The sequence below is a fragment of the Excalfactoria chinensis genome, chromosome Z (genome assembly GCF_039878825.1).
Source record: "Excalfactoria chinensis isolate bCotChi1 chromosome Z, bCotChi1.hap2, whole genome shotgun sequence".
NCBI classification, from domain to species: domain Eukaryota; kingdom Metazoa; phylum Chordata; class Aves; order Galliformes; family Phasianidae; genus Excalfactoria; species Excalfactoria chinensis.
The window spans coordinates 18,524,530-18,668,708 of record NC_092857.1 but is presented as its reverse complement, the minus strand read 5'-3'; the positions used below and the strand labels follow the sequence as shown (position 1 = coordinate 18,668,708).

Sequence of the window (144,179 nt, the reverse complement as noted above, 5' to 3'; positions counted from 1 at the left end):
AACATCACATCATAACTTCTATTCTTCTCTTCCAGCGAAATGAGTGCAATAAGACAAAACTTATAACCATTTATAGCAGCCCAGGGGCAAGCCATATCTAAATTTCCAGGAGAAATCACTGTTTCTGGTGGGATATGCCAGCTTTATATATTTTTAAAATACCACATGTGGCCTTTGAGAAGAAGGCCATGTAAACGCTATAGAAGAACATTATTCCACAATATTTTGTACTGGTGAAGTGAGTCACATTTAGAAAAAAAAGGCAGAGAATCTTTCAGCTTTCAGCCTGTTGAAACCCATCCTGAGACAACCACCACCATCTCAAATTCTCCAGCAAAGATTTAAAGACACAGGCTGTTAATAACTTGTTTATAAGAGGCAGAAGTCCAATTCTCCAATATTTAAGAATGTTCACACTGGCTCACCTCACCACTATGGTCAAAATAATTTTGCAGCTAATCCCTCTTTCAAATTATTTTCAGGGACAGTGGACAGTTAATTATGGAGCTTCTTTTAAGTATTTCTTTCTTTCTTGTTATTTTACCACCCTGATTCCAAGTCTTTGCAGAGGGGGCTGCTTCCACCTCTGCTGGTGAAGGTGAGGGGATGGTAACCCATCCCCATAGGCAGAGTAGCATCTGCTCTACAACTTCCCTCTTAAGAACTCCTCTCTACATGCCTGTACTAAACATGGGAGAACAAAACTATGTACATATTTCCAGAAGGGATTTCTTCAGTGCTGTATCCTCTGGCAGGCACAAAGAGAGATATTTCCCTACCTTTAGTGATAGCGTGTAGGGCTGCACTTTTTTTCACAGATCCATATTAGTTATATTCAGCAAAGGTCCTTAGGACTTTCTTCTGTTGCCAACGATGAACCTTACAACAGAAGTTCTCTTCCCTCAGTGAGTGTGTGACCCTGTCTATGCAGCAGCAAAGCTCACACCACATCTGTTAGTCCCATCCACCTTTCATCTGCTCCTTTCTTTGAGATCCCTTCACCTCCTTCAGTGCCAGTGGTGCTTCTACACCTCCAGCAGCCACCATCAAGCTTTGTATAATTCCTCATTCCACATTTGGACAAAGAATATCTTTACAGAATGACAAGAGAGGTTGAGGAAGCCTAGCTGGCTGATTGCATTTGTATATTCCTTTTCATTCCCATATTCAGCAGTGCCACAAGCACACAGCTCCTGCATCTCCTCCTCTTCTGCATTAACTTGCATTCTTTTCTTCATAAATCCCCCACTCAAGCAGACTTTTGTCACCAAAGTGATAGCTATTATCACAACTTGGATTTTTTTTTTCTGTGTAATCAAAGCCTACAAGCAATTTCATGGAAGCCATTTAGCATATACAAAATCTAGGGAAAGAAACATCTTTTTCCTATGCAGTAGAAATAAAAATGCCAAAAATCTATACTCTGCCTCCTCAGATTTATATTTCAAATATGTTTTAGGAAAAAAAAAAAAAAAGAAAGAAAGAAAAATGTCAGCAGCTGCAGACCTTAAGCCACAGTCAGCTAGCACGATATGTTCCATAATGGTTGTCATCCCACTAGGAATAACGTAACCCTGGCAAATGCAAGGTGAGGATCTCGCTTACCAGGGTCAGCATTTTTCATCTGTGCCAGGTTCATGGAATAATCCTGCCAGCTAAGAGAAGTAGGAGGGAGGATGATAGCTTCCCATAAAGCAAACAGCAAAGGGAAGGAAGACTGAAAACTTGGAACTTTTGCAGATAGAATTGCAGCACCACTGCACATGCACCTTCATCATGCATGAAAGCTAAGCTGGAAACATCTTTTTGCACCTCCATTCACCCAGACAGACACAACTGTATCAGCTACATTGTGGGCTATGGTTAGGGCTTCCTTCCAGGATCAGTTTCCCTCCCCAGATCATAGAATCACAGAATGGTTTGGGTTGGAAGTGATGTTTCAGGTCATCCAGTTCCAACCCCCCTGCTATAGGCAGGGACACCTCCCTGTAGACCAGGTTGCTCAAAGCCCCATCCAGCCTGGCCTTGAACAGCTCCAGGGAGGGGGCATTCACAACCTCACTGGGCAACCTGTTCCGGTGTCTCATCACCCTCACAGTAAAGAATTTCTTCCTAATATCTAGTCTAAACCTACACTCTTCCAGTTTAAAGCCATTTCCCTTTGTCCTGTTGCTACCTGCCCTTATAAAAAGTCCCTCCCCAACCTTCCTGTAGACCTCCTTCTGGTACTGGTTGGCCACTGAAAGGTACCCTAGAGCCTTCTTTTCTCCTGGCTGAAGAGCCCCAACTCTTTTAGCCTGGCCTCATAAGGAATGTGCTCCAGCCCTCTGATCATCTTCACTGCCCTCCCCTGGACCTGCTCCAGCAGTTCCATGTCCTTCCTGTGTTGGAGGGCCCAGAACTGGACACAGTTCTCCAGGAGAGTAGAGTAGAAGGGCAGAATCACCACCCTTGACCTGCGAGCCACTCTTCTCTTGGTGCAGCCCAGGATATGGCTGTCATTCTGGGATGCAAGTGCATACTCCTGGCTCGCAGAATCACAGAACCATAGAATGGCCTGGGCTGGAAGAGACCTCAAGGACTGCCAAGCTCCAACCCCCCTGCCACAGGCAGGGCTGCCTACCTCCACATTTAACACTAGACCAGGCTGCCCAGGGCCCCATCCAACCTGGCCTTGAACACCTCCAGGGATAGGGAATCCACAGCCTCTCTGGGTAGCCTGATCCTGCACCTCACCACTCCCTCTGTGAGGAACTTCCCCCTGATACCCAACCTTAATCTTCCCTCCTTCAACTTAAAACCATTTCCCCTTGTCCTCCTGTTATATACACTTGTAAAGAGTTGACTCCCCTCCTGTTTATAAGTTCCCTTTATGTCTGGAAGTCTGCAATGAGGTCGCCCCACAGACTCCTCCATGCTGAACAAGACAGGCTCCCTCAGCCTGTCTTTGTAGGGAAGGTGCTTCAGCCCTTTGATCACCTTTGTGGCCCTCCCCTGGACACTCTCCAGCAGCTTTCTGTCTTTCTTGTATTGGGGGCTCCAGACCTGGAAACAATACTCCAGATGGGGCCTCACAAAGGCAGAGTAGAGAGGGACAATCACCTCCCTGTCCCTGCTGGCCACTTCTGATGAAGCCCAAGATGCCATTTGCTTTCCAAGTTGCAAAAGCACACTTGTCCTTCTCTGCAGGGCTACTCTCAAGGATTGCTCCTCCCAGTCTGTATATATGCCTAGGATTCCTTCAGCCCAAGTGCAAACCATTGCACTGTGCTTTGTTGAACCTCCCTAGGTTCACATGGCCCCACCTTTCGAGTTTATCATGCTCTTTCTGGATGGCATCCCTTCCTTCTGCAAGTCTTTTCTGGTCCTGTCTGGGCCCCTGTAGTTATTGCTGTGAATGTCCTGTTGCTCATAGTTATGTGATACCTGCATCAATGGGAACCACATTCACTGACAGCAGACCAGAGTATAACAGGTCTGACACCAAAGGAGCCTAGTAATGAGATCTCTACATTCAGTATTTAAGTATTAAGCATTCTTTGCCATGTGCTTGTGTTATTTTCTCCTGTTACACAATGGTAAACTCCACAGAATAGATTTTATCAAACAAAAATGACTTTGCCTATAACTGACCAGTAAAGTGTGCATACTGTCTCCATATTGTGTGTACACACACACAAATGGTATGACAAAGGGCACGAAGTGCTACAGGTTTTGCATCACATGTGCTACTGAAAATAATACAGGAAAATGTATCCTCATGACACTTTGAACAAAGTGAAAGGTAATGGCATAGAAAAGGAAAATGAACAAAAAAATCCTGCTGAGCTGCGCAAAAACACAAAATGTCAAGGAACAATAATGACCAAAACAAGATTCTGGAAGTAAAATCTTACAGAAAAATTTAGACAAACTTTGTGCCACTTCTGTATTCTTAGTATACAAACCTGAAATAGATGCACATTAAAAAGTGCTTGTTCCATAGCATGGTCATCCAGAGCCCCTATTGTTATCCTAACTGTCGAGTATGTGTGTATGAAATGCAACAGAAAGAACAGTCCTGCATTCCATATAGTTAAATACCCAAATGATCTGCCTATTTATACTTACAGTGCTTGGGGAAAAAAAAAGAAAAGAAAAAAAAAATCTTGCAGAAGAAAAGAGAAGAAGAATCTGTCTTGGTATTTTCCTCTTATTGTGTAGGGTTTATTTGAATGATAGTGTATTGTGGTGCACAGCAGAGGATTTTGTGCCTGGAATAAAGAATTTCCTCGTAGCATAAAATACCAATGCTGACCTTCAACAGCCATTGAGAAGAAGATGTTAAACACTGTAGTGATATATTGCAGCAGTAGAGAATTTCATATTAATCATACCATGTGATGCCAAATGCCCTGCTGTCATCATTTGTGACACTAATGTAGAGCTGCTAAGCTTTTCATTTTCAGCGTTGATAACTTTTACTGAATTCATATGTAAATACTATCAATAAATTCCAAATAAAATATGCCAGGAAAGACTCTTTCTTTCAGAAAAAGAAAGCTATTTAAGTCTTAAACAGACTGTTTTCTTCTTAAGATCTTTGTATACAATACACAAACATCTTACCACAGGCTAATCTGAGATATGAACAAACAGGATATTGCTGGCTGCTCCAGTCCACAGGGTTGCTCTAAGTCCAGGGCAAGTGTACACCAGCTTCTCACTCTCCTCTCAGGGGAAGGGTTGCTCCACATAAATCATGGTCAAGAGTAAACTCCCGGTCTGTAATCAAGAAACAGCTGACACGGTCAATCTACATGCCCAAAATTACTTTCCAAGAACTGTGCAGTGGAACTGTATTCCAGGCAGATTTACCCTGGCGTCACAAGGAATTTAATTTCTTCCCTGTAGGCTGCTCCTTTTTCCTTCCTGCCTCACCAGTGTGCTGGTGTGTCCAATACGAGACGGCATCTTCATTCTAATTCTGCAGTCACACTCACACTGAAGTAGTCAGAAGAACACAGCACTGTTGATCTGTGATGACCATGCAGTCACGGTGGAGGAAGAGATGGAATTAACAGTGCTGACACTATCTCCTGGTTAAAGATGTGTGCCACCAGTCTTTCTCCTCACACAATCCACCATCTAAAGGCACACCCGGCATATCATTCAAAAACAAGGTCCACTTGCACTAACTGCATCTATTCACATACAAGCTTTACGTTAAACCCAGTGTATCAGAAGGTTTCTAATACACATGACACCATAGATTTTTAAAAGCAGAGATAAAGAGAAATCACTTTGAGCATTCACTTCCTCCCTGACATGGTTGAGTTGTTCCTCACAGTCTGGAGCCAGAGTGCACCGAAGCATGGGGCTTCACACTCATTCTTGGCATATTGTTCTACTTTCACAAGCAGAAAGCATTTTCTAATCTTCTACTAAATTTGCTCAAGCTGCTGTTCTCACACTGCTGATAACAAATCTTTGGGAACTAGTACTGTGCAACAACTGGCTCAGAGATTTCCTGCTCCAAACTGCAGGGCTGGTTTGTGGTGATACAAATATACTCCCCTAGAAGCATGCCAGCTGTGAGGGTACATTTTTTTTTGCAATCAGTGCTGAGACTGGCTGCTCATGGAGCTCAACTTGGAAGTAGCCAGCAGGATGTCACAGCAATATGAAGCTTCAGCAGAGGTAGAAAGCCTTTTCAAGAGCATGGCTAAATGGTTTGCAAAGCAATGCTCACAGCTAAATTGGTTAGAGCAGTCACACTGCTGCTTTCTTCCTAACTAATTCAAATTAGTCAAGGCCTGTACATATTCATTCAAAGCTAGAGATGCAGCGAAGAAATGCTCTAAAGAGTGTGGAGAGCTTGTTTCAAACCTGAGACTAACATTTTTCTTGTGAGAAGAAGGACGGTGATGAGAAAAGCAGAAGAATTTTTCATTGTTTCAGTTTTAAAAAACAATGAAGCATCACACAGCTTTGAAGTTTTCATTTTTGTTTGTGCTGTTTCCCAGTATACTGTAGCTGTTTTGAACTAGAAGTCAGAATGCAGTTGCAAATAAGGGAAAAAATTCTTTGCAGCTTTTGCCCTTTAGAAAACTGCAATTTCTCTATTCTTTACACACCTTCTTTTGATAACCATTTGATAACAAAGAACGCTCTTGAGCATTCTTTATGACGGTTAAAGTTAAGGACTTCCTATCTAGTCTGACATTTTTATGGCAAACACCAATGGAATGACCTTCAAAGTTTAATTAATGTCTGTTTTCAACAAGCTAAAATGAAGACAAAATTCTACTTAGCCTTGAATTGTACCAGTCTCTCTTCATGTTCAGGGCATAAAGAAAAGGACAGACCACACCTTTGTGACCTTCTGTAAATAAATGGGATTAGCTTTAATTTACTGATCCTTCTAACTTGTCCAAGCTTAGAGTTATTAAATCTCCTCTAAAGAGGACACTAATGCTGAGATGTTGCAAAACACAACATATTTGGTTAGGAAATAAGTAGACTTTGGGAATAGGTATTCTCTGCCTTTCTAGAGGGTTGGTGGGTGACTTCTGTTCTCTAGTGGAGTACTGTTGGAGCTCTATCAAGTCCCAGTCAGATATTCCAAGAAATGACTGCCAGCACTGCTCTGGATACCACATCTTCCAAGAGGATCTGTTCTCCCCTGTCTTAGTGTCAGATCATCTGGGAACTCTCCAGAATTGGCCACAGGAGATCTCTCCCAGATTTCTGAGGGGGAAAAAAGGCCTTAGAGCCCTACAATTAGAGGGATTAGTCTACACTCCAAGCTGCTCCTCTCAGAGCTCTTCCTCTCTCCAGCATAACCCAGACTCTGTTCCCACAGCTATAGCTTTTCAAACAGCAGATACTGCCCAGAAGTGGTATGATCCCAAATCCCAAAGATGTAGTTCATTCCTACTCTGAAATGCCATGTTGGAATCCAATTTATGGACACAGCCTCTTCATAAAGTCACTTGATGAACAGTTCTTCACTTTGACATGCTTCTCTCAAGCCTGGATGCATCACACAAACGGTTGTGTGATGAGTCCATGGCACTGCAGTCGCTGACAACAGGCATTTGTATAACAGCTAGGTTAACTTTTTAGCCAAATATGTGGGGCTGATGGAACGCAAAAGCATTGAGCCATTCCCATCCAAAGTTACGGTTCTACCAAAAACACAACCCAATTCAGATCTCCAAAGTATCTTGAATAAAACCTATGATGTTGTTAATATTATACAACCATGGTGCTTTGGCTGTTTGAAAAGGCTAAAGTAAAGCGTGATTCATGTTCTACTACAACTTCCCCAAACTTTACATGTTTGCATGAAGAGAACCCAGATCATCCAGAACTTCATATTTTCAGGTCAATAAAACCCAAGAAAAAACAAAACTTCATCACCTATCTTGTGTATTTTTCCAATAAAAATAAAGCTGTGTATCACTGCTGGATGTCAGCAGATTTTGTAGGCTGAGTAGATGAAAGGAAAAGCCTCAATTACAGACCAGGATTTTGGGGCTTTTTGGAAGCAGTAACTCAGCAGGGTAGTCACTAATAACTGTAAATCCATTTACTGCATCTTTTAGATCAATTTCTTTCTGACCTCTTGTACAGCGGTTAAAACCTGCTGAAATCCCAAAACATTATTTTCCTATGGTGTGTTTAGAATACACCAGTCAATCATCAGAAAGTATTGTATATTTTCTTTCACAGTCACAAACTGTGACTGGTATTTTAAATGCTATTTAAGGTAAGATGTTGAATGTTGGAAATACAACAGTATGTAGATCTTTCACAGGTTCCTTCCTTTCCCTCCTTACTGTTGCTTTTGGCTTACTTTCAAATAAATGACTAACTCAATTTCTTGTTACTGTTCTTTTTCCCACTGTCAAGTCTTAACTGCAAGCCAGAAACATACTGGTTGAACAGGATTAAAAATGCAATCAAAAATCAATAAAAGCATGTGCAGCATTTTATTACAATTTACTCGTATGTCTTTTGTTTTATGAAAAGTGAAGGTTTGGCAAAACATCCTCCCTTAATCTATTTTCTTGTTTTAATCCAAATCCTCTCTCATTCACCACTGCACTTCAGCAGCTTTCCTCAGGTTTTGCCTTGCATCAAGGTGAAATATTTCAAAACCAAAAGGGAATTCCCTACAAAAACTGTGAGCTTTAACTCCTCTACATCATAATTATGGAAATAAAATTCTGTGAACATATTGGTCATGAGATATTTTTACCTTCACTTTTCAGGATTTTTATATGATTATTCTGATGGGTATCTTAAGGGAAGAAAGAGCTATTGTTCTGCTCTATTTGAATATGTGCTAGAGCTCTGAATGAAACAACCAAATGTATGCAAAACTGTAATATCTCCCAGTTGATATGAGTGTCTATCTTCCTTCAGCTTATAACCCGTGTGTCATTAATTCAAGGCTAATCTATATGCAGAGGTCCCAAAGCATCTGTAACATAAAGTGTGGGGGGGATAGGTTAGAGTCTGAGCACTCACAGCTCATCAGCCACAGTTGCATCATCACAAGCTGCAGACACCTGTTGGGTGCTGTGCAGGTGGTGCAAAGCACTAGAGGTGTTTCTCATCCACCTGCACTCACCTCAAGAGGCATCAGTGTGGCAGATAACTCACAAGATATCTTTGCAATGGAGGCGTAACTTCTGGGAGAGGTTACACACCCTGCCAATGGCTTCATCACTTTGAAAGGCACTGGCCAGCCACTGCAGACTGCTGGACATGGATTGCATTTGCTGCCACACTATTTTTCTAAACAGCTGCTGATGTTCTTTGCTAGAGCTAGGTCAGCTCCTCCTACTGAACAATGTATGCAATTTTGCTCCTTGTATTACATCTACACGCAGATTTCAGAGTTTTCATTATTCAAAATTATTCACTGAATAATGCATGGGAACATCTTGCAGATTGTGTACCTGCCTGTGAATACTGTGCCACTGTTATTGCTTGCCCACTAGCTGGACTGTGTGATTGGCCACCAAAGTCAACCCATATTTTTTTCTGTTCTCTCTGTAACCTTCCCCCAGAATTTGCAAGTTGCATGTTTTAGAAAAATGAGAATAATCAGTCAGCCATATGCAGTGTTTCCACCAATACCTACCACATTTGCAATTTATTTGCACACTCCTAAGAAGATAAATTTTGTATGTTCATGCATGCAGTCAATAAAAATGTGAAAGAAAACAGTAAATGTAAATGAGTAAATAAAATCAGTTCTTAGACCAGTACGTCTTTGAGCACTTACCTAGGAAAGGCAAAATATGTGTTGAGCTTCCTTCTCAGCCAGGAGGTATGCAGCCACACTCCCCTCTGCTCCTGGGGGCCAGCTGAGTTCCCCAGGTATGGACAGCCCTACACCCTTCATTTTGATATTTTCCCATTCACCAGCTGCAACAATGAGCATTCTGAAAGCAGAGGGACATAAATAAATAAATAATAATAATAACCAAGAGAATCAGATTCTGTAATATATCCTGGCAGCGTGTGGGAGAAGGTATCTCTGACCTGAGGCCTTTCTCTGGGCAATCTCTCTGAAACACAAGAATGGCAATGGTAGAAGGCAGTAACTCCCAGATGGCAAAGCAGGCTCATAGACCAACCAACACCAAGGCAATTGCTGCACTCTGGGTCCTGAGGGGACAGAGATCAATCCAGGATATCTCTCCAGGTCACTGTCTGCTCTTAAAGGGAAACTAGGGTCTGTTGTAGCCATCTTACCAGTTGCACAGGTACTGTTTTCATCTCTGAACCCTTAATGGATGTGGAGACCTGAGATTAATCTGGCCCCTCATTACTTTCTTTCAGTTATTTTTCACTCTAACTCCAGAAATTACTTTCACATTTCACTCACCATTGAAGTGGAAGATGCAGTACATTGCAGAGCCTTCAGTGGAGTTGGTGGCAACTCCAGCTTTGTCTCTGAATAAGTCAAAGGAATAGGGATAGAGCAGGGTGCAGGGAAGGATCTCTGAAGCCATCTGATGAAAGGGTACAGCCAAGCCAGTGCCAGCCACAGCAACCGTGGACAATGAGACCCCCAGCTTTCCCTGACAAAAGGATAGCTGTGGGTGGAGGCAGGAGATGAGCAGAAGACTGACAGGGAAGAGAAAGGAGCAGAGAAAGGATGAAAAGGTTTAGTTTTAAAAACTAGTTTGACAAAAGAATATGGGGGGAAGGATAAAAATGCTTCTGGGTATGACTTCTATGGAAACAGGACAAGGAGGTAGACAAAACAAAAGGCTCAGATACTTTCACAGGGCACTGCCTAGCAGGCCAAAGAGAAACACAGCCACAGTTACATGCAGGACAAATGAAGCAACTTTGAGAAATTAGTGCATAAGTAACATCTAAGCAACAGAAGTAGAAGGAAGCCATAAATGCTCACTGAACTATATGCTGGGACTTTTTGTTTGTTTCTTTGTTTATTTGTTTGTTTTTTAAATGGAAATCTGGCATTCTTCCAGGAGGGAGAAAGGAAAAAACTTCAAATGATGGAATGGAGACAGGACTGCAATATCAGCTCCCTGCACCCACCTTCTCATACCCAGCTCATGCATGATGCTGTCCCTTGGGCTCCTGTGGGCCTCCTCTACTGCTGCCAAGTCTAATGTTGTCAGTTATAGCTGCTTACCCAGAAGTTTCTCATGAGAAATTTCCTGAGTATTGCCTCAAGGAGACTTCTGGGCCTGCCTGTCCCATTTCCCTAATATTATTGCAGGAGGTCATGAGATGGTCTTTCATACTGTCAATGAAAAAGGTTAACTTTTTATAAGATACTTTTCTGAGAGATTGGGTAGGTCATCCAGAGCTGCTGTAGAAATTAAAATCACAGAGGTGAGGAGAGACCAGAGAGAAACTGTGAAGGAAGAAGTTTTATAGGGAAGAAGAAACATTAAAAATATGCAATGGATACATTTTTAATGTAAAAGCAACAGAATGGTGAAATGGATCAAAAACAGGCCCTGTCCAAGGCTCTGAGTTTGTAATAAAACTAGGTGCCAGAGTTTTAGCCTCAAAAATTATGGTAGTGTCTGCAATGTATCTTGTGCTTTACACAAAGTACCCAACTATGAGAACAGCAGTGAAAGAGAGACTGAAAAACCCTTTTCTGTATTTTCATCTTCGTGTGCTTGGCTTCTTGGAGCTGTAAGGCTCCAAGCTGTAAGGAAGAAGAGCTGTGTCATGTAAACATTGTGGGTGTGCAGCAAAACCAGTGAGTAAAGAGCAAAAGATGCATATACAAGAGTTCCTCATCCCGCCACAGGAATTCCTTCCAAGGGGAGAAAACTCTTTTTCAGTGGCTGGGAACAATAGAAACATAGAATGAATCATAGAATGGTTCTATGAATAGTCAGTTCCAACCCCCAGCTGTGGGCAGGTTACCCCACACCAGCTCAAGCTGCCCAGGGCCCCATCCAATCTGGCCTTGAATGCCTCCAAGGATAGGGAACCCACAGCTTCTCTGGGCAGCTGTGCCAGAGCCTCCCCACCATATGAGTAAAAAATGTTCTCAGAATAACTAATTTAATTCTCTTTCAGTTTAAAGTCATTACTCCTTGTCTTATCACTATCAGGCAAGGTGAAATGTTGGTATCCTGATCATAAGCTTCCCCAAAGAATGCCAGATGCTACTTCTGCTAGTAAAACTACAATGACCTCATGATGCACTTTAAGCTCTTTTAATGTGAGAACATCTAGCTCAGCTCTCTCATCAGCTGTAGTAATCCCATCTTGTTGCCTCTTGGCATTTTTGGGATTTTCCAATGCACTAGTGTGAGCATGTTTGTCCTGCTTTGCTGGTAGAATAACATACTGTACATCAGCATGTATATGTGAACACACATCATGGCAATTAGATGGCTGAGGCACTATTGCTCAGTAGGAGACATCAGTGCTGACCAAATGTTGGAGCAACACATTTTCCTTCCAGGTCTACTTTGTTTCACATCGTTTAGGAAAGTGCTTGAACACAGACCATATAAACAGAGGTGCTTTTAAATTACTGCCTGTGCATGGTGGCACACTAATGTTCTCAAGTTCAGATCCCTCAGGGTCTGAATTTAAAGACAGCTCCTTGTATCAGAATGCTTTCCATCTGTAGTGCACACGCACACAAATAAAACCCCCAAAAACAAAAACCAAAAAACCCACTAGATGCTGAGAAGCACAGCCAACAGAAATATACATTGGAATTAAAAGAACTTGGAAAGTAAAGCAACAGGCTACAAATTAACTACACTCGGTCATTTGCTCCAAGAATTAGTGAGGCTGGGAGTACCACAGAGGTAATGACTTTTGCCTCCAGGAAGAGCACAGTGCTCACAGCCTTTTTATTTATTTTTTTCCTGCGGAGGAAATGCAAGTTGAGGTGATTGGCCTTGGATACAGTGGTGTAAAAAGGCAGTTCGGTACTGTGACCAAACCAGGCCTGTGCTTAAGGCTTCCTGGCCACACGTCACACTCCCCCACATCCAACATACTCTTTGGTATATGAGGACATCGACAGTCCACTCAGTGGGAGAATTCAGGCCTCCTCTCTGAGGATCAAGGAGATCAAATACAACATCACGTTCATTTTCCAGTCCTTGACTCAAAGCAGACCTTTCCCTTGAGCTCTGAATAATGGATTCACTAGGTTTGTTGTTTTTTTGTTGTGGTGTTTTTTTTTTTTTTGCTTTTTTTGGAGGGGAGGGGGAAGGGGTGCGGAGGGAGGGAGGGCAGGGTTTGGTATTATTATGAGTCAACCTAAAGAAGTTTATCTGCTTTTTGGCAGGGGAAAATCCACTGTAAATTTAATTTACAATTGCTTAATTTGACCTCAGAACAAGATGTTTCATTTCAGTCTTTGGAAGGGGAGGAGGGGGAGAATTATGTTTTTTTCTGTAATTTAAAGCTAGAAAAAAAAGGGAGAGGGAGAGTTGGGAAAGCTTAAGGTGGGTGTCTTAACATGAAGCAAACTAAGTTTCTTTACAAATTACTTTGTTTCCCAATCTTTAAGCAGTTCTCTATAAAGCATGAGCAGAAAATGACTCTATGATTCACTCTCACGTGAAATTCACAGGGTTTGAAAATGCATCTGATTTTGGAAAGCTTCTTAAGATGCTAACTAGGTTTATAGCTTGGGGAAGGTGTTCAGTATGAAATCTCAGTGCCCAGCGAAGGCTTAGAGCATAGGAAGGCAGAGAAATCCAGTGATGTGGAGCAGTTTGGGAACAGAGTATGCTATGGGAGGCCAAGGTGGAATAAGGTTAAGTAACATAAAGAGCAGTAAAGAGAATAGGGAAGTCTCAAAAAATACAGGAAGTGCAAGAGGAACCAACAGGGTGAATCAATGAGGTTTTCTTATGTGTATGAAGTTACAGGATGGGGCAAGTTGCAATATAGACATGGAAACTTCAGACTCTGCAGACCTCCAGGCAGGGCATGGTGTGGTGGGACTCAGGGCACAGATCTGGGATTGTGAGGTTCATCTCCAAGAAGAATGGCCATTTGAAGAATCCATGAACTCTTTCCTTAAGCTTTTTTCCTGTTATATAGAGATGGTCAACCATGTGTGTTTCCAAACAGAATAAAAAGAAATTATGAGGAAAAAAGACCTAAGCTTTTAATAGCAGATAATTAACGATAATAAATGCACTACGTTATCGTGCTCCTTTTAAAGGCATACAGAAAAGCAGGAAGTAAGTATGGGATGTACCCCTGCTTGCCTCACTTGTTGAGTGAAGAGCAGCATCAGGGACTTGAGCTGATTGGCTCCACCAAAACAACCACAGTGCCTGAGACTGGCTGGCTAAGGCTGCTGCCTAAGGCTGCCTGGTCACTGGAGAAAATGCACCATGGGTGTCAAGGCCATAAATGACTCTGTAAACACAAGAATTAAATCACTGGGATCTTACATATGTGAGCACTAGGACAAAATAACAGTTGGAAGAGACCCACAAGGATCAAGTCCTACTCTAAGCTGGACTCTGAGAGCACTGTCCAGACATTTCTTGAATTCCAATCGCTTGGGGCTGTAACCACTGCTCTGGGCAGCCCGTTATGAGCCATAACACTCCCTGGTGCAGAACCTATCTCTGCCCTTCCTCTGGCACAGCTTCAACCATTCCCCTGGGCCCTGTTGCAGACACCAGACAGCAGAGCTCAGTGCTGCGCTCCGCTCCCTGAGAGAAGCTGCAGCAGCTGTGAAGCCTCTCCTCAACCTGCTCTTCTATAGGCTGAACAAACCCAGGGGCTTCAGCCACTCCTTATGTCTTGCTCTTTAGACCCTTCATGATCTACATATAGATGCATTCATATAGAGCAAAAGTCTTTCTATCTTCCAGTCCCCCAGCAGCTGCTTTAGCAATGCAATATGGCTGGAAGAGGCCATTTAGTGACTAAAGAAAGGGAATCTTTTGAGCCCAGGGTCAGGATCTGGCCTGCTGTGTAGTACCTCAATCAAATTCCAAGGCATAAAAAGAGGACAGAGTTGGAGCTGAGAACAATGAACAGCAATGCAGTGATGCCAAATGGCATTGGTATTCAGTGGTGTCAAGGGATTGACAATTGCAGCTCAGGCTGTGGGAGACTCCTTTGCTGCTAGCACAAACCTGGAGTACAGCAGACAGGTGCCTGAAATGTTTGTTCCTGTCTCTGGGCCTGCAGCGATATGAATTGTTCCTCCAAGACTTATTCCTAAATTCTGTCCTACATCCCTTGCCAACATCAAAACTGGGTTACCACAGTCCTATTAGCATTACTCTAGTTCAGAGAGTCAATGCACATAATCATGTTCTTAACATGACAGAGATCTATGGCTTAAGTGAGGTCTGGAACAGCTACTGGATATTTGATGTTGCAGAAGAAGTATAAACTTTAGGTAATGAGTTTGTTTTTTTTTTTAATCCTAGATGTTGGCAGTGTTTTAGCTTTAAATAAGGAAGCTGCCTACAAACTGAAGCTCACAACGAAACATGCAGAATGCAGGCTCAGAAAAAGAAAGTTGCCATGTGAGTAAGTTATCTTATTTTCAAAGCAGTGAGGGGGAGACTACATCATCCACTGCCATCGTGTAAAGAGTCCTTGCTTGGGATCAATGAATAGTCATGCACAGCCAGCCTACTTGCAGCTGCCTGCAGGTTATTAATTTGGAAGTCAGTAGAAAAATTCAGATTGAACCTGAACATTCATTCGCATCTGGACTTTAATGTAACAGCCTAAAGGGAGCGTTGCTCTAAATTTTAAATCATGCTGAACTTGATGAAGGGTTTGACATGATCTACAGGAAAAGGTCAGAAGAGCCATAAATGTTTGTTTCAATGAGATTAAACCAGTGTTTTTGATGTTCCTTTTATACTTCCATCTATCTATTCACTTGCAGTCTCCACATAGCCCTTCAAGTGCTTTTCTGTCCAAGGAAATCTTTAGCATATATCAACTGAAAGACAGCGTACATGGCATTTAGCTCAGTAAGAGACTGGGATGGAGGAATCTGTGGGTAAATACATCAGAATTGCTAACTTGGTCATTTCATCTTGCTGGGCAAGAAAGAGGAAGCTTTGGCTAACTCCAGAGCATTAACTCATTTAGTGTGAAGGCTAAGCGCTAGCCTTGCTGGTGGCAACACACAAAGGCACAACACACAAAGGCACCCTGACTGCTGAAAGACTGTGAGGAATATAATGATTTATATTAGTAATGATGTAATGATGATACTGATTCTGTCCAAGGGGGAAATGAAGGTGGGAAGTCATTACAGCACTCCATGATTACCTATCATTTGGAGAGGGAAAATAAAATAAAAGAAAATAAAAGAATAAAATGAAACTAGACAAGACAGGCCAAATCGCAGAACAGAGATGTCAGTACATGCTGAGGGTGCCAGAGATTTCAATGGCAACTACAACAGACAAGAAGGGATGTTTTATGTTTGGGCTAGTCAGATGCACATATTGCACAGCACAGATGTGCCTGCCCTGCAGCACACTCAGGAAAAGCTCACTAGGCAATCTTGATCTTCAGCTGTGCTGACTCCAGGCTACAAGCAGCACTGCCAAGTTGTTTCTGAACTCTGCCTAAATGGCTGACGATTTCTACATTCAAATTGCCAGAGCACGAGCCCAGCACTGTATAGGAATCTGAAACCGTTGTGTCCAAGGTTAGTTGAAGTGTGCATTTTTATCTGTAAAACTGGCTGCTAAAATTATCTGGTTTAGAAGGAAAAATATTGTGACAGAGTGTTTGCTGGTAAGGTCTTATATTACTAAGTTTTTGCACATGGAAAAATAAGACCAAAGAAAAGTACTTTGGTTTTAAGCCACTTCAGCTCACGAAAGTGGAGCTTAACCCTGGTCTGACACAACTGTTTTATAACAACATGGAAGAATTTGACACTGACATGTGGTTCTCGTTCTCCTGCCTTAGGTTATCGCTTACAGCACTGTTCCATATGATTTACTATGTGAACTTTCTTGATGCATGAATCACTGAATTAACTTGCATTGGGAACTTACCAGCTTCAGATTCTTCCCTTTCTTACCATGCACAAATTCTGATCGAATGCCTCAGGTTTGTGATAATTTACAGGAAAAAGCACTAATGAAGGACATAACACATGAATTCAGATGAATTTTGGAGTTGTTACATAACAAACAGTCACAAACAACCTCCACAGAACCATTTATTTTTGTCTAAGACCAACTATTTACAGTGGCTTCAGTGCTATTTAAAAAACCATAGCAAACATACTTCAGCAGCATGTGTGTTCTGGTGTTTGGACCCATGACAGGTGAATTCTTGATTTAGGTTTCTCTAGATCCTTTTCATTTTGTTTGCATTCATGCTCTAATGCATGGAATTTCTGGTCCACAAAGCAAATTAAGCAACTTGCAATGGAGCAAAAACAAGAAACATATGAGTTCATGTTAACAAATGTCAGATATGTAGGATCAAGTCCAGGCATGCACAGAAGCATATATGATAGCTGTACCAAAAGTAATGCCTCCTATTTTATGACATTTGCCCACAATGTCAGAGGCAGATGTTGGTGGTATGGCCATAGAAGATGAACCTTCCCACCAATATTGTGTTAGATGTTGCTGCCATGTAACAGATGGCAGCAGAAGGGCAGTCTGACAACATGGTGTCTGACTTGGAAGTGTGTATGAAATGAGAGAGTGTCACTGAATTCCTTCATGTGGAAAAAATGGCACCCACTGACACTGATGCTTGCTGAATGTTGATGGAGCGCAAACAGTGGATGTCAGCATAGCGAGAGGTAGAAGTGGAGACAGTGGGTCACCTCTGCTGCTGCAGATTGTTATCCATGCAGCTTGTAGGCTCATGTTTATTGCTGGTGAAAATGCACAGCTAATGATGGTGACTGCTGAAAAGTAGCATTTTGTAGCTGAGAATTCACTCCATCAAATAGTGTTATTATGCTATTTGTAACTGTTGTAGTGCCCGTGGCGATAAATAGGACGCATTACTTTCAGAGCAACTTAAGTGCATCATTTGTTAAATGAACGCTACTTCTCGGGATTATTTGTTGAATTCTAGTTTAGGAAGTTGCACTGTTGTTGATTTACACATGCATGAAGAAATGAGATTTACAGCTAATACTTGGATAATAGTTACTCAAATTGGCTCAGTTCATTTCCATCAGGACTACTGCATGTATGTATGTTGTAATTATTTTTAAAGCCATCAAATATTTTTGTTCCATCTGGCCACTTACTGTGAAACAGTCCTATTTGCACTACCTATTGAAAATAAATGATGGTAATATTCTCCCACATCAAAAACAAGCCTTACACACTTCATGATGAACTAATAGGATACTCCTGCTGCAACAACAGGTCTACAAAGCTGAGGTGCTGGGATCCACCATCCAGGGTATCTTCAGTAAAAAGAGGACTGGTGAAGTGTGAAAGAGAGTAGAAGTCTATTTATAATGCCTTTGGTTTATGCAAGTTTGAATGATTTTCAAACAAACATAAGAGTTTTTAGTATTATGATGCTGGACAAGGCTAAAATCTCGATTCACTGGACTGAATAGTTTCATATCTTAAGCATTTTGTATCAAATGTTTGCCAGGATTTTTATCTGAGTCCAACTATTTACAGCAGCTCTAATGCTATCTAAGAAACTGTAGCAAACCAACCCTAGGGGATTATATTACTATTTAACTTTATGCTTCTTTCACTACTTCCAATAAATCATGAACTTCTTCAGATGTGTCAGAGAGCATTCCATTTCCCCAACTGCAAATGACAAATGATGATTAATACACATTGCTGACTTCTTCCCCCATCCCAAGTCACTTATTAGCTCTCCAGCGACTCCAACTGTTGCATACAGTCTGCTTCTGTAGACATGCCCTGCACAGTGGCTGAGATTTCAGACTGTATGATGTTCATTCTCTTTCAAAGCTATTAATGTGTAAGAATTATATTCAGCTCATATACCATAAGCATAATTTTGCCTGTTCTTCCTTCCCTTTTGAAAGTACAGGAGTCTGGAAATAATTATCCATTGTTCTATTGAACTTAGGCACTAGGGTGATCACCCAAGGAAGTATGTAGCAAGCCTACTTAGAATAGTCTGTGTCAAAGAGCATGACATCTTTCTTAGTAACCAACTAACTTGAACTAGTGCAAATATGCCCTTTAAAGTTGCCATCACATATTCCAAAAAAGTTACAACCTACATATATGGTAGTTACAAATAAAGCATTTTTGCACACACTCTGTATTAAGAGAGTATCAGTGAAGGACGTGCTTGCATTCTGGGGAGGACTGACTGAAGTAACAGGACATAAATACGACAACAAAATTAGAGAGATATTATGCATTCTCCTACACGCAACAGTTACTACACCACAAAGATCAGTTATGAAGCCAGTTAGGCTGCCATGTTCCCAACACAAGCTTTGGCAGCCTGTGCCAGCATTAGTTTTCTGGGGCACTGCTTACACCTTTTATGAATTAGTGCAACGGAGCACACCTATCTGTTATTCCAGACACAAAACCCTGAGTTCCCTGGGATCTAGCTTTGCTAAATTTCTACTTTCTCCTGCAAAATCAGCATCCTTTCTCAGCAATACCTTTGGCTGTTGTGTCATGTACGGAAGGCACATAACATCTGTGAGTGACAAAAGCACCACACTGTCCCATCCTTGAAAGTCTTAGGTGATGTACCGCAGGTTCTCTGTTTTAAAATAGCTACCTTCAAAAAAATCCCTAACAACATGCATCAGCAAAAAGGTCATAACGTAACCTACAGACGCCATCCAAATCTGTGATTACCTGGCTCACCAAGTATCACTGAAGCTCATTTCTTGCTGTCAGGGTAGCAGTACCTTTGCACATGCCCTATCACAGTCACTTCACTTACTAGGTTTCTTATTAAGTGTTATATTTAATACTGAATCTAACCCAGATTCTTCAGCTTTACCTGTACAAATATGCCAAGAGATTCTACGACAAAGGAAAAATGTCCTTTGCAGCAAGCTTTACGAGATGCTTTTTTTTTGTATGTTGCAATCTTCCTGACACCTGGAAAACACCAACCAGCATTTGAGCTTGAGAAATTCCCACGGTTTAACTCTGAGCAGACCACTGCCCTGGCTGGCTGCCTTCCACTGCATCCTGTAGATTACAGTGGGTTACTCTGGAAAAACAAACTGAAACAAAATACCTGATTACATTTTGCTAATTAAAAAGTTGCTGCCAAGCAAGCCACAATGTGTGATTACCATCATTTTCAGGAGAGACTGCTCAATAGCTGTTAGTTCCCACAACCAGTTCTGGTATGAGCCAGGAGAAGCACGCAAGTTGCCATCCTTTAGAAAGTGATTGAACTTGGTATTTTTGGAATGGTACAGAGGAGGGGAATGTCTGGTCGAGATCAACTGAAGAAATTTTACCTCAGATAGGTAAGCCATAATTGAGGCAATTGATTTTAATGTGATCCCAATGGGAACTATTTAGAAGACCGGCCAGTTGCTCAGTATGGCTTCATGTAACGCATCATCTAGTTTTGCTGAGCCCACACTACATGTTTAAACTGAATTTGCAATCTATTTTTTTAACAATGGACCTCTGAAAGGCACAGTTTGGGAATGTGGTTACAGCACAGGTGGTTTCTAACAATGTTTCTGATGTCATGCTATAACCATGGTAGGATGGCAAGGTTTTGTAACCAGATCCATCACTAAGCAGTTTTAAAATAAGATCAAAACAAAAGCTCGTCGACTCTCTTACATTTAAGGACACCATTATTTTTATTACAGAAATCCCTAAATACAGGTTACTTCCCATTACGTATGAAAGTCCATGTTGTCCCTGATGCTCTTAAATTCCCTCAAGATCCGAAAGAACACTTTATGCTTGCAAATTTTACATGGTACTTTGAGACAAGTTAATAATACAACCCAACACATCCACTGTCCCACTGTTGGGGAACAAAAACACATGGATGATAAACCTTCTGCTAATGGCAATGGTATTCAGATAAAACTGTTTTTATCCAGCTGTGTCAGAAAGCTAAGAAGCCTGTTTCTCCCATTCCCCCAGGTTCTGTTCTGCTCTGTGGAAGATAGTAAATAACCACATGAACATTACCAATTTAAGTTTTACTTTTCCTCTCAATTATTACACATTTCTGAGATTCGTATGCTACCACAACTATATTACTTAAGCAGTGGAGATGAAGACAGATTAGCCAAAATATACTGTAGTTTAGGTTTCTGTTCATTACTTCAGTTCTACAGTTCACTGAAGTAAACATCCACCATTCACAAACATAAAGCTGAATTTGTTTTTTGGCTTGTTTTTTGGCTTTTCGGTTTTGTTGCCACCTGAGTTGGTAACATTTTACTTAAGAATAGGCTGTTAACCTCAGAAAGTCATCTCTGATTCCCAGTGAAGGCAGGAGGAGAGAAAACAGAGGCTTGGGAAAGGAAAAGCTGATAAGTGAGCTTACGGAGCTTCGGTATAAGGAATCTGAATGTTCTTCTGCTAAAGAAACAGTATTAGATCCACTGACAGAAACTGTAGGCTTTCAGCAAACAGGTGCCTCTGCAGTGGATCTACAGGTTATGTGGATGTAAAACTGTACCAGAAATCACAGAATCGTTGAATCACCTGCGTTGGAAAAGACTTTTAAGATCACTGAACCCAAGCACCACCACAATTTATTGGGTCTCACCATTTAACCATACCTGTTAGTGCTGTGCCCACATGTCTCTTAAGCACTTCCAGGGATGGGCACTCCATCACTGCTCTGGATAGTCTGTTCTAGTGCTTGGCCACCATCTCCATGGAGAAATTCTTCCTGATTGCCAATCCAATCTGCTTGTGGTGCAACTTGAGGCCATATCCTCCCATCCTGTTGCTCGTCATCTCAGAAAATGGACTGAAACGTCACAGCTGAGCCCCTGCTTTGCCAGGACAGAGCTGTCAGGATTACAATCTGTACCAGGCTGCGGCTTCTCACATCACCTCCTCTGTCATAATTTCCCTGCCACCATTCACTGTGGTGAAGGGCTGAAGCAGGCAGGATGTTTGCACAAGGATTTTGCTCAAGATATGGCAGAAATTGCACAATACTGTGTCTCTAGTAGAGAAAAAAGGCACCTGATGCCATCAGACTGCTGTTTTCTCCCACAGCTGTAACAACCAACAGTCACCACAGCTCAGAAGACCGCAAGGACATTCTGGTCACCCTCACACACCACACGAGTCATCTTCTTTTCTCATTCACTGGGATTTTCCAGCATCTTGCTGTCAGCACCCACTTCAGTGTTGCACCCTAAGAAACCTGGCTCCTTTCCAAAGGGCTGTGAAAACACAGTCCCAGAGTCTGGCCTTGCAACATCCTCATCTCCAATTCTCTTCAGACATGCTGCACATTTTACAACCTGCAGGAAGGACCGTTTTCTCCCAACATAATTCACACAGGGCAGGAGGTTTTTCTCTGACCAAAGTTGATTCTTGGTGTGTTCCAGGAGGACCAGCAGCTGGAGGACATTTTGTTCTGTGGTAGACAATAAGGAAATGAACAGCAAACAGACCAAAAAAACCCCACACCACACCACATTGCTCTTTAATTTCTGAGTTAAAAAAATTAATTAAAAGGTGGGGAAGGTATGTTTTCCAGATGCTTGGCTTCCTCAGCAGGTCATTGCTCGGTGGGATGGGCTGCTGTGCCCAGCTTAACATCACGCACTGCCTGGCCCCATCATAGCAATGACCAGTAGAGGCCATGTCCAAGGAAGGGCAAGGAAGGACATTTCCACATAAATAGCAGTCTTCTGTGTCTCCTGCTCTTTAAAGCAAGGATATTATCCAACTGCCAAGGCTGATGACCTAATGTCACTGCATTAAGTTCAATGACCTGCAGAGTATTTTTTCTACTGTTGTTCATTGAAGAGACTATTAAAATCCACAGGAAAATAACTAAGAATTAAGATACTGAAGAAAGGCAGGCTTCCCCTGGGAGGAATGTTAATAAAAGCATGAATTTGATGATTTTGGTCAGTATACAATAAAAAGTTATATATCTTTTTATTTCAGAAAAATAAAAAATAGGGAAGAAGCTGGAATGTTGCTAAGTGCTGTATCATGTACACACAGGTAAAATTATGTTATAATAGCAACTGGAAAAGCTTTTAGACATCAAACATTATTTTGCTACATACTGGCACCATCTTAAGTGTTAGATATAACCCAGGGCTACTAGAAGCCATTGAAGATTCAAATGGTTTGAATAACATAAATGACAAACATCAGGCAGAAGCCAGAATATCCTCTTCCAGAACAACAGAAATCTTTTAAAACCTCTGTGGGATTTTTAATGGTGTTGACTCTTGGCATCAACATATTCAAGGATGTGTCAGTGTGTTTGCATTATAAACCCCTATTTTAAAGCATTTTATAATTCAGCTGTAAACATATGGCACTTGGCAGAGACTCAATTCATCTGTTTCTATACCAGGACTGTGAAAAGTGTGCATGTGTACATAAATAAATCGTATAGTCTCAGTCTTTAATCCATTTCCATAGCCCAAAATGACCTAAATCAAAAGAAGAATGTGCTTTCAGGCTGTGACATCACTCTTTTCTTTAACTGCTCTCCTGTTGCAGCTACTTATAATTTATTTTCCAAATCTTAAAAGCAACTGCCCTTTCAGGGTACCCAGTTCTCAGGCAGGTATTGATGTTACTGCAATGGGAGCTTCTCCTAAGCTGGAAGCCTCCCTAATCCTCCCCTTGCACATTTCTGCAGCAGGCCTATAATGAGCTATTTGCTAAACAAGCAGTGGTCTGAAAAGCTCCTTTATCAGAAGCTTACAAAGGCTACCTTTAAATAGGAGCCTTTTTTTTTTTTTTTTTTTTTTTTTTTTAAACACTAGGCTGCAAAGAGCTTTGATACATTTGCAAAACAACAGCTAGTGAAACAGAGCTGCCAAGAAGCAATTCGTCTAAGTTTTATTTTTCACTAGCGTTCTGCTTTTTATTTTAAGCTGTTAATAAATAAATAAATAAATAAATAGAAAAGAAGAAGGAGAGAGAGAAAGAAGAAAATGAAGGAAATTAAATGAAAAGCTTCTCTATTCAAGAAAGCTGTTCTCTCACCAGCCTCCTTCCTCATGTATGCCTCATGTTTACTTCTGAGGACATCTTCCATCTCTGCAGGCAGACAGGGCTTGAGGCCCCCGACCACTGCACAGTTTGGGCAGACAGCCTTGCTCCAGGCAGCTCCAGGCACAAGATGCTGTGAGCTCCACTGTGCACCCAGGTACTCTTTTTAGTAAAGTATCTGGTGCAAGTAAGAGCTCCTTTGACATCAGAGCGACTCCACATGCACAGAGTCTAAGTTGTGTCCTCCCATATCTTGGTCATCCAGAGCCCAAATCAGTAAGACTTGTCCAGGTTGTCACATCAGGGATTCCTGAGGTCTTCATGGGAACTGCTACCAGCCTAGCTGATAACACAAGCATTCTTGGGAGCAAACAAACAAACTCAAAAAAGCCAAATGTTCTTAATCTTATGGAATGGCACCTTCCAGAGACCAGTGCCTTGCACTCCTGATCCATGCAATAAATGCATCATGCTGAAGATCACCACTGTCATGAAAATCCAGACACGAAGGATCCACTAAAAAAGCTGAAGAACATTTTTTATAACTGAATTCCAAGGATCCACTAAACAAGCTGAAGAACATGTTTTATAACTGAATTCCAGCATGCTAACATTTCTGAACTTAATCACAACTTCACAGCATAGCAGTTAAAAAAGCTCTTTAATTCCTCACAGCTCTTTCATGCAGAAAAACCACCAGTATTCCTGGCTTTCTGCAAACGTTTTAACTTGCCAAGAGCTGCCTAAGAGAGCATTCGCTACAAACAGCCAGAGAGGCAACAGTCACTGAGGCTCACAGAAGGAACCAGGTGACCCAGCATAGAAGCAGGAGGGAAAATCCCTGATCTCTGTGTAATACACCCCTATACAGGGCTCACCCTGTAGCCTTAAATGTTGCCATCACCTGTATTTAGCATGAGCAAAAGCGGAAACACGACTATCTATGTCCGTATTTTATCAGGCTGTATAGTTGTGCCAGAAAATAAAACAAAAACAACACCACAAAGCACTTTATCTAGCTGCTGTGACCCCTGTGCCTGGCTTGGCTGCAGCATGCCCTTGCAGGATGCACACACCGCTCGGAAAGATGGAAGCCATGGCTATCAGGCAGTGACCAGCCAGCCATGAATGATATGTCACCCACCTGCAGCACTTGAAGAAAATCTCAGGCCTGTGGTTAGCAGCTGCGTTGGGTTTGGGCTCTCTTCCCATCCCTGTGCTGCAGAGTCAATCTGTGCCTGCTCCTGTTGAACATGCTCACCTGTAGGCACACACTTGAACAGCAACAAAGGCAAAACCTGCAAAATTACTGGCAAATTCAGCCCCTAAACACAGCAGTTCCCAAATCTCAGACTTCATCTCAATGCTATCAATGCAGCTGCACTTCTCTAGCATCAGTCCAAATGTTAGAAATGTCTTTCATTTAATTTCCCATCCATACAAAACAGAGACTCAGGATTGCTGCTGGTACCAGATAGCCTGGATGTATTGTCAGTAACACAGAGTGAACAGCGAGATAGCACAGGGAGACTGCCAATGTGGCAAGCACGCCAGAAATACATGCTATTCTCTAGTTCGGCAGGACAAACAGGTGCATAAAACAGCATTTTCACACTGGGCTAAAAAAGAATCAGTGCCATTTTAGAGCATCCAATTAAATACTCTCCCCCCACTAAACACAAACTAAAGAGACCATCTGGATACTAAACAACAGGAAACTAAAAGACTGAATCGTCCTCCATGTGGTTTGCCTGGACTTTCCTAGGAATGGAGGACACATCATGGTAGTGTACACGCTTTAGCAGTACTCTCCACAATCTTGTTGGTAATCACTGTTTTCCAGATTTGATTCCTTTTTGATGGAAGGAAGGAAGGAAGGAAGGAAGGAAGGAAGGAAGGAAGGAAGGAAGGAAGGAAGGAAGGAAGGAAGGAAGGAAGGAAGGAAGGAAGGAAGGAAGGAAGGAAGGAAGGAAGGAAGGAAGGAAGGAAGGAAGGAAGGAAGGAAGGAATGAAGGAAGGAAGGAAGGAAGGAAGGAAGGAAGGAAGGAAGGAAGGAAGGAAAAAAAAAAAAAAAAGAAAGAAAGAGGGGGAGCTTATTTTTAGCTACTGGTTTTTATAGCCTGTATTTCCTGTTTAAGGAAGTCAGTATCCTCACAAAATGACAGACATCAAACCCTAAAGAGCATTGTATCACTTCCTCACGAGCCACAGCCACATCTTCCTCAACAGAGAACTACACATATGCCCCTTAATTTTCTCTGACAGACAGAAACTGAGTGTTTAAATGCTCAGTTTCCAGACAAAACCAAAACAGAACTGGCCACACTATATTTGCTACACTAAGGTGTAGTAGCCCAGCATGAAGAACACAGAAAGACACTCGCAAGTAGTGAAATGGAAAAAGAATGGTTGAGGTATGGAGAAAGCCCTAGACCACTGCTAATGTACAACCAACTGGTAAAATGCAGGCTATGAAACCAAAATCTCTACCACAAAAGTTAATCCTTTTCATGCAGAAAAATCTTCCCCTTAGAAGACTAAAAGGTTCAGAGTAGCTTGAAAACTCTTGAGGCAAGACTACAATCCTCCTCGATGATCACCTCTGTGTAAGGCAACACCGAAGTTTCTTTTTCAGTACATATGTACCACCTCATGCTATATTTCCCAACATGTCCATTAGACTTCTCAATTGCCCATTACATGATTTAGATAAAAGCTTTATGAAAGACCTCTCAAATGACTAGCAAGCAAACAACACTGCTTACGTCAAACCACCAGAAGTCTCATGCCTAGTGGCTTTAATTTAGACCCTGGATTCCCAAGAATGATTGGAGAAGCTCGGCTTTCAAAACCAAAAGCCTCCAATGTAATAGGAGTACAGACAGCCTCCTGAGCTACATCAATAGAGAGCAGGGCAAGAGAGGAGATTGTTTCTTCTCTCTGCCGTCCTGAGACCCCACCTGTAGAACTGCATCCACACCAAGCGAGGCAGAAAGACAAGGCAGATGTTGGAGCCGGTCCAGAGGAGGGCCACAAAGATGATCATGGGGCTGCAGCTCCTCTCCTACAGAGAAAGGCAGAGGGAGCTGGGCTCATTCATCCTGGAGAAGAGAAAGCTGCATGGACCTCATTGTGTCCGTCCAGTATTTAAAGGGAGATTATAAACAGGAGTGAAATGAACTTTTTACATGAGTAGATAGTGCTAGGAAAAGGAAGACTGGCTTTAAACTAAAAGATGGGAGATTTAGGTTAGATATTAGGAAGAACTCTCCTATTTTTTTATTTTATTTATTTATTTTTACCGAGGGGTTGGTGAGGCACTGGTACAGCTGCCCAGAGAAGCTGTGGTGCCCTATCCCTGCAGGTGCTCAGGGCCAGATTGGACGGGCCCTGCGCAACTTCAGATGGGGGGGAAGAGCCTTGCCCATGGCAGGGGGTTGGAACTGTGTGACCTTCATAGTCCCTTCCAATTCCGTAATTCACAAGATGTGCCACAGAGCTCAAGTAAGCATGTCTTGTGTCAGGCATTTCCGTTAACACAGAGAAGTGGTGGAGAAGACACATATTGAGTAAGTGGGCAAAACATCCCCAGGAGGCAGTACTTTCAGAGGAGCCCTCATTGTGCCCAACAGTAATCAGTAGGTGCTTCTTCACAGCAAGGCATACACACCATGATTGTGAATCTTCAAATAGATTTGTTCCTTTCTGCAACAAGGACAATCCTGTCTGTCACTCTGATGGCTATTTTGGAATATTTTTAATTACTGTACCAATCTATTAAACATGTTTAAAATGTCCATTAGATGGACAAAACAGGTTTTTGTTTTGCTTTGTTTTGTTTTCCACAGAAATCACAATTTCCACTCATTTAAGTGAACAAATGGTGTTTAGCACTGTACAAATAGGAACTTGCTGGGAGAGGCTTTCATGCATTTTTCCATGTTGCAGCCTTAACCTCTTAAACTGCTTTAGTTGTTCTGGTAAAGGTTTGATAACAGGTCAGATAATTGGCACAAGCAAGGACAGACCCAGGTCCCAGACCACTCATTTTCAGAAGGGAGAGAGGGCTTCAGTTGCTCCACTCATCTGTGAGACCAATTGCAGTAGGACTTATTTCCCCATGCACAGGAAAAGTGAAGTGATTTCAAAAAAACCAACACATTATAATTAGAAACTGTGCTGTGCTGTTTAATGAGAATCGGGTCATCTGGAATTGAAGGCCACAAACCCTAAATGATTTTTTCCTGCCCACTGGCTGGGCAGAATTTGGCACTCCTTCTCTAACCACTGTTGTTCTTAAAACTAACAGGCTTCAGTAAGTTCTGTGCCAAGATGAGCCTTGATGTAATTCCAGCAACTTCACTGGATGAATATTTAGATCTGCCCTAAATCACCCCCATCCATTTTTTTTTTTAATTTTTATTTTTTTTACTTTCCAGAATACTTTTATGAACAGACATTTGTCTTCGAATCCTTGGACATCAAATCAAGACTTTCTGCAGTCAGGTAAGTGATTCCAATGTCAGAATGATGAGCTGGGAGGGCAGACATGGCGAGGTCTACATGGTAGCTGTGCCTGTTGCCTCGAGTCTTAGCTCATCAAGCTCTTAAGAATCAGTGGTTCACCTTCCTCATTAACTGCTCCATGGGTACTTCCAGCACCACCTAAGATGAGCTCTTGCAGCTGAGCATTCTTCCAAACACAAAGGCCTTGAAATTACATCTACAGAAAGACTAAGAAAATGTTTAACAAGCGTAGTTGGGGTACAAAACACAGTAAGCGACTACTCACCAGCTGGCTTCTGGGCTGATGGGACATGTCATAATTTGGAGACAGACTGTTAGAACTGGATGTGATACCTCCTCCTCTTCTGCTGCCTTTTGATTCCAAAGAACACAGTAGTACCCACAGTAATGGTATGGTAGGAGCATGGATTCTGGTACTGATGTGTAAGTTTTGGGTTCAAACTATAAGGCTTAACAGCAAACAACAAATAAAAGCATAAAACCACTAAATATTTAAATTAGATAAACAAGGACAGAATCTGGGGTAGCTCTTCACATTGTGTAGGTAAGATTTTATTATGTTTCTTTTTAATGGCAGTTTATGATCATAGAACTAATTATCTAGTCATAATCACTCTTTGCAACTAGAAAATGCACAAATCTGCTAGACTTGGTTTCAGAAATAATTTGTGCTTTGTAGCCAAGACATGTTAATAGAAATCTTTGCTCCTGTGACCTTGCAGATGTCTGAAAATATAGCAGCTGATGTAATTTTCTTCTTAAGGCCGGTTCTTTTTCTCAGAGCATACAGTGCTCTACTTTTACTGCCTTTAGTGCCTTAAGGTCTAGGTGCTACTGACTGTCAACAATGCAAAGCATTGGCAGAGGCAATGCTCCTGCTTCCCATGTGTGGTATGGAGCTTACGCTTCTACAGGGAGGCAAATAATCAGTAAAGCCATTCCTTACACTTTATTTTATACTCAATAAGTCTGAAACGTTGAAACGTATCACTTTGGAGTTTGTGTTCCTTCCTCTCTTATCCTTGTAGAAAGTATGCTTCCATAGGGACAAGCATCTAAAAGGCTGACAAAAATATGTCTACAAACACATCATATTTTAATTGTAAGGCAGAACTGCAGAGCAAGAAACCAAGTGAGGGTATTGTATTTCACAACCTAGTAAAGGTACCAGTTATGCTGCTATTTTTGTAAGCTACATCCTGCATTAAAAGATGAATCACTGGGATTTTTATTATTTCACTTCTATTTCAGGAAGTCTGTCTGATTTTTCAGTAAAAATCTGTATTTTAGATCAAATGTCTTACTGAAATACATTTACTTCTCATGTCAATTCACTCTATGGTACTACCAATTGGCACAATTCAGAAAGTAAAATTTTCCAGTATGTAAACAGCACCACAGCTTGGATGCACTTAGGTTATTTACACCTACTTATATAAAATCTGAATCGCTACTAGGCAAACTTGACAGAAAATTGAGCTTGAACTAAATTAACTTTAGAAACTAAATGACTTAGAACACTGAAGTATTACTGAAAAGTCAATTTCAGAGACTTCTGAAAGCTCGCAATATAAAATTCAGGATGCACGTACAAAGAAAAATGATAAAATATGGGTTTCTTGCAAAAACTTACTAAAGCAAAGCACTTGGAATATCTTCTATGCTTAAAAATATTAGGAAACAAATTTTACTTATGATACTGAAAAAAGAAAAAGAAAGGGAAAGGAAGTGTAAGGAAGGGAAGGGGAGGGAAGAGATGGGAGGGCAGGGGAGGGGAAGGGAGGGAAAGGAAGGGAAGGGAAAGGAAGGAAAAGGGAGGGAAGGGAACAAAAGGGGAGGGAAGGGAAACGGAGGGGAGGAGAGGGGAGGGAAGGAAATAGAGAGTAGGGCCTACAGAATTTCATCTGTACTGCAAAAACTGCTGGTTGGTCATTCAAAGCACTGATTGCACATATTAGCGGATTCATCATTTTGAAAGAGCTCCATCTGTTCTGCTAGACAACCACAGTGATCTACAGACTGTCTTCCAGTCACAGCTCTCAATTCAGCATATTACCTACAATTTAAAAAAAAATAATCTAGTATTCCCAAATGTCATGTACATGCTCTCTAGTTTTAGCTCTACTGCCATGGTATTAAAATCAAATGATTTTGAGATTAAGATGTGAAGTACTCATGGGGAAGCTCAATTGTCTTGGACTGCAGCTGCACCTTAGTATTGAAGTCTGAGTCTCCCACATATGCCTCTTCTTCTCTTTGCTGCAGAAAACCTCTAACATTTTTCTCTGATGGGAAAACTGGATGTGGAAATGAACTGAGTCCTTAAATACTAAAAATCTGAATTAAAGTAATGTGGTTTGGGTAAGAACAATTTCTCCTGGCTTCTGTTCTGGCAAAATGATGTCTATAGAAGAACTTTGAAAATGAAAGTACAAGCAAAAGTCATTTCTTGGGGCCACAAGGCAGAATCTCATCATTCATAAGTAACACCACATCTTTCAGAATTTCAATCAACTCACCAAGAGAGTTAAGATTCAGTAGCAGTCTGTGATCTGGAAGAATCATGTTCAGTTCCCTTCACTACTAAACAGCAGTCCTGTATTAAAAAACAACAAAAAGTTCTCAATTAAGTGAATCTCAAAAGGTACTGCAGCATTTTAAGACAAAGATAGCTGTAGCGTTCAGCTGCAGGTCTCAAGGACGAAGAGAAGCACTCTGTTTTTTGACCCGGCTTCCGTGTGCTCCAGAATTAATTCCAAAACACAGAAATTACTTAAAAAATGATCACAGTTTTCACCAACAGAGCCCTCAGAATTATTTTTTTCATGGAATCTTTTTTTCTAGGCTCTTTATGCCTCCACAAAAGAAGAGAGGTATATAACTAAACTAGAAATACTGTCCAAGCCTCCATCTCCGGGGGTTTTATACATGGTGTGATTCTCACTGTGTAGCACCACTAAGGACTACAGGAGATTACAGTCATGAAAAGACATCAAATAAATTTCCATCAGTTCTGACAGAAGAATAAGCTATTCTGTTCACCAAAAGCAGGATGCAATGACCAGGACTGCATTTAGCTCTAACCTCCATAGTCTACAGTATCCATAATACTGGATTATTTTTACAAACCAAAAGAAAACCAGACCAACTCTATTACAGAATGTGATATCCTATTGTTCCACATTGTTTGTAACAACATTGAGAAAATTCAACTATAATACAAAACCACTACTGGGCAGGCAAAGAAGTTACAGAAGGTAAGACCAGAGGGCTGGAACACCTCCCCTGCAGAGACAGGCTGAGGGAACGGGATTTGTTCAGCCTGGAGAAAACACGGCTACGAGGAGACCTCATTACAGCCTTCCAGTATTTAAAAGGGAATTATAAACAGGAGGAGAATCAACTTTTTACAAGGTTAGACAGTGACAGAACAAGGGGGGATGTTTTAAAGTTCAAGAAGGGAAGGTTTAGACTGGATGTCAGGGGGAAGCTTCTTAGAGAGAATAGTGAGGTGCTGGAACAGGCTGCCTAGAGAGGCTGTGGACACTGCATCCCTGGAGGTGCTTAAGACCAGGCTGGATGGGGCCTTGGGCAGCGTGGTCTAGTACCAGATCTGGAGGCTGGTGGCCCTGCCTGTGACAGGGGCGTTGGAACCTGATGATCTTTGGTGTGTGTCCCTTCTAACCCAAGCCATTCTATGATTCTAAGGTACAGAACATTAGAACTACCACCATTTGGGCACAACTTATTTAGAAGACACCATAAAGACAAATTTTACATGAGAATTTGCACAAAGATTCAGACCTTTTCCTTCTAAATCTTCCAGTGACTCAGATCTCACCGTCAGAATTCATGGGTACATTGGCTTCTCCCTGACAGTTGCTTGCCAGTTCTTTTTTTCAGTGGGTGATAACTGAAAATGAAAGGGAAGGTGTTCAGATTACATAGTCATATGTGACATCATAAAACATATCAAAGACAAAAGATCTTGGTAATGCAGAAAGTTCTTATTCTGTATTCAGTCATGCCATAATCTACTACTACTCACCCAGGCGTGGAAAACATACATGAACCCTACATTTGGCTGTGAGCTGTGAGTCTGGTGGAGTAAGCTGTACAGATTAGAATACACAGTATATTTTAGACAAGTCAAAGAACAGCAAGAACTGTCCATGAGCTTACTGGCAGCACACCAACACTGACACTCACCTAAGCAATCCATTGAGATAGAAGATGTTACTCTACCACCCCACCAGGGCAATACATCAGGTTTTGCTGTATAGACCACACTTATTCCTTTAACTCCAGGCAGCACTTGGTGCCTCCGGATGGACCAGGTCTTTTCCTATCTTTTGAACAGGACCTGGTGCAATTGTGAGCGCAGCCACTCCTCTGCAGTTGTTTGAGGAACAAAAGTATTTCCTGTTCTTTGTAGCCATACTGCTTAAGGCTGTAATGCCCCAGAGGTATAAACCGGGCAGTTAAGATACACAAACCATCTGTTCAACTCCAGCAACAGACACCATAAAGGAGACAGAATCAACTTTCAAAAAACTAATTTTAATCAAAACAAAAAAATTGTTGATCATTAACAAGTTTATAAAACAGTGATTTAGTTACATAAATAAATTGATATCAGTGTATCAAATCTTAATTACTTTCAAATTCATGAGCATGTTTACATGGGTGATGAAGTACAACCGTTTTACCTATTATAATAAATAAAATGGAGAGCATGAAATAGTTTTTCTAAACAAAAATACCTACAAACATACCTCTAGCATGTTCTCTAATGAAGGGAACAGGAGACACTGGACAACTTTTGCACCAAAACATAAAAACTGCTTTAAAAAGCACAAGGATACAGAACCATCAGCTAAAGTAAAGACACTATACTGTAACCAAAGTTGGTATTTAATAATATAATGAACAGTTTGGTAGTTAGATCTCCAGTTTGGTTATTTTAAAGCATTAAGACAAGGCAAGATAGAAGGCTGCTTTTGTCTGAGTAATTCTAGAGAAAATAAAATATATTAAAAAAACAAACCGAAAAGTAGAACAGTCATACCTACACAACTTTCTGTCCTGCACAAAGTCAAAATACCTATGCAGAATATATATATATAATATATATATATGTTATTTGTGCACAAAGGTTAGCTTATTATTAGCTCACTGCAAAGGCGTAATGTATCACGTCAATCATTTTGGAAAACATTTTGCTTTTCTGTCAAAAAGGATATTTCTTTTAAGTTTTCTAGGCTAGGAGGCACAAACCCCAATTCTGGCATACTGTATTCTTAATGCTAAGGCTTGCTGCTCTGGCTGTGTATTTTTTGTTGTCCCTCTTTACTATAGTGCCTGTTACAAGCATGTGTGTATGTGTGTATACATATATATGTATACACGGGTTGTATAAATATATATATATAAAATTTTCCCCATTAGTTATCAGTCCAACCATGCAATCCAAAAGGTGGCTCTGCAAAGATCCCCAGCGTATAGTTCACCACCTGAGCCAACTCTGAAGCAAGGCGCACTTTAGTCCTTCTGATAGGTTTTCTTTTTTGTTTAAAACCAAGCTACTGCAGCTTCAAGTATTTTGCATTACATAGATTTTTTTTTTTTTTATAAATTAGTTAATGTTATATTTTTCAATATTCAGACATATACTATAATATATATACAGTACAATAAATGCTCTCATTCTTTTTTTTAATTTTTTTGATAAATCCCTGAGAATGTATGTTGACAGTCGCTAAGTTTCCACATGCACAAGCATTGTGTGCCATGCTTCTGGATGAACAGCACTGCAAAGCCACGTGGTCAGCCTTTTAACTATTAGTATTTCATTTGTTGGTTTGTTTAAATATGCTGAAATGTAAGGATGAGTTACAAAGGAGTAAAGCTGAATCCATTCGAGGTACTTATCACAGGATGGAGGTGTTTTGTTTGGTTTTTAAAGCCATTGCAATATACGTTTGTTTTTGAGGCTGTGAACGTATACAGAAACAACAGGAGAGCAATGTGGGCTTTTGCCACTTGACAACATATACTCAGTGTAAACCAAACCTTTTTTAACCTCTCTCTCATACAAAACAGAAAAAAGGAAAAAAAAAATTAAACAGATAAACTTTCACAACATGACAGTTTAGTTTGCAAACTCAGTATAACTATACACATATAATACCGGTGTGGCTCTGTTTCTTTAAGTTAAAAAGGATACAAAGGCAGGCTCAAGTAAAAACAAACCACCCCTGCCCACCCCCACCCCCCCCTTCCCCTATCCCCAATTCACTCATTTTTTGTCAACCGAACCGTTCACGAACCAACATCATCAGTTTCTTTTTGCCTTTATAGATTTGTTTTAGGTTGTCAATGAACTGTGTAAACTGGATGTGTCCATCGTGAGCCATTAAGAAGGTCTCTCGAGCCTTGCTGAGAAACTCTATAAACTCACTATAGTGTCGAGGGCTGATGTGAGTGAGACGTGAATGAGTCGTATTAATGTAGGCTCCAATCGTGGCATCCAAGAGTTGCCTTAAAGGAGCTTTGTCCAGTGACATGAGCTTACCAGAGTTCCTCCTTCCATGAAGTCCTACCATGCCAGGAGTGGTCAAAGTACACCTACGCAAAATGTCTGACAGTACTGTTGCACATTTGACACTTTTGACCACCAGAGGTATTATAGCTGCTAGCTCATTTTTCCCAAGGGAGTGGCTGAGCGCACATGCCCACAGAACGTCATTAATGGCAGGGTGTGTGTCCTGATTGTAACTCAGGTTGAGATGTGTCATGGCCAAAGTGGCCAGCTTGTAGGCCCGCATAGGGTAGCCGCGGTGCTCCATGTATCGTGCTATAGTGAAAAGCTGCGAGTAGCTCATGCCGGTTGTAGCAGCATCTAGAACGATTTGGTAAGCGGTCTCAAAAGCTATATGATCCTTTTCACATAAGGTCAGTGCAGAGAGGGCACAGTTTTGAGGATCCTTCATGGCACACTGTAGAGCAAGCGTCCTAGCACTGCTGGCCAGCTTCTCCTGCTGATGGCAGTCCAGGTGCAGACGGACGATGGTGCTGTTGGACATCACTGTTGTAGCAACAATACTAGTGGCTTCGGTTGGAGTGAACAGTGTAAACCAGTTTTGCATGATGCTATCCAGTGCATAAACACCTGTAACAGAAAGAAAAAATCAGCTGCAGCTGATAAAAGCCAGCAATGCAGATACTTAGCAAAAGATTACATTTTTATCAGCCTATAAGGTTATCGAGGGGATGTGCCTTGTCAAGGTAGCTTGGAAAAAGACAGTACAACAGAAGCTAATGTGCAAAATGTGCAGCAATCACTGAAATGCAGAGTACAACGTAAAAAAGTCTGTGAGATAAGCTTTAATCTCTTGGTGTGACAACTGAGAGGTTTTACTTATTATTTAAAACAATTTGGATAACAAGATCTGGCTCATTTGGTCTCATCACATCACTCAAAAGCAACCCTCACACTGAACTAGTTTAAAGGCAACTTTAATTTCTTTTCTCAGTGTGGACCTCAAGCTCAAGTGCATGCAGAAAAGAACATGAAACCATGCTACTGGCTTACTTACATCACGGCATTTAATACTAGGCATGCCTTAATTAAAGAAAAAAAAGACCCAGGAATCCTAATCCCCACACCTGCTTCCCACAGGTTTTCAGATACGGCTTGAGTCAAAACCAAACACACCTGAACACTAAGCTCTATACTAGGAAAATATTTGGAGCAATATTCACCACTTGTTATTATCTAAAATAGATATTTTATTTACTATTGCTTTATTCCTGGCGTGAGTACGTTTGTTTGGCAGGGAGAGCATAGGGAAACCTCTGAATGATGGATTCCATAATTTATAGCCAACTAGAGTGCCTTATTTATGCTAGAGGCAGTTTACACACATTTCTGAGCCCACCTAAACCACATCAACAGAACCTCATTTTCTCTGCAGGACCCTGAAGCTTCCTGTGCATCCCTTCACTCATGTGCAAATATTGAGCACTGCCAGAGCATACCATAACTTCATTTAGATAAGAAGATTCCTTGCTTTACCAATATGATTAAGTCTCAAGTGTACTTTGCATAACATTATAGGTTCTTTATTGGATACTTCTATTAGAACATGTAATCCAATATAAAGCTTTTACAACCAGCATTTTATTTGCCAATATGCAACTGCACAAAATAATATCTAGGCACTATCTGATAACCTCAGTAATAATTATCTCTGTAAAGATATAAAAATGATAAAACAAGAGCGATGCAACAAGATTTTCAGACACAAACCAACTTCTGGGTGAGAGCACACAAAGGCATGTTGTCTTTTCCTAAGCTACTGACAACATGAATTTTCCAGTTAAGCATAAAACAAATAAACCAGTCCAAAGAGTAAGCAGCAGCAATTTTAAAAGCTCTGAAACTCAAGAAGCACCTAAGAAACAATCCAACTTGAATGCATGAAATATGAGTAAACACAGCAAGGAACCATGCTTTTGAGAAAAACCTCTAGTGGCAATTAAAATTGCTCCCTTATCATAGTATTCATATTGTTCCTACTACCACATCTGCTGTTTTAAAAATTATTATTATTTCATTTTTTAGAGCAATTGCTTTAAGTGTCCTCATGTTCACTTTTAGACAATGGAACACAGAAGCTAAGGGATGCAACACACAGGAAATCCACGGCAGGATGCAGAAATGAACAGAACGTCCTTCTGAGTGCACTATTTTCTCACTGCTGTCCTCCTAAGTATGATGCTGATTCTGATTCCACTTTCTTTTTCTTTTTTTTTTTTTTTTAACCTTGGGTGGTTAAACAATGGTTATATTTCTAATTGGCTTGCTTTCCAGCACAAAGCAAAGTCATGTAACGAAGTTGTATTACACTCTAAACTTGGATTTATCCAGAGGCTTAAAAATCAAAACTTGAGAACTCCTTCACAAGTTTATTCTCAGCATTTCATTCGTATTTTTTTCTGATTCCATGGCTGCTCAAAAAGCTATCTTGTATGCACACTATACCTGGCCTTTTTGAGCAAGCAAAGTTTTAGCACAGTGCAACAATCCTCAACAGCAAGCCTTTTCTCTACTGCAACATCAAATCCAAATATAACATGAAGAGTAGAAAAATGGGAAATCTGGGGTATTTCCCATGATGTTACACACTCTTCTATGTTGCAGGGCAAAAAGGTCACATTGCATTACTCAAATAATATCTCACCTGGCCTGTGCCTATTCCATCAAGTGCTCAAGAAAACCACTCATTATTGCCATAATTAATGCCTTCTGTAAAAAAGGAACTTTCTAGATAACATGAAGGTAGAAACATTTGCAGAGCTTGGGCATGAACAAATAAGATCAAGTTATCTAAGATTAACTGATGAAAGGCAGAAGCAGAGTCTTTGCACGTACCTACTTCTGTTGCACATGTTACCAGCCACCTCACCATTTCCCGCCGTCGCCAATTGAGCGTTGACAGTGTCATCCGCATCACCTATTAAAAATTAAACAAATAATCCTGACTGTAAAATTGATACAGTTAAAAACAGCAGTTAGGTATTTAAGTTACTTGGATACACTGGGGATCAAAATAGCAGCTTCTTGCTCTCTCTGCTCTACGTCTTTCAGTTGACATGTCCAGAGATTTGAAAAATACTGCACAACTACCTTAGAAGGGCATGCAGAGTGTAACTCCAACTGTAGGCCCTTCAGCTCTAAATGAAAGACTCTGTTTTGTTAAGGAAAAACAAAGCAAAACAAAGTCCAACCAATTATTAATGATTCAAATTAAATTACATTGTCTCTTCTCCCCCTAGGAATAGGAGTCTTTAAAGTAGAAACCTGTCCACTCTTGTTGGGCATAGTAACCCAATTTCACCCTACTTGTGTTTTTCTTTTCATTGACTTCAATAATATGGACAAGAATATGAATTTTAATGTCTGCTAATTCTACAATGATATACATACACTTCTAAATATATTCAGATATTATTAAACCTCCCATAGCAGTGATTTCTCTATCTGAACAGAGACCCCGCAAAAAAAATCCATTATAAAACCACTGGAAACCTGGAGTTTTTAAAGCTTTGGTTGTAATGCCCCTATTATACTCCACTGTCAGTTACTGCCTGTGTTATTTACAAAATGTAGGCTAAAATGTTTCTTCAGTAAAGAAAACACTGCACAGAAACTGCACAGAAAGCTTGCTTTGGCTAATTGGACATTCCACAGAGACAGATAAAGAATCCAAATAGTCTTCTCTTTTACTATCTCAGTCATCATCCCATAGCAATAGCTGTTGTAATGAAATTAGGTCAATCATAAAGCTCTCAGCAATGAGCAATACCTATTAAAGTAATAAAATCCACTCATTAAATAGTTTGGAGTAAAGCAGAACTTGTAAGAGAGTTCCCAGCTCATGTGCCTTCCCACTATTAAGGTAGCTTCAAAGCAGACCTCTATCATACCAGCTATTCCTGCAACCTTCTTTAGTCCTAAACTGTAGAAAAGACAATAAAGAAGATGGGAAGACTACCAAAGAACATGAATGAACTGTGTGGCTGTGATTCCATGGCGGGCTCCAACCATTCCCACCTTCGGAGCCTGGTGACTGGCTGTCACAGGACAAGAATTTTGTGGGCTTCATCAGCCTCAAACATTGGAGCATCAGCTTGCCTAAGCTGTAATGTAAGTGCTAGAGCACAGAATAACATTTTGAAAGAAAGTAAGTTGATCTGTAAGAATCAACTCCATACAATTTCAAATGAAACAAAGCTAACACAGAGCATGAAAAAAGCCTTTGCTTGAAGTATGTCTGGAATGGAAACAGCATCTCCAAGTCAAAATGCTTTGGAGTTGCCCTAGTTTCAGCTGTCATGGAATTGTTTTCCTCAGAGTGTCTGGTATGGTACTTTTCTTAATTCTCTTCTTCATCCCACTGGAAAGCATGGGAGTGAGCAAACAACTGTGTGGTGCTGACCCACCTGCTGGGTTAAACTACAACAGGAGTGCAACAATCCGACCTCTCCACCAGTAAGAAATTCAAGACGACTTTCCTTACTGATGCACACAAAACTGAAGGCTAACACTCTTCCAGTATCCAAGACAAAATTTCAGCTTACCCCAACCAGAGTGAACCCAACAGAAAACAGATCTGTGGACTGAATTCTGCTACTGATGCAAGACGGAGAAGCTTAAAAAACACACACCAAAACAACCTTATGAATGATGACTTCATTTGAAGTCTTCTCTGATTCCATTCTTCCCTGTCGTGGCCTGTGACAGGATCATTCACAAGAGTCTTCAGCAAACACAGTCAACATAATAACAACTCCAGTGTAGACAGTCCTAACTTGAGAGCAAAACACAATATCATATCTAGTCCCTTGACCTGGACAAATTTGTCTTCAACTATTTTAAAATTGTGTTTTTTTCACCTGATTAAACTGATGGGCTGAAAACACTAAGAGAGGGGCTCTTTAATGTTGACACAAAAAAACAATTACAAGGACTTCAAATAAAGCATATATTGATGTCTTGATCAAAAAGGAGCTGAAACTAATTTAAAACATCATCCATGTTGCCAAGGAACTATTCCACTTCTGATCAAAACACTCCTGAGACACCTTTTCTATCAATGGAAGAGGGCTTCTCAACAGGCAATTATGAAAATGACAGGAAACCCATTTGAATATTATAAATTGTCCGAAAGTCAAGGTCTCCTCATTTAGTCCTAATGGCTTTTTATAAGTTTCTTAGAGAGCTCAGCTACTCATGAGAGATGCAAGAAACAGCCAACCACAAGCTTCCACAGCAATGCGAAAACTCTTTGTCATGTACACTGGAATAAGATTTATTTACAAGTATTCACAGAACGGATACTACTTGCCAAATATGCATCAAGCAACCATCTGCACTAATTCACTCGACAATTCTGCCAGCATACTTGTATGCACATGTACAATAATATTCTCACTGACATAGCATGAGGCAAGTGGAGGAACATAAGCTGCTTCTTCACCTGCAGACCTTAGAACATCTCTGTCAGTAAGGTTCTGAAAGACAAAATACACTTTTGAGGTGTTTCCATGACCATTTTGCCATGCTCATGACCTCCTTCCATGCCTAGTTAAAATGCTTTCCCTTTGCAGAACACATGCTGCCACTGGAAAAAGGGAGAAAGAGCCGAGTAGCCCGTAAGTTTCTCCCAAATCTAGAACAATGCAAGAAGCTTTTCTGTCCTGGAGAACCCAATGAAAGAGTTGTGAAATTGCTAGTGTCACCTTGGAAAAGAATGGCAAAGTTTCTATACCAGTTTAGGTTTAGTTTTATTCCAAGTACTGGATTTAGGAGGAATTGTAGAATCACAGAATATCCCAAACTGGAAGGGACCACTGAAGAATCAAACCCTATGTCTGAGGGTATTGTCCAAATGTTTCTTGAACTCTGGTAGGTTTGGTGCCATGACCACAGCTCTGGAAAGCCTGTTCCAGTGCCTCACCACTCTCTCAGGGAAGAACTTTCTCCCAAGAAATACAAATTCATGATGTTTCTCTCATTAGATCTCAATGAAGACATTCCAAGAACACCACCAAACACACACAGATATCTATAAACAATGACATCTAAAGTGTACTGCTACTACTTAATCATTCTGAGATGACTCACAAGTCAAAGATCTTTTTCTCTCAAGTAAGCAAAAATTCAAGATAAGAAAAAATTCAAGGCAGAAACATACCTAGGTGTGAAAAAGGAAAGAGTTTTCCAAAGCAGCTTTAAGAATAAGAAAGGCTAATGAAGCACACAGAATCTTAGCTTTCTGATTAAAAATCTTTGCTTCTAAGAGTCTGAAATAGACAAGTAGTACCTTTTTTTGTCATGAGAAGCAACTGGCATACAATATCCTTTCCCCCAGAAGTCTGCAGTTTTGTTTACTGAAGCAAAGTAATAAATGGCTTCCTGATCTTTGCATGCTTTTTTTTTTTTTTTTTTTTTTTTTTAAGAACTCCCTGAAGAGGGATGAAGAGATTTATTTTTGTTGAACTGTGTAATTTCCAAGTCTCATCAATGTATAGCAATATTTCTCCAGATACTTAAAAACCTAGCTGCATCCTTTTAGCTGGATAAATTTCCTAAGAGCTTTAAAGCTGACCTGATGCTGCTGCACACCTCAGACTGTCTGATGCAGACAATCACCTCAAAGTATGTGGAGTGCAGTATTTGATGAAAAAGGTGAGAGGACTGCTGCTTTGTTTAGAAACAGGACATTATGATTGCCATTGGTTTTCTCTACTAATTCAGCAGGCCTTGTTTAGGAAAACAACGAAGGGAAGAATGGGAGGAATATTAAGAAGCTCCTCAAGACCATGCAAAATATGTAGCACACTTCTAGCCAGCAGAATAATTTTTTTATCTCTGGCCATTGCTGCATAAACTGCTGAACTCACTGCACCAGTCTTAGACCCATGAGCAGAATAATGCCCTGCAGCCAGCCCCTTCCAGCTCTTTCCACCCAAATGGAACAAAGGGGCTGAACAGACTCTTGTTACAATGTGAAGTTTACCAGTCAACTTCACATCAGCAGGCAGTATCTAAAAATTCTAGACAGAGCTCAAGCCAATATGGTCCTCAGAGACTTACAGAGCTGAACCCACCAACAGAGTCTAATCGCTGCATTCTGCTGTCTTAATAATGAACAAGGGAAATACCTGAAGGCCCAACTCCAGAGAAACTTTTAGAAGAGTGATGTCAGGCAAGCTGTCCATGAGTGTAGCTATTTTAAATGCATCCTGGGCAAGTTTGAAGATGTGTGATGAAGAGTGGATGTTTTTCTGTATGGATTCTAACACTGTTTCCAGCCTCCGAACATCACCTGCAAGATGTAAACAGAATCAACAAAACAGAACAAGCTCCCAAGACACCCAGAGATGCATTATAGTTAGGCCTGACTTGCTGTAGCAATAGTATAGTGATTCGGTTGTATGCATTTTGTTGTTATAAACCTTCCATAATTAAATCACATGTCAACAAAAGATATAAGAGAGAGAGAGCACAAACTTTTGTGTCTGGTGGTGTTAGTGTAGTACATGCCAAAAAGTCAACCCAACTTGTGAGTTTCAAAAGTGACTTGTCCACTGCTGGGTCTCACAGTCATGCATCAGAAGAACAAAAAGCTGTCTTCTCAGCCTCAAATCAAGTCCATCTGGCTACCCTCTAGATAGCTTAACTACTTTACTAGAAGACTTATTGAAGATTTAAGTCAGTTTAGCTTGTTTCAAGCTCCTGTCAGACTGCCATTTGGATTCCTAAACACAAGATTTAAAATCCATTTACTCCATATAATATTAAAAGCATACATTCAGCTGAGTATGTAACTAACAGCACTGTACCTTTGGCTGCTGTTAACATGGTTGATGCCAGCTCACACTGCTGGGATTCAATGTGACTTAGAGTGAACCAGCGGGGATACCGGTTTGGAACCACTGATGCAATGTGGTGTGGGCGGGACAGGTCTCCAGAAGGAGCTGTAGATTCCAATACTAGCAACCTGAAATAAGGAAGAAATCCTCTTTCATTAAATCATTATTACATTAGGTTACTCATGAGCAGAACTAAAGCTGCAAGAACACTCGACCTTGTTTACAAAATGCGCCCTTTTGGGTATAAAGAGATATTGGAAAAATCAGATTTTTTTTAACTAAACTGAAAAGCTGTGGGAATCTATTTGCTAAATTTGCTTATATCAGCAGTGATCTGTAGGAATGCACAGGACAATTAAGCCATCCACTAAGCAAGGCACTTGAGACCTTCTGCATCATCCTTAGAGTTGGAACATTTTTCCTTGCCTTTTTTCAGCCTTTGAACCACAGCTCTCAGGAAGGAAAATGTTTCTCCATCATACTTAAACATGTAAATGTTTTTCAGCATTACTGCATGCAGAACTGCAACTTCCTTCATGTGCAAATGATTAGCAAAGTAAGGAAGATGGATATTCAAGAAGTCATTTGGATTTTGATCGTAAAAATTTGACATAACAAAAAGGAAATTTCACTATTTAACTACTACCTACTTTTTGAAGTGCTTGAGCTAAAGTCTGCCAACACTGCATAATACACAATAATCTGATGTTAGGATCCCAAACAGCAGTGACACAGGAAGTTGCTTTTAAAGATACTTTTCAGTCTGTCTTTTAATCCTCAAGCAAGAATCTGAGGTCTTATTCACTAAGAAGTATTTATACTTAGTAGAAGTGTAGTATCACTATAGTAGAAGTGATGGCCAATAACGAAGACTCAACTGATAGCCCTTCTTCCACCCAGAACTGATACACCATATACAACATAAATGCCAAAAGAAGTGGTTGAATGATAATGTTTTTATTTAACAATTATGCATGGTTTCAGGATGTGAAGGGTTAATGAGATATCAAATGATAGCAATGAATAGTATCCAGAAACAAAAGCTTTCCAAATGCTAGTCTCTTTGTTGGGTTTAAAGTTTGAGTTTTCTGGCACTCATAACACTCTAGCAAATTACCATTCAAAAAATCTGAAGATTTATTTGTTAGTGTGCTTCTGTACTGAAGGTTTTCTAATTATTTACTCCTGTAACATACCAACTGCTTCTTGTCTAAAAGCAGTCTCTTAACTGTCACACAACAAAGGAAGAAGGAATGTGTTTTTGTGTGCTTTCACATGATTTGAACCTCAGCGCAGGGTACCACAGTTAAGTCCTTGAAATTCTGAACTACCTCACAACAACTAGCAGACCCCTCTATTTCTCAACACTCATCCCTGCTGTGAAGTATTTTACACAGAAAATGCCTTTATTGAGTAAGATGCAGAATATAAATAGTTATGTGATCCTATTTAAGGATATACAACAGCTCATATGGACACAGTCAGGCTAATTCTAAATTACTGACCTCAATCACTGGTGCAAATGAACCACAGATTGGTTTGATTTCTACAAAAGTTTTCTGAAGACCATTTTGACTCTCTCAAATGGGCCAGCTATGACCATGACCAGCACCTAATTTACTTCTACAGGAGCTGTAGGTTAAGGTACGTCTGGGACAACCAAGGGATCAGGCCCATCCAGCCTGGGTACATGAAAGGCAGGTCCCGCTTGATCAATCTGATCTCCTTTTACGATTGCCTGGTGGATGTGGTAAAGGCTGCTGACAGAGTGACCTAGTCCTCAACAAAGCCTCTGACACTGTCTCTAACTGTCTTCTCCTGGAGAAGCTGGCAGCCCATGGCCTGAACAGGTGTACTGTTCACTAGGTAAAGAACTGGCTGGATAGCTGGGCCCAGAAAGTGGCAGAGAATAGAGTTAAATCTAGCTGGTGACTGGTCACAAGTGGTATTCCCCAGAGGTCAGTACTGGGACCAGCCCTGTTTAATACCTTTATTGATGACCTAAGTGATAGCATTGAGTCAGTAAGTTAGCAGATGACACCAAGTTGGGAGGAAGTATTCAACCACCTAGGGCTAGGAAGGCTCTTCAGAGTTATCTGGGCAGGCTGTATAGTTGTGCTGAGGCCAGTGGGATGAAGTTCAACAAGACCAAGTGCTGGGTCTTGCACTTAAGCCACCACAACCCTATGGGCAACGCTATGGGCTTGAGATAGAGAGGATGAAAGCCTTTGTGGAAGAAATGGACCTGGGGGTGTTTTTTGATGCTCAGATGAAAATGAGCCAGAAGTGTGTCCAGGTGGCCAAGAGAGCCAGGGGCATCCCAACTTGTTTCAGAAGTAGTGCTGCCAGCAGGAGCAGGCAAGTGACCATCCATCTGTACTCAGCTCTGGTGAGGCAGCACCTCCAGTACTGTGTTCAGTTTTGGGTCCCCACTACAACAAAGCCACTGAGGCCCTGAAGCACATCCAGAGAAGGGCAATGAAGCCGTGAGGGGACTGGAAAAAAAGTCTTATGAGGTGCAAGTGGCTGAGGGAACTCTGATTGTTTAGTTTGGAGGAGGCTCAGGGGAGAACTTATCACACTCTACAAAGGAGGCTGTGGCAAGGTAAAGATTAGACTCTTCTCTCACATAACCAGTGACATGACTAGAGAGACTGGCCTCAAGTTACACCAGGGGAGGTTAAGGTAGGATATCAGGAAAAACTTCTCTGAAAGAGCGGTCAGGCACTGTAATGGGCTGCCCAGGCAGGTGGTTGAATCACCATCCCTGGGAACATTCAAGAATTATGTAGATGTTATACTAAGGGAAATGGTTTAGTGGGGAAATACTTGTGGTAGGTGGATGGTTGCACATGCTGATTTTTTTCAACCTTAGTGAGTCTATAACTCACAGTAAGAATGGAGTCCTTAAGACAGTTCTAGGAAATCTGCAATGGTTTTAAGTTTTCTGTACATTTCTGAAGCAATTGACAGTATCTTTAAGAATTCTCTAACAAATCTCATTGTAAATGTATGTTAGCGTATTCAGCGGGCACTGAGAAATACCACACACCACAGAAGTACCCATCAGGAAGTTATTCTACAGTTTTCAGATACATGTATGTGCACACTAAAATTAAAAAACAAAACAAAACAAAAAACCAATTAACCAACTGCCCATTTGATTTATATCAAGGGTCAAATCTCTGTCCTAGTACTACTGAGACACCTTTTTGCAAAGCTTTATATATGTAAAAATAAAATGTGTGTAAATTCTTCAGCTGTTTTTTTTTTGTTGTTGTTTTTTGTTGTTTTTTTTTCCCCAAGAACAGAATGAGAAGGAAAAACGACTCACTAAATAATTTCAATAAACAGGAAAAAATCTCAACTACAGAATGCAAAAGTAACAACAAATAGACAGAGTATGAAAGGAAGAGGCTGTTTTGGGGAAATCTTTTGTCACTTCAGATTTCACTGCCAGCCTCTGTGTGCTGCTGCTGTGAAAAGGAAATGCTGTTGTGAATTGGTGGCTTTCATGCAATTTTGGCAAGACTAAGGAACATCAAAACAAGCACAAGCTACAACAGATTTAGCATTCTTAACTATTTTTTTTTTTTTCCTTTCAAACATCAATTATTTAGTTAGCTCTCAGCAAAGCTATCTTGTGACTAAAGATCACCACTGAAGCCTAGTTCCCAATTCAGAAATTCATGAATTAACATGAAGTTCAGACTTAACAAGAGATCAGCTGAGCTACATCAAACGTTCAGATTCCATGTGAGCAGTCAACTAGGTCGCCACAAACCCGCAATTCTCTAAAGCTCCACTCTATGTTTCTACTGATTTTTGTGTTGTGTACTCCCCACACTGAAAGAGGATTCAAAAAATGAAACATGAACAGATGATTTTGAACACACAGAGACAAAACAGAGCTACCACCAAAAGAAGCTCTACAAATCCACATCAATTTGCGTGCAGGTTGACTCTAAATACCTTTATGTGTGGAAATCAAGTAGCTATGGCTTTGTGAAATTAACTTCTTTGAAGAATATTGAGGCAAAAAAAGAAATATGTTTTACTTCTAGAAGCGTGAGGAACTTCAGAAATTTCTAGGCAGCACCTTTACTAATTTTCAGGTGAGATTTTTATCTGTGACGTTTCCATTTCCTCACTGCCATGGAGGAAAAGATGCTCAAACCTCCTTCTGATCTGTTCTATGTCACAGTCATGACACAAGTACTCAGACTGCTTGTTTGTTTTCTTCTCCCCATGAAGGCAACAGAAAGTCTTTTCTTTTTTAAACCAGGAGTTCTTTGTACTGCAAACTACCACTTTCATGCAAACTGGAAGAGTGAATTATCTTCTCAAAGAACATTTTTGAGAAGTGCTTAAGAATGAAGAGACATCGAACAGAAAGTGTCTGCATCTGCCATTATCACAGTTCAAAACAGGAGTCCATATTTCTAAAAAGTGTCACATATCAAAACAGAAAGACTGACTTTTGTTTAGAGATGAATTTTCATCTGTCTTATTCAGCAATGCCAAACAGATTATGGAGAACTGACCTAACTGTACCAATGCCTCATGCATCTTTACCAGATAGAATCAAACAGGCAGCTCTTTCTGATACTGGTTTGTTTGTTTGTTTGTTTGTTTGTTTTTTGAGGTTTTTTTTTGGACAAATATCTTCAGCTGAGGTAGGAAAGTGTCTGGATTGGCTACAGAACTCATGATCTAGGATCTTCCAGCACTTCGCTTGTTTCTTTTGTTGAGAAAAGAAACTTCCAGAGAAGTTTGCAGGAGTGACGTGTCCTTGCTCAAGAGGAATGGCATGATGCTATGACATTCACTGAAGTGTCTGGTGCACTGCGCAAAGCTGCTGGTAGATAACTTTTCCAACCTTCCTATGTAGTTTAGCTTAAGAAGGAAAAGCCCACACAATCAACCTCTGAGAAACACTTTAATGTACTGACTGAAAATCAATATAAAGGCAGAAGTCTATTTTACAAAAATTGACCTTTCTTCTTTTTACTGTGCATAACGCACTATCTCAGTGATCTGCTATGACCAGTATTACTGATATGTTTAAGAAAGAAAAGAGATGTACCTAGCTGACAGCTTTATGATCATGTCTGAATGTTCTCAACAGTTCATTAGCGATGCACTGTCCCACCAATAAAGTTCCTAAATTTCTAATTACAAGCAGCAAGTATGTAAGTCTGCTTTGTATTTCTGAGACTCCTCCTCTAACGCCCATTACCAGATATGCCTAAAGACCAAAACAAATGAAAAACAACAAACCTAGGCTCAACAAACTTTTGGTCTAATGTGACAAAATCACAAAATCTCCAAGATTGGAAAAGACCTACAAGATCATCCAGTCCAACTGTCAGCCTATCACCAACAGCTCTCACTAAGCCATGCCCCTGAACACAACAGTAGCTATCCTGTTTGGTTCTTTGACCACACAGTTGTTTTCTCCTTGTTTAGCATTCTGCAGAAACTCCAGAAAAAACAAACAAACAAACAAAACATATCCAAAACCACTAACACAATCTGCCTGATGAAGATAAATACTATTAATGCAGATAGCACATCCTACAATCACTGTGCAGTCATTCTTGATAATAGTGACCACGAACACCAAACACATGTGTTTAAACAGGCACTTGATTGCTCCTAGCAGTCCAAGAATTGCCACAACTGGCAATCATCATTTAATACAAGTTATTGACAGCAACCAGGCAATACAGATGGGACTAGCTTCATCCCTGCAGTGTAGGAGGACAACAGACTTATTATTAATCAGTTAGACCCTTGAAATTTCCTTCAGAAGGCTATTCTTAGCCACTGTTAACAATCTGGCCTGCCCTGAAATCCAAGCCAACAAGCACTGAGAGCTCCTAGAGAATTATCTTTCTCACTGTTACTAAAGACAAATGGGATGCAAGTCACATATTTTGTAGTCATAAAACATATACTCCATTTAAGTCCCAATGTTCACCCAGAAGTGTGTGCAAGACCACCTAGTTATGAAGCACAAGTACTGTATCAGACAACACCACATGGCTTAAAATCTACCATCGGCAGCTTATTTATAAAGATAACTAGTGGAACAAACAGTTCTACAGAACGAAGGTTCGAGGCTAAGCAGGAGATGATACTGAAACTGCTGCTTAGATGCCTCTCCCCGCACATCACTACCACCACATACAAATAGCTGGATGACAACACACATGCTAACACTGCCACTGTTAAACACAAAGCCACATCATAACAGGGATGCTAGAATGAAATAAATAGTTTTAATAGAATGCTGTTTTACAGTTGTAAATAAACAGTAATTGCACAATTATAAACTTTTATGCCATATTTAATACAGACATCACTTGGTTTTACAGATGACAGAACCAAAGTAATTTTTCCTTAAAGGAAGTAATGCTGAGGTCTTGCTTACCAAGCTTTCCCCTCTTTTCCCAACTGCTACTTGTGGTCTTTCTAGGTGACTTGTGAATACATACCGCATGGCTCTCAGTGCAGTTTTGTATGCCAATTCAGCATCATGAGGTAGGAGAGAGGTGAAGAGATACTTGGCAAATGTGTGCATTGGAACGCTCTCTCGATGAATGACTTCCCCTAATCCACTATATGGTCCAGCTGCAGAAAAGAGAAAAAGAATGACTCTCTTAACAGACAAAACTCAACTTCTTCACCTTTCAAAACACTCACAAGAATTGGTATCCAGTGTTTGCTGTGCTATAGGTAAAACTGCATTGATCATTTTTTGTGAATCATATCATAGACATATCACATATATATGAGGACTGCTCTGAAAGTAGTGCCTCCTTTTAGCCCATTTCAGAGGTGGATGTTGGTGGTACGGCACTAGAGACTGAACCTTCTCAGCAATATGCCATTATTTTGTTGCCATGTGACAGATGGCAGCAGAGACAGAGTCTGACAAATGGTGCCTGACATGGAAGTGTGTATTAAGCAAAGGTCTACCACTGAATTCCTCCATGAAGAGAAAACAGTACCCACTGCAATTTATCAGTGGTTGCTGAGCTTTTATGGAGGCTGAACAGTGGATGTGAGCACAGTGAAGCAGTGGGTGGTGTGTTTCAGCAGAGGGTGACAGTGGTTCAATCACCTCCAGATTTTTACATGTGTGGCAAGCAGGCTCTTGTTCATCACTAGTGAAAATGCACAGGTAATAATGGTGATTGTGTTGAAAAGTTGTGTTTGTTGTGTTTCGTAGATGATAATTTGCTTTATCAAATAGTATTATTGTGCTCTTTGCATCTGATGTAGTTTCTCTGTAAATCAACAGGAGGCAATACTTTCGGGGTGACCTAGGTACAATATATTACAAATCTATTACATACCATATATTCTTTGGGACACTAAGACAGACTGCAAATTGCGAAGTACTACGCACATTACCAGCCCACACACAGATGATGGTCCCAGAGCATCATGGGTCTCATTTAACAAGTGTATGGTATGCAAAACCAGAATGGTTACTCTCCACATCCATAGATTGTGCATATGAATCCCTATGCACCCACTAGCAGTGTGTGATTTCTTTCTCAAAGATCCATAAAAAAAAGTGTGGGTTCAGTGCACACCTTCAGTTGAAGTTACATGACCACTCACTACAACAGCACCCGGTCCCTATTAATCTCACTTGACGTAAGGCAAAAAATTACCCTTTGGTCTAGATTTTGTCTCCAGAGAAGACAAGGTCAGATCTTGCAACAAAACCTTGTTTTGCTAGTCTGTTATAGACATGTGATCTCAAAAATTATATTTGCTATGGGAAAACTACCCCCACTGCTGTGACAATGGATTTTGCACATACCCAGTGCAGTACTTCATAAGAACAGTGTCAGGACTAACAGCAAAAATAAATGAAAATTTCAACGTGATTATTTCTTTGATGCATTCTGAAGGTCAACAGTGACTATGAATACCATTTTTACATTTTTCCTGCAATCACATGAGGCTGTTATTCCTGTTAACATGAACACTATGTCAACCAGCTTTAGGTTTCGGCAGCTAGTGTAATATATTGCAACATACAGAACAAGAATCGTATGTTAACTATTATTGGACAATTACTGCATAGGTAGCAACCACCAGCCCTAGAATTTACTGAGAGATGATTTTACTTCCTTCTCTAGTACAGATTTCAGTACATCACACTTGACAAACAAGGACTGGATGCACACAATTCACTGCAGAAGCATACGTATCACTTGAACAGTTTTCAACAGCAGTTCAAAATGGCTGGCCCTACAGATGAGGATGTACTTGCACAATTTATGCAGCTGCTTCTTCTGCAGAAGAGGGTGAATTTCATGAAACAGAGTTTGTAACAACTTAAACAAGTGCATCTGTTCCAACGTTTTTCTGTTTCTTTAACATAACACTAAGGTAAAAATATCATGTGGAATGAAAAAGAATCTGAGCTCTGTAGGTAGGCGTTTCTTAAGACTGGAGCCGATTACAAAGGAAATGTCAATGAAGATTTAATAGGTGACACAGTGTCTTGTATAATCATTTAAACAAAGGTGAAACACATTAAAAACTAACCAGCACAGCTTCAGTCAAAGAAGCTGTTTCATATCTTTGCCAATTGGTTGTCCAGTCAGAAACTCAGGACATAAGGAATACGTGACAAAACATTTATTTGAAAATGTATTCTGCCATTAACTTGGTAGTCAAGCAAAACATTAAAACAGTTCTTGCAACCAGTTTTAGCATTCCACCTTCCCATGCATTCAAACAGTAGCTACATAGAGCATGCATTAATTGGCATTAGCAGCAAATAAATCAGCTTAATATTGGATTACGCTTTCTTTATTATATCTACAGGACTTCCACTATAAAAACACAGCTGACATGATTAAGGTCTTCCATCACTGGAAGCCTGGTGTAAACTGAAGACAATGCAGGAAAGGTAGATTTCTCAGCAAACAGTGGTGCAAAACACTCTTTGCACATCATTTATCACAATTTCCTAGGTAGCTATTTTAGCAGTTTCTTACTATGGTCAGTTGTTTACTGCTCCAAGAAACAAAACATCAGTGCTAAAAATAGTAAACAAGGGATCACTCAAGAGAAACCCTGCTTTTTCTTCATGAAGCATCCTTAACAGTTAAGAGATGCAGCAAATTGATTTAATAATCCATAAGATCTCTGTCTAGTGGTTGTTTATACAGTTATTGTATTACTTGGTGTATGCCTGATTTTTGTAAGAGACTGTAAACACAATTTTGCTTGAGTTCTACATGAAAAAACATCCTAGTTAGGTAAGATCAATTTGCACAGAAATACTAGTTCCACGGCCTTCTGTAAGTGGAGACAGTTTAAAGAAGCAGTTAGCGTCTATATTGAGCTACCTTCTAATAGGAAGACTGCTTGTTTTCGAAAAATCTTCACCAGAGTATCATCCAATTCAATTTCTTGCAGCTTAGAAATGAGTTGCTCCTCATTTCGACAAACCTTCTCTTGTGCATACAAGCCATCTGGCATTATTCGTTGCTGTCCCAGCCCTATCAATGCTACTTCCACAGCCAGCGTTAAATACGATTCCCCTTCTTCTAAGAACTTGTGTGCAGGCAGGTGCTGGTACTCCAGAGATTTGCAGTGCCCCATGTTCTCTGTAAAGGGTAACACAAAGAACAACACATCAGTAAGCCATTCTAATCCGTAATCTCCTTATAATGTCACATTTACAAATGCTACCTCTGTCAGTATTCATTTGTTTAAAATGATTTAAATTACTGGCTTTATCTCGAGATACAGTGTAAACTACCTGATCCAGGGAGAAATGAACCTATTAGAATTTAAAAAATAATCACATGAGTAAGAAGAAAAGATTTGTCTTTAACTCGTACGATTTAGACGAAAGAAGTTTTTCCTCCAGCTCCAAGTAAACAAAACCAAAATTGGATGATGCATCTCAATTTTTTGTTTTCTTCCCCCCTCATCTATTTCTGTAACTCCTTAAAGCCTCAGTGTTATATCAGCAGACAGGGAATACATTTACACCTCTGCATATATTTCAGATGAAAATAGTAAGACTCTGCAGATGCAGTAGACCTAATAGCTCCACAGCTTCTTCAGCATTTACTGCTAGAGTTCTTCAGGAATTTTTATTATGTGTGACAGCTATATTTATGATAAACATGTATAGTGTCTTATTGATGAGATATTATTATTGACTTTATTGACATTGTTCTTACTTTTTGTAAAGAGCACTTGTAAATTCCATAGAGACCAAACCATTAATAGCTCTAAGAAGTACTTCTAATTCACTTGGCACTTCACAAATGAGAAAGCACTACTCCAGCCTCTAGCAGTTAACAGTCTCATTGGGGAAGAAAAACCTGACAGATGTTGGGAGATAAGTAACAGCAGCATATGAGAATCCAGAACATGTATGCGTTGTGTAAGGAAGTTACTCTCCAACATACAATTTCCATTTCTTAAATTGTGGGTTTTTTTTTTTGTTTTTTTTTTTTTTGCTTGTTTGTTATGGGTTGTTGTTGTTGTAGTTTTTTCCTTCTTCTTGTTGGTTTCTTTTTATTTTCTGCATTTTTTTTTTGTTTAATTGTAAAGAATTTGGCTTCTAATTTCTTTTATTAAAGACTCTCCCAGAATGGGTGGATATGGGATTCTAAGTTTACTGAAGAAAAATCTCATTGAATGAGTTTCGCAGCAAAGCCCCAAGAGGACTGGGGATATGCATATGTAAGAGTTTTAAGCAGAAGGATGATTCCAGCTTCCATCCATACAGAAACTACTTGCAGAGGTGGAAATAGACTGAGAATGAGAAATGCATCCTTTAAGTGCCTGTGAAGCAAATATCGAACTTGAAACAGGCATACACATCCCGATCAAAAGCATGCATGAATTCTGAAACGCTACTTTCCAGTTCATATTCTTTGTAGACCATTGTAATTGTTTTGCCATTTATTTGAATTATTATGCACATATACAGCTAAGAAGAAATCCAATGCTAAAGTCTTGTGTGTTATTCCTTTTTAAAGTTAAAGCAAAGGCATGCACTCTTTTCCTGCAGATTTCACTGCAATCTCCCTGCACTGCATTAGGACAGTGCTGCCAGCAGCCAGACCCAGCAGGTTTGGGAGTTGTTCCTTCCCCTCTACTCAGCACTGGTGATAGGCATATAGAGTGCTGCATCCTGACCTGAGCTCTATGGTATTTATGGTCAAACTGGAGCAAATTCACTGAGAGGCCACAAAGGCGATCGAGGGCCTGGAGCTTCCCTCATATGAAGAAAGACTGAGACAGTTGGGACTGTTCAGCCTGAAAAAGAAAAGGCTCGGGAGGATCTCATGTAAAAATATCCAATAGTAGAACATATAGATGACAGTCAGATTCTTCTCAGTGACACATCATGATAGGATAAGAGGCAATGAGCACAAAATTAAACAAGATTCTATTTGAGCATAATAAAACACTTTTTTTTTTTTTTTAACCATGAGGCTGGTGGGACACTGGAAGAGACCACCCAAAGAAGCTGTAAAGCCTTCATTCTTGGAGTGCATCAAAATCCAGCTAGACACAGTCCTGAGTAACCTGGTTGTATCTCACCCTCTCTAAGCAGACCTGCTCTCCATCTTCAACAATTCTCTGATTTTGTGACCTTCTGCACTATCTCAAAAAAAAAGCCCAGAGGAACATATGCAGAGATGCTGATGCTGTAAGAACTCCTTTCCTTTTACTTTACACATGAAATGAAGTATTTTAAAGAATGAGCAATGGATAATTTTGGAAGCCTTTTTACATAGCTTAGAACAAAATTCCAATTTCAGTATATTCTCTCCTACACACTTTCTTAGAGAAGGTAAATATGAGTTCTTACACTACATTAATTCAGAAAAGAAAGGTAGAAAAATGCCTCTGGGTACTGAAAACACACAGAAGATAGCTTCCTGTGCACAGCCTTACCCATAAAATCTGAGAATCCATGGAAGCTCTCATCATCCACCCTGCAGGCTTCCATTAGGCTGCTGAAAAGAGTGCCAATGGGATCCAAAGGGTGTCCCACCCAGCCTTCGAGATTCGTTATTGAGGTTACTCCTTTGTGGAGAAGTTCTGTGTTAGAAAAAATTGTGGGAGAAAGGAGGGAAACAGAGCATGTTAGCTGCATAAAACAATTACAGAAGTAAAACTGATCTAAATGCTTTCAGTACAGAGTTCAAAGTATGAACAGTAGTCTCTGTTAAGAAAGAGGAAACGTACCTTCCCAGACAAATCAACTGCTCTACACACATATGCCTTAGAGGAAAAACAGAAAAAGAACAAAGGCCAAACACCCTTTGAGTACTAACAAAGCGCATTTTGGGTCAACAGTTTCAACAGCAGCACTTTTTAAAACTGTCCTCAATAGCAGGAAGTCTTCTGAAAACATCTGCTGATAATCAAAGACATTGACTTTTTTCTTTGTAAAATATCCACACCTGTTTCCCGGTACAAAAGATGTAGTACCATTTTTCACATCTTAAGTGAACATGATGGTGCTAAAACAAATGAAGCACTTTAAAATATGCTCCATTTAAAAATGAAAATAAAAGCTCCATTTAAAAATAAAAAAAATAAAAATCTGAGCTTGTGTGCATCAAAATATTCACTGATGTAAGAAGCTCAGGGTTATAGCTCCTTTAAAAAAAAGAATGAAAAGGTTAAATGAGGTATACAAGAAAAATTCACCCTTTAATTCTGAAACAAGTGAATGTAAGCATTCTAAAATTTTATACATACACAATATTTTGGATGCTTTGTTTTGTATGGGTCACTCATCAGATGGAACATGAAAAAATCCTTTAGCACCATGAATGGAAGGAAGTACTCAGCCCCCATGAAGCTGCATCTCCAGTACTGTGTTCATCTTTGGGCCGCCCGCTACAAGAAATACCCTGGAACATGTCCAGAGATGGACAGTGAAGCTGGTGAGGGGTTTGGAGCACAAGACTTAAGGAGAGCAGCTGAGGGGACCCGGATTGTTTAGTCTGGAGAAGTGAAGGCTAAGGGGAGACCTGATAGATCTCTACAACTGTCCAAAGGGGGGCTGTGGAAAGGTGGAGGCCTTAAGTTGCACCAGGAGAGGTGCAGGCTGAAAAATAGGAAAAGTCTTCTCTGAAAGGGTGGTAAGGCACTGGAAGGGGCTGCCTAGGGAGGTGGTGGAGTTATTATCCCTGGTGGCATTCAAGAAACATGTGGCAATGATAGACATGGTTTAGTGGTTACAGTGGTGATGGGCTGATGGTTATACTAGATAAACTGAGTGGTCTTTTCTGACCTGAATTATTCAGTGGTTTTAAAATGGTGCAGAAGCTGTTATGGGTGTTCTGCTTCTCTTCCTCCACACACTGACCTGCAACTGCCTTTGCTTGCTCTCATTCATGAACTGCCACCTTTCCTTAGTAACCACATGTATTATAACAAAGGTCAGAAAGTCTGCTTCTTATCTATTTAAATGTGTAAGGCTATAAGATGAAACACAGCTACTCTGTTGAACTGACTACTCAAGAGGATGAGGATGGGTTTTGACTGCTTGGTTGTTTAAGAATCAACTGATACAGAATACAAAAACCAATCAAATAAGTTATTGCCTGCTAACAAATAGCATGCACTACAGATGACATGCAGAATTTAGTAGTATTACTGAACAGGATTAATCACACTGACTTCTTATTGACTCACATTTCACCTCACCTATTGTGCCTATTTATGAGGTTCACTTGTGTCACTCCAAACAAAGGCATTAGTTCCACAGACATTTAACTTTAGCCCATGCAAGTGGTTCCATCTATGTCAGATCAGTCACATGAGTAAAAGACAAGTAGAAGCATGTGGTGTTTGCTGGGCTGAAATCTGCAGCTGCAGAATTCATCTGCTTTTATGGATGACCAGAACATACTGCAGTATTAAAAAGAATCCAAATTCCAGACGTATGAAGAAAAAGTACAAAAGCAGCGTGTGACAACACAGAAATGACAAACTGCTTTGTTTCAGGGTAGGATGGACTGCACTTCACACAACCCAACTTTTATTTATTTATTTCTAATACTAGTGGACAGCTATAGACACTGCTCACAGAGAAAAGGAACTTAACAGGACTACTGAATGTCTACATACTCAGCTAGCAACTGGCAATGAGAAAGAGCAGTACGAAGCCCAGCACATTTTCAGCAGACCCTTCACACCTCAGTGATATGTACATGCATACACAATCTCATCCTTCTTCCCCCACCCTGAGAGGCTGGAAAAGATGAAAAGATCTTAAAGGGAATAGACGTTATGGAAAGATGCACTGCATGATAGAAATCACTTGGAAAAATTCTCCTAAGTAATGACACAAGATGCTTTTAAATGTTCTTCAAATCTAGGATCCACAATAGCGTACAAAACAACTAGCTCAGGTACTGTGAAATAGAAATGGAGGCTCACAAGAACTGCCAAACTATTTTTTTTTAATTCAGGTATCTACATTTTCATCATTCAGATTTTTAACTGCCCACTTCTGGGAAAACACCTGCATATACACTGAAAGATATACACATGTCTTCACAGTGGTATTTTAGATTAGATTGTATGAGGATCCAAATAGCTAAGAGCAGCAATTAAGATCTAAGGTCTGAAGCAAGGTGTTTGTGTAGTAGTCATGAATGTTTCCATGTAAAACTATTTTGGATAGCAAGGATCACATGGAACAAAACTTTATCTAAAGAAGGATGTTCATTACAGGGATAATGGTCAGAGGAATGCCATATAAAAAACAGTGTTTCAAAAGCTCATTCCCACCAACATCAATCCAACTTCATTCAGAAACACTAAAATTTAAGATGTTAACTGACTCAAGGAAAAAACGGCCAAATCTGATGAATTCTGTAGTGCAGACTTCGCCTTGGTATAACCCTCAATGTAAGCTTAGGATCTCCCCTCAGAAATGTGCAGCTCAGCTAAGTTGTGTGTCAGAGGAAGAAATAATTTAAAATACCCAACATGTCAAATACAAAGCTCTGCTTGAAAGGCTGTAAGTTACACAGAATTTACACTGTGTAATCAAAACCCCTGACTGGGATACAGACCCAGCTGTATCAGACATACTGCAGTGGTCAGAACCAAGTCCTTGCCCCTACAGAACTTGCACAGAAAGCCTTCAATATCCAGAATATTACATTACCACCACGATAATTTGTAATACAGAGTTTAAGGCACCTCTTTAGCATTATAGCTTCAAAACCAGGTTTCTCATGCAAAGTTCCAGTCCAGTGTTACTGTTTGCATTCTTTGCCATTCTCTTTCCCGCAATTACCTTTCTTCTGAGCCCGGAACACTTCCAGTTGTTTCTGCTGCTGCCTTCTTAGTGTATTAACAATAGCTATTGCTAGCCTCAGTGCTTCTCTTGGGTATCCATGAGATCGTAATGCATCCACCCTTGCACAGGCTGTAGGAACATGTTCTAAAATGGAGAAAATAATTGAGGAATAGCAATGCTTCCATGTCTGCAATGGCCTGTTTGGCTAGGTTAACTCCACAGGGCTTTTCTGTTTGTTTGTTTGTTTTTGTTTTTTGGACTTGTTTTGTTTTGTTTTTTACTATGCAAAAGAGACCTAAAGGACTACTTTTGAGACCAGTGTTTCAAGGGAGCCTCTGTTCTTTTTGCCAGGCTTTCATTCATCTCCCCACCACCCCTCCAAAATAATGCCATAGAAACTAAACAAAAGCGCCAAGTCATGGAAGCGTCTTTCCGGTTCAGCCACTTACCATGCCAGAGGGGCCACCCGTGAGAGTCAAAGAGCGAGTTTTCAGAGTCGTCATGGTAACAGTAGTTGGTGTATAGGTCACTGCTGATAATGTGCTGTAAGTGGCTGTCCTGCCAGTGAAGATCGCACGCCTCAATGGCTCGAGTGAACACCGTCCGATGGGGCCTGTTCGATGAATCTGTCATTTTCACAAGTTCAGAAAGCTACATCAGCTTTTACTCATTCATATGTGAATAAGTCATTCACAGCATTCTTATCTTCTGCCTATTCATAACCCCCAACTGATGCAGCCTGTCTTGCCCCTCTGCAAGGAGCAGACTACAGATGACATTTCACGTCTACTATCAAGCAGGTCAGACCAAGAGCGCACCATTCACATTTGGGAAGTGAACTATGGAACAGCAAGACTACCGCTAAACAGGGCTCTGCAAAGGGAACAGCTGAAGATGAAGGACATTTGACAGCTCTCCTGAAAACAGGCTAGAAAAGTATATGGCACAGCTATTCAGGCATTCACAGCTTTTCCTATTCTCAGGCCTGGAGCTGCTAGGATGAGGGATGGATGAGCAGCACATGAAGGACTTCCAGTTGTTCTCCTTTGAAAGAGACATTAACATTGAGCGCTTGTTCAATTTTTTCCTCATAAGCATACACAAATACTGTAGGTAAAACAAGGCACTGAGGGCAAGAGACTGACATAACCCTTACTGGCTATCTTCCAATGGCAAAAGTGTTGTTAACACAGCTCTGTCTGTGTGTATGTGCAATGCCACGCTGAAGCTGCTACTAGTCTGTTCAGGCTGGACAGAACATCAAGAGATTCAGTAAGCAAAACCAACCTCCATAAGGAGTTTTATGTTGAATGAACTTCTGGCCCAGCCAGCTGTAAGATTTATAAAGGAACTACATGTAAACTATTTTCTTCCAAGAAAAGGAAACAAGGAAAAACCCATCTAAAGCCAACTCTGCCACCTCCCACAACTAATTAATTTTAATTTCATCAAAATTCTATATGAAATATGTACCAAAATACTGAGCATTTTGAGGATTATGAGGTTTTCCTCCCCACTCCCAGAGAAATCTTGCATTTTCCCCAGTTGCTAGCAGAGTAATTATCTTGCTTGAAGAGGACCAGACAAGGCTTCTGTCAGATTCAATAATCGCGTTTTCAGTTACCAAGCATGATATTGAGTGAGAAGCGACACTTCCTCCAAGAAGCCAGAGTGCTGCCTCTGCACCCCACCCCAAACCTGGAAATGCAGACTGCGCAAGAGCACATTCCACAGATAACAGCTTTACTTTCTCACACACTCAAGTTTTAATGCAGCTGCAACAGTTCTCTCTTTTAATAGGTATCAAAGGCTTTGTAACTGCAAACAAAAAATCTAACGCTGGAAGGGATACAAGATTGTAGTCAAGCACAGAAACAACAGGCTTTCACATGACATACTTCAAGGACATCCAGTTTTCATGCAACAAGTATTTAGAAGGACCAAGTGAAACGTTAGAAGACCTAACTAAACACAAATACTTGCTTTGAATATTTTGCAGCCCCAGCACAAAAAACTATCCTTTCTGCAAGGACAATATTAGTGAAAATAAATTTGGCTGGTCAATTTTTAACAGGAAAGTTACTTGTCCCAGGAAAGAGTGCTGAATTCTGCAAGGCTAGAGTACATAAGATAGAGGTTATATTATATGTTGCAGTCAGTGCATATGTTTAGGCTCACCTTGGTTAGCATTTGCACCCTGAGGCAAAGCATTGGTTAAATTGGGCAGCTCGTTTCCATGGTTTCCATCTTCCCAGGGACAAACATCCACACTGTTCCATTTTTTCAGCTGTTTTAGCCAACTGGCCTTCTGCTCCAACTTGCAGTGGGGATTTAAGACTATACACATCCACAGAGCACCTGATTTTAAAAAAATTGCTAAATTATGTTTTCTATTAAAAATGCAGCAGCCATTGACTAATTGCAAACTTCTATACTGTAATACTTTTACTCTCCCCTCAAAGGCTATACTGCTTACTTCCCAGCTATGCCTAGCATCAGGAAGGCTGAATTCCTGATGCAGAACCTGACCCATCTGAGCAGTTGAAAGTCTGTATCAAGCCAAACTTCTATATTAAAAGGTATTTAGCACGTCTTTTGTATTAGAGAATCTAGAGTTCACAATGTATGTATGGGTCGTCAGCCAGCAGTATCAGTCAAAAGCAAACAAGAATTCAGAAGGTTACAGCAGGACGTTATCCAAGTTTTTCTTTTTATTTATTTTCTTTTTATTTTGTATTATTTTATTTTAATCAGAAGTGATTGTTGCTTTCTACAAACTAAAATCTATGTATCTTCCAGCTTCACATTATAGGAACCAAGACAGTGTCTGAGTAAAATACATACTCTGAACATATGCTTCCCAGTAGAAGCACTGCTGAACATACAATACATTTTCCAAATACTTCCATCTCAGAGATCTAGTAAGCACTGGTTTGTGAATTCTAATAGGACCAAGAAATTTTTTTTTGCTGCAATTACTCCAGTAATTTGGATACACTAGAAAATTTGTTTTACATTCTCTCTTCATGGAGCTCTAAAAGAAAGCTAATTTGTGCTGACACTTCACATATACCATCACTTTAGAACTTGCTCCCTGCCTCTATATGACAGGGCAGGCATAAATACATCAGGGCCTTTAGTAATAATTTTCAAATTGAAGGATTTTTCTCTAAATTAGCTGTCTCTTCGTCAGTGTGAACTTTGACAGAAGCATGAAGACACCAGAAAGTGCTATTTAGCAGCAGTTCATTTGCTTATTAAGAACATGCCTTATACACTATAAGGGTTTAAAGAATATTCACAAACTATGGAATCTTCATGGTAGACTGAACAACACAATGCAGGTGGTTCTTCCACGACAATAAGATTTTTACATTCTTGCACTCTTTTGCTAACTAAGAATGCAAAATGGACACCCAGAGCACAGGCCATTACATTACATTCATTCTTAGAGTAGCTCAGCATGTTGGTATGCCACAATACAGGAGCCAGTGGAAACAGAGCCTGATCCTTAAGGTTATAATTCCCCAAATACTCTGACTACCAAGGTCTGGGAACTAATAGCAGAGAAATCCAAACACCAACAAAATAAAATGTTGTAATATGCAGAATTCCGAAGAGATACTTCCCAATGTTAACAACAGTAATGGCAAATTCACATTTTTCTTGTTTTGTTTTGTTGTTTACTTGTCTGAAGTTTGTCATGGGAGGAAGTAAGACATTATTTTTAAGATCTTTTAAAATGAAATCTTATGACTTTGCTTTAGACTCCCTCTTGAACAAGCTTCACTTGATTCTGTAAGCACCAATGCACACCCAGCACTGCCCCATACATAAGGAGCACGTTTTGCAATCTGCAGAACAGAGGATGGGTATGGGCATATTGAAAAGCCTTTCAGAAGAGTTAAGTTGGGCTTCTTTTCTTTTTTTTTTTTTTTTAATATATTCAACATGAAGCACTACTTAAGGACACAGAGGGGACACTGAATCTCAGCATCTTCGTAAAAAAAAAAAACCAAACCCACACACATTCAATACTTTGCAGACAGATTCCTGGTGTGCTCAGACTAAAGCATAAGAAAAGTGGAGTACTGTAACTGGATTTGGGAAGCATTTCAACCATTCAGACAGGCAGAACACACACTACTGATTACACAGCACCCCTACAAAGTGAGTAGCCTTTCACTTTTCCGTACCTCAAGCACCAGTAGAGATGAAGTAACAACTTGCCTTCTCCAGAAGCACTACTGCATGGACAGGAAAGGGAAGAGATAACCAAAAATACCAAAACCCTCTAAAAACTTACTTCATTTAAAAAGGGTAATTACTTTGAGCTTATCTACGCTGTCAGCAGCCCATCTCAGAAACCCAGGCTATTTTTATGCAAATGAAGCACAAGGGAAAGTGTATTTCTAATAAACCAAACACAGACCACTCCAGCTTTCAATAGCACCCAACTTCACACTCCCACTGACATGAGCATGAGCTGTGCATGCATCTGGGCTGGCCAAGGCCTGGCACAGCCCTGCAGGCTGCTCCATCCTGACACCACAGGGAGCATGCAACCAACTCCCTTCCAGAAGAGAAAGGAACAGAAAGAGCCTGGGGCTCAACTCCTGTAATGCTACAAAGGCCACCATCTGGGAGACAGAAGCACAATGCCAGTGACCCTCCTGTCTTCAGCCTCCTGGGGCTTCTGGGTTTTTTGGTTGTTTTTCTTCTTTTTTTTTTCTTCCCCCTAGTGTATACACACTAGTGTTTGCTTGTCTGTACTCTCATTTCTTCCCCATCCTTCTCGTGCCTTCCCCTCTTTACTGACATCTGCTCCATCCTGGCTTCTCCCATTCACTGGTCCTTTTCCTGCTTTCTAGCACTGAGGAGTCTGAGGAAGACATTCACTGCTGCCCAGATTTTACCACACACCAACTGGAAGAAGCCTGGAGGACATTTTTCCCATCTTGCTTCGCTGCTGCTCAGTAGGAGCCCCCCACCCGGAGCTGGTCACTGACCCATAGGCTTACACTGGCCTCAAACAAGAAATCTGCTTTTCTGCCTAATGAATCCCACACTAGGAAACTGTCCATTTCTGGAAAATGCATTCCTGGCACTTTCAAGTTTACCTGTTTGACTAGATGTCACCAATGCCACCTGCAGTATGCACAAATGTCTCATGAAATGAAAAATGATCATGTTTGGGTTTGCACATTCTGCCTTTCTCTCTACCACAGCACTCTCTCCCACCTCCCTTTCCCCAGGGCACCACCTATCTTTTCATATGAGATCTTAGGACCAAACCTAAAGTAGTCCAGGTTCAGATCCCTAGACTACGGACCATGTCTTTCCAAGACAAGATTCCTTGTAGTACAGTGCCAACAGTCATAAATCATGATGCAAAATGTATTTTTCTCCAGTAGGTAACTGGAAAATAAGTCATGCTGTGAGAGCAATTTGGTATTAATTTCACATGTCAATGAATCACAGAACTGTCACATTGCAGGAAAGAATTGTCTGTTTTGGTTCAACAATAATCCTCTTGACCTGGAAACAGCTAGCATTGCCAAACAAACCGTCAGTTCAATTGGATCTCTTTTTGGAAACACACAGTTGTCATTCATCTTTCGCGTGTCTCATACCACAAAAACACATGCTATATTATTGCTGTTTACACAACATATGCCTTCCTTTACATGTATGCAAACATCAGTACTTTGAGTATTCTCTGAATTCATGATGGAGAAAGGACAGCAACCCTTTACACTGAGCAGTATTTGAACATGCAAACTGAAAAAATTGAATAAGTACTGAGTCAAAACATCTAAAAATGAGTGTTGCAATAATTACACATCCTGCATAAGTGTGTATTCATGAAGTTAAAGGTAGTTTGAGGAATACATATACAGTCTCCTTATAAATATATAATCTCCCTAGAGACAGAGCATTGCTCTGTTTTCAGAAATCTCATCATATTTTATTCTTAGTCTAAAACTAAAAACCCCCATCTTTCCAAGTTGGTAGCATTTTATCATTTCAAAGGAAATGGAGCAAGGTAATCAAGATCATTCCCCTCGTGCAAACTACAGATCAGCTTCAGGACTTGCTGCACACTTGCCCTGCTTGAAATTCATCAATTCAGTTACAAAAACACCATTTTCCAGCATTGGGAGTGCCAGAACAGACACAATAATAGGAGATGGAACCTATGACCCCTTTATAATGCAAGTATTAGCAAAGGATTTAAAAGTGGTTTACATCAGGTTTTTAAACACATACACACTTTCAGTGGGACAGCCACTTGGAAGCCTCAAATAAGATAGCAAATGGTATTTATTGCTTCTCAAAAAGAAGGACAGGTGCCCTCAGGATGACTGGTAAAGCCACCTCCCTCCTCCTGGCAAGGAGATATCTCCATTAGAACAAAGCACGATCAGGAGTCTCGCTAGAGAACACTCCAATTAGACAGCTGCTTTTATGACAGAGTGAAGATAGGCAAAGCACTTCAGAGCTGTGCTGTCCTCGATAAGAATCCCAAGGAAAAGTACTTGCAGTGTTCAGCTGGGTCCAACTTGCAATTTTATTCATAAAAACAATCCCTTAATGCACTGCAGTCTCTATATGCAGCCTTCAGAAAAGAAAAGAAAAGAAAAAAAAAAAAAGGCTTGCTGTGGGTGCTGTATTTCTTGGAGAACAGAATGTTTCATTTTGCTCTAATTCATTCTGTTACTGAATTAAACTTTGATGTATTGGTCTTGACAAGTGCTTCATGCTGATTGTATTGTGTATGATAGTATAATCACTCCCCATGTATTTCACACAAGCTGGCTGATTAATGCAGTAGATTACCTGCAGCATGGATGACAAGAGGGAATCACTGCACTACCCTGCACACTGAACTCCAAATGTGCATTAGAGGGAGTGTAGGAATACTGGGACAAAAATAAAATAAAATACAATTAGTTCCTTAAGTTTTCCTCTTGGTGCATACCTCTGCTCCAAGGGTTAAAATCACACATATATAAAATGGAGATTTGCATTCTGAAATTGTATTCTAAACTATCTTCAACTACATGCTCTGATCTGTGTTTGTCAAGTAATAACCACCGCAGTCGTCCCTAGCACAATGGAAACAGGAACTAACCTGAGTACTTGTCATCTCACATTAGCCCTTCAATGTGGATGGCTTTTTTGTTGTTGTTGTTTCAAACTGCCATAATAGATATTCATCCATTTGTCCAAATGGTTACAAAGAAGAGCTGAAATTTGCTTCACACTCTAATATCCTTAAGAAAGCATCTGGGTATCTGTCACGTGTCCATTACATGCCCGTTGAGGCACTGATAGTACCCCATATTGATCAACTTCTCTAATACTGACAAAACATTCACTTGCTCACAAACCGTCATTTGATGTTAAAAGTATTGCTAAGATTAGCACAAATAGCACAAATATACTGTTTCATGTACATCTTGGAAAGGTACTCTGCATTCTTTTTCAATAGTTAATAATATTTACAACCAGGTGGTGAACAAAAGCACTACTGTCCAAAGCAGCAGCTGGCTATTTTACCAGATATTTAATGGGTAATTCATTCTCAGCAGTCATCTTATTTTCAGAGACTGACAATTTTCAGAAGAAAAGCTGATGCATCTACTAACTATAAAAGCATTATCCTATCTTCATTTAAATTGATGAATGAATTTCTCTCATACAAAATTGTGAAGCTCGAGAGGAACAAGATAACCATAAAAGAAAGGGAGGGAAATACCTTTCATTCTTCAAAAAAAGTACAGACGGTCTATCACATAGTGGGAAAGGTCACAAAATAAATATGATTACTGTTACTGTGCATACAGAACCGAAATAGCCAACTATAAGTGGCGAGAAGAATACATTCTGACAATCTAGTCTGAATTCTTTCACAGTCTAACATTTCCTGGCTTATTTTCAGCTTCCATATCAAAAGTGATAGCTTTTACAAAGGAACGTATTTCAACTTAAAAATTTTCCAGTACAAGAATGTAGCACAGTTACTGGTGAGCTGCTCCACTGCAGGGTACTCTCACTTGAATTCTGACATAGTATTAAACTTGTCCAGCTTCACTGAAAATTTCCACCTACCTTTATTTTTTAAGTGTCTTTTTAGGTCTCTTTATATCCTTTCTCTTGTTTTGACAGACATGAGATAACTAAGTTTGTTTTATTTCTCACTTTAAATGACCTTCCAGTTTTCCAGATATCTTCCTGGTATCCATTCAAAAGAAAACTGGAAAATAACACTTTTAGACTGCTGGACTGCAGTAAGCTCTGAAAAGTTAGCAAAGACTCCTTCAATCCATAGATCTACTACTCCCCCCCCCCCCCCCATCTCTCATATTTACCATAAGTCGTAGCAGAAAATTATTTGACTGCTTAATACTACAGAGGTATGAAAAATAAAGAGAAAAGGAGGGGAAAAAATGCCAACACATGTTTTAGATCATAGTACAACTCTGATGTTTATCTGAAAGTCACAATTTCATATTTAGGGCAGCAGTGTGTTTCTTTTTTCTTCCTTTTTTTTTTTTTTTTTTTTTTTTAATGAATATTTCAAGTAAATCAGTTCAGCAGCTTAGGAATAAAAGCTTTAAAAATTGCTTTAAAGTGGGTACTTGAAGAAATCTGGCTTCTAATGCAAAGAAGTGCTTTCCATCCAACTCAACTACATGGAAACCCCAAATTTGTGTGCATTAAAAATAAAACCTTAAAGCTATGCTTGCACACTTTTATTACTTTTAGCATTCTACCTCAAATCAGTAAATGCAGCTTTAGCACAGGAAAAAATACTCTCTTTGAAAACAGCTCCCACCTGCTGTCATGCTGCAGCCTCATGGATGCTACAGCCACATAATACACCCTCAGTTTTAATACCATTATGACAGAAGACAATCTTCTACTGTTGATAATGAAGGAGGAAGGAAATCACCTCAGAAGAGGTGGACAGAACTCATCTCTGGTGGCCTGGCTTCGTTCACCAGGGAAATGAAGGTGACAGCAACAACTGAGACACTCTAGGGCCAAGACAGCAATTTCTCTAAGTTGTCATCTATAACTCAGGCTGTAGATCAGCAGAACTGTCTTGTGCTGATAACTCAGAAGTACTGTTAATTTAGTGCCTCCAGTAGCGTAAATCATTTCAAAGTGCTGACATATATTAACAGCTTTTTCTGTGAAAGAGCAACGCAACCTTATGTGCATGAACTGAAGGCACATATTTTCTAACTATATAGCAGTCGCACCATGGCAGCTAAGGCTAAAAAAGATCGAGAGGGATCAAAGGATTATCAGTTGAGCAAGGACAACCTATCGGATGCTATTCAGATGTAGACACAAATATCTATGACATCACTCCACCCAGAAGCCTCACAACTGAGCAAAGCACAAGGCACCCCACCACCTCTGAAACACAGGCGTAGCAATAGCTTTCACTTCAAGGCCAAAAATGTGATACATGAAATTGATTTACCTAAACTAGGAAATTTTAAGATTACCTTAACTTCCAAAAGTGCAGGAATCATGTAAACACTGACATACACCTGACAGTAAAAGCTGAAAATTACAGTCATCCATATCACTTCAGAAACACCAAAAATTACAAGGAAAAGTCCATATTTCTGCTGCATAGTTGATACTACACCAGGAATGCACAAAGTATGAAGCTTAGGAAAAAACAGATCAACTTTGGTGATTCCTTTTATGGCAGCCCCAAAGTAGCCATCAAATCTAGCCATCTAGAAGGAATTTCTCTAGTGGCATACTGGCAACAATTCCAACTGCTTTTGTCCCTTTCTCCCCTCTCCCTTAAGTGCTAAGCAGAGATAATCTGTTTACAACAGCTGGCACGTCTCATTGTTACAAGTTTGTCTGTCTCTCTAATTGCAAAGGGAAGGAATACCTCAGATAGAAATATAGATTGAGAATAGCTCCATTTAGGGTTGAAAGAATGTAACTTGCTATTTCTAGAGATAAATATAAGCCTATATCGGAAAATTTGGAGTGGTTTTCAAATCAAAAAGCATTATTTAACTCAGTCACTAGCTTGCTTGAAGCAAAATGGTAATTAAATCTCTCTTAATTAATCTATAATGATTCCTTGCCTATATTCAGCATCTAGAATTATGTTTTAAATGAAAAGCAAAGTGTTACTAATAAACTGTTATGCATCATCCTTCAGGAAATACATTGTAGCATTTATATGCCATGTGACCTTGTAAAATGATATTTTAGTTCTACATCTTAGTGTGAAAATGTGTCACTAATCCAGAAAATTGTCAAAATATCAGCAAAAGAAAAATTAGACTACCAGGATGTCACAGCACTTAAGAGGCAGCCCACATCAGCTTTAAGTGCTTTAAGAGTGAAATGTGGTATAATGAAGAATACTAGACCTGCTAAGGCACAGATATGTTTTTCTGTCCAGGAAATATCTTTAAGGGAACGATCCACTTTGCATGCATAGCAGAAAGAATCATGAGATGGTCACCAAGGCTCTATGCCACAATGAAGCTCATGGCAATACTGCAAGAAGTTCCTACCCTGAAACTTTAACAAGTTCTGGAGCATTTAAGTATAGACAGCACCCAGCTGGATATACACAATGCTATTTTATTTCTCCCCAATTTTGTGAAATAGAACAATCAAAAGAGATCAAGATAGCAGCACAAAAGCCCAGAACATGTCTGACAATTATTCACATCCATGCATTGCAAGAGCTCTCTGGAGCTTCCCTACAGGAAAGCCACCATCTTTCTGTTCCATACAAAGATAGTCTTTGAACAGCTTCCCTCTCCCTTATAACTGCTCTTAAATATCAAAGTGGAAGTAATCTGCTGGAAATGTTTGTTTTGAAACATGCAAATTATGTGAAGTTTCTTCACAGCAAAGGCAGGCAACAGAATATAAAGACACTGAAAATGGTAGTACACACACAAAAAAAATCTGATCCTATAATCTACATGTTGACAAGCTGTTGGGCCCCATCACTCCACCAAGTAGTAGATACTTGTCTTAGATTCTTCTACTTGACTGCTTTCATCAGATTAAGCATCTGGGATTTAATTTAACAGTTTCAGATTTATTAAACTGTCACACGCACAGCCCCACTTTGATAACAGTAGCTGCTCCAATTATGGCTTGGTTTAGGGTTGTCAAGTATAATGATTCATTCATGGCACATGAGAAGCAATAAAAGGTTGTTTTGCATTACAGCTTTAAAGATGTGGGCACTTTTTTCATTTAATTTGTCACTTAGCTTTTGCTAAGAGGACGTTTAAATTGCAGTAAAAGGCAAATGGGGCTTTTAGTTTAAATGTAATCCCCATCTTTAAATGATCTGTAATGGCGCAGTGCTTGAGTGGGAACACTATTGTTTCACAGTGGGTCCTGATGGTGACATGTGACATTTGTATTCAGGTCCTGTACTATCCATGTGGCTAAAGGGCTTCCAATTTCATTTCACAGCCAGAAGCCAACAGAAAACACCAATTAACTTGCAGATTCCACTTGCCGACAAAACTCAGCCTCTTCTCTACGTCTGGCATCTAGCAGCGCTCAACATTAATTCCAAAGCAGAGACTTGCAGCCTTCATGATCCCTGTGCTGGGGCACGAAGTCAAATTCTCCCCTTTTACTAAGGAAATATTCTCCCTTTTGTAGATCACAAGCAACTTTTACTTAATTTTGATGGATGAATATTAAAGAATTACTGCTATTGTAAGACTGCATAGACCAGTTTTTCCTCTAGAGTACAAAGAAGGTTAACTGACCTTTCCTTGAAATCAGAGATATCAGTTCAATGGGCATCAGCACATACTCACTGTGCATTTCCATACTCCTCCATTTTATCAATGCAATTTAATTAAAAAGGCAAGACAAGGGGCTTCAGATAATTAATCATTCTGATACACTGAAATCTTCCACCATGGTCACTGAGAGTTAAATGCCTGAAGATCAGTATGTGAAATTTACTTACTGAAACAAAACACCATTTAAACAGCAACAATGTGAAGAAATCCAGCTCAGCTTTGGAATCTGTAAAGTACCTTCACTTATTGCTGTGGTGAGTTGGAAACATTCACCAGTGCACCACTGAAGTCACATTTACATCCTCTAGTATGAAAAGTGTACGAGGAAGGCTTATAACCTCAGCCTGCAATCTTGACCTGCCAATACCACACCTTTTGGAGTTCCATAAGTAGTATTTAGCTCAATCTGTTCTTTGACATACAATAGGGGAAATCATTTGAGTATATCTGTTACATTCTTCTTCTTGACCTGAAGGCCTTAGAAAACAACAAAAAAGCCCTACAAACAACTAGTCAGTTAACTGGAGTCCTTTGAATGATTAACTGATTACTGAATTAGGACTCTGTATTAGAAAATTGCCAAGCTCCCTCTTAGAGGTGAAGAATTTATTTTTAATCAACTTATTGGCACCTCTGAACACTCAGGCCCTATCTGACTCCTAATCAAGTCAACGCAATTTACCATAAACTCCAGTAGAAACTCTGATCAGGGACTTGTGTGTCCTTCCAGTGCCCTTGACAACGCTCAATGACAAGCAGGAAGCATCAGTTAAGTTCTAATGGATAGTTCAAGTGACACACTAAAGAAGTAAAGCTGAAGTTATTTAAGTACACTTAAAAACCTATGCCAAGATGGAACTGACAAAGTGGCCATATGCCTAGTGGTTGGCAGACAGCACACCATGGGAATCAAGCAAATCTTTATTAAGCAAAGTCTATTTTTACATACTTCAGATGTCCTAAAGTCTTCCATAACTACCATGCTAAATTGCTACCCACCTGCAAACAGATAATACAGTAAGTGAAGTACGCAAAGGTCTATCCCACCCCTTTTATGGTTACTTTAGTTCCCTGGCAGCCTAGAAGATGAGAACAAGACAGGAAACAAACATTGTTTTAAAATATATTGATAGCTGAGTTCTCTCTGCCACCAACAGAACTGACTATCAGTCTCCATATACATCCTGCTTATTCTTCTGCAGTTCGCTGCTGTAATTCATGTTCGTCTTAAAACCTCTTTCATTTTTTCTTTTCTCTTTTTTTTTTTTTTTTTAAGTGATGTATGATTCATCCGGAAAGGAGAATATGTCTATCTGTAATGAAACTCAAGGTGAGATCTTAACAAAAACATGGGAGCAGCTTGTACTTCTCACACAAGGTAGGAGTCCAGTTGGAGAGATTCATCCAGTTAAGAGCAACTTCCATGGAACCTGCTCAGCACTACCAGTGGAAGGGATTCTGGCAGAGTGGGGATGACCTGGAGAGTTTAGCAATGTAAAAGCAAGCTGCAAGTAAGAGAACCAAGTTGTGTTCTGACTTAGCCAACTACACACCTGACACAGATAAAATATTGGTTATTTAAAATCTCTTACAGGATCAAAATACTGAGACCACCAGAGGAGGCAGAACAGTGCAGGACTGAAACAGCAGAGCCTACCATAGATTACAAATATAGCAGCTGAAGTAGTGGTGAAGCTGAAGGTTGCACTGTGGTTTTCTAGAGTGGCAAGTGTAATTCTGATCAAGTAGAGGTAAACTAATAAATTACATTAATTTAAAATATTGTTTATTTGATGCTGCAAGCAGAGAGATTCCACTTCCTCCACCTTCAGATAGATGCTGTCAAGAAGATGATGCCAATATGAAACTGAATAAAGAAGAGGAGCTGCTAAGAAAATTTAACAAAACCATTTACATTTACTGGCAGTATGTATTAAGAATGTTACAGGTAACAGATGGAGAATTCACTTCCATCTTTCCACCACCTATCAGCTCAATTAATATATGCAATGAAGCATGAGAACCTCCAGTCCTCAGTATAGTGGAATACAATTTTTGCTACACTTATGTCCAGCTAAACACATGTTGGCAAAAGGCACTATTCCCAAAGCATCATAAAAATGCCATACTACAGTGGTTGTTACTTTTAAGGCAAAGTAGTTATCACAGAGTCACAGAATTGTAGGGACTGGAAGGGACCTCTAGAGATCATTGAGTCCAAACCCCTGCAAAGCAGGTCCCCTACAGCAGGCTGCACAGGTAGGCATCCAGGTGGGTCTTGAATGTTTCAAGAGAAGGAGAATCCACAACTCCCCCTGAGCAGCCTGTTTCAGTGCTCCATCATCCTCACTGTGAAGAAGCTCCTTCACACATTGGTGCAGAACTTCCTATGCTCCAGTTTATGGCCATTTCCCTTTGTTCTGTCTCCATCAACTGGTGAGAAGAGGTTGGCCATGTCCCTTTGACTCCCACACTTCAGATATCTATAAGCACTTAATAGGATTCCTTCTCAGTCTTCTTTTCTCAAGGCTGAACTGACCCAGGCTGCTCAGCTTTTCCTCATAGGGGAGATGTTCAAGACCCTTTATCATTTCTGTGGCCCTCCACTGCACTATGTCCAGCAGATCCCTGTCATTTCTTGTACCAGGGAGCCCAGAACTGGATACAGTACTCCAGTGGAGACCTGACTAGGGCAGCGCAGAGGGAGAGAATCACTTCCTCTGGCCTGCTGGCCACACTCCTTATGCACACCAGGATCCCACTGACCTACTTGGCCACCAGGGCACACTGCTGGCTCATGGCCAACCTGTCATCCACCAGAACCCCCAGGTCCTTCTCTGCAGAGCTCCTCTCCAGCAGGTCATGTCCCAGCCTGTACTGATGCATGCGGTTGTTCCTCCCCACGTGCAATATTCTACATTTGTTTCTGTTAAATCTCATCTGGTTTCTTGCTGCCCAGATCTCCAGTCTGTCCAGGTCTTGCTGAATGGCAGCACAGCCTTCAGGTGTGTCAGCCACTCTTCCCAGCTCTCCATCTTTGGCATACTTGCTGAAAGTGGGTACTATCCCCTCATCAAGGTTGTCTATGGAGATATGAACAAGACCAGACCCAGCACTGACCTGTGGGGAGCACCACCAGTCACAAGTCTCCAACTGGACAAATGTTATATCAACAGTCTCTCTTTTAAAACTTCATCTGCTTTGATAATAAGGTTTTTCACCAAATAAGTCTATGATCTCAGCATGACAAGCCAGTCTTTATTAGCCTAATGCTTCATTTAGAGTGAATGTTATTTATGCTAATATTTCATCTAGTCAGTCCCACTAGACAACATGAAATCAATCATGGTCATTTTTAACCTTTAACTGACGGAAAACTTAAGTTTTGCTGTTGAGTATTCCCCTCTAAAACAAGGAATTATTCTTACTTTGATTTACCTCTACTTCATCTTACTTCATTTAGCTTTGTTTTGCGTGGTGTTTACATACAGTCTCATGGGGTATTATTTGTAAGTTACTATATATATGCATCTTTCATGCCACGTAAGTCAGAAATAGCTATTTTGGTCAGAATGCACCTCAAGACAGGCTCCTCCAAGTCTAGACTCAAAGTGTTGTTCCAGATTCGGTGAAAGCACAGGTAACTACTAAAATTTCCACAAGCCACAATGCAATTTCATTTTGCCTGTGCACCTTCAACTTTCAGAAAGCTTCCAAGACAGGAACCAAAACCTTACTGTAGCTAAGATATATCACATTAATCCTTTCACTCACATACTCAGTGAATTACCTTTTATACAAACAAATCAGATTTACTATTATTTTAAAAAATCCAGGTCATTTATCACTGTTATATATTACATGGCTATAATACCCACTTGTTAATATTTTGTGCCAGTATCTCACATTCAATTAATACAATGCTGGTAGTTACTACGGTTTTTTTGTGCTTTTTTTTCTCACTTGCTTACCTTCCTTTACAATCTTAGTGACATTTATCTTCAAGCTGTTTCTAGTTTTTCTTCCCTACCACAAATTCTTATACACTGAGAACTTCTAAAGCAGTTACAAAGAGTTCAAAACTGCATCAGCAAGTTTCTGAAACCATTTAGACTAAGTGCCTTCAGACTTCACTAGTTTAAGTATTCCTTGTCCATATCAGCCTGCATTCCTCTCTCTGCTGTACAAGTCACGTATCTGTTCACAACTGACCTTTCTTGTAGAGCAGTGTTAACTGTTTCAGCCCTCAGTTATGTGACCTCCTTCTCAGCTACGTAACAGACTTTCCTTTGTTGCAATCTTTTCATACTCTTAATGAATCTCTTCTTTTTGGCATCTCTTTCTCTCTACTTTTGAAGCAATGTCTTCCTTAACCTATCCAGTTCATCACTATTGGTTTATATACCTACTCTCCGTTGTACACATTTTCACTTTCTGCTTCATTTCTTCAAATCCTCAAGTTACTCTCTTACTACCTGTTGCAATCATAACTATTTCATACCACGCCTCCAGTCCTTCAACTACACTGTCTCATGTGGTAGATCAGAAATTCAGTTTCACCCAACTCTAACTCAACAAGCAAGGCTGCAGAAAACTAACTTCTTTTACTTAGGACCACAACAGCTTCCCTCCACCCTCAAACATACAATTGTTTCATTGTACATATGAACAGCAGATGATTTTGAAGTCTGTGTATTTACCAAGTTCATCCCAGAGCTGCCTATACTTGTCAGTCATTGTAGTTCCTTGTTGTCTCCAAAGTGCCAAACGAGGGTCAGCCATGAACTGCTCTGTTATCAACGTCAACATGCGAGCTCCATTTGAATCTCTCATCTTAAGCATCTCTCGCACCTAGGAAATGAGCTTTTTAAAAAAAACTTGAAAAAAAAAAACACCATCATAGTACAGACAGCATTTCACTCTTAAACATTCCACCTCTGTTACATAAGAAATAAAATTAATATATACGAAGTGACATTCTTAAGCGGAAACAATAGTCTTCTTTTCCATTTTTAACTATTACTTTGATTTCAGTATCCCTATGCAATTCTGCAAACACTTCTTCCACAAGTAATCTACATGTGTATTATGCAACCTGCTGCAAAACTCTCATTTCTACAGGTTTCTCGAACATATTAGAGAAAGAAGAGAACAACAAATATGAAAATAGTCAAAATGTTACTTCATATTAATTCAATTTTGAGATGTGAGACTATGGCCCATGGCTGTTCAACAGCTCATTATTAACTTGTCATCACATTCTCAAGGCTTTCTATTTAGAGGAAGAGAACTTGAAGTAAGACACTAACAAGTACAGTCAGGCTAGAAGGATGAGAGGAGAGAAAGGAGGGAAATTTTAAGACACTCAACACACCTTTGCAAAAAGCAAATTCAGCTGCTTCCCTGATCCATGGTATCCACCCTGGGAGAGGAAGAGTTTAACTTGTTCTTGGACCTGTTCCTCATCCAAATGCCAGCAGTTTTCATCATCTATGCTAGCACCTGCTGTTGGGTCAGGAGCACCTGCAAACAGCAAGAAAAGAAATTATGCTGTAGATAAAGATGAAAGATTAATGAGTTATAAGGAGAGCAGTATTGCAAAGGTTTATGAATTCGTGTTTTTTCCTGTTTTGGATGTGCTGGCTTCAACCTAAGCATTCTTTAAAATAGACTTTAAAATATCACCTCAACAGCCTTAAGCACTAAAAAATGATCGCCTATCAAATGCTATTTAAATAAGCAGTATTTTGTAATAAAACATTAAAATAAAACTGAGGTTTTTCCTCCCGTCTCAGTAGGTATACTAGAATGCTTTTAGAAAGAAAATTACACTTTGCATAGCACTTCCACAACTGTGCTGTTAAAAGCACTCTCCCCAAAACACCTGTGTAATTCCTGCACGTTCCGCAATCTTACTCAGGTTAAGTGACTACTAGTGAGCAATGCGACTGATGAACATGAAGAAAGCAATCACTTCAGTGTCTCTGAGCTGTGATGACTCTGCAAAGCTAAACAAAGAATAAAAAAGATCCCCAAATAAATCCAAAGACTTAAAGCACTGAAAGCATACCCAGCATAAAAATATTGTACAGCTCATGCTTCTGAAGGAGAATTTTAAGGTAGACAGCATTACCAGCACAGAGTGAATTCAGAGTGAATTAGACTAGAGCAAACTGTAAAGATGATGCAGTATGGCCAGTGGTTGTTCTAACACCAATTTTTCAGTTGAGGTAAGTGATTTTCCACTAGTGGCCTTTTCTGAAGGCTAAGGAACTAACCAAAACAAGTTCTTGCATCATTGAGATATCTACATATTTCTGAATAAGCCCATATTTTCACTGGGTATTTTTTAAAAGGTATTCAAACTGAGACTTTGCCATGGACTAGACTGTCAAGGTAGTGTATGACTATACCAGAAGTAAAGTATTTTAAGCATGCCCAATACTCAACATAAAATACTAACATTTTCACGTTGAGCTTGTCACTACTGTGGGATTTCTACCTCTGTTGGTTTTTAAGATGTTGGAAACTCAATCACATTACACAATCTACCACCTTTAAATCACAGTCCATGTTACTTCTGTAGGCAATACTAAATGAAGAATGGTGGAGGAAAGGAAAATTACAGGCAGGTTTGTAAAAGCTCACTTTCAAATAAGTCCTGAGAACCTGAAACATAAAGTCATCTACAACTCTTCAGATGATCATGAATTAAACATTGATTCTATTGATTTAAGCCTTCATTTCACATTTACAGTTGTACCATGCAGGTGAAGCTCTCCAGCAGTTGCAGTGAATGGTAGGATCTTTATTCAATGAACACACAACAGAAAGATTTAAAAGGTCAGAGGGGTGTCCTGTCTACTAGCTGCTGAGAGTATCAAAAAAACCTTCTGGCTCAGCAGCTTCCCAAACTGACTCCAACTTCAGAACCTACAACTAGGAATGCAGCACTGCTGTCCTTATACACAAATACTTAGATTAACAAGAAACTGCACCACTGAAGATGTGAAAGAATTCTCTTGCCTTCCACAGGAAACACAACAGTGCCTCAGAAGACAGAAACAAAACCAAAGCTCAGAACAAAAACAAGCCCAAAACAGTACAATAAAACAAAAAATTAAGAACTTTTGTGAGTGCTTCCATTTTACCACACAAGTTTCATGGGGCATCTAGTTCAGTTAGCCACATGAAATACTGGTAAGTCTTCAGTTGTAAAGAATGAGATATAAAGTGAAATCAATTCACAGAAGAATGAGCAGTGCACCTGTTTCACAGACCCAGGTTTGTAGTGTTACCTTGCAGACAGCTTAAATATTTCATTGCTCTAAAATGCAGAGAAAAAGACCTGTGAAACTGAATTAAATAAAAGCACCGACATACAAAACATACGCATCCTTTGCTTGAGCAGAGATTTGTCTTTAAACAGTCTCGGTACAGCTTCTTTTAAATTGTATTAAAAATAGCCAAGATTCCTCAGCTAAGCTTCCCTATTTAGGGAAAAAAAACAAAATTCCATCCATAGCTGTTTACATTTTATCAAAAGCACATCGGTCAGCATGTGCTGCAAGGTTACATTTCATTGCAGCTACCACAGATGCTTTAACAACAGGGCTCCTGCCCAGCAACCAAGGCGCCTGCCATGCAGGCCCATGGCTGTGCTCCTTCCTAGGTCCTTCCTCCCAGCAGGATTCCAAAAATCCTTTCAGTGGGGACTTACTTACATACTTACATACCAGCACTATTTTTTATGCCAGTGTTAGACAACCATGAAAGCTGAAGGTGTCACACTGAGAGTCTGAACTTTAAGACAGTACTCAGTTCAGTACTATAGTCACTTTTGATTTGAAGCTATTTTCCTCAAGACAAGGCTACAATCAGTATGATAAAGAGTTTCAGAGTCAGGCTGTATAATGAAATGTCAGCATATGTTTAACTGGTACTAACCCTTCTGAACCACTTGCAGCCATCAGCAGGAGCCACAGGCTAACAAGGCATGGAGACAGTGTGCACAACTGAGGCGAGCCCAGATCCTGTCAGAATCACAGAATCATAAGGGTTTGAAGGAACCTCAGGAGACCACTGAGTCCAACCCCCCTGCTTAAAGCAGGTACCCTCCAGTAGGTCACATAGGCAGGTGTCCAGCTGGGACCTGAATATCTTCATAGAAGGAGGTACCTGTTCCAGCGCTCCATCACCTTTACCATAAAAAAGTTTTTTGACATGTTATTATGGAACTTCCAGTGCACAAGTTTGAGGTCATTACTCCTTGTCCTATTGCTGTGCAGCACTAAGAGCCTGGCCTCATCCATTTCCATCCGGTGCTCTTTAACATCTTTATCAATGACATCGATGATGGAATCAAGTGCACCCTCAGCAAGTTTGCTGATGACACCAAGCTGAGTGGTGCAGTTGATATAGAGGGAGGAAGGGATGCCATTCAGAGGGACCTTGACAGACTTGAAAGGTGGGCCCGGGTAATCACTTCATGATCCTTGAGGTCCTTTCCAACCCAGGTCATTCTGTGATTCTGTGATTTGCCTCCACCCTCCATTCAGATATTTACAAACATTTATCAGATCCCTTCTCAGACTTCCTTTCTTCAGGCTGAACAAACCCATGTTACTCAGCCTTTCCTCATACTGGAGATACTCCACAACCCTAATCATCTTTGTGGCCTTTCACTGGACTGATGGACCCGTCTTTTTTGAACTGGGGAGCCCAGAACTGGACATAGTAATCTAAGTGTGACCTCACCAGGGCAGAGTAGAGGTGGCTAACCTTTTAATACATCTGCTGGCTAACCTTTTAATACACCCCTGAATATCATTAGCCTTCTTGGCCACAAGAGCACACTGCTGGCTCATGGCCAACCCGTTGTCTACCAGAAGACCCAGGTCCTTCTCCACTGAGCTCCCTCTTCTCCAGCAGGTCATCCCCTAACGTCTGCTGATGTGTGCGTCCTGACAGCACTGCCAGGAAAGCCTTCGCTCCCACCGCTCACATTGCGGGTTTTTGGGCACAGTGACTACTACATCTCCATGTCTCTCAACTACATTTTCTGAGACTGTTGTGTTAATATGCAGTAAGGTGAGCCATCACTAACTGAGGCTTTCTTCTGTTCACACACATACCACTTTTGAACAACAGACTTTCTAAACTGCAACTTCTCTTCTGAAAACATGGGACCAAGCTAGTAGAGAAGAAACTGTTTAAACAAGCAACAGGACTGCAGGGGGCACTGCCTTAGATGCAGATAAATATTTTCTTAACAGTAACTGGCAAGGAGTGACAAGCTCTGAAGGTTTGGTCCCAAGGCTGCAGCTCGGCTCCAGCAGCAGCATGGCCCTGGATGGGCACCTCAAGGCTTTGACCAAAGGAGGCTCAATACCAGGCAGTCTGAATGTCATCTCTGTAACACAGCTTGGTACCAAGAGCAAATCCCTTTCCCCACTTGTAAACTGGGGGAAAATATTACTTACGTGCTTTAGAGGGGTGTCATGAGGGTAAATTAGCTCACATTTGAACTATGAAAGTGAAAAGCACTGTATAATTATACTAAATACTAAAGCCTGTAATTAAACTGTGTCAGTATATAGACACTTGCATATTAATCTTCCCCCCTTCAACCTCTGGCTTTGTTAACTTCTGTCATGACTGCTCTTTGAAATAGGTTTTATGTCATGTACTTAAAGACAGTTAAACACAATAAAAGCAGAGTACTCATATTTAGCATACAGATACAGCCATACATTTACTCACGCTCTTTTACTAAAATTAAAACACCCATTTGATCTGAGCAATCAAAGTAGTACTGAAGCGCAATTGTTTGTGACACTGAACACTGCTGAAAACAGAGGTAGCAGCCTTTCACATTTATTGTCATAACAGGCTACAAGTCAAGCATAAACAGCTTCCAAGCTCTAAGAAGCAGAAGCATTTTAAAAAATTAAACAGTAAGCAGTTACATCGCAACTCTAACTGCAGCTGCTTGCAAAATGAGCACCAACACTTCAGATCTGGTGTTGAAAGTCTCACGAACAAGACTAACCAGAAGCAAAGCAAGGAATATTAACTATAACAGGCTAAAATTAGTCTACATCACAAAATACTCAGGACCAGAACAGCAACAAAATATGATCAAAATAAAAGAATGTAGTTTTTAAGGCCTGAGATGTTTTAACCTTCAACTTGACGTACAGTGATTTACTCATCCATAGTCACACTGAGCTTTTTGGACTTCACATCATAAAAAGTCTTCTGAATTTAAGTATGCAAATGAACAGTAGGTCAGCTCAATGTCATTGTCATCCCGTGGCAGTGTTAAGGAGAAGATACGGAAAACAACAACTAAGAAGTACAGTTTACTGAGTAGTACACAAAGGCACAATGGCCCCAACGAGAAAACAAGTCTGCTGTACACTGATTCACAACAAAACAGTAATTGATTTTATAAAACTGGCATACTCAGAACTACTCTAAATAATAATTATATAAAACAAAAGATCATTAAAGTAATAATTCAAGAACACTAGTACACCTTTAATTCTCCCAAATTATTCAAAGTTAAAATATAAGTTGCTTCATCTGGTCCTTAATGTCAGAACTTTTGGATGGAACACAACACCTATTAAGCTGAGCACAGCATCGAAGAAAAACAGCAACTGCAGCAAAGCAGCAAGTGCTAATAACAGTAAAGGCAAAACCAGCACACGCTGTGGTAAGTTATTGAGGAAAGTTAGTTACACTCCAAAAACTTCTTCCCATTCCATCTGCACAGCAAAACACTGTAACTTATCCACTGACCATTTCTAACCTCTCCTGCTAAAATCCTATTCTCACAAATGCGACGCAGCAGTAAAGTCTGCTTGCGTATGGCAGATAAAAACTTACTTATCATTCTTGACTAGCATGCACTGTTTTCATTCAGTCCCCCTTTCTTATTTTATGATCCACATCTCGGAAGAAAAGCTCACCATTTATTTTCTGTATAAGTTCTAGTTTAATGTTTAGCAAACGTGCAAAAACCTTTCCCAAAAATATAAATCTCACGAAAAACATTATCTTTGTTTCATAGTTAAAGCCTTCATTTCAGTTCACATTAGACTATTTTATTCACCACTACTTGGGATTCTGAGATTTGCCTAGTTTTGACTAGCTTTTTGTTACTTCCGTGCCATATTTGGATCACCGCATAATTCTAATAATAAACACTGGAGCACTTAATATTTACCTACCTTGAAAGAAAACTGCTTGCTATTTCCTATATCCCTCTCTTGCTACTAGGTTCTCAATTTTGTTGGTTTAAGCAGGCTCATACAAAATAGTCTCTATTTTTAAAATACAGTTTACCTTCTTCAGTAATAAATATTTCCTTTTTTTACTTTTAGGGAACTCTAATAGATTGGAAATACACTGTATTCTGTTGTTCAGCCCTACTCTACATTACTCAGTAAAAACTACAGCAGGCATAGAAGACAATACTCAGTTTTCTATCCCCATGTTTCTAAAACTAAGACTATCTCCCTATACCTTCCTGGGGTGACGCTCAGTTAGGAAACAAGAAATAATACAATGCCACTTGCATCAGCAGAGGGTCAAATAAAGGATTCATCGCTTCATGGGCTGTGCCACTGATGCATCCACTCCACTAGCTTCCCCCAGTGCCCTCCTAATCAAGGTGGCCAAAACACTCCAAAACCTGAACAAAGTCATCAAATTCTGCACAAGACAGAATTCTGAGCAAACAAACAATTATCCAACTTGCCTTTTGTGGAAGGAAAGTACTGCACAGTTACTCCATCTCCCAAGCCAGTTCATAGGCAAATCAAGAGAAATGCTATGGTCAGAGCTCTTCAAAGCCTTCCTACCACCTACATAATTTCAGATTTGAAGCAGATTAATCTTAAGCACCATGTAACAGCCTTTTGGTTGTTTTTCATCTTAGTACAGCCACAGCACAGCTAATAGAGACATAGCCTGTCTTTCCCACCCCTGCTTTCGCCTTTTCTAATAACCTATTTTAAGTCTTTTCAGCACCACACACATATACATAACAATTCTTCCTTCTTTTCCCTGAATTCCTTATGTTCAAGCTATTATCAGCTCTCATGCTATGCATGCCTTCAGTTTACAACATCAGAGCATCCCTCTCTATTCCTTAATGTTCCGCACCTGCTTTAGTTTACCTTTCTTTCAATGCCACCAGGCAGCTCTGCTGAACACCTTCCAGTGCTCTTCTGCCAGGGTCACTGGAGCCAAAGAAAGAGGCCAGACTGCAGATGAGCCATGTAATCAGAGACTCATTTGTTTCGTTCTTCCTACACTGCATATAGCAAATGTGTGTTTTTCTTTCTCTAATGTTAAGGTAGATTTGTTGCACTGGTATTGCAAATTCTTTGCAACAGCAGTCATCCCTCTGAACTACCTAGCACACAAGAACTGTTCCTGTCAGTGAACAAAGAAAGAAAGAAAGACATATTTACATAACCCGATGGACTATGAACCTAGTCTTCCCTCAGAATTGCACTCAAACTTACAGAAATTGTAACACTATATGACATTTTAGTGTCCCTGTCCTTATAGGAACACAAGACTGTAATAAAACAGTTGGGTCAATTCAAGCACACAACTATTTCCTTTCAGTTCAGGAGAGTCCTTAGAAGAGCAACATCAGCAGCAATGTCATATCACACACAGCGCCCTTTAAAAAAGCTAAAATGTGTCACTACAAGAAACTGGAAGCCATTAAAACTACCTGCAGCAGAAGAACAGAAAAGAGACCTTTATTGATGCTGCAGGCTGCCGCAACAGAAACAAAAACAAAAACAAAACAAAAAGGCACGGAAATATATCATAAAACCTACCTGCTTTTATGTTTAGCCATGAAAACAAAACTACACAATCAAAACATCAAAAGATTAGTTTAAAAAGAACAGAGTAACAAAAAGACACAGTTGGTAACTTGGTTCTTTGAGCAACTTGAGTTCACAAAGGAGAGCAATCACATTCTTCATAGAAGGAAAACGTAATTGTGAAGTAATTAGGTCATGTACAAACAGCACTGAAGGGATCAACCTCATTGCTCACAAATTCTTCTCTCTCCCCAAAAGTTTTAGGCACCTTACAAGTGCAGAATTATCTTTTGTATAGATCACAGAATCATAGAAGAACTCAAGAGGTCATACTTCTGAATGCCATTAAACTCAAAATCAAGGAGGGAATGAGGCAAAAGGAAGAACAAGCATTGAACTTACCATGGACTTGATTGATTTCTGAATTCTGAGAAAGAATTTCATCTGCCAACTTTTGAGCAGTTGGCAAAACTTCTGTATGGTGCACTGTGATCAAATACTGTACAAATTTTTGTAGTTGGTCTCTGTTCATTTGAAAGAGCGTCTCTGAAATGGGAAGATGCAGTTTGACCTGATCTGGCTTGCGGATCCGGTATAAAGAAAGTGCCACAACATGGGCACAATAAAATATGTCCTTGTTTCCACAGCTGCAGGTCACTGAGGTAATCTTGCAACGATCAAAGCTGATAGCTACATTGCAAACAGTTTCTGGCTCCGATTGCATTGCAGGCTCTGTCACTGTGCCGCTCAAGTGGAAACCTGTGCAGGAAGAGAGCTTATGTTACTAAGAAAAATACTATAATCTCAGTATCAATTAAATTTTTTAAAGAAGTTAAAAATATATATTTCTTATAAATGATGCATCTTAAATAACTTGGATTTAATTACAAATACGATGAACCCTTTCATACATACACAGCCTGTCCACTTATAACAAAACCCAAGGAAGTGAGTTTACATGCCCCCTTTGCCATTCTATCACAAAGATCATAAAAGCTCAGTAGTCAAGCATTTATTCAGTCACTGACAGCTACACAAGCAGAGCTGCATCCAGTCAAGATCAATGTAAAATTCCCAGCAGCTCAGCAAGCTGGGAGCAATTTTCCAAACCTTATCCCAGAGAGATCACACCTATCAGCAGATTTAACCATTCTCTCAATAAGCAAGAGGGAAGTAGTGCACTCTAGTGGCATGAACCATGGTTCTGATCTCCACTGCCATAGTTTTGTCGACACGAGTCACTTAACTTGCTTTCACCTCTCCCACCACTACAGCGGTGCTAAAGTTCACTTTCAAATAAGTGACCTAGTAAAGCAGATATGGTTGCATAGCTCTTGGTAGATTGATACTGCTGCAGTTATCCATGCACAGGACATAAAAATCACAGTACTAAACAAGATGTGCAAGCAACACTTCAGAAGTTTGCTTTATGACTCTGTTTTTCATACAGCATGATGAAGTGCAAGGTAGAAGAGCAAGGTTTTTGTATATTGTAATAAGGCTAGGGTACAAAACAAAAAAGATGTTCACTTCAGCAAAGATACTGCCGCTCAATAAAGAACCCTACTGAACCACAGTCTCAGACACTGCTCCCTGAAGATCGGATCCAAAGTCACCCCTGTGTTAACAAACTAAGCCTTGCTCTCAATTTCTCATTAAATAGCAGAATTTGGTTGTTTCTCATGGATTTTGTGTAGGCATGACATTTATCCGAGTTCAAAAGTTAAGTCAGAGGTATGGATACACAGAACTGCAGCCAAATTTCATGTACTGGATCAGTATTAAACTTGGGCAGTATATATAATCTAAAATCACTAGAAGTGTTACATATTAACTATTTATAGTGGAAATAACATAAAACCACACCACATAAAGTCCAAGTGATTTATTTCTGTGAAATACAAGAAAATGTTTTGCAGACAAGAGCATCAAATGAAAATTAAGCAGAAAAAAAAAAAAAAGTACTCTGCTTTATGGTCCACATCTCCAACAGTTTTAAGGAAAAACAAACAAACAAAAAACACAAACTCTCCAAGATACAGGAAACAAAGAGGAAAATTTCTCACTTTTCCCAATTGTTTATGTTATGTGTTTCAGAGCAGGCTGAGCAGTCAGCATCGCTGTTCACACTACATTGGGCTGCACTACTCTGATACTCTGCCCCAAAGGTCATCTGCGCACACAAACCTAGACTTTGCACAAGGCCATTTACCAGTTAGAGTGACTGGGATTGAAACTGAAGAGGTAAAAGTGCCGCAAAGAGCACTGAGAGGAAGGGCTAGGGGGCTGAACTAGCCACAGCAATCCCATGTTGCTCTCAGCTTCACCCAGTACTTGCACAGAGAAGGGGAGTGGAATTGCCCCTTAAATCGTGAGCTCCTCTGCCTTTCCCTTTTGTTTCTAAGTAATGAGGACACTTCCATAACTGCCCCCTCAGAAAAGAAACTGCGACTTTGTTAAAACTTAGCCAGCTGTTTACTCCAGGTTATCTCTTGATGTAAGAAAGCTGGATTAGTGATCTCAAAGAAATTGTATAGGAGAATCTTCTTTTAATATCAGCATCTCGAGGGGTTAGGGTTAGGGTAGTGTGGTCAGGTTGTGGTTGGACTTGATGATCTTTGAGATCTTTTCCAACCTGAGCAATTCTATGATTCTGTGATTCTATGAATCCTATGAAGCATTTATCAACTGTGAGCTAACACTTGAACACTGAAAGGGCTTGGTCCCACTTCTTCCAGCTCTCAGTATGTAGATGAACTATTAATTTCTGTAGAAAATATTTTATTGCCTCTTTTCCTATGAAACCAAATGAAAAACATGCCCAACCAGCTACTACTATCTTAATTAAATGTTGAAAAATTAAAAGTATTGAGAAGGTTAAGCCCTCCTGGCACATCTCCATACAGTGTTAACAACAGAACTGCCTCGAAGTCCCTACTCCTGTTCAGGCAAGCTCTGTTCCCTGCTCTCCTCCCTCTCCATGGCAGTTTTCTGAGAATTCACATTACAAGCAGCAACATTTATAAACATAGATCCTGATCTGGACAGTGGCAGCATTAAAACATCCAAATCACCAGCCCTACCCTTCTCACCTTAACTTGCATTTAAACAGAAATATCAGCTCTCCAGGCACTCCCAAAACACAGCAGATCTGCATTAGCTGCATTGCACCCATATACTATGCTGAGCAATTACAAAGCAGTTTTCTTTCTTTTTAAATAGCCAAACAGAAAAAAGAAGGTAGTTGTCACTAGCAAATCCGACCTTTGAAAAGATTTCAAGATTTGCCAGAGAAGACAGATAGGAAATTTTGACTCAGAAGCGCTGGTAGGGCTGTTGTAATTGGACAAGGAGGGCTGTTCCCCTCCTGTAGACAGAGCCTTCATCTATAGTCCATTCAGAGAACTCTGGACAAGAAAGTTCGTAGTGGGTAGGAAACCGATGCACTGTGCTCTGCTAGAAAGCTTCTCTCAGCAGCAATTTGTAGGCTGCCAACAGGAGAGATGTGAGATGCTCCCTGCTGAAGGCAAAGGGGATCACCCACATTGGGACTGGAAGGTACTAAGATCTCTTCAGTTTCTCCTGCTGCAACCTTCACTCCAATAGGCATTTCCCTTCAAGAAGAATTCCTCTTCTAGTCAAAGTTATGACCTTTGTGAGAAGGATTTACCCTTTCCAAAATGTAAACAAAAACAACAGAAAGAAAAAACAAACCACCAAGAACTCTAGTGCTTCGCCTTGAAAACAAATAGCTCATTCATGGTTATCTAAAGACAACAAAAGAGTTGCAGGCAGAAGAGTGAGTTCACTACAGAATCTATTTAGAGAGTAAGTTTCACCTCCTCCCTTCAGCAGCAGCAGTCTGAGATTTGAGTTCTATTGTTTTCACAACAGCACATGACCAGTAATTCGAGCTCTACTGATATTTTCAACATGCAGAACATTTGCATTCTGGAAAATAAATAAATAAATAGAATTTACAAAATCAACGAGAACACTAAGACAACACATCAAATGAAGCTCTTCCACAGATAAATTTTCCCTCCATTGAATATTCACCACAATTATGATTTAACAGCCAAAAAACAGCACTTTCGGCTGCTGTACTTTTGGAAGGGGACTGTGCCAAAGTGCCATCAGGAGGAAAACACTACAAAGTTACTGATTTTTACAAAGCAATTTTTACCTAAATCTGTTTGACAGCATCCTATCTGCTAATTAAGAACTGTCTGGGACTGTAAAACTCTAATAAAGGAAAACTTGTATTACTACAAGGCAGTATTTGCCAGTAAAACTAAGCATCTTCAGATGTCCTTCTGAGTTTTGCCGCAGAAAATAAACACTAAAATAAAACAAAGGAAGCTTCAAAACAACAGAGGAGAAGCAATATGTGCGGACACAGCAGTAGGCCGGCTTTTGGTTACTCAAATCAAAAGCAAATTTTGCAACAATTTCCACTATTTCAACAGGGCAAGCAGCAAATTTACTGCAGTTAAATAAGCAACATCAAGGAGGTCTCAAATTTGTTATCTCCTGTTACCCTGAGTTGCAAAGCATTTTTCACAGGCTACTCAAGTCCAAATATATGTTTTAAGAGATACAAAGACAAGCAAGAACTATCAGAACAAGCTATGTAAAACTGTGAAAACAAACAAACAAACAGGAATTTTGAGGATGTTGTGGTTAAGGGAAATAAAACAAGAGTATAGCAAATGTATTTAAGTAACTTTAAATAACTCAGTCTAAGATCTTAAGAGTTATTGGATTTTTCTAAGTCATTTAGAGTTCAAAGCTCTAAAATGGTGGACTAGAAAGAGAAAAAAAAGTAAACAAAAAAACCTTTAACACCATAGGAGCTATGAGTCAGTCAATAGCACAAAAAAGAAAACACAACAAACTTTCTCTGAAAAAAGACTTCTGAATAATTCTTTATCGAGGTTTTATCCTATTCATAACGTGGCATCAAAATAAACACGTTTGGTTTGAAAAATAGCAGGCTGTTCCAGTAAACATACAGTAATTCTTTAATAAAATCTCTAAGAAAAAATTCCAAAGCTGTTTTGCATATACAAGAAATACGGCACCACTGCCAAGAATTCCAGCTATTAAAAAAACCCTTAATACTAAGTTCACTCACAATAGAAAGCTTTGATTGAAATGCAACCATGCATCACTACTGGGTACTGTTTATTTGTGACAGAAAAGAGAAAAATGTCTAATTTCAGCTACAGAAATATCCTAAAACTTAAGAGTGACCAAGTAGCTTGCTGCCACATACTTTGAGCTTGCATACCTCAACCACTACGTATACACTGTGTTAAAGTTAGGAAATGTGCTACTGACTCTATCTGGAAAACTGAAATAATCCTTAATATTGATCCATTAACCTTGTTCTCCAGTAGCCATCTATACACTTCCACTTAGCAAAACTGATGAGCTGTTCCACGCTCCAGAGAAGTGAATTGAGAAAAGAGGCTCTGCACAGAGAGACAGAAGAGCTGCTTCTGAGCAAGAAGTCCTGGGCAAGACTGACACAAATGAGAAACCTCCCCTCTCATTTCTTCTGGCAGCCAGAATCATATCCTCTTATCTTAACAGTCACTTACACCAACTTGCAGGCCTGCCAACCAGGGTTTATTTATACTGCTGCATTACTTGGCACACATTATCAAAGTGTAGAAAACTGAAAAACAGCTCTGCTTCATCTTGCCTATCAAACAACAAGAAATGCTGCTGGAAAGTAGTTCCCAACTTGCCCACTAGCTATTCTTTCACAAGTGAGACTAGTAGTTGCTTTTCCTTTTCCCCAAGATGAGCAAAAATATAAATCGTGTTCATCTCATTTAAATTTTGTCTTTTAAGAAGTGGTTTCCCTTTAAGACAGCAAAGTAGTATGCTGCATTCAGTTGTCTAAACTGCAGAGCACTCCAAACACAGATCAGCAACACTCTGAAATCATTCTGAAGTCAAAACTTTGCATGCCACCACTCAGCCTGAAGCTAACGTTAGCAGCCTATTTATAAACCAGAGAAACACTGATTTAAAATGGAAAATACCAACCCACAGTACCTCAAACATGCTGGCACAGTGGTAATGAGAAGCACAAAAAAGGATTAATTAAGGTGCAATACTTAAGTGTTTACTATACGTAATGTATGCACATGGGATAGAACAGCTTATGTTTCAGGAGGACTGCCAAGTAGGATGAATTTGGCTTTACCACTGCACTCTCATATTAACAGAGGGCTGGTCACAAACAACTGCCTGCATTCTATGACTCACATTCATAAAGACAACTTTCGGCATCGGATATTCCGGGACCTCAGCATGCAAGGGCAGAGTGGAAGCAGCAATAAATAACTCCACACACACACCGCGCTGACAACTTGCAAGTCCGTGACATCTGGCGTGTGCCCAGGACAGCGTGTGCTGTAACTGTGCCAGCAACAGTGACCCCGGTGGCCACAGTTATTTCTCCTGATGATGAGAATGCAACAGTTTATTTAAAGACAGAATTCCTCCAGGACTTCCTCTCGCAGCCCAAACCTTCACATCTAAGAGCTGTTCAACTCAGTGTGTTCATTAGGCAAAGGACTCTGCTGATCTCTGAAGCTGAGCTATGTAACAGGTCCATGTTACATTTTCACTGCCCAAAAGCCAACACCTAATGCCATGGTCCAAGTAGGTTCGCTGGTGACTGTGGATGGGATACGTTCACCCAGACCATTCTTCTCCAAGGAGAAAAGCTCATTCACATAGCAAATACCACAACAAAACACCTTCCCCAGACCCACAAGCCTCCTCCTGTTCTAAGACCAACACCTACTGCAGTTCCTATCTGGAAGTAGAGGTATAGAACACAGCACTCACCCCAGGAGCACAGCCCCAAGGGTCACTGGCTCAGGGTGCCATCACAGTCTCTGTGGTTACAGACTTTCCCCATCCCCACAGAAAGAACATGATCACAACTGAGCACATGCCAGAAATCACCTGCATCCCAACCACCTCATGGATATAATCAGCCCTGGTTTAGCTATCTGCAGCATCACTGCATAACAGGATATAACATAACAGGATAGCTCGCTCCAGAGAGAGTGTGAAGTGGGAGCCATCAAATCTATAGTCTCTGACAAGAAACTTGAAGCAAATTTTAAATGAATGATAAGGAAGAGGGCAGTTAATGTTCAGGAAAGTTGCTAGAGATGGAGCTACTCTAACATAATTGTGCTTTTAACTCATCACACACTGTTCAGATCAGCCCGGTTAGAATGCACAAAGCTGTCTACAAGACTGTAACAAAATAAAAGTAGTCACCCAGTAGGCTCAGGTTTACATCCAGCCACAACAAAGGCTGGAAACATAAGGTTAAGATATCCTAATTATCTACAAATACCTCATGATAAGGAAACCTTTACTCCATTTCACTACAAACCCACCCCTTTTGGTGGAAACGAAGGAAACCAGGATAATGCCGGTGAATGTCTCAGGCTCTATTTTTGTTCTTTCACGAAGGAACAGATTGAGACAGCAGGATGTGCAAACAGTCTGGAAAGATCTGCACCCTGGGAATAGGCTTCGGAGACCAGGAACAACGGCTGATCACTGCCACTCTTCAGAGAACCAGCGGGAAGACATTCACTGCTAGTTTTTGGGGAAGAATTTGCTCCATAGCACTGGCAGAAGCTGGCTTCCCCTCCTGCAGGAAGCATCCATCTCCCATGGAGGCACAGCATCAGCTTTTACTGCTACTCTGTTATCGTGTTGTGGTATTCACAGAGAGAAACTGCACTAATTCACTACAGTGCAAGGATAAATATAGCAAAAGGGAAACTGAATGCAAATTAAGAAAAGCAAAAGAAACAAACTAAGGATTAAACCTCCTGCTTTCATTATAACACCCTTACAGCAACTAGCAAGGAACAGGCTGCTCTTATGTTCATGGAAGTAAATACCTGAGTCTATTAGCTGTTTTGCCTGTCAAATAGACCCAATATGGTCCTTTTTTCTTTAAATTGCTATTTATATTCTTACTGCTAAGAGGATAAATTCTTTATGTTATATGGCTACTACCTAAGGCTTACCCTCAGCTAAGAGTTGCATGTCTCCATGGAAAGGAAATAACAGAAGTCAAATCTTACACTGAAGAAAATTTCCAGGAAGACCTCCTTGTGTTGAAGGGAAGGGGAATAGGGGAGGCTCAAACTGCACTTTTGTTTTGAGAATTTGCTCTGTTGGACAGGCCTCAGTTCTACTCTCTCTTCAACCTGAATGGACCTCTGTGCAGGCACCTTCCTCGCTGCCCATACCACCGTTTTACTAACACATTCACTACTTACTAACAATTTTACCTTTCCTTCGTTTGGGTTGCATAAACTGCAATTTTAGTTTCGCTGTATCAGTTTATTCGCACAGTGCCTCTGTATGGCTTGGCTCTTAAAAATAAGCGTAACAGCAGCATTAGGTCTTGCAGTGGATACAACCATTGAGTGGTTGAGTCTGGCTACTGCTAGAAAGCTCAAAATCTTAACCTTGGAGAAACTGTCTAGATAGCTTTCTGAATAAATGCAGTTGATGCCACAGAGCTTAAATCAGGAAAGATGGGCGAACACAAAAAGGGAGACTCTTTAAAAAACACATCCTGCTTGACTCATAACACTGCTTTATCATTTGGAAAAGCTGCTTTCTCATCCTCTTGATAAAGGATGGATAAAGGCTTGATCCAACTGCCACTGTATTTAATGGGAAGTGGACAAAACCCTAGAAAGGAAGACAACAGTAATCACGGATATAAACCCGGGGAAGATATTTTAAGAAGATTAGAAAATGACTACTTCCTGAAATGAGTGTGTCTGGATTTCCATAACGATGCTTAAAGTTTGGGAAAACCCAGCACAGGATGTCTGAAACATAAGCATCCCGCAATAAAAGGTATTTAGGTCATTCCAAGAGCACAAAACATTTCACTGATAGAGCTATTTAAGAATGCACTGAAACAGCACACGTTTAAACTGTGAAAAAGCACTAGCCTGTATATTTCTAAAACTGCTTCCTTCAGGAAATGGTATACTTGGCCTATGAGAGGAAATTACAACTCCCATTTCCATAACTAGTTGTGGAATAAATTCTATTGTTTGAAAAGGAAAAAAGAAAAAGAGCAAAAATCAACCATATACTTGTATCAAATGAAAAACAGCATTCAAATTTCCAGCAAGGGAGACACTGAGGCCTTTCTTAATGGCCACAATTTTATTCTTTCATTTGTAAATATTCAGAAAAACTTAATTTTCAGCATTTACAAAATTATGTTATTGCTTTAATTTTATTTACTGCAAATGTTTGTGTTACTGCAAGACTCAGGACTGTTCACTGAAATCCTCTTTATTCATAACCAAAATGGAAACAGAAGGAGAAAGAGAGGTTTTTAAGCATAGAAACAACAGGCTTTACACAGGACTTCACGAGGGTCATAGCTGACATCAGACTGTACATTTTACAGGATTGATGTTTTTAGCAACTTCTTTTGGTCACAAGAGCATTGTGAGGGACGGCACGGCATTTCCTGGCAAAGTAGCGGAGAAAAGGCCACTAAAAACATAATGTTGAAAGATCTCCAGGATGAAAGTCTGAAAACACCAACGTCACAGATGGGTCTGAAGTACAGCTGAAGCCAATAGGAGAGGAAAGCATGATTCTTTTTCTAGCTGCTCAGGCCAACTGCAGTGGAGCCCCAAATCCAGATTAAATCCTGGGGAACAACTGTAATAAAAATAGAAGTAAAATACACAAAAATAAAGCAACATGCAAAGGTCACCTACATAATACATCAGAATACACTTCACAACACAGGCACCAAGCCTAAACTCACAAAGTGGATGTATTATGCAGATAGGTTCTTGCAGTTCACAGTTTTTCCATACTGTTGCTAGGCTAAATCTTAATTCACTTCACACTGTTGAAAAGATTGCTCTGTGAAAACAAATCAAAACACAGAAGCAGTTAGCACACCACACCAATCAAATGGGCTGTCATGACTTGACATACAGCTCCTCCACAAAGGCATGCACCATTTCTTTCCATACAGGGGATGACAAAGAAATATGCTTCAGATTTCTAAAGCTGCAGAAGATGTGGAGTATAAACTGCTTACCTGTCCTATTCTATTTATAAAATACAAATATCTGCTGGTTCAATCAAAAACTACAAACGTTCCCAAGCAGCAATTTCTTGGCATCTCTGATTTTTGGGAGCCGCATGGACAGGGACTTCTTGATATACATTAAGGAATAGGTGTGTGACGGTGGGGGAACCTAGTGAATGTGGTCTTTAACTGGGTAAACCAAATGATTGCATCACACCTGCACATTTAGCGCAAGTGGCTGCTCCTCAAACAGATTAATGTCCAGTTTTCTTAAATACTTGTAGATTAGGAGTTCACCTCTTTCTCTGAAGCCACACACTGATTTTACTTGAATGAATGAGGTATTCATCCTTCCTTGCCAGAGCCATGAAATTCGAGGAATATCTACATCTACCCTGCAGCACCCACGGGTTTAACAAGCTGTATTTAACACTCTATTAATTACATTCTAGATAGTATTTGAGCACGTATCACTTTATCCAAGCCTTTCTTAACGTCATATTTATCACAAAAGATAAAATTAAATGAGATTATTCTTTTAAACTAGTGCCCCACAGACACAAAACCAAATCTTCCAGCCAACATAACAGATGCAGCTAGTAAAAAAGTTGGGAAAGGGAAAGGAAAGCAGGAAAAAACAGAACTGCATATTCAAGGAAGCAAAAATTCCAGGATAAAATAAAGAATAAAACAATGAAAGGAAGGACATATATAACTAAACACTCAAATCTGTCACTTGGATTTATTAAGTAAGTTAATGGAATTTAGCATGCTGTGGTTCGGCCTCCAGACTGAGTTTTACAGTACACAAGGTATTACACTGAGGACCCCGACCAAAAAAAAACACCAAACACTACTGGTAGCATTTTCATTTATAACTGTCAGTGAGAAGCCAAGAAAGACCTTAAAACATTTCCTTTTCCTTTGTTAAGCATATTATTCCCCTTTTAGAATGCAGTGCTGGGAGATCCAAAAACAAGAGACAGAAGACCAAAACCTCAAGGCTGGCAAGTCTTTTTAACTACCAAGGAGCCAACCAACAACTTCATTCTAAGTAACAAAGTAGTAACTCTTGTAAAATTTCCCTTTCCTTCCCAGATCTCCGTGTTCTCTTGCCATTTGCTTTTAGAGTTCAGCTTCTTATAACTCACCTGCACTACAACTATTAGCACTTCGATAAGTCGTTAGGTGGTGCACTTGTGGAAGAGCAGTTAATGCTTCACTGTTAGCTTTGGATGCCTACTGAAATAGTCAATGGTTAGGCTTGACGATGAGCATGAAACTTATCCTGCAAGACCAAGTACCCTAAAGACTAATTTTATGACTCAGGATTGTTTTGTCTATCTGAAACTAACACACTGGTCTTGTACAAAATTCATCAACTGAAAACTGGGCCTTTAACGTGTACCGCTGTCAACATCCCAGCTCTCATCAAAATCAATTGAAATACTTCCAAGTCAGGTCCCTTACATAAAAGACTATTGATTTTTATCCCTTTAAGTGGTTCAGAAAAAAAAAAAAAAAATCATAGAAAGGATATCTTCATTCTTGTCTTCTACAATAACACTTCCACTGCTTTTGGAAATCTTCTCTGCTTTCTCACTTAGCAAAAGGAAATAGCTAGACACTATAACAGAGTTGTCCACTTTTTAAAACCTAAATACACTACACCTCCCCCAGTAATACATCCTGACCCTTATCAGTCAAGTCGGAAGGAAAAGTACAGTTTAGCTAGCATCAGGCTTCCAGAAGAATAACTATTACATGATTTAACTCACTTCTATCTACTGAAAGACAGTTTAAACATATCATTCCCTAAACTAAGGTGCATTAGACTATACAGTGAAAATTACTATTCACTAAACCCATTTTTTCCTGTTTACTTATTCAAACAGGAGGCTTCCTCCACTGATAAGGAGTGAGACATATCAGGAAATACAAACACGATCAGCCATTTCCTTCGAAATCTCCTTTCCTCTCCACCGTCCAAATCTCTGGATCCATACAATGCCTAACACCCTTATTCTCCAAGGGAGTCTTAGATGTTCAAACCCAAAGACCTAGTTTTTTATCTAACAAGTAGAAGTGACGTTTTAATACTAAATGATGTTGCTTGCCTCAAGAAATATTTGACCATTAAACCAAGTTTTTTCAAAATACTTTTAAAAACACAGAATATGCATATCAATAATAAGCCACAAGTATCTGATGTTTGTTGACCTCAACTTACTGAACAATAAACCCGTATTTCCCACCTCCTGCAGGACGACAGTGCCCACAGGTCAGAGGAGTGCAGAATTCACCTGTTAGCTGAATCTACCAATCAGTGATATATATCAGCTGGGCCAACATGCTCTGGGAGAGGGACGAGAGGAAACACCACTCATCTTTCCAGTTCTTGGGGATGCATTTCCTTCATTTTACTTCACCTTTTGGTTGCACAGAGTACGTAAACACACTTGATATCTGCCATTTCAGAAGAGGCGGGGAACCTTCCACCATCTCCTCTCAGTCACAGGCCAGCCTGGTCTCTGAAGCACTAATTCCATATTTGAATACAAGCTAACAGATGAACATCCCTCTTCATGAATTTACCCCGAAGAGCTCTGAAGTGATGCTCCATTAAAAGCACATCTTGGCACACTGTGCTGGTCTGGGTTACCACAACGCACCGCCTCCCCTAACCCTTCTAGTCTCTCATGGACTATAGAGTTGAAATTACCTATTCATTACATGTGAAGGAGCCTCACACAGAGCAGCACCCTGCTGCAAAAGACTGCTACTTTATATGGCAATTTCAGAACCACAGCATCTGCTACCTTACTAATATGTATATTTAATGCCACTGCACAATGTGGAGAATGATATGCTGTTCATTGCATGTTTGTTCAGATATTATGTACTCTTAAGTAGCATTATTTCCTTTTGAAAAAAAAAAAAAAAAAAAAAAAAAAAAAAAAAAAAAAAAAAAAGCTGTACTTTTTATTAGGCTTTCTCCCTGACGTTCTTTAAGAGACTCCCAAAAGAGCAGCTTACAGACTGTTCCAGACCAAAAAAACCCATGACTAAGGGGGAAGTAAACAAATGTGAGAAGCTTCTGGTCTGCAACTACCAATCTAATTCAGTTTAGCTCCTGGGTCTCACTCCCCAGTGTATAGTTTTTACGCTGTTCTGATACGAAGAGAAGTGGAAAGATAATCATATCTCAGAAAGTGGGAAACTCACTCCAGGTTATTCTTGCCATTGGAAATGTGTCCAAATCCTCCAGATTTTACTCTTCCTACTAGATAAATCTCCAAGTAGTAATCTTCTTCACAATAGCAAATGACTTTTACAGAAATAAAAGGTTTAAAACTAAAACAAACAAAACACAAAAACCACCACCAAGTTGTTGGGTTTTTTTTGAATCAGGTATTGGATCAGTGTGTGCGAGATGTTCCATGTCTTTCAGGAAAGGTTTCAATGTCACCCAACCCCAAACACTTTATTCAGACAGCATCATCAACACTCTCTACGCCTACCTCTGGGAAAGGAGTATCAATGTGATTACTCCAGATAACAAAATTAGCCTATTGCTTAGTCTAGAAAGAAGTATATATGCCAGCATTTGTGGTCTGCAGTTCAGCTTCAAACGTTCTTACTACATCACTTCCAAAACAGCTCAATAAGACTCCGGTAAAGATGCATTTTGCATTACTGGGGTGATGTCCCCTGGGAAGCCGTACTTTGCTTTGGAGCAAGAGATGATCTGCACTGCGTTGGAAGGTGAACATAAAGCAAGGCAAAGGGCACTCCACTTAACTAAATTGAGCTTTATCTTAAATAGACACTTGGGATTTTGCATTCAGGCATTTGTTCTAGAGTTAGTTTTCAGATCTTTTTTTATGCTAGACTTGGGAGGTACGAAACATGAAAGCACCCCGAAAGGCTGCCTGGGGTTGTTAACAAAACTAACTGGGCACATTCTCCTTGTTCTAAACCACAGATAAATCTAAGCATGAGGAAGTAGCAAGAGACACCCCCTGTCGGACAGAGAGAGCCTCAACCCACTCCACTCTTACCTGCTGCAAGCAAATGGTAGTCCAACAGCCCACCGTTTTGAGATGATGTCCAAAGCTTTCCTACTTACTACACCTTTTTCCCCCCTATTTCCATTTACACATTAGACAAACTCTGTCCTGACAAAGGAAAGATTCCAGGAGATTAAGCTTTCGTGTTCACCCAGTGCACACAAAGACTGTTGTAATGTGGAAATCAACCACTACTCCGAGATATTTAGGAAGGAGAGCACCACTGCACTGCCCAACAGCTTGCAGCAATCAGCAAAACAAAGTAGGAGTCTGCCTGCTCTGCATGCCTGATCATAGCCTGCACCACAGATGCTGGGAAGGCTGCACCAGGGAGGGCCAGAGGGAAACCAACATCCCATGACACATACACACATATGCACAGTTTGCATGCAGTCAGAACAGGAAAACCTCCAGATAACCTTTTCCATTTTGGATCTATTGTGGACAATACACTGCTACAGAAGTATTTTTTGTGCATGCACACTTTTCTGAGCACACATCTCTTTTTAAAGCAGTAAGCAATTCCAACAACACACCAGTGCCTCCCCAGATGATCAGAACATACATGGATTTGTCCATACAAGATTCAGGAATAACAGTGACCCAACCTGTGAGGAAGGTCACTCACAACTACTGAAATCCATGATGCACATAAGGAAGAGTAAAATCATTGCTTGGTCAAATCACACAAGATTCAGGAGGAGAGAAAATGTATTTCAAACAAACTACAAAGCTTGACAGTCCCTACGCAGGGAAACAACCTAAATGCCAAAATCATGAAGCAGAACAAAGACTCTTCTAAAACAAGGTTAATATATTTTTTATTCATCTCCATAAAATTCATGACGTATAAAATGAAACTATTATATTCTGGTTTTGCAAATTTAATGTGCTTTTAAAGTATTCCTGCCAGAGAATACTGGTCTAGATTAAAAAAAAACTATTTTCTTTTTAAGAGTAAAGACGTTGCAAGTTTACATATTACTTTGAAAGGCGATGTCGGCTTTTTTGCATGAGAAGGTGATGCAAATCCCAAGGCTTCTCGACCATGAAAAACAAGAAGGCTGAAGAAGCCACCTTTCTTTAAAAGCAGGACTGTTTTTCATTTCTGGAAAAATACTCAACAAAAAAGTTGTTTAGGATATTAAGAGAAGCAACCTTTACACTTTTTCCTCAGTCTACCTTCCAAACAATAAAGTAGCCTCAAGTGTTATTCACTTTTCAGGTGAATTTGAGGGATTTCGTTATTAAAATAGCTGTCCCTGCAACCTTCCTGCTTACCACATTAATTCATATGAAAATTGCCTGTCCAGATTTTTACTGTCAAAGTTGTTCTGAGAACACTAGTAGGCTCTACTGCTGTAATGAGATGCTGATTTAGCAGGTGGAGCAATTACTGTTCTATGATCTAACCAGCTCAAAACAAACACTACCTCTAGCTATTCTTCCAGAATTAATATTGAAATATGAGGTAAAACTTGCTGAGAGAAACTGCTGAACTTTTTTTTCCCTGGCCTGTTGAACATAAAGAAAACAACAACAAACAAACAAAAACAAACAAACAAACAAAACAAAACAAAAAAAACCTTAAATAAAATGAAAACAAAGTTTAAGTTTATTTGAATTCAGAACTCCTGGCCTGGAGTTTTTCAGTAATAAAACTTGTTTCTTAAAAGATGAGAACACCTCTCTTACTATTACTTAAGGATAATGAGCAGAAAGAAAACGACTATAATCTCACCAAGTCTCTCTGCTTCCAACCATCTAATGAAGTTAGTTCTGCTTTGTTATCCTGGGGACTCCAAAGGCTTTGTTGTAAGGAAGTAACTCACTCCAGCACTTGGGGAGTTATACGCCATTGACCCATTCCACAACCACTTCAAACGGCAGAGAAAAGCTTCCAAAACACCAGAGGCAGTTTGCTAGCATTTGCAGCACTTGAGTATTATTTACACTCTTAATCCACAAAAGTTACTGGTGCTGGTGGAGGGCAGGGAACGTATTTCTCCCTTTATTATGGATTGTGTTCTGCTGTGTTAAGGGAAGGTCATGAAGTACAGCATGATGTCAGAGTGGCCTAAGCGAGCCTAACGCAGTCACCTGCATTCAAAAAATGCACGTGCAATCCATTTGCAAGATATCTGCAGCTGTCTGAAGAGTTGAGGTTTGAAAGAAAAGCTTTTGGGATCAAATGGATAAAATGGAGAAGGTTGTCTAACACCAGAACATGAGCTTGGAACAAAGAGAAGAGCCAAAGCCGCTGCTGCTGCAACGATCAGCAGAGCAAATGGGTTATGCCTACTTCAAGGAAGGTGAGTGCATAAGAAACAGGCAGTCTGAACAGGATGGGGCTCCACCATTTCCTTCTACTCTTTCACAAATCAAAAAGCTGGGGGTAGGGGGCAAGGCAGCCTTGCAGAAGATCTGCCCAAATTTTAATAAAGGAAATCTGCCACCATTTACTGATGGTGCTTCAAGTCTTGGAAAAGATTATTTTGAGGCTTAATAGCTCAAGGATCATGTTTTCTCTTAGGTGCACCACCAGCAGCTGCATCTTACTCATTATTTCCCAAGAACTGATGGCTGCTAAGTTGATACCAAGAATGCTTCGATCTTGTCTGGCCTGCTTTCAGAAGCAAGGAAAAGCCAGTAAGCTGAGTATTTTAAATGCAGTTACTCAACAGATTGAAAACATACAGAGAACAGCAAAGTACTCTGGACACTGAAACCCTGGGGAAAAACAAAAACAAAACAAAACAAACAAAGAAAGAAAAATAAGCTATTTTCCTTTCTTAACCAGTAGTAATTCTTCAATTGCACAGTGGAAAACCAAATGCATCAATTTTTAACCTTTCAAGTACGAGCATGGAGCCAGAAAAAAGATATACTGGAAAAACCAAGTCTACATGAGACCAAAAAATATTTGAACTAGTATCTAGCAGTTGTTTAAAATGTGAATAACTAGATTTGGAATAGTTATCCTGATTTAGAGTACGAGCACATCTGCTTATGTGTAAGTAAATACAGTCTGACAGCCATTTGGATCATCTATCAGAAATGATCAACTGCAAGTTTAACAAGCATTATTTGTAGTCTACATAATGGTCTATTTGTTCTATCAAGACACTGCAGTGATAACACATTTAAAGTCTTCCACTGTGTACTAAATTGAAGGTACCTAGGCAAAGCACATCATATTCCAGTTGGATGCTTCCAAACCATGTCACTCAACTTTTTAAATATTACTGCCATCTGGCTGCTAGGCTTTGTTTACCAAAACAGTAGCTGTGCACACATTGCTACAGCAGCTGTAGTAAAAAATAAATAAAAAATTAACTAACTCCATTCGGTTTAGATATAATTCATAGTTAAAAAAATAAAGAGAACAAACAAACAAACAAAAAAACAGTACTGCCAAACTACTGTTCCCATTGTATCTAGAAAAAAATTAAATACACAAAGCTTAGTATTTTGATTTCTTTCCCACTTCAGCACTCTGATGCTCTTCACCAACTAATTGCAGAAGGCAGTAAGAGTAACTGAAAAATGAACGGAAAGCTGAGTGTTACCTGCAGTTCCCTTCTGGATGAGAACTGGTGCTGCAGAAGCAAAGTGCTGAAATGCTGTTATGTGCTACCTCTGGTTGGTTCCTGGGGTACACCCCAAATCACAGGACTCTCTCAGGGGAGGCACCAACTCCATGCTGCTGAAAGCCCAGATACATCCTAACAACTCTTCCCAATGCCCAGGCCACACTGAACAAAATAAATATTTCAATTATGACTAATCTGAAACAATGCACAATGAAAGCTGGGGAAGTCTTGGGAGCAGTGGGAATATTTAAATTGGAAAACAGCCTGTGGGTTTTTTTCCTCTTCCTAATTACAGCGCATTGTACTAATCAGGCCTGGAAACCACAAGCCCAAGGCTTTTTGTGACCAGGTTGTCATGGCAGCACAAAACACACTCAAAGTCAAACAGGTGAAGATGCATTTTCAGAGCATTTCTGCGGGGATATCCTGCAGGTAAACAGCACACGGATGAATTCTGTTCTTTAAGAAATGCTGCAGCTTCAGAGAGTAAGTATTCTTGAATGGATAAAAGCCAGCGATCATGTAATTAAAGTACTTTAGCATTTTTTTTTTTAATTATTTTTTTTCCAAGTTCTGCTCTTCTTACGGCTTTGTCTAAAGCTCTATCCTGGTACCTACTCACCTCAATACACAAATACGCAAACACAAGAGAATCCAAGAGTTGCCTAAAAAATGCACAGCTAGGTTAGAAATGGTTGTAACAATTTAAAGCAAAAGCACATGCGTTTGTGTGTAAGAAAATACAGACTGACAGCAGTTTGGATCAACTATCAGAATCAACTGCAAACTCAACAAGTTATGGAATAATTAACAAGCGCAGTTCATACTTTTGTGACCATGTTGGTCTCTATGCTGTTGGTCCAGGTTTTCTACCAGAAATTTGGAATGAGCTTGGAGCACACGTTAAGCACTCCACACAGCAGCCACTGTTCATTCCTGTAGCTGCACAAAGGCTCCAGGCTGACAACGTGCTGCACAGTCCAGAAGAGCTCCAGAGACCAATTTTGCAGACACCACCACAGAAAAGAAGGAACCTCTTTGTTCTTGTCCAGAGAGCAGAATGGTGTGCAACACAGTTTGTTCATGTCTTGTGTTTTAGAAAGTATTCCATGACTTCAGAAGTCAAAATCAAGCTTTCATTTTTGCCTCTCCTCGGTTACTGTAAAAAGCAGGCTGATCTTGTCCACCACAACAGACAAAGGTACACCTGGCCAAGTTCTATTTTGAACTGATCTGAAAGCTTTATACAAGGTTTCAGGTTATTTGTGTCATGTCCCCTTTCTAGAGGACACTGGGAACTTCAGCTAAATAAAAGAGTAATCAAAAACGAAATAGACATTAAAAGCAAAAAGAAACAAGAAAAAACAAAAAAACAAAAACACACACACACACACAAAAAAAAACACACACACAAGAAACCAATGCAAACATTTGATTCACTACCAATCAAAAATAAAGTCATACAACTGTGAGAAAATCATGCAGTATCAATGGAAACCTGCAACTCTATGAACGTACAACACATTCATGAATGGATTTTGATGTACCAGAAAAAATAACCATTAGAGAGCATAGCTAAGCGACCAGGCCAAAATATAAGCCAACAAGGTAAGTATTCTTTCTTTTCATTTTATATTAAACAGCACTGAGAAGATTATCTAAAACAGAATATATGCAGAGGCCACATCAGTGTTCATGAAAACCTGGATAACATACACATATTTCATCCCCAAATGAGCCCTACCGTGAAAGATTCAAGTGACCAAATATGAATGAACAGTAGTAACATGATCTTTAGATTTTACAATACAGCTCAGCTGCTGGAGATCTGAGAATTTATGAAAGTTGGAACAAATTTTGGAGTTGAATATCTCTTCTTTGGGTGAGAACGTAAACACTGAGCAAGACAAAAACTATAAGACAAAAGATACAAGTACTGCAACACCAGATTATTACTCCTTAACTCATCTCCTAAGTAAGAAGTTTACTACTATAGTGTCTCCTTCAGAAACATGCCATTCTTTCCAGAGGTTTATCTCAGACTTCACAAGCACAGCTGGCAAGGAATGCCATACAATCACCAAATGTAGTTCAATGTTTTTGGAAAAGAGTAGAAAAATGAACACATAGCCTTGTAGAAAGACAGGCTTATTTTTTGTATTGCCTTATATCTCCTTATCCTGCCCTTAAAGCACTTGTTTCATCTGTTACACCTTATGCTGTCAGAGTTGGTGCTGATACAGAAGAGTTTTTCCCCATTTCTACAACATACCTTTACAATTCTAGTCTCAAACTCCTACGAGCTACAAAGAATGTAGTTTTATATTTTATAGTTATGCATGCTCCAATATGAACAGTTACCGGTTTCAAGAAGTAATGATAGTTTTGTTTCTCTCTTCCCTCCCTGCTCCAGTTTTCTGACAGCAAGAAATCCCCTCCTAATTCTCCTGACCCACACCTAACTGCTTTTCCAGGGCTAAGCAATACCAGCTGCAGTAGCTGTGGATGAAAGCATTTTTCACTTGCCCTGGGCTTCAGGAGCTGAAGTCGATGGTTCAGTTCGCACAGGTTGTCTAGATTCCACCACCATCTCTCCAATGATGCATACGCATCTAAATTCAAATGTAGCACAGGCCAAAGTTTAATTTAATGTTGTTGAGAAGAAGGAGGCAGAATTGTTTTGAAATTCTCCCTGAAAAGCAGCCTGTTGTATTAGAACAAAGCAGCTTGTTTCTATCGTTCCTTTGTTTGACAAGTTTGGGCTGGTTAGAAAGGTCATTTATGCCTCAAAGCATCAAATTAACATTTGAGAACATGAATTTTAAAAATGGCTATTTGCTTCTGTTCTCTGAATCACTAATGCCTTCAAAAAGAAGAAAGAAAAAAAGAAAAAGAAAAAAATAAAGATTTAGCCAGATCCCAAAAGGAAAACTAGCCATTTCCTCAGGCAAACTAGACATTGATTTTGTGTCTGTGGCAGCACAAGATGCCTGTATCTTAATTAAACCTCACAAATTAAGCAGGTAGTGAACCTGTGTCAAGCAAAAATATTGCTCAATTACTGAAGAAATACTTTTGACTGTATCATAAACAACTTTCTCCCTTCCCTCCACAGACAAGCTCCAATACTCAGAGTGAAATCCTCACCAAAAGCAACAAGTTCGAGGCATGCTTTGCATTGTACCCGTAATCTTTAACACAGCAGCACTCTTCTTGCTAGTCCTGGTTTTAATAAACCAAGTGTATACTCACAGAATAAAAACATTTATAAATGTTGGGTTTTTAAAAAGGATTCTTTCAAACTAGATAACCATTAAGGACCAACATCCCTAAATAGGAGTCTTTCCCCATCCCCAAAAGCACCTGTGGTTTTTAACTAACCCTCCCAACTAGCAACACCTAAACTAAAGGCTGCGTTTCAGTGAAAGACTTACAAAGCTACAAAACATTCTGAAAGCCCCAAATATTTCTTCAAAACCAAATGAAGCCACTCAAGTTACTGCAATCAGGTACACTTCCAGCAAAAGCTCCTACCCAGCCACTTGCCTTCCTAGATTTTCTCTGAAATCTGCTCAGCTGCATTGTATTTATTTTCCCCTCCCAGTAGATGGAGACAGGAATACAACCCACAGATGGAGTTCCCAGCTACTTGTAGGGCTCGTTGGTGACAGGGAATCTAATTTTTGGCATCAAAGCCCCAAACAATAGCAGCAGCTCGATGCCGGCTGCCTGCACAGCAGTGCTGGCACGGCTGATGCCAACCCAGTTGTTCCAGAGAAGTGGGGCAGTGGAAGGAGACGAAAGTACGAACACAGTGTTTGTGTTGGCAGCCTCTCTGGGAAACGTCCCCGCCTGCCAAAAAGCATCACCCAGAATTCAGCAGAGATTGCTTTGTAGAGTTCCATTCAAATGGGAATTTATTTTTTTTTTTTCATTGATGGAGAACAAGCCTCATTCTTAGTAAAAACTTTCAAGTACTACCCAAATATTCCAGACAAAAGGAGTGCCTATGCTGGACACAGGACACCCTAGGTATTTCCTTGCAGACCTAAGGATCCCATTTCAGCCACGGCAACAGTGACAAAAACTCAAACACCCCATACTATCCTAAGCAGATGTCACTGAACAAAAAAATCAGCTGAGCGGTGTGAGCTCTGTGACAGAGTAATCTACATCAGTGGAAGCACTGCCTGCACACTGCCAGGCCCTACTTCATAGTGAATACAACTAGGAACACACACACACACACACAAACACACAAAAAAAAAGCTGTTATTTTTGAAGACAGCAAAAAATAAAAAAATCGAGACAACAGATTTTTACACAGTGAAGGGAAGTCGGTTTTCTTCATCTTTCCAGCTGTGAAAAGGATCTCATTGTTTTGTGCCAAAACAGGGAAAAGAGCAGTAAGCAAGGGAATAAAGCACGCTGCATAAATCTTCTCATAAAAACGCTGCTTTGTCACTTTCCTGTAATTGTTGTTTGTTGAAGCATCAATGCACGGAAAAGTATTAACACAGAGTTACTCACAGAAGCTGCTTCCAAACACAAAGGAATCATTTTTTCTTTCTTTTTACTTTTTTTTTTTTTTAAGCATGTGCAGCTTTCAGCATAAAACCCAGATACTGTGCTTTTACGTTATCCGCTTTGTAACCAATAGATTTGAAGGAAGCTTAACAAAACAGCCATATCATTCCAACCAAGAGCAACTGTGCAGATCTAAACATGTGAATCCTCTTCTATGTTACTGTTAACTTCAGATAGCACTGCAACAGCATGTTGAGCATAAGAACCTATGTTACAGGAATCTATGCAGCTACCACTGGCTGAAAGAGCACACTCTGAAGGAGCCTCATGGAGAAACAAACTCCAGAATTTCACCAAGTACTCCTACAGGCCCCTCCTACAAATACTACAAACCCCACAGCACGGCAATACAGATGGCACTGTATCTCCATGTACTACTGCGGTATCTCTGTGACATAAGTACCAGAGTGTGACACAAGGATTTGTCAGCTAGCACCAAAGAGCTCTGTAACACATCTCAAGGATAGAACCAGGGTACAGCATGTTTCACAGAACAACACTGCATGTACTGCAGCCATTTGAAACAGACAAGCAGGATGATGCAAAACCTCTTTAACCAAATTCCAACCAAGCAGAATCCTGCATTTCCTAGCTTTTGGACCTATACCAGCATGAAAACACATCCATGCCATGCCAACCTATGTTTCACTTTTGGATGCGTCCATCTACACTCTAAGTTGCTGAAATGCAGTCTATACTTTGAAGAATAAGGTAAGATAACAGGAGACAGCAACAGAAAAAGTCGTTAAGTCAAAAAGCTACAAGAGTTCAAAGTTAGGAAAAAATCACTTTCTACAGCAACCGAAAAGACATTTAACACATTTGAGGACCGCCCCACTCATTTAACTACAGTCCGCCGTGAATACTGTTATTTTACTGTTATTAGCAGCATTAGGAGGAAAACATAAATAGCTAATGACAGCCGAGCAGCCATCTGCATCCAGCCTCTGCAGCGCGCTGCCCCTGGGGCTGCAGCAGGAGCGGGGCTCCCAGAGGCGGCGCACCCAACGCGCTTCCTGCCTGCCAGCCTTGCACCGCCCACAGGACCTCCTGGCAAAGGGCACTGGCTACGAAGCTGTGGTGCCTCACATCCTGGTGGGAGGAACATGGGATGCTGGGCACACACAGGCGAGCGAAAGCTGCCCAGAGTCTGCGGGAAGAGATGGAAGAGGAAGTTATAAGCTGAAAATGGGATGGGACAGGAACACCTTGTTTGTCACCCCCACAGTGTCCAAAACCATCAAGGCAAGCGACAGACTAAAGGGTTTTCATCCTTCTGAGTCAGCAAACCAGAAGTGAGAGAGGCATCTCTCTACCCCACTCCAAGAAAACTGAGAAAGAGCAGCAAAGCAGAGCCATTTATCTGCCACTGAGCACTGAAAAAAACAGAGGGGGCACACAGCAAACTTCGGTGCCCTTCTGCTAAAAAAAAGAAAATGCTACACAATCACTGGGAGTGGTTTTTTGTTGCACTTGAAAATAATTTTTATCTATTCATAATACTCGAGAAAATAGTTCTGTTAAGTGTTGTTTTCTTACCTAATCAAGTAGCTGCCTAATTATTACTCCTAATTTATCCACGAACTGTGAGAAGAGCTCTGCCCTCTGATCCCTGGCTGCAGTTCACCAGATGGGTAGACCCCAAAGATGGACCTGGTGTGGAAAAAGAGGGAAGGAGGGGAAGAAACTGGTATCTAACAGCAACCCTGCTGAAGTCGTTTTTCCTTCAGACACACGCAAAACTGTCCTTTCAGTTAACATCTCTAGAAGAGTGAGATGCTTCTTTAGAACCAAAGACAAGGATGACAAGGATGCAGTTTAGCACCAGAATCCCTTTACCCAAAGGGTCAACACGGGGAAGGAACACAACATGTTACCTAGTATCCTGCCAAGAAAGGAGGACTGCCCACAGGAAGCAGCTAGCACACACATGGCATTCATCAGAGCCTTGATCCATCTGACTGCTGCTCTCTGCCTCTACATAGAGGGACACACCAGTAATGCACAAAGTGGCCGCTCCTGTATTGTTTTAGTGTTGTGGAAAAGTTCTTGAATACTTACACTGTCACCATATCAAGCTGGTTATACTGCACCCATACAGATGGAACAGATGTCTACAACACAGGACCATCGGCTAGCAGGGCACAAAGAGAAAATACAATACTGGGTACTGGCACTGCTCCATTTTTCTGTTATTTTTCACTAAAGGCTGCACTGCACCAGATTTCAGTGGGTATGCTACTGGGGATGTTTCCATTTGGATTACATTCTCTCTTAGAATTGCGCCTAAGTTTGTATCACTGAGTCATCATGATGAGGGACTGCTGGTGTAACAGCAGGGAGCACTGCGCCTTGAAAACAGGGTCCAGAAAGCAGAACTGAAAAAGCAATACAATTATTTACCATAACAACAACAAAAACCAACTACACGGGACTGAAACCGAATTACGGTAGAAGGAGTAAAAACAGCAGCAAAACAAAAAGAAATAAATAAACGTTGGCATTCTTGTAAAGCCCACATGTAACTAATTTCATTTAATCCATCCCCATATATCAAATTAAACCTGTCAGTGAACTTCAGAAGTAGCAATATGTTTAGTTTCATGCTCTGCCTACTCTTTGTAGAAATGTCTTACTTGTAACCCAATATACCTAATTTCTCTTCAATACACAGCAATATTGAAAGCTCTTAAGTCCTATTTCATATGGCCTGTGCCACATTTAGTCAGACTTAGTCACTCTACAACTCAAGAGGAAATCCCAGATTGTGCTCACTGGAATGAGGTGTAAAACTAGTCTGATTCATACTGGCAACCCAGAGGCTTCATCGCAGTCATGCTATTGTATTACTGCTGCTCGGATGCCCCAGACAGAAGCTGAGGCACCACTCTGGTATGTGCTGTCCAGTAGCAGTCATGAAATGCAATAACGATCTCCAGACAGGAAAAGGACAGCGGAGAAAGCAGAGCACAGCAGTGATTCACCCAGAGGCACAAAGCTCCTCAGCGGTACAGAAATCCACCTCTGATGAGATCTAAAGAAAGCCTCAACCACGGACTGCGCCTCAAACACCAGCTTTAGAGGTGTTTCCCACATGAGTACATCTGGTTCTTTCTGGCTCTGTGTAAGACCTGGCTCCCATACCATTGAGAATGAATCCCATGAACTAGCCTTGCCTGCTGTTTCAATGTTATCTCCCCTCTGACTGTTCTCTTATTTGTGTTCCTTATGATTCTGAACAGGTAACTCCGGATGCCACCTACATGTGCAGTGCACTCACAGGAGAGAGCTAGGAAAGCAATGAGAAGAGGAATTCTCCCGAGTGTTCTCCACCTTCCTCCCCCGTCGTCAGCTCCAAGATGCCTTCATAGTTAAGTCTGGGATGAAGCCCTGCAGCCACCACCGCTTGCTCACAACGGGGTGCTGTTTTACACACGGCTGCCCTGTGGTAAAGAACTGCCCCGAAGCTCTGCAGCTCCTAGGGAGGACTGGAAGCAGTGATGTCGGGTATGAGCGGAACGGCAGCAGAAAAAAATAGATCTGAGAGGGGGTAAACAAGCAAAATAAAGCCAAAGGAGCAGCTTCAAGGAGCTACCGGGACCTGCTTAGCAAGCGTACTGACGACCAGGTGCTTCCACGAGCAGCGTTTCTCCTACAGCGCATAACGAATAGCAGCAGTAACGCTTCCTGCACTCAGTCACGCTGCCGGTAAGGCTGACCTCGAACCGTGCCTCCCGCAGCCGCCTACTTCCCGGGTGCGATCTCGTGCGGCACCGCTCGGTAACCCGGAGCCGCACCGCTCGGTAACCCGGAGCCGCACACGCGCACCCCGCCCGGGACGACCCCACCCGCCCCCACCGGGGGCGCAACACCGCCCACCCCCCGCGGCCCCGGCGACGGCAGCGCGCCGACGGGCAGAGCGCTCAGCGGTCCCGGGGCGGAGGGGCCGCCCCCTGCCGCCGCCATGCCGGCTGGCCCCGGGCTGAACCGCGTGTGCTACGTCAGCTGGCGGGGAGGCCGCATTCCTCGGCAGTGCCGGCAGAGCCGCCGCTGGGAAGCTTAGAAAGCCCTCAGCTGGAGCGAGGAAAGCAGAGCTTGGCCGGCGGCCAGGCGGCTGAGCTCAGCGTTTTGCAATGCACTTCCTTTTCACCGAGCCGCTTGCATAATGCCGGAGGGCCGCTCCCGACGTTAACCCTTCGCCTGCTCCGCACGAGCTGGCGGCAGCCTGTTCCGCCGCGGACACGCGTGGTCCCGTCTCCGGGTGGAGCCTTCGCTTCGCCTGTGTCCCACCTCTCCCGAAGAGCACATTCCTACTCGGAGGCTACAAACGACAACGCGGCTCCGAGAGGCAGGCGCGGCCGCCCGCGGTGCTCCCGGGGCAAAGCTCCGGCACCGGCACGGCGCTGCCCCTCCGAGTCGTCCGCGACACGGCGGGGAGCTCCGCGGCACTCTTGTCCACCGAGATGCATGAGCGAAGGAAATGTTACGCGTGACACTGCTGAGCGCAAGTGCCAGCAACAGCATGCACCGATCTCCTTGATAAGGCACGCTCGCAATCTTCTATTTTGTAACATTCTGCAATCTTCTAACCCATCAGGTTTAGCTCTACTCAGAGGACGCAACACACAGAAATACATTGCTGGCATGTGCCAGGTTTTGCCCGTTAGGTGAGCACACATCCAGTACACGCTGCCTCGCCCAGTGAGGGAGACTGATGTCAAAGCAGACAGGCAAGCACCCCAGGAAGCACTTACATAATACTTAATAACTTCGGCTGCCAGCATCTCACCACTACTGTAAGACTGCAGACACTGTAAGCTGAAAACAAATAGTCTGAGCTCTAAGTGCCATAGCAGAGTTGGAGATCAGTTTCAATTCAGCTAGCAAACATGCTCCAGGTGTCTTGTGAAGAATTTTGTCAGAACAGACCGTTCTGATCACCGGTCTCCCAACACCTCCACCTCTTACTACTAACTCCAAAGAAACCAATCTCCGTACTTTTCACAGCAGAGCAACCGTGTTGCTATTAAGATCACAACTTTATACACGCAAAGTCATAGGCTGTTTCCTACAGTGTGTATGCATGTTTCAGCCAGAAAACTGTTTTTTTAGCTTCCCAGCTTTAAAAACAAACAAACAAAAAACCAGCCATCTCAATCAGCATTCCTCAGACCTGACACAGCTCAAGAGCTGCCCAAGCCCAATTAAAGCTGTGGATTCTGAATCCATAATTTGTTCAAGCTCGAAAGAGACACCATAGCACCAACCCATGCTCCTAAACTGTGTGCACAGATGGTACAGGGGAAGACAGGATTCTCATTCCCCTGCATCACATAAATAACATACAGGTACTAACAAATACCTCATCTTCCCACTTCTCCCTTTACATTAAGTTTTATAAACCATCACAGATTGCCCAGTTGCCCCCACGTACAATTTGAATAGTTAACTGCTACACATAGAAGCATCTTATCCAGATGCATAACTGACACCCAGATTTAAGAGCATGGGATGAATCAGTCCCATGTCTTCAAAGCACCAAGGCACTCATTTGAATAAAAGTTACCCCCAGCTACTATAACTGCCACAGCACACATATTTTAAGCCAAGATTTTATCAGCATACACAGCAACACACACACACACAGAGTACCCGATGGGGTGATTTAATAGTTGCTGTGGGGACCATAACTTTTAGTTTTCTTGACATTTACAAATTCTGTCTTTGCTCTAAGCAAGCAAAATATTTCTTTTGCATGTAATATGTAATTGAGTTGGAAACGATCTGTTTCTTTATCTATCTATCATTACCATGTGCAGATCACAGATTTATAATCACTAGTCTTCCCAAAATACATCTAACAATGTCAATTCCAAAAACAGGCTGCAGTGTTCTAATGGGTAACTGACAGCAGCATTAAAGGGATTTCAGCTGAGCTTCAACTCTCCTCCTTTTGGGATCTCATTTGGGGTACGTGCATGAACTATTAAGAATAGTTCCCCATGGAACTCTGTTCTCTGCCATCCCAGTGATGTCCCCAGGTTACCTTTGCCAACACAAGACAAGTTGAGGAACTTTTTGTACATCCTGTTAGGCACTACAGATTGCACTGAGATTCCAATTAACAATTACTTTGCACATCAGAAGCAAGCAGATAATTTAGTTTTAGCCTCATTTATAACACTTCCTCAGATTTATTTCAAGCAGCTCCCTCAGTGAAAGCAGTGTCACTTCAGTGGTTTTTACCATACCCCTACAATTATCTGAACAGTGCTCAAAATAAAGTCCTTCAAAAGCCTCCTTAAAATAATCTCATTCTTAAGTGTCTCCGGCTTCTTTAATTTAGATCAGAAACATTTTATACATCTTTGGATTGTTTTAAAATATCTCTTTTTAGCTGCAGAGGAAAAGCTGAAAATCGCAACCCCCTGGAGCATTACAAAAGGGAAACAAACAGGGAATTATAAAGTTATCACCTAGAGTCTTATGAAGGTGGCTCCAAAAGTAATGCCTCCTATTCTCCACAGAAACTACTACAGACACAAAGAGTGCAAATTCTCAGCTACAAAACACTGCTTTTCAACACAGTCACCACCAGTAGCTGTACATTTTCACTAGCAATGAACAAGAGCCTGCATATCATACTCATAACAATCTGCACCAACAGAGTGTCCCTCTGTCACTGTCACCGCTGCTGAAATGCAGCACCCACTGCCTCACTGTGCTCACACCCACTGCTTGGACTCCATCAATGTCCAGAAGAGTTGATGTGCCACTGTCATACCTTTGCTTTGTACATGCTGCCATGTCAGATGCCACTCTGTCAGACTGCCCACCATCTGTCACACGACAACAACATGGAATGGGATACTGGTGGTAAGATTCAACCCCTACTCATCAATCACCATCACCAATATCCACCTCTGACATCATGGAACAACACCGTAACATAGGAGGCATTACTTTCAGAGCAGCCCTCACATTATTTTTAAGCCTTTTGGTTTCAGAAGCAGTTAATTAATTTCTAGAGATTTCAGTTGACAATTAAGCTATGCTGTACAACTGTGTACCTATTTAGCCTTTGTTTGCAGTGCCTCTTCCTCTTTCCTTTTTTGCTACACCCATTTTCTTCACTATTTAAGAATAAACTTTTCAGAGCTTGCACTAACTGGTAACATGAGTGTACAGCATCTAGCACAAACAAGATAAAACAAACACTGTGTGCAGACTGCAGGTAGATAAATGCAGAGGCGATGGGGAAGTACTGGCAGAGCACAAGAGCTACAGAGAAATCTTTCAGTAAAAGGACAACACCTCCACCAAACCAACAAAAACTTAATAAACTAATCATTCGGACTTCTTAAGATGAGCAAGTATGTTTATAAAAAGCTTTTTCTTTGTTACATGAACACTAAGAAACAGGAAATCCAGAGAAAGAAACCTTCTCCAACCCATGAACAAGGAAGTGAAGGGAAACAAAAGGACAACTCAGAGTAACGATGCAGTTAGAATTTCAAGAGAAAAACCAGTGTGGCTTTTATAACCAATATGCGTCTTTATTTTGACTGCAGTTATAAATAAATTACTAGCCTTGCAATTATTCTTAAAGACAAACCATCAGTGCCAAACTACAGCCTCTTTAAGCCTGGCAGCTCTTCACAGGTCCTATTTAAGAACCGACTGAACACTTCATTTTTGCAGACTAAGACACGGATTTCTCCTGTGAGCTCTGCACTTTCAGAAGCACTAGGTCTCCTCACCTCTGCAAATCCCCATTTCACTCATAGGAGGCCTACAAAGAAATTAAATGAAGTTTGGAAGCGACATTACTTTCTGACACAGTTTGTAGTACAGTAGATGTTTTCACATAGCTGTTACTTCATTGCGATGTGGTGGACCGCCTGCCTTATGAAGGCTGAAGGTGAAGGGCTGAGGGCCAGGCTATTTCAGGGATTCTACAATGACCTAAGGATGCTGCAAACAGAACAACCCTTCTTCCATTTCCTCAGTCAATTTGGGTATGCTCCAGGAAGCAGAGCAACACACACTCTTTTTTTTTTCTTTCATTCTTTTTTTTTTTCTTTCAACCAGCAGAGACAGAAGTAGGAAGAAGCTCATGAGGCTGTTATATATGTGTTGCTTGTTTGTTTTTTAATACACAGTACTACATCAGATAAAGCAAACCCCAGAAAGAACCACTGAGGTGAATGGGATACTTTGTTTCAGGTACTTTCCTTCCTCCACCTAAGCTCTGGGTGGCAGGCAGCTGTAAATTGCTCCCTCCTCCTGTTTTGTTTTCTTTGGGAAAAACTTCAACAGTCAGACCTAATGTAATTTAAGAGCTGGATAGGACAAACTAGGTGTGCCAGATAGAAAGGGGATGCCCCTTCCTCCTCCCCAAAGAGAGATTTACTGCCTTAGCATAAGCACAGATTAGAAGAAGGAAGGTAATAAAGTATTCTATTAATGGCTTATGTTTAGCACTGGGAAATCCACAGCACCTCAAGCTAACACACCCACAGGCATGGCTTTGCGTGCTGCTGGCAGCACCAGGCAATGTGCAGGAACCACTGGTGCTCGTGCTTGCCACCACAGTTTCCCCACAACTCTTCTCTGATCCTCCACAAATGGAACTGAAGCAAAGAATGGGAAAAAAACAAAAACAAACAATAAACAAACCATCTTTCACTGGATAAGTTCTCTGATCCACACCATCCATCACACCCAGCCACATCCAAAGCAAAAAAAACCCACTTCTGCTGGCACAACTAAAGGAGAAGAGTCAAGACACAGAGAAGCAGCTGAGGGCAAGTTCCCTGCATACTGACACTGTAAGAAATGCACGCAAAACCACTGCCTAAATCCTACATACGTATGGACTGAGCTCTCCCACTCGTCACAGAAAATGGCAGAATACTAGCAAAACTTTAGCCCAATCTTCAGAGTTACTTTAGTAGGTTCTTAGAAGTTTAAAACACAGCAGTAACATTCATTCTCTCCCTGATGTATTTACAGAGAGCTGTAAAATGATAAGAACCCACACGTTACTTACATTGCTGATCTGACATGAAAATAACAGTTTCTTAACATATTTTTTTCCCTCGGCACTATTTATATACATACATACATATATAGCTAAGAAGCCACAACACTCACGAAGCAGTCTGAAACTTTCTCAAGCACTCTGAAAAGCACTGTGAAAACTGTACCCAGTGCAATTTCAAGTAAAAGACGTTATGTTCCAACTTGTGTTTCATTATGAGTTGGTTCAGTGCATACATGGTTTGTTTCTCTCTCACAACAGTTTTGAAAGCCTTCGGCATAGGTTAAACCTGTTCTCTTGAAATGTCAAGCCCCTACAAGAAGAGGCAGGAAGCCTATTTATAAATTAAGCTGGAGTTTACTATGGTATCTTCCAACCTTTACAGAGAGCCGTTCTGGTTCAAGTTACAGCCTTTGCTGTATTTTCTGCCTGCAATGTACCATTCATAATAAAATGCAATTGCCTGCAACGAAGCATCACTAGCTAATTGGAACTGCAAGTTCAGCACCTAAAGGAGTGCCACCACAGAATTCAAATGAGAAATAAAAATGTATGGCAATATTCCTGACTTGCTCAAAAAGAGAAAAAGCAGTTAAAATTTTGATACTGAGGTAAAACAAAATGAACAAACAGGATTGCCAAGTACATCAAAACTCTGCAGTGTAACTACAAGAGGGCAAAATTTAAAGGAATCGGACTCAATGCTACCATCAGAAATACCAAAAAAGAGTAATTTCATATTTATCATTCAAGTAAAGCTACAGTTAAAGGGGGGGGCGGAGGAGGAAGCTAAGATATTAGTAAAACATGGAACTTGAAGGATGCTTAAACATCATAGCAACAACACTGCCTACAGCAGCAATGTTAGCAGCTTATAACAAAGCCTCTAGGCTCTAATTCTACATCCAAAACGCTGGGTAGGGAGTTTCATTTGTATCTCAATGCACTGAAAGATTCTGGCAGCAAATTAAGGATAGGATGTAAAATTTGATAGGATGGATAAAGCAGAGACTGTCCTAAACACAGCACAGTAGAAAAACAGTACGGGGGTTCCATAGGCTTCAATTCAGACTGCCTTTGTGAATGGTGGCAGCCTCTCTGAGAAGGTATGGGTGAAAATCAAAACAGATCAGCAGTCACTGAACCTCTCACTAGCCTCCTGGAAACTTCACAACAACCAAAACTATAGAAACTGACCTTGCCAAACTGAGATGTATAAATTCACTGTAATCCAGCTTTTCCAAAGATCTTTATGGAAGAAAGTGGTCCCCAAGATGGAGCTGATTTCACAGAATGGTAAAAAGAAAGGGCTCCTAAAGTTCTGATAGGAAAGAACTTAGTAACACTGAAGTACTGAAGTACAAACACAGAAAGTATCTGTCCTGTTGCTGCTAAACCACTTTATTTATCAAGGATCAAGTCATTGTGAAAATCCAGCACTGTAATTCTTTTTATTTCATTGCTATTCACAAAGTGCAACTGTCAATAGTTATCTTTTCAGTGAACAGCCCTTCATGTATTTATTTGTTAAGTAACTGGTGGAGACCATCACCAGTTTTACCTGAAATCCTGTTACCATGTCTAATCACCACACAGTGTTATGACTTACAACTTGTAAACCAAAGCTACACCAGCCAGAGGAATCCCAGGCATTTATATAGACTGGGAGGAGCAGCAGTCCTTGAAACCAGCCCTGAAGAGAAAGACCTGGGGGTCCTGGTCAATGAAAAACTTAGCATGAGCCAGCAGTGTGCTCTTGCAGCTCAGGAAGCTGCAAGAAAATGGCATCCTGAGCAACATCAGAAGAGGAGTGGTCAACAGAGACAAGGAGGTGATTGTCCCTCTCTACCCTGCCCTTGTGAGGCCCCATCTAGAGTACTATGTCCAGGTCTGGGGACCCCAATAAAAGACAGGCAGCTGTTGGAGAGAGTCCAGGGGAAGACCACAAAGATGATCACAGGGCTGGAGCACCTCCCCTACAAAGACAGGCTGAGGGAGCTGTCTGAGGGAGCCTGGAGAAGAGAAGGCTGTGGGGTGACCTCAACTCTTTACAAGTGTAGATAATAGCAGGGCAAGGGGAAATGGTTTTAAGTGGAAGGAGGGAAGATACAGGTTGGATGTCAGGGGGGAGAGTTCTCTACCAAGAGAGTGGTGAGGTGCTGGATCAGGCTGCCCAGAGAGGCTGTGGATGCCCCATCCCTGGAGGTGTTCAAGGCCAGGTTGGATGGGGCCCAGAGCAGCCTGGTCTAGTATTAAATGTGGAGGTTGGTAGCCCTGCCTGTGGCAGGGGAGTTGGAGATTCATGGTCCTTGAGGTCCCTTCCAGCCCAGGCCATTCTGTGATTCTGTAAGAATTCACTGTCCCACCATCAAAGGAAGCACTGAATGTTGACAGAAGGGATGACCTTATAAGTTACTGTAGCAGGTGAAGACAAGAATGAAATACAAATGAAAAATTAACTGTTGTCACAAGTTTGGCTGCAGCAACATCTGCTTCTAAGCTAGAATGTAATTCTTTAAGGTACGTACATTATATTCTCCTGCCAGGATATTTTTGGAGGGTCACTTCCCTTTCTGTCAGGTAAAATGGGCTGAGGAAAAACAAGATGGAAAGAGAACAGTTGTGCTCTGGGACCAGCTCTCACACAAGCCTCTGCCAAGCAGCAGCTGCATCCTCCCTAATCAGGGGGCTGCTAGAGCAAAGGCCCCAGGCACCATAGGTCAAGGGCAGCTACTTACAATCACTGTATGCTGCCAGAACTTCCACAGACCCACACTACTGTGTCTCTGCTTACTCTATACTTGACTAAAAGCAGTGGGTGCACTCCAGTTTCTCAGAGGGTTGCCATGCATTCCTTCAGTGTCCCTAGAACGTCCTGAAGCTTCCAAAGCTGAACCAGAAACTGCTGTACTAACTGATGTATCTGTAGGCTGCTTCTGTTAGCTGTGTTCTGAAGGTGAGAGGAGATCAGAGAATAGAAAAGGCCTGAAAAAGTGAATGTCAGAGAGGAGATGAGAGAAAATGCCAGACAGCATGGCAGAAAAAAAAAAAAAAAAAAGCCAGAGAAGAGAAGAGAGGAGAAAACCAGTGGAGGACAGGGGAGAGGAGGTCCATGAAAAGGCCAAAGTGGGTCACAGAGGTCAGATACAGCAATACAAGCTCAGAGTACATTGGAGAAAGTTACAGAAGAGGGGACAGGGATATAACACGGGTGGGGGGAAATAAGGTAGAAGAAGAGAAGATCAAAGAAAAAAGCAGCAGGACAGAGGAGAACAGGGAAAGAAAAAGAAAAAAGAAGGTGAAAAAGATAGAGATGAGAAGAAGTCAGAAGATCAAAGTAAATCAATGAAGGACATAGGTCAGAGGGTAAAGTAGGGTCAGACAAGATCAGAAAATTATATAAGAGAAGGACAAAGAAGCCATGGAAGCTCAGAGGTGAGTCACAGCAGGACAGACTTGTCACAGAGGACAAGGTCAGAAAACAAGTGGCCAGGCATAACCTCCCCAGGTCAAAAGAAGGTCCCAAACACACTGATATCCTCTCACTCACTGCTTTCCAGTGACCATGACAATGAACACTGCAGACAGATATATGAACAGAAAGGGACAACATTATTAGCTACTTATTCCCCTGTCAAGGAGAGAATTAAAAAAAAAAAAAAAAAAAAAAAAAAAAAAAAAAAAAAAAAAGCAAACACCAGCTTTACCCAGATGTTTCTACCAACAGCTTTACCAAACCAAGTGCCTCAGACTCAAATAACTTTGCTTTTTGGACTGGAATGATCTATTTGCCTCCAGTGGTTAGGTATTTAAATTCAAACCCACTATCATATTGTTTAGTTCCTAAATTCCATTAATACGTCACCTCACTGTGGACTGGTAAAACACAGAATTCTCCTTAATAAATTCTTATTTTGAAGAACCTAATTTACACTAGCTAACTCAAGCCCAAGCAAGCTTTTCTTACTTGCCATCAGTGATTAGACTGAATACAGTTTTAGGCAAGATGAAATATAGAATTCTAGCGTGGATGAGACTTCTGAAACCAATACTTCGCTAAGTATATTCATGGCATGGAAAGAATGCCTATGAATGAGAACATGGATAGCTCAGTCAGTAATGAATCTTCTGGCTGTACTTTTGATACTTTCCTGTGTGTGGCATAATCCTGAACATAATAATTTTTTGCCTAGTCATAAATCTTCAATCACCCACTACACAATATACGAGCTTAGAGAAGACTTTATGTTAATGGTAAGTAGTACACTCAACGCTCTTTTTTCAAGACTAAAAAAAAAACAACACAACACATCTTAAAAGCAACACTAATATTTCTGCATTGCATTCTAATCAGAAGATGTAAAGGCAGCCATTTAATCTCAGTTATGAACTTTTTCAAATTGCACCAGGGGAGGTTCAGGCTGGACACCAGGAAAAATTTTGAGGGTGATCAGGCACTGGAACAGGCTGTCCAGGAAGGTGGTGGAGTCACTGACCCTGGAGGTGTTCATTTAGATGTGGTACTGAGGGATGTGGTTTAATGGAAAATATTGATGACAGGTGGACATTTGGACCAGATGATCTTGGAGGTCCTTTCCAACCTTGGTTCCCCTGCAGATGTATCTTCATCTGTTGTTAAGATGCACTGTTGTTAAGAGCATACAGGAAGATTACAGCTTAAGAGGTTCCAAGGCAACTCAGGCCCACCCAGATTCACATAACCAGCAACTGAACATCTGACAATTAGTTTGTGGCTATGACTTCATCCTTGCACTTCAAACAGTAATTGCTGGAAATGCTCGAGGTTTTCCATCAAGAGTTTAAAGAAAAGCAGAACTTCAAGGAAAAGTGGGAAACAGAGAAGAGGAACTGTCAGGGAACTTTGCCTGAACTGCCTTAAGTATGGACATTTTAGAGCATGACCGTTTGCAAAGGAAACATTTATATATTCAAATTCTGAGGCATGGGTTGAGTACTTGAGTCAAAAACACATTGCTCGTTTGTATAAAGGACATTTTCCTGCTTCCTTCTTGTTCTATTTGGAAGAAAACCTGCAAACATTTATAAAACTGTATATACTGTGCTTCATGCTTTCTTGTCCTGTAATACTCTCCCAGAAACATAGCAGCAATTAGGAAAGCTGGCTGTCCATGCAACTTCATACAAGCAATGAAGTCTCACTATTCAGTTTTTAAATACACACTTTTTCCCTTTGACCATAAACTTCACAGGGCAAAAACTGCTGCCTTGTATGTTTACACAGTGTGTAGGAACAGCGAAACATAGACTTGCAGCTTGAGAACTCCTGCAGCAGAATGACAGCAGCAAATGGTAAACTCAACTGCACAGAAAGCGTGTTATCCATTTCCTTCCAACACTCTAAATGTTCTTAGTATAGGTAAATTTCTACTTGTTTTTCAAAAAGTGCTAAGAATAAACTTGATGGGTATCACTAGAATTTATTACAATGTCAAGTGTTTGCGTACCACTACAGTACTGATTACAGGATAAGTTAATAGATAAAAGATTGGTCCTATGATACTACATTTCTGTTTCCACTACAGAAAATGAAATATATTTACAAACAAAAACAACAAAACCATACCAGAACTTTGAATGCAAGATGGCATCTTTACCTACATCTATTATTTTATTACCTACTTGTCTTCCAGTCTTCTATGTAAAACACAATTGGCTTGTATTTCTCAGCTGTAATCCAAAAGTAAGGAACTTAATGTCGCTTATTAAAATGACAGAATTAGGAAATATACTCCTTTAAAAATACGGTAATATTTGCCTTTTTTAAAAAACAACAAACAACAACAACAACAAATCTCCTGAAATATCTACCTTGAAGAAAAAAAAAAATCATCCAATCTCAAACTGCATGGAAGGGAGAGCAGAGAGGTGCCAGAGTCAGTTGTTTACTATTTTATTTGACAGCTATCATGCAAGTTGAGCTGCAAACAATAACCCCAACTTTGTATGGGAGCAAGAAAGCAGCAAGTGGGTCGCCTGCAATCAACTTCTGTTAAACAGGAATCCAAGCAAACAATCACGACAGATGGGTTAGGAAACAACAGAGTAACAGGGAAGAAAGCACGCAATTAATGAAGTCATTCTGTAACTCCTCCCAAATAAAAGCAGTACCAGTTCCAACCCCACCCACTTACACATTGGTATTGATGCCTGTGTTGTAAATTCAAGCTTTACAACACTCCCTCTCCAGGATGAATGGAATTGTTCCAACTAGACGGGCAGGGCAAGTGAGGAATCGTGATTGTTTTTTAATTTAAACAAACTTCACTGCTGTTTGGGGTTAGAGGCTGTGTCTGAAACTCTAAAACTAGAAAATGTTACATTGTTCCTTCATTCATACCTTGGAAATTAATTTGAAGCTTCAGAAGTTAAAGCTCTTCACTTTTGCTACAAAAATACCAACAAAACAAAAGAAACTTCAATCTCACAAACAGAAGCGCTCATTCATGAAGAAGGTTGGAAGGATCCTCACAAGCAAACAATTCACATTCTACTCTGAGACACATTCAGAATTCATTACCCCGAACTTCCATAAAAGCTATTATTTTCAAACAATTATAGCCCACCAAGAACTATAGTTTAAACAAGTGAATGGCATTTCTTCTTGCATTTCTGAATAAAGCAGAATATTCTTTTCCGACCTTCAATGTACTATCGGTCCTTGCATCTATCACCATGGTATACACATCCAGGATTAAGAATATGGTTTGCATTTCATTCATCTTTCTGCCCAAATCTCAGGAGGGAGTATGATAAAACAGTAGATTCCTAAGTAGTGCACACATATTGTAGCAGTTTGTAAGTGTGCCTGTCAATATTGTTCAATCCTGACCAACAGAGCAGAGTCCCAAAAACAGAACAAGATCAACTCTGCCAAAAAAACCAGACTAAGTAGTGACCGCTCTCAGCTAGATACTACTTCAGTTAAAAATAATAACAATAGAACAACAGGCCCAAACTGTATCGATAACAGATAAAGAATCCTGCAGCTTAAATTCAGCTGTCAGAAGACACACCATCAAGACTAGTTAATGCCTGCTGAAAGTCTTGAAAAGCTCAAAAGCTGCAGAGTTGTTTTCATTTTAAAATCTCCTTTTAAATCCCATTCTTAATGGACTGCTTATTTCTTGAAAGAAACCAGCAAGGACTACTTTTTAAAAGAGACTTTAGTGCCAACGAATACAAACATGCCTTAAGTGATTAGCCACATAACTACTGTTGCGCTATTCACCTGTCCACAGATTTAGGTATCAAGTACTCTACAAATCTGACTCCAAGGGTTTCTGTTTTAGGTGAAAATCAGGTTTAAGCTCTGCAAACAGTTGTTGGCTTTCAGAAGGTCCCACGTCAGCAATATATGCCTCAAAGTGCATGCAACTGACTTAAACTCAGCGTAAGGCCCAGCAACATCACCTATGTTACTAAGTCAACAGCCAGCCTAGTCTCAACTACAGATGTAACAAAAGCTATCGTTTACACTAGAAAGCCCAGTGTTATGACTTAGTATAACCCACACTTACCTTTCCATGGGGGCAACTAGGTTCTAAAACTACAACAACATAAAAAAAAGCAAACTACTATTGTTAGTCAGTCTTAATGCACGTGGCTCTTCATAGGATGAACTGTGCCTCAAGAACTGCGTGTGACCATTAAAAATGGTTCTAGACTTATATAATAAAGTTTGAAAAAATACTATCCAAAACAAATCAGAACATTTTCTTATTGTATTTAGTTATCACAAACTAATATACCCAAAACTTCCCAATGACACGAGATAGGACAAAGCTAACAAGATGAGTCACAGACACGGAACAGCATTTGCAACAGGTGAAGAACATGCTACAGAACAAATCTATGAGAGGACCATGCATGTGGAAAGGAGTATGTTCATATCAGTATCTAACCAAAGATCCCAAAATGACTGTGAACTCAAGTAAAACTACTCCCCATAGATCAGAACATGCCTTCAGCAGCTGACAAAACTTGCCACAAGCAGGATTTAAAAAATAAAATAAAGAAGCATTGGTTTTACAATAGAGAAAAGTCATCTGGATTTGGAGAGGTATAGAGAACAACTGCCACCCACGACCTTTTGGACAGTCAGCTCACCTTCATCTCTAATTCAGAACATTCTGAATGGCGTAATTCACAGATTAGTGTTGAACATGCTGTGTTTTGATAGCCTTACATATAATAACTCAGTGAACTGTTCTAACCCAACAGTTTTCAAATATGTACTATGCCCTTTAATAAAGGAATTATAAAACGTGAAGATCTTTCTTTATAGACAGTATAGTTAAGTAACTGCAAAGCAGAGTAAATTAAAAACAGCATAAGAAGCTTAGGAAAGAAAAAAGGTGGCTGTAACCAATTTTAAATCACTCTCTATTGTTCGGTGAACACAGTGCATCTTATCCTCTGTAAAAGCAGCCTGCGCTCTGAAATCTGCTGTAACTAAGCTCAATGCCTACTGACGCACAAGAGCCAGAACTTCATTATTCTGAAAGATTGTATGACTGGCACAGGACTGAATAAGGTAAACAGACTGAGTCTACTACAACAACCTTTTTCTAATTGGTGAATTTAGTTGTGTTTTTTTTTTTCTCTGATATTTGATATCACTTAAGTTCCCAATGAAATGCTGAACAAAAACGTTATTTTGACTGAGACCATGTAATTCAGCTAAGTTTATAATTCTTCATTCCAAGACACCCACAAAAGCATTCAGTAGCAAACATTTTAAAAGAGGCAGCACATCATATTACAAGTATTCTTTGAAGAAGAATGTTTTTATTGTTGGTTTTAGACTAGTAGATTAATGATATTTTATAAACTGAGATAACAATATCTGCTTGCGAAGGTTGCACAAAGTGGTTTTGTTTTTTGTTTTTTGTTTTTTGTTTTTTTTTTATGTTGCTCTGCACATCAAAGACAAACAGTTTACTCCTAGCAAATGAACAAGCTGAATTTTGCAACACTGCACTGCTCCTTTTGTGCAAGGGTTTACTTTCTATACGTCATTCACCTCTCAGAGTGAAATGAGGCTGCCTTCTTGTTATCATGCAGTTGCACACCAGTTCCTCTTCCTTGTGCCTGGAGAGCTCGTTGTGACTTCAGCCAGCACAGCCCTCCCCCAGATCATTCACACAGCAGCCACCCTTCAAAGCAGGACATGCATTTCTCCTTCAGAAAGTTCTCCCTCAGCAGTGTTGCTGAGTAACATGGTAGAATGTCAGGGTAAACAACTGGAGAGTTAAAGGAAACACAGAGCAGACCAAGGGTTTGTGGCAATGCTTTAAAAACAAACTAGAAATGCGGGGAGGGGAGGTAAGTGGTTTACCTTTAAAGTTATCAGAGTAACAATCCATATGAGGAATAAAAGGTACTACAGTTGTGGAAAGAGTATTACAAAAGAAAGAGCATTGAGATACTGCTTTACAAACATCAGGAGTCACTTACTTTGAACAAGTATTTCAGGAACTATCCCACATAATGTCAGATTCAGGAAAACTGAAGAGCTCCCTGACCTACAGGGTTTATTTATTTAAACTAGTTTAACCCCAGCGACACCCCCATTCCTCACCACAAGACAAATCACACCACTTGAGCAAGCACTTCCTTCCCTTCATTTTAACTTGGTTATTCTGCATTACAGCATTTTGCAGCCCCAAAAGCAGCAGCACAGAGTTTTCTTTAATAAAAAATAACATCCTTCAAAGACAATAAGGTTAAAATAAATATCTGCCTTTCAGAAGCAATGCAATTGGGAGGAATTAAGTTTCTGGATACATTACTGATTTGTACCCATGTTGCCAGCTGCCTTTACACTTGTGCTTCTCAAGAAAGCTTTCCTCCCCCCAGACCTCCAAAGGTCTTTGTTCTGGCCAGAAGAGGAGCTCACTTTACCCTGAAAGCCTGAGCTTTTGTCAGCTGTTCACACAAGAAACATTTGTAAATGTATGGAAAACCTATTACTACTCTTAGAAAATGAAATAAATCTGGCAAGTAGTTTGTGTTTATGTTGAATGAAAGTCTCCAAAACACCTAAGTATTTCAATAAATCTTCCCTCCCCACCCACCCACCCCGATTTTTCTGAGTCTTCAAAATCTGTCTGTGTAAATATTAGGATAAGCATAACCTGTTTTTGTCATTCTGTGTTAATTATCCTTCCACTAGTGCTAACGTGAAATTAGCAAAAGGAACAGTCATCATCTGCACATAGGGTTAATGAAGGTTTTGCTATGCATCCTGTTCCCACATTAAGTGAAATGCTAAGTGAGCAGATAGAAAACCTAACAGGGCTGATTTGTATCAACTCCAAATGCTGCCACCAAACAAAAATAAAAAGGTTCTCCTTTATCTCCAGGCACACACAAGAACTTCATAGCTCCAAGTGACTGATTAAAAGCCACACATTTCCTCTGCTATCTTTTTTCACACTCTAAGAGCCGGTCAGTTAAGATATAAAATGTGACCTACACCTTATTTCAGACATAACAAACTCAAAATGATGATGCAGACACAGCATATTCATCCTTTATCCTATTTTTTTGAGGAAACACTTTTTCCTAAATGACCAAGCCTGAGTCAAACTACTTCAGCTTTCAGCAGGGGTTTCTCCATTCTGTTCCACTCACTCCCTGCACACTACAAATTAAAGCAGGCTTAAACAACATGTGCTGAACTGTACTCAAAATAACTAGAATATAAAAGGATTTAAAAGTTTGCAATCATTGGGAATGTTCTCAGCAAACACTAGTTGAAGGATTTTCATGCTCAAGCCATTGCATCTGATGAGGGCAAGTTCATATTCTTCTTTCAAATAGAAGGTCTAAATCTCAAGTGCCACCATGTTCAGTGGCACCTTCTTAACAAATGTCACAGGGTTCGATTTTTCCTGTCTTTACCTCTTGTTACTTCCACATGGTGTGGAGGAAAAGGTAAGAGGGAAAAAACGCAGCGTGAAGCTCAACGAGAAGCAGTGTAGACCTGGATATTTACCAAAAGTCATCACTCCATACAATTTCTTCCTTCTCTTCAGGAAGACAGTATTTTCCAAAGCCAACACACTATTTTAATGCCTGGATTTACTGAGCACTCACAGTAGGATATATCAAGAAGAGCCACTCCTATTTGAAAGCAAGCTTCATACAGACTGTATGAGCGAAGGGTTTCCCAGGTACCCCTGTTGCCAAAGTTTAGATCATTATATACAATATATATCTTAGTTTTATTACCAGATGCAGCATTATTCTTGGGAAGATAACCTTAACAGAAATCTCTGAGATAGAGATCAGTCAGTCTTCTGTCTTTTCCTTCTGTCCAAGCATTCTCAGCTAAAACAGAGCTAATACTTATAACCTGAATCTGAAACAGATTCACCTTGATGAAAGCCCATCAAATCAGTTTACACACTTCTAAGTTCTTCTGGAATGCACTCAGCAGAAAATTTCTTGTGGAAGTAATTTCACACGTCCCAGCTCCTAGTTTGCATGGACATCTTTAAAGATGGATGCATTTAAAAAGACTGATGGATGAACTAGACTTGCACAGCATAATTGACAGGAATTCAATAGCACAGGAGTAGATAAAACTACACACACAATTTCAGCAGTACCCATTATGTGAATCCAACAGGGCCTCTTCCTCATATCTTCAAAATTCAAGAGTTGTCATAGGACTTTTCTCCTGTACTGACTGACAACAAAAACTACTCAATGGCATGGCTGGTAGCACATTTATTACTCTACAGAAATCGACCTGCAGACAGTCTCCCAACAGGGACTGGAAAATAATCCACAGTATCACAGCACTTTACCCGCTGGTGGAAAGTGGTCAGCTGTCATTCAGGAAGGTGCAAAATAAAGGTCTAAGGAGGGGAAATTACAGCTGACAAGAAGCAGCTTCTGACCATGCACCCACAGGCAGCATTCTCACCTTCAGATGGTATGCAGGTATTTATGTAATGTTCACGGATGGCTTTGGTAAGTTTGCTAAGTATAAGTCAAGATTCCTGAACCAGTTTTGCAAAGTTCTGAACACATGAGCAAATCTTTATGCAAAGAACTAGGTTGAGTCCCTTTTTTGGTGATAGAATGTTTTTCCCCCTCAACCAGAGCTGTGATGAGAACGTTCACTATGAGCTGTCCGTTCCATACGGAAACATCAATTCCATTGAGTTTCTAAGCTTGGCAGGCTTGAGGAGGTTTGCTCAAGTGCAGCAACCAAGTCTTAAACTCTCTTTTAAATGCCCTACCCTTAAACTAATATGGTTTTTTATTTGTTTGTTTTATTACTAAGGGGTAAAAGTTAACTCCAAATAAAAACCAAAATTTAGTTATGTGAATTTAAATACTTTTTTCTACACTAACCTGAAATTGTGGCACTATTTCAAATTCCCATAAATACAGCATAGAAGTAAACACATCCAGACACAAACTTCAGAATTCCATGAAGATTAATGAAGTCCATAAGTACTGCCTCTCTTCAATCCACCCTCCCCAAAATCCTGTAAGTATTTCATCCTTCCTGTAATAACCATATCTTATACCCAACATAGCATAGCCAAGCTTCAAAACTGAACATTTTTGTTCTACATGATGCTTTAAAGAACCTACCATTACTTGTGGAATCATTCTTTTTCCTTCTTGTTATCTTTGCATTCTGTATCATTTACTACCACAACTCTGAACAGCCAATTTCCTCTGACTGTATTTACCTTCAGAACAATAAGGAAGAATCAGGAGTAGAGGTGGAAGGGTTTAAAAGGAAGACAACTATGAAATCAAACTATTTGCAACTGAAACTAAAGGCCTGATACCTGACTGTTCTTCATTCACTAAGCAGACAAGAGTTCGAGCTGGTACAAACACATTTCTTTAACAAACCTGGCTTGTGGAAATCACATTCATCTCTCAAAAGTGTTATGTTAAACACCCACCATCCACCTAAAATATGATTTGACAGAAAGAAGCCATCTAATTTTACATGAAAATTAGCAAGGCAGTAGTAAAGCAGAAAACATAACAGACCAGGTAGCTTCACCTTCCTCAAATGTGAACATATTTCATTTAGAAGTGTGGGTAAACACATACATTAATGACAAACACCACCTGCAGAGGCTAGGAAGGAAACAAGACACTTCAGTTAGGGTTGGAGGTCATTCAGGCTCCTTTCCAGCAGAAGACAGCTAGGAAAGTACCCTCTATAAGCACAGTACACCGTAAGGGCTGTGTCTCACACATGCCTTAGACTAGACTTAGACTAGAGTCTGACAGCCACAATTCTCCAGGCACATCTGTTGAGAGTTCTGAAAAGTGAGCAACCCAAATCACTTCTTCCACATTCAAACATACTACTCTTGAAAGTGAACTTTCAGCAGTAGTAAGCTTTAATCTCTGTGCAATCGGTAGAAAAGGCCAGAGTATCCTAACCCATGCTGACCTGCATAACTACCCAGGAAACCACTCTTCATGGTAGAAAGCCATTTCTGACCTGAAAATTGGCTCATCATCACCAAAGTACACAATAGGGCTCCCACTTCCCTTCTTCCCTTCATCAATTATGAGCAAGTTTAGTTCTGCATCACTTCAGTCCATCTGGAAAAGTTCACCCATCTGCTTTATTCCAGTCCCAAAGACAGACCATTTCAGTAATGTGCCTGGCTAACCGGAGTGGCTATCCTGTAACTTGCACACTGTCCAAGTTATACTAATGTAGCAACATTCTGTTCAACTGCTTTTCACCTTGGGGAAGCAGTAATGATACTGGAAACCCACAAGACTATTTCAGACTGTCAGTGAGGTCCATATCAAAAGTGCTCAGTTGACAAGCAGTAAGGTTTATTTCCTCCCTTGTTGCCGGCCTACAAACTCCACTTGAAATCCAGGTTGTGCTCTGCTGTTTCCTTCTCATGCATTCCTACCAGTAATGAAGATCATACAAACTAGTTGAAGTCCCTGATGTACCACCATGACCCCACAGCCATCAGTAGGACTGTTAAGGTACAACTGATCAAAGCTCAAAGAAAGAAAGGAAAGACTCCAGCTCATTCTTAGTTGTGTTGGCTCAGCAGGCCTGACCAGACAAAAAGCCAATAACACCTGCTTTATCAATGTTGTCAACAGCTATGAATGAGAAAAAAACATGGAATATGTTATCTGGTTAAACAACTGCACAGTAGGGGGGAAAATCACCTTGAAGGCCTGTGTTAAACAAAGGTAGGCTGAAGCTTAGGACTGCATCAGAAGAGGCAATGTGAATTTCAAGGACAAAAAGCACATTTTGCAAGAGCTATACAGATACATAAAGAAGTATATACAACCAGAACAAGCCGTAAGGTATTTCCTTCCCTTTCCTGTACTCCTAAAGTAAACACTTGGCTTTTATTTTTTTTTTTTAAATCAGAGGGTGAGTACGGTAGTATGACTCCTTTCTCAGTCAAGGTTCTGCAATAAGGAAGACCGCTGAGTGAAGACGTGTTGAAGATGACAGCAGCACACAGGCCTGTCCAATGTCACAGCTCAGGGACAGGCTCATGCTGCAGACCCTCAGCAGTCAGGATGCCTCTGACAAGAGTAAATTCCCAAGCACAGCAGCCATCTTCTCTTCCAGGCAGCAGTCAGGACTTCAAGAAAACTTTAAACTGATCGAATTGTGACTGACACAGAAAGAATCCTTCCCTCCTTAGTGCCCTATTTTCCCAACACCTCTCCCTTAGATCAACAGCAGCATTCACAGGGCCAATAAACAAGGTAAAACTCACCAAACAAGACCTAAGTTCACAAGCAGGACAATTCTCCAGCTCACTGCACAGCTATACAGCTATCCCTGGCACTAGGTGCAAGATCGAGAACTGCAGTGTCCCTCTGACAGCGGCCTGAATTTAAACCAGCCTGAAGCATCCACATGCCTTCAGAGTGAATGACACACTGTGTCTTAGCAGTGGGTAAAGTCTGAAAATGACAATCATGAAAAAATCTTTTCAAAATACATGTTTGAGCACAGCAATACGTATTTTCTGTTCTAAGAGTTACACAATGAGGCACAGAGCAGTAAATGAGTCATGGTACACTAAATGAGTCAGTTATTTCATTTACCATATTCATGACTAGAGTATTTCACAATGGAATACATTTCTTTTGATAGGCCTGTTTTGCAGCCTGTCCTTGGAGGAGTTCACCCAGTGACAAGAGGGAGCACGTTTGCTGGAACAGCTCCTGGAGAACAACTCCCAGCCTCACCAGGAAGCGCTATGACCACGCTGCACTGCCGCATCAGCAGCTCTTCTTACAGCAGCAGAATTGGTCAATGAGGAATGTGCCTACTCCCTCAAAAAAGGAAGGGGTAGTAAGGTGATAATGCTGCTAAACTGTAACTGGAAATACAGTTTCCAATTCTCTACTTCTGTCTGAGTAAAGGTTTATGGTCTTTGTCATTTATGATCTGTTTGGCAACCCAAGGTTACCAGTCTTAGAAAGACTGACACTAGGCTTATATTTGAGCTTTCAGCTTGCATTTATGGGGACCATAGTCCACTGGCCCCAGGATTTCATTCATCCAGCACCCTTATGCCTCAGCCCATGTTTCATTGGCCAGTACAACAGCTGGAGCTAACAGAGCCCCTCCCTGACCTGCAGCCACCATACTGGACACTGATACTCAATGCCTACAGTATGTATTTCTAAAAAGCCTCATTTACTCACAGATACATACAATTCCTGTGGGAAAGACACCTGACCAAAAGCCTGGAAGAAGCTGCAAGCAGCGTGTGGCAGCCCCAAGCCCTGCAGGGGCTGTGGCAGGCAGGTCAGATCCCTCCAGCCTGCACTGAGCCAGACTGCACTGCTAGCACCAAGACACTCAGTGAAGACCAAGTCACAGGCTACCTCAGTAGCATTTCCTTGTCTAGTCCTCACTGCAATCACACCCTTTAAAGCAGCAGCACCTGGCAGCAGGCAAGCACAAGATATGCTTTCACTTCTTTCCCTATTTCCTCACACCTTGCGACCCACACTCAGGCTTAGGACACATGCTTCCTCACCAGGGCCATAGGCAAGGCTGGCCTGGCACAGAACACAGCTACAGGTAATCCCCTCCACCTACCTATAAATTTCCATGCATGCTGTGCCTTGCTATACAGACTTCTTCACTCTTACGCTACTGATTTACCCCACTTCATTCATGCACATAAGTTCTACCTGAGGTGCTCATGTTGACCCAAACTACTACCTTCCCCACATCGCTATCTTCTCTCTTCGATGGCCAAACAATTGAGTGTGCTGAGGTCATTGTCTAGAATGTGGTTCTTCCATCAAGTCTCTGCTGGTTCCAGCAGTGTCCTCTCACTGAACAGCTCTCACTCAGGTCTCTATTGGAGATTTTTCTATATGCATAGCAGTACTTGGACTGCTTTACTTTTTGGCACCTCTACAAGCAGAAGACTTTTGACCTTCACTGGCTTGTGTGATTCTTCTTTTACTTCCTAAAATCACAGCTTAGTGTCTCACTGCACAGTCATCCTCCTCTGCTTCCTCCTTTCAGTAGATGTTTCTCAATACTTTATCTCTTCTAGTTAACTTCCTTTTGTTATTCAAGTAGGGAGGGGAAGATGGACCTCATAACAGGCAGGGATTCACTGAAGTGCGTATCCATGATTCACATTTTCCCCATTTATCCTGCCTAACATTTCGCTAGCTATCATTCCACAATTTGAGTAATCAGGGAGTAGCTGCTTTGATCTTACTGCCATCACACTCCTCTCAAGCTTACTCTCCACACTGAGAGTCTTCAGTTTTCTGACATCAGCACCCTTCTTTGACCAGTGGTGCATATACAAATCCTCCCTTTTAACAACCCCTATCCCACAAAACTGGATCGCTTTCCTATTAAGATTACAAGGCTCACATTATCCCTGCATTTTCAGTGCTTACATGTTATCTCCTGTCCCTAACAGTTTCTAGACCTTATAGCTTCAGACTGTACCACCGCAGCCAGTTCTTCTCTTTTCTCTTCCTACCTTTGTCTAAAGAAGTGTCTAACAAGCCCATGCAATGTTTGTCACCAGAATCCTATCTTCTCCAGTGCATTCCCAGTTCTTGTCCCTATGTCAGCACAAGATATGGCCTCAAAAATAAAATGCAGTTGTTCACAACTCTGGGTACCACAATGATCTGCTATTTTGCAAAAATAAAATAAAATAAAATAAAATAAAAAATAATTAAAAAAATAAAAATAAAAAGGATATGAAAACAAACACTTGGACTTTTTCCAGAATAGAATGGTTTAAAATTACGCCATTTATTGCCTACTGATTAGAATTAAGACAATTAAGAACAAAAATTTACTATATCTTAAAATAAAATTAATTTGTAACATGAGTTCATCAATGCATATTTAACCACATAAATAAATCTGTTTACCACTTGTATAAAAAAAGTCTTTTTTTTTTTTTTTAACCACAGATGATGGAGTCTCCAACAAGACATAACAGAAATAGCTTCTGCTTTGATAAAGAGCAGTCTGACAAATAACCTTCTATTTAACAGAAAAGTCAGCAATCTCTGAAAAATAGTGTCAGATACGCTGAATTTCCAAAACTGAAATTAGGATGTAAGAAAGGAAGAGGGCAGAACAAGCAACCATTCACTTCATAGCTTTACATATTTCTGCAGTTTCAGAACCTACAAAGACAGATAAGTTAGACTGCTAACCTGCTATACAAAAGTTTTTGAAATGGAGAAATCTATCCTCTTTCATGCCTTCAATAAAACCCTCTGAAAGCAGATCACAAAGAGGGAGAAGCAAGTCATTCAGACTATAACCTCATTAAACACACCTATTCAGGAATCTACAGAGCTCTTTGACCTCTACCTTATCTCACGAGTCATCACTTTTCTTCCTAGTCTCCCACCTATAAAGTTAAGCTCACCATCTTACTACCCCTCTTGTCTTCAAGTATATCTTACTCAATGAGTTGAACTCTTGTTTACTCCTAACCAGTTATTCACACCTGCCACCAAGCAGCCACTTACATATACCACCTATGTCACCACTTAGAAATTAAGACTATAAATTATTGCCAGGGTACATAATGTAAAGTTTGGTCACTGAAAATCATCACTAAAACTAAGCAATATGCTGCTTCTAAAATATCCAAATAGCACTAATCAAGCTATTCTCAGCTTCCTTATCCAACCAGACTGCCAAGGCATCTGTTAGATCAAGTCCTATTTCTAGTCACTGTCTATCATTCAGACGTTAGTAGCGCATTCAGCTGAAGTCATTTCTATTAGTTCATGCATTTAGATTTGACCAGGAAAGCTGCGTGACTCTTACCTCACAGATCATGCAGATCATGACTTGCAATAATGACGAGCTAAAAATCTAACACCACAGTTACACATTTTATGTTATCCCTCTGCTTTAGAAGTAAAATTGAACTTTCACACTTCTATGTAATACAGCTACTCTAAATCCAAACATAAATACAGAATATTACTGACTTGATATTTTAACCATGAGACGCTAACAGTCAGTTTGCAAGGCTTCAGCCTACAACTTAAACCAAAGGCAAAACTGAGAGTCATTCTGCATGTACATCAGCACTACAGCCAGCTGGCACAGTTGTCATTGGTCGTAACACAGTATTTCAGAAGAAAGGCATTCCAGGTTTCCTCCATGTAGCTAGTATGTTAAATAATTAATTTTATTTTCCCTGTTCTTGAGCTTTCAGATTCACCAGGCTCACCAGAGTTGTCTTGAAGCACAAGTCGTGCTTAATGTGGTCACCAAGCTCAGCTTTGTAAATATGTAAAGAAGTGCTTTGCTAACACTATGTCTCAACTTTTCCACATGATGCATTGTACTCCACAAACACAAGCAGGAATGCAAGTACTTCACTGAGGCAACTGCTGCTGTGCAAGCAATGGACTGCTTACTATAACGCTCTTCACAAAACTTCTCACACTTTCCAGACAGCTTCAGGATGATTACTGATTGACATTTTTATTAATAGATTCTTAACACAGGCATTTTATTTGCCATTATTCCATGGTCAGAACTTCAGCTAGTGTCAAAAATGACTGGCCACCAGGTACATGACATCCTAAGACCATACTGTGGCGCAGTTGCTTATACTTGCCACAGAATAGCAATTCCATCCACCATCACTGAAGATGGAGAGACACTGAACTTCAGGCTGGCCTAAGTATCAGAGCTCAGTGTAGAAACCAAGTATAAATAAAACTCACCAGATGCTCTTGACAAGGGAAAGCCAGAAGCTGATTTGACACAGAGGCCTTGCACAACCACTAAGGCAAGCATATAGCTGAACACAGGTACCAAGAGAGAAAACAATTAGTATTAAAAAAAAATAAAAGCCAAACTTGAAGCATGTGGAAACAAGCCCAAAAGAGTCAATACTAGTAAAATCCTATCTCCAAAACCCACAATATTAGAAATACAGAAACAAGCACAGTACATGCAAACTTGATCCTCTACTGTATTACAGACTGTAAATTTGTCTCACACTCTATAAAACAGTTTATTCAGTCGTAAGTGCTTCAATGGTCAAATGTTCTTTATTTCATTAGTCAGTATAAATTAAACATTGTAGTCAGCTGCACAGTTCCTGCACTGTATTTGCATTACTACTGGCTGTCAGTAACCAGTTAGCAGCAAAACTTGGCTTGCGTACAACAAAGTGTCTCATTTCTTAGAAGTCATACGGCTATGCAACGTTTGATTTTCCCAGCCTTTAAAATGATCGTTTGAAAACAATTAGTTCTTGGAAAATAAATAAATAAAGTCACACAGACTCAATAAAGATGTATTAACACCTACTTTTGTTAACTTTCTTCCTATTATGCCACTTTTCCACACTTATTTTTCCAGCAGCCCCATAGAACGTTAGAGGTCTGACACCAATTAACAATGAAAGATGACTTATGTAAACAGGCAGATTGTTAAATAAAGCAGGACAAAATGTAAGACACCTGAATTTTTAGCACATTAATTCAGTAAACGAGCTTTGATTTATCTGATCAGCTAGCTCTACTAGCAGGTATTTAAATTTACTGACAGGTTTTGCTGCATCCTCCCAATTAACGTCAGACCTTCTCAGCCATTGCCCATGCGTTTCCAAAGCAAAAATTCCCAGATATTCCAAGACTGTCAAATGCTCTCATTTGCAGCAAAGAGGAAAGGGTTAGACGGAAAGCAAAGATAAAGGTCTTTTTAAAGCATGATGCTGCACATAACAATTACCTTAAAATGTGCTTTAAATACAGTTAAAGATGCCCCTCTTTCACATTTTGTTTTTCGATTTTCAGAAAGGCTTAATGAAGTATGTTCTACCTAATCCCTAAAGAAAATTAACTAAAGAGAAAATAAGTGAAAGGGTGTTAGCTGCCTTCTTGCAGTACTATAGCTTCACACTAATGTTTTGTCTTGTCACTAATGTTACAAAACTTCGGGATTTGTCTGAAGAACTAGATACCAAAATAGTAGATGATACAAAAACTGAACGCATGCAGATACATCTTTCAGAGTATCTCCCAACATACTTTAACCTTCACTGGCGAGAACTGCTATACATGATAATATACTACTTCTCACTAAGTAGGTTTTAATTAGAACTTCAGTCTTATACAGGTTAAAAAAGGAAGAACATCAAATGCTATGGCAAAAGCCAACAACCAGCTAGTGATTGTTAAGGAAAACCAATTTGTCCAAGGCTGACTTTTAAACAGCTTCAGCCTACCCTTCAACACAAATTTCACTTCTAATTAATCATTCATCTCCGATGGCACAGAGACAGACAGAGAAAGCATCGGTTGCTGGCATGATGACTGGCTCCAATTCAAGAACGGCTACATATCAAAACATCTGTCTGTACACAGAGATGGAATCACTTTCTTAAAACTGAAAGCCAGCTTTGAAAACAGAAATTGTTTTCTTCAAATTGAGGAAAGCCTTGAAATTAGGGGGTAAATAAGAAACATGAGAAACATGAAAACTGACAAAAAAATGAAGAACGGCAAGTTGTTAGGTCAAGTCCATAATTAATTTTTTCCATAAAAGCATGTTTTTTTGCTCTTGTTACAATTTTAACTGGAAACAACTCACTAAATTCTAGCACAGCAATGACACTGTCTTATTGCAGGCTTATCCTATTATTTGTTTCTACTGTTTGTAGTTATGTGGAAAGACTGCAAGGCACAAGTGCCCAATCTCTTGCCTTGCCTGGGCCGCAACTAGTGAATAGTTTTGTGCTGCATAGACAAAGGGTGCTCCAAAAGTAATGCCTCCTATATATATATTTCCATGGAAACTGCACCAGCTTGAGCACAACGATGCTTTTTGATAGAGCAAATTCCCAGCTACAGAAGACTCTTTATCAACACAGTCACCATCATTAGTTGTGCATTTTCTCCAGTGATGAACAATAGCTCGCATGCCATGCTTGTCAAAATCAGCACCAGCAAAGCAGCCTCACTGTCACCACTACTGAAATGCACTACCTGCCACCTCACTGTGCTCACATCTGCTTTTTGGTCTCCAGGAATGTTCAGCAAGTGTCGATGAATGTCAATTGGTGCCATTTTTTTCCGCATGGAGGAATTTAATGACACACCTCAGCTTCACACAGTTCCATGTCAGACACCATTCTGTCAGAGTGCCCCTCTGCTGCCACCTGTCATGCAGCAACAACATGGAATGCAACATTGGTGGGAAGATTCTACTTTCATCACCTTACCACCAGCATGTGCCTCCAACACTGTGGGCCAATGTAATAAAACAGCAGGTATTACTTTTGGAGCAGCCCTCACAAAATATACAACGTAGTTCATGTATAGAAGTAACAAAACCAACCTCCGTCTATAATATTTTTAAAATATTAGGATATTAAAACAAAAAAGGAGAGCAACAAACACCCAGAACTAATGGGATACGTGACTGTGTTTGCGTGGAACTAACGCACCAATCTCTTGCTCAATGGCAATACCTGCAAGTCTTGTGAGCTCTCAAGGTGGTTGTGATTTTCAGTGAAATGTTACTCCAGCACTTCATTCATGACAACAGCTGACCACAAAAGTACGTGCTGCCAAAAAGCAATGACATGAAATAGGTTGATTGTGAAGATCAGAGTGCTTCTCTACAGTAAATGAGGGCTTACAAAAGTAAAGAGACACTGTCATATTTTTTTAGTTGAACGTCTGGTTGCAACTTCGTATGCTCCATTTGAAAATGCCCAGTTTGTGTATTTATGTTGACAGAAAACAGAACTGCAAATATCTACCATCGCACACCAAAGTTGGGCTGCTGGGGAGCGGTGGGTGCACACCAGGGGCCGTGCTGGGCCACAGGGCAGCAGCTGGGATGCAGAGCGAGCTGGGCCAGGCTGCAGGCTGCACATGCCTGGATAAGGTTTTTCTTTGCGCTTCCTGTGATCACTAAAATGCTTAGTTTCTCTTGAAATCCTGATTAGGTAATTTTAGAAAAACTCAAAAAAGGCAGGAGCTGACTTTAAGTTTACCATGTTTATTGATCTACTCTTAAAAGAAAAGTTTTTTATAATTCCCTCCCCCCACCCCTTAACTCCACTTTATAATATTTATTTTTAAGAAGAAAATTTTCCAAAGAAATTCTTCAAGGTCAAGGATAGCCCATCATCAGAATACACACATCTATGCACTGAAAATAGCTTGTGTGTTCCCTAACTAATACATTGCATTCCAAATCTAACAAGGAAACTGGAATGCATTCAGCCGTCCCTCTTTCAGGAAGAAATATTTAAAAATGAGTTTACTTGTCCCTCTGAACCTGGAAATATTGGTAGTCGCTTCTTAAAGCTAATCCAAACTGTCATCACTGACGGTATTTTTGCAAAATCCTAGTGGTCTTGGTTGCAACTCAAGAAGCCCAGCAAAAAGTCAGACATTATTTTCTTACTACATTACCACAGTATTGTATGAAACAAGTAATCTAAAATTTGTTAAGTCATAAGTTCCTAACCAAACCCCAACGCTGGGCTGTCTGCTGAAGAAACTATGCGTGTTTCTGTGGCATGTCAGTAGGTAAACTGCCTCTTCCAGGAGAAGAACCTCAGTACAATATTCTCCCCTTGGAAAACGGTCACCAGACATACCAGGACTCCAAGAAGTTAATGCAGAACACAGTACTTACATTCACAAATAACATAACAGCCCTACCTTTATTACTTAATTTAATATTACTTTAATTATTTAGAAGAAAAGCTAAATCCATGTGTCCTGTATGTTTCATCAGCAAATAGATGTATTAGTGAAGATGATCATGTCTGCTAAAAGGTACATCTCAGTGCATAGCACAAATGCCTGTGACAGATTTCTAATAAAGTACCTGTATGGTTATAATCAACAGAAAGGTGTTTCACATTATATTGTTGATATTCAAATAATTAGATCTTGAAAGAAAAGAAATGGCACTTGTCTTACACGCTGTATAACTCCACGCTATTTGGGGCAAAGATGGTTAGGAAGAATGAAAAAATTATTAACTGGGATTACCATTCACCAAAAGGAGCAGAAAGTTGCTGATTACTACACATGTACGTCTGATTCTTTACAATATCGCATTTAGACAGAATTGGAGCAGCTACCAATGGACTCTTATAAAGCTTTCTCTTCCTAGAATGATGGCTTCTTCTGGTTTTGAAAGCAACCACCAACCTGTAGCTCTTCTGTAACAATAGATGATGAAAGCAACCAAGTCAAATACTTTGCGTTAAGAGAAAACTGGGTGAAAAAGTCACAAGTTTTGATTTCATTTAAGAACCAGACAAAGAAACATCCAGGATGTTCCAACTACTGTTTTACATTTGAGAAGCTTCACTTGTTTTGTTTTCTCCTGAAATCAAACACAGTATTTTGGAAGCATCCCTCTGAACACATTTCACCAGAGGACTTCAGAAAACTACATCTGCTGCTCCACACCAACAACACTCCAGCTGAACACTCTTCCCAGACAAGGTAGTTTCCCAGTTCACAACATGAATATTAAATTCCAGGGCTGTGGTAAGTGCCCATCAATTAATTCTATACATTATTTTCCTTCCCTTGGAAGTTTCTTCCCTCCAACTCACTCTCCTGCCATTCATACCTAAGAGGCATGACTACCATGATTACAAAGTCCTGTGCTACTGTGGAAAAGACTACAACACCTTAAAGGGAGACCTGTATGAGCAAGCAAGGTCTACGCAGTAAAGACAAACCAACCTCAAATTAAAGACAGACGAAGACATTCTAGGAGTACTTTACGTGACGTATCAAACCACTTCAAGTGGTTCTAATGTGGACGCAGATACAGCAGCAGGGCTTACTGCCACGGCAGTAAAGGCAGACTCTGCCCTTCCCAAAGCAGAAAGTCATCCTACCAGAGCACAGGGTGGCTTTTTTCCCTTCTCCTAGAATAGCTGCATTAAGGGCTCTTGCCAGAGGTCAACTGTGCTATTGAGGGATCACACCTCTTCCTAACCTTGACAGACACCACTGTGACGACAAGGCAGGGCTGTACACTAATTCAGGACTAACCTCAGGAACCAAATACACACTCTGCCAGCTAAAACTGTCTGCTCACTCCTGGCATCTTCATGCAAATGCCAAACAAAGCACAGTCAACTTCTAATTTCTCCCCCGGATTGTTGTATTTCCTCAAAGCGCTTTCATGCTTAGCCTGCAATCTTTACTAAAAATACCTGGTTTGAAATAAATGAAACATATATAGTAGGAGAGCTCTATGTTATAGTTGAAAAGGTTTATTCCAGAAACATACTTTTTTTTTTAATTTTATTTTTTTTTATCTTAAAGGAAAAGAAAACCCTTTATGAAAGGGTTTGTAGTTGAAACATACCAAAATAAGCCATCAATAAGTTAGATGCAAGCAGAATTTTTAAGCCAGTTTCTCAGGAGATAAGTCTTTCAGAACTAAGTGATGCTAATGGTCATGCCAGGACAAATCCACTCACAGAGCTCTCGGCAGCCTGATGTCGGATCACTGGCTGTGCACATCCCTGACATGTTAGCTCCTTTTGCTCTTTTCATGACACGTGTGAGACAGAGGTGGGTAAGATGACATGGGAGCACGTGACAATTCTTAGCAGCATGTAGACACGAGGTTTTTGAAATTCTAGTACTTGAAATGAGTCACTGTGAAGAGACCGTCCAAGTGTTTATACCAGGCTAGAGTAAGAAATGTAGAATCCAGAAGCATTTAGGTACATTTAACTACCGACGCAAAGTCTGTTCCTCTCCATCACTAACCAGACCTGCATTCCCCTTATAGTGATCATCGCTAAAACAAGTAGGGCTGTTAGGGCTGATACATAATAAAATGCACTTTGTCCAACAGCCGCACTTTTCCACAGTGCGACAGTAAACATTTACAGAGTTTCCATTACTCACACTGCACAGAACACAAGTTCACATCTGAAAGGCCACCGAGCGCTGCTCACATAGATCCACCAGAGCTATCCCAAGGCAGCACCCCACCGTGTTGCACAGAACCGGTCACAAGCCAGGGGTCAGTCGCACCCTCCAGCCCAGCAGCAGCTGCAGCACCAGCTTTGCATGAGAGCTCTCCATCCAACAGAGCCCTGTCCAAGCTCCGGGCCCAACCATGGTGCTGCCAGAGCACTGAGACACTCACCATCAACAGCTGGAGCACAGCTTTCCAATGGAAGGCTGGAAAAAAAACACAACACAACTGTATTTTCAGCATTTCTCTGGAACGTGTTAGAGAGCTCCAGAAGCAGCAGTCAACACTTCAGTTGTATTTATGCATATTTTCTCTCTTCGCATTGACCCTTGCCAACACTACTCAATGCCCCTCCCCTTCAGGAGCTATACAACAAGTTACTTTTTCCTTTCACAACTCCTCGCTGAGGCCCTGTTTTGTCGCTGAAAGCAAGCACAGCGAAGCCCACGCTGGGTGTCTGTCTCCTGGAGAAGATTGCATCTTTTATTTATCGCCCCTTGGCTTTATTTTCACAGTGAATTCCTGGCTTAAATGTAATCATCCAAGAAACCCTCCCTACGTGCACTCCTGTCATTCCTCATCGCTTGCAAACAGAATCAAGCGCGAGCAGAAGGGGAAAAAAAAAAAATAAAGCCTCAGTGCTGCCAATTCGACTACAAGAGCTCTGCTTCTGGTTCTGCCAGTCCCAAGGAGCCACAGCCACATCTCAACCTCTGGAAAGGAGAGAAAGTCAGAGGACGAAACTTACAAGAAAGTTAATTAGGTTTTAAAAGAAAAGAAAAAGACTGTCTCAAATGCAGCTCTGAAAAAGGCACTGAGGCTGGGAGCAGCAGCAGCGAAAATAAACGGCCGTATAGAGGAGCGCAAGTGAAGTGAACAAAAGGCTCCGGACAGGATGCACGGTGGGGGAAATAATAAAGACAGATGCGTTTCTACATTGAAATAAATAACAGCAATCAGGAAACCGAGCAGGATCCTTTATTTGCCTAGCTTTCCCTTTAAGAGGTGGGAGATAAACACGAAAACGAGAACAAAGTGCCCGGCTACAAAGCAGACCCCACGCCCCGCGTGGAAGTTCGGGATCCCACGCGCAGACGGGGGACACCTCGCCCCACCACGGGGGAGTCCGCGGAGGGGGGGGGGCGGGGCGAGGCGCACCCCCCCTCGCAGAAGGGGAGCACCGAGCCCCGCAGCCCTTTAAACGCGGAGGAGGAAGAGGAGGGAGCATTGTTCCAGCGGGAGGAAGCGCGGCCCCCCCGCACACACACGGCTCGCTGTCACGGCCCCGTGCCCCCCAGCCTCTCCCACCCCACGCCCGCACGCTGCGGATCTCGCCCCCTCCCTGCAGCTCGCCGCTGCCCTAGAAATGCCTTTGTTCGCCGCTCCCCCCCTTCCTCCTCCTCCTCCTTCAAACCAGGCTCTGGCATTCGCTTTTATTTCTTTATTTCCGAGCACACCGCATCCCAGCCTCCCCCCCCCACACACACACACACACATACACACGCACGCAGAACACCCCCGTGGGCCGCCTTCTGCTGATTCATTTCCACCGGGGAGGTGTGTGCGCGGGGGGCACCTCCTCCCCATTGTGGCCCGGGGTACGGCGGTGACCCGGATTGCCGGGGGTGGGCGCTGGGAGGGGGCAGACCCAAGCGGGATTACACGCTCCGGATTACCGGCAGCGAGAGTTAAAGGGACAGCGCCGCGCCGGGGCTCCCCGCCGGGCCGGGGCAACCCTCCCGCGCCGAGGGCAGAGGGGCCGCAAAGCCCACCCCGGGAGAAGGGCTTTGAGGGGACGGGGAGCGGTACCGACACGGGCCCGGCGTCGCGCCCGGTGACTCACCGACTTGCAGGACGTTATCGACGCAGCCGCCGTCGAGCAGCGCGATGCCCCTGCGGAAGGGCAGGCGGTTCTCGTCGGCGGCGTCCGCGGCCCCGCCGGGCGCGGCGGCGGCCCCTCCGGGAGCGGCGGCGGGGTCGTCGCTGCCGGTGTTGAAGGAAGAGTACATGCAGATCTCCCTCTCGCTGCGGGGGAAGGACCAGTAAACGATCCTGCGCTGCACCGGCTCCGGGATCCGCTCAAACCGCTCCTCCACCCGCTGGAAGGGCCACTTCTCCGCCACCTTGCGAGCCGCGATGTCCAGCAGGGACTCGGGGCTCTGCGTCTTGCCCAGCGGCAGCAGCCCCAGGGCGGCGGCGGCGGCCGCGGAGCTGGGACCGGCGCAGAGCGCTCCGCCGCCGTGGCCGGCGCCGCCCACCCGCCCGCCCGGCCTGCAGCCCGAGCCGTAGCCGGGTCTGCAGCAGAGGCGCTTCGCGGGGGGAGGGAGCTGACCGCGCTCCGCCATGATCGCGCCGCTTCTAAGCAGACGGCGGAAGTGGCTGTACCCTATAAACGGCACCAGGAAGGCAGCGAGCGGCCGCCGACCCCCCGATTCCCCGCCCCTTTCGCCTTATACGGCGAGGAGGGCCCGCCCCGCTGCCATCTGCGGACGGCGGGGGGTGGCGCCGTATGCAAATCGCCGTCACAAACATAAATAGAACGGCCTGAGCAAGGCGCGCGGAGGGCGGTGAGCGCCGCCACGCCCCCGACCCTCCCGGCCCTCTCCTCCTCTTACTCCCGTCCCGTCCCGTTCCCTGCTCTCCGTCCCGTCCCGTCCCACGCTCACACAGCCGGCGGCGCGAGGACGCCGTGCCGCTCCCCCGGCTGCCTCGTGGCGTCACGCGCTGTGGGAAAAAAGGGGCGGGGCCTCCGTCTGACGCCACGCCGGGAGCGGAATGCGGGGCGGGGCCTCACCCCGCTCACCTCTGCGGGATCGCCGGGCGGGTGGCGGCTGCGGGCAGCCGCGCTCGCGGCCGGGAAAATACGGTAGCGGCTGGGGCGGCTCAGCCGGGGAGCTCGCGAGGTCGGATCCCGGCTGTCCTCCTGCGCGGCCCCGACGCGTTCGGCTCTAATCTCGTCCCTTCCGCGGCCGCTGGTGGTGACGCGGAGCGGGCGGCCGCGCTGCTGGGCGGCCCGAGCACGGGCGGAGCGGCCGGTGGTAGCGGGTGGCTTTTCTCCGTCGGAGGACCGCGCCGTGCTGTCATTTCGGAGCACGAGGCGCTGCCCGCGGTGGGTTCCCGCTGGGCTGCCTTGCCGGCGGTTCCAGCCGTGCTCGCCGGGAACTCCCCGCCCGCCTCCGTTGTGCTGCCGTCGCTGCCGTCCCCTGGCTCGGACGGTAGCGCTAACAAAGCGTGTTGGTGTCATTCGAGGCTCCTGCTGGATTTATATCGCTAACCTCGACTGAGTATTTGAGCCGTCTGGGAGCCCGAGCGCTACAGGGAACTGTTGGGGATGTCGAACTTTGCTTTACTGGTTTACTTTACTTTGCTGGTTTCTGTGTGTCTGGGGGCAAAGGAGCAAGGAAACACTTGGAAAATCAAAGTGTTTCACGGTTGCCGGTGTGTGACAGCAGAGGAGAAATGCATCTAACTCTGAAGGGTCACACGGCCGTTGCTAATGATTCCTCGCATCTTGAAGCAGTTTTCTTCCACATCGTTCCATCGGTACTTCTGCTTCAAACGAGCCTCTAGCGAGGCAGTGGCAGCGCCGTTCTGAACTGGGTAATGGCTGTTCTCCACCAGGTCTTAACCGCCTGCTGCAATAAAAATAACTCGTTGATGCTGCCGGGAGAGTTCTTCCTGTCAAAGCGAAGGGAGTTACGGGAAAGGCTGACAAATACAGCAATGAAAAGTAGAACTTTCATTAGGAGGCTAAAGTAGCCCAAGTGTCTGTTGTTGTAATTTAGTCATTGTTCTATCTTTTCGGATCTGGTAAAAAATAATCAAATTCACGTAGGAATTCTGAGAGAAAAGCCCACTGATGTGCCTTTTTTCATCCTGCCACACAGCAGGAAGTCCTGCTTCCCATACATGAGGCGTTTACATCCTATGAATATTAGTAACTACACAGGGTGCTGATGAAGCTTTTTTCTTTGCTGGGCTGCAGAGTACACAAAGAAGTGACGGCATCTTTGCTCTTGAAATCATGCTATAACCAGCAACGATGCTTCTCATTGGACTCACTCTGCACTGATGTAGCACTGTGACAGTTTACAGGTTATTGTCTGATCCTGGAGTTCCCTTCTTCCACCAGTAGTGGCACCTTCAAACCTCGAACTTTCTGAAAGCAACTAGGAAGATGTGTAAAGTCTAGGGGGGAAACAAGTAACGTCTTAAAGCATGTAGCTTATCTGTGTTTAAATCTGTAGCTAGTTTTCCTTTTGAAGGATGTTCTCTTTTTTTTTTTTTTTTTTTTTTTTTTTTTTTTTTTTTTTGGAAGGAACATACTGAGTTGCGTATTCATTTCCTCTTCTTGTCTCACAGTTGTGGAAGGTCTGTGTTACAGAGTTACAGAGAGGGAAAGCAATGGCTGTGGAATAGCAGCCATGGTTAACCTCTTGCACTTAATGAAAATCAGTTCTGTGAGCTGCTTGGAAAAACATCCTAGGCGACCACTCTGTAATTTGTTCTTTATGTTTCAGAGCATTAGACAGCTTGCAG

At 41.0% G+C, this 144,179-nt stretch overlaps 1 protein-coding gene across 1 annotated transcript; it reads right to left on the bottom strand.

Moving 5' to 3' along the window:
- Positions 1 to 34,484: 34,484 nt before the first annotated feature.
- On the bottom strand, positions 34,485 to 141,985 carry ZSWIM6 (zinc finger SWIM-type containing 6). Its single transcript, XM_072359584.1, has 14 exons — positions 141,484 to 141,985; positions 83,057 to 83,413; positions 75,175 to 75,323; positions 74,501 to 74,651; positions 60,142 to 60,321; positions 58,413 to 58,589; positions 57,961 to 58,107; positions 54,591 to 54,737; positions 52,013 to 52,273; positions 49,130 to 49,265; positions 42,600 to 42,757; positions 41,919 to 42,082; positions 37,624 to 37,705; positions 34,485 to 35,358 (listed from the first exon to the last, which is right to left on the bottom strand). Exons 1-14 carry the CDS (start codon positions 141,983 to 141,985, stop codon positions 34,496 to 34,498), a joined length of 3,474 nt encoding a protein of 1,157 aa, XP_072215685.1. The 3' UTR covers positions 34,485 to 34,495.
- Positions 141,986 to 144,179: the final 2,194 nt, after the last annotated feature.

Bases quoted from the DNA above. Each gene is read 5' to 3' on its own strand.
- ZSWIM6 (XM_072359584.1), bottom strand. From the start codon at position 141,985: ATGGCGGAGCGCGGTCAGCTCCCTCCCCCCGCGAAGCGCCTCTGCTGC. The intron at 75,324-83,056 runs GTAAGTTCAATG...TGCTGTTTGCAG, and splicing joins AGAAATCAATCAAGTCCATG to GTGCTCCTGACCCAACAGCA. The intron at 42,083-42,599 runs GTACAGTGCTGT...TACATCTTGCAG, and splicing joins CATGTTAACAGCAGCCAAAG to GTGATGTTCGGAGGCTGGAA.